General features: G+C 44.0%; 6 protein-coding genes, 1 long non-coding RNA gene and 1 other non-coding gene across 16 annotated transcripts; 4 read left to right on the top strand and 4 right to left on the bottom strand.

Moving 5' to 3' along the window:
• Nucleotides 1-14,646: 14,646 nt before the first annotated feature.
• Nucleotides 14,647-40,939, bottom strand: LOC121029268 (HLA class II histocompatibility antigen, DP beta 1 chain). Its single transcript, XM_040473158.1, has 7 exons — nucleotides 39,894-40,939; nucleotides 38,001-38,164; nucleotides 27,426-27,641; nucleotides 17,593-17,862; nucleotides 16,637-16,918; nucleotides 16,005-16,115; nucleotides 14,647-15,007 (listed from the first exon to the last, which is right to left on the bottom strand). Exons 3-6 carry the CDS (start codon nucleotides 27,523-27,525, stop codon nucleotides 16,006-16,008), a joined length of 762 nt encoding a protein of 253 aa, XP_040329092.1. The 5' UTR covers nucleotides 27,526-27,641; nucleotides 38,001-38,164; nucleotides 39,894-40,939; the 3' UTR covers nucleotides 14,647-15,007; nucleotide 16,005.
• Nucleotides 29,551-34,293, top strand: LOC121029269 (HLA class II histocompatibility antigen, DP alpha 1 chain). Its single transcript, XM_040473159.1, is given in 5 exon segments — nucleotides 29,551-29,793; nucleotides 32,838-33,083; nucleotides 33,463-33,620; nucleotides 33,622-33,745; nucleotides 33,967-34,293. Coding segments are annotated over 5 exon segments (804 nt in total). The 5' UTR covers nucleotides 29,551-29,693; the 3' UTR covers nucleotides 34,143-34,293.
• Nucleotides 40,940-41,249: 310 nt separating the features above from the next.
• On the bottom strand, nucleotides 41,250-52,617 carry LOC121029267 (uncharacterized). The gene is made up of 2 exons (XR_005789656.1): nucleotides 51,394-52,617; nucleotides 41,250-41,794 (listed from the first exon to the last, which is right to left on the bottom strand). It is a non-coding gene; the product is annotated as an uncharacterized LOC121029267 (long non-coding RNA).
• On the bottom strand, nucleotides 48,933-49,063 carry LOC121030137 (small Cajal body-specific RNA 20). Its single transcript, XR_005790080.1, has one exon.
• Nucleotides 52,618-63,232: 10,615 nt separating the features above from the next.
• LOC121029266 (HLA class II histocompatibility antigen, DO alpha chain) lies at nucleotides 63,233-67,897 on the top strand. The gene is made up of 5 exons (XM_040473157.1): nucleotides 63,233-63,368; nucleotides 64,540-64,788; nucleotides 65,197-65,478; nucleotides 65,579-65,714; nucleotides 65,953-67,897. Exons 1-5 carry the CDS (start codon nucleotides 63,287-63,289, stop codon nucleotides 65,954-65,956), a joined length of 753 nt encoding a protein of 250 aa, XP_040329091.1. The 5' UTR covers nucleotides 63,233-63,286; the 3' UTR covers nucleotides 65,957-67,897.
• A 20,311-nt stretch (nucleotides 67,898-88,208) lies between these two features.
• On the bottom strand, nucleotides 88,209-100,297 carry BRD2 (bromodomain containing 2). 7 transcript variants are annotated; one of them, XM_040473150.1, is made up of 13 exons: nucleotides 100,168-100,297; nucleotides 96,254-97,578; nucleotides 94,284-94,587; nucleotides 93,534-93,671; nucleotides 92,877-93,015; nucleotides 92,561-92,775; nucleotides 92,083-92,457; nucleotides 91,444-91,572; nucleotides 90,891-91,142; nucleotides 90,498-90,763; nucleotides 89,418-89,722; nucleotides 89,073-89,195; nucleotides 88,829-88,968 (listed from the first exon to the last, which is right to left on the bottom strand). In XM_040473150.1, exons 2-13 carry the CDS (start codon nucleotides 96,280-96,282, stop codon nucleotides 88,829-88,831), a joined length of 2,415 nt encoding a protein of 804 aa, XP_040329084.1. In that variant the 5' UTR covers nucleotides 96,283-97,578; nucleotides 100,168-100,297. The 7 variants fall into 7 exon arrangements, with proteins under 7 accessions (XP_040329087.1, XP_040329090.1, XP_040329084.1 ...); XM_040473149.1 differs by lacking the exon at nucleotides 100,168-100,297 and adding an exon at nucleotides 99,547-99,682; XM_040473151.1 differs by lacking the exon at nucleotides 100,168-100,297 and adding an exon at nucleotides 98,186-98,280.
• Nucleotides 100,298-113,612: 13,315 nt separating this feature from the next.
• On the top strand, nucleotides 113,613-117,656 carry LOC121029264 (HLA class II histocompatibility antigen, DM alpha chain). Its single transcript, XM_040473148.1, has 5 exons — nucleotides 113,613-113,767; nucleotides 115,511-115,795; nucleotides 116,402-116,680; nucleotides 116,913-117,041; nucleotides 117,386-117,656. Exons 1-5 carry the CDS (start codon nucleotides 113,680-113,682, stop codon nucleotides 117,388-117,390), a joined length of 786 nt encoding a protein of 261 aa, XP_040329082.1. The 5' UTR covers nucleotides 113,613-113,679; the 3' UTR covers nucleotides 117,391-117,656.
• Nucleotides 117,657-127,308: 9,652 nt separating this feature from the next.
• On the top strand, nucleotides 127,309-133,131 carry LOC121029263 (HLA class II histocompatibility antigen, DM beta chain). Of its 3 annotated transcripts, XM_040473144.1 has the most exons (6): nucleotides 127,331-128,137; nucleotides 128,806-129,087; nucleotides 130,352-130,636; nucleotides 132,089-132,205; nucleotides 132,365-132,400; nucleotides 132,771-133,131. In XM_040473144.1, the coding sequence occupies exons 1-6, from the start codon at nucleotides 128,083-128,085 to the stop codon at nucleotides 132,785-132,787; spliced, it is 792 nt and encodes a 263-aa protein (XP_040329078.1). In that variant the 5' UTR covers nucleotides 127,331-128,082; the 3' UTR covers nucleotides 132,788-133,131. The 3 variants fall into 3 exon arrangements, 2 of the variants coding, with proteins under 2 accessions (XP_040329081.1, XP_040329078.1); XR_005789655.1 differs by lacking the exons at nucleotides 132,365-132,400; nucleotides 132,771-133,131 and adding an exon at nucleotides 131,115-131,222 and having other exon boundaries at nucleotides 127,309-128,137; nucleotides 132,089-132,196; XM_040473147.1 differs by lacking the exon at nucleotides 132,365-132,400 and having other exon boundaries at nucleotides 127,320-128,137.
• Nucleotides 133,132-136,156: the final 3,025 nt, after the last annotated feature.

Below are 136,156 nucleotides of genomic sequence, written 5' to 3'. Positions count from 1 at the left end.
GGTGTCTAAACATGCGGGTGCTGGTAGTGGCTCCAGTGGTTTGTGGGCAGAGGAGGCTTCCAGATGGGCTGGGGAGTAGATAAAGAAGAGAGAGGCAGAGACTTTGGGGAGTTCCTTTGGGCTTGATTGGGTCAGAACACGAACTCTTGCAGGAAAGGCTGGGCTCTGAAACTCTTGACTGCCCCTCCAACAAGTTTAACTTGAACCCAATAAGGAGAAGGAAGTCACTGATGATGTTGGGAAAGATAAGGGATATGACAGATTTGTGCGTTAGCAAGGCCCCACCCAGGTTGGATGAGGCTGTGAAGGGCCTGGACACAGGCACACGGCCAGCCACGGGGGTTTAGTGAGATTTAGTGGGAAGGCTGTGGGGATGGATGCTGTAGCCTGTCACAGCCTTGGAGCTACTTCTTAGCCTTGGGCTGATATTTTTGGCGTCCTACCTCATGGTCAAAAAACAGCTTGTAAAATTTGGACCACTTAGATCACTGCACCTGAGAGCACTACATATCCCAGAAGACCTCCCCCTCCTTGGCTATGTTGCGTGCTGGGATTTGTAGTTTCTACATGGATCAGGGTAGGTGGGAGTAGAGACAGATAAGGAAGGGAGTGGGTCAAAACAAGGCTGCAGTCGCCTCAGAAAGGAGTTCCAGAGCAGTAGGGGGTGGTGACCCAGTTCTGTGATTATGTAGCCCCGATTCCTGCAAGTTCGGTGTGGTCGGCAGGGAGGGTTAGGACCACATCTTAGTTTTTTCCTAACCAGCTATGCAGGTCAGAGGCCAGGATCACATTTCCCAGCCCACATCTGCTCAAGTGAGCTGACATCCACTGGTCTTTGAATGAACACCAGGGACATCTGTAGGGACACCTCCTTTAGGGCTACCCTTAAGCAGCCAAGAGTGTAGAATAAGCCTGAGAGCCAACCCACCACACCGCCTTCCCTCCACCGCCTTCCCTCAGGCAATGGGCATTTGGTCTACAAATTGTTGTGACAATCCATTTGTTTACTTCGCTCTGGCTTCTCTTCCTCTCAATAACATCTGCGCGGAAGGCCTTGTGAATCCCATGAATTAGGTGTGTGGTTTGCTAAAGAGTAACAGATAGAAGCCATGTTGGATACTATGGCAGCTGGCGTAAAGGTCATGTTCCAGGTCTTGCCATTTCAGCTCTAAAGGGCTGGGATTCCACAGGGTCTGGGGCCAGAGTACGTGGGTCGTGGTGATATATTCCTGTGTTATGTTCATGGCTCCCCATGGTCTGGGCTCTGTTGGTGGGTCACGTGGTGGGTAAGTGCTCACTAACTCGGGTACACCTGTACCACAAGGGCTGGTAGAGGTTTCTTATGGCTCTGCAACTTTCCCGTCTTTTTATTAACACCTCACTATTTCCCCTACTTTTCAGAATTGAAAATCTATAGAAACACATAAGTAAAAATTACAAATTAAGAAACAGGTTTCAGACATATTAGGGGTGGGCAGAGGGTGGGAAGTAGCACCGTACTTTTAATTGGAGCCCTGGTGACAGACAGAGGGGGTCAGACAGAAGAGTCTGCAGCGGCAAATGGTCCAGGCTGGGTAGGGTTGAGCCGACTTAGGGCTGAGGGTGGTGCTGATGATAGCCGGCAGGAGATCTCTCGGCATTCCTTTGTTTTTCAATTTTTGAGTGAGAGAGCGTAGGCAGGGGAGGGGCAGAGAGAGGGGGGAACAGAGAATCCGAACCAGGCTCTGTGCTGATAGCAGCAACCCCGATGCTGGGCTCGAACTCAGGAACGGTGAGATCATGACCCAAGCTGAAGTCAGATGATTAACCCACTGAGCCACCCAGATGCCCCTCTCGGCATTCCTCACGAGGGCTTCTCCTGCATCTAGCTTGCCAGTGGTGTTTTGCTTCTAACTGGGGTGCTTATTTACTATGAGCATCAGTTTTCCCATCTGTGAAGTGGGATAGCACTTGTTTTACAGGGCAGTAATCCCCCTTGTAGTGACAAGGGAGGGGAACTGGCCACACCCCCCGGTTCAAACGCCTTGCCTTGGTTACTGGCGACACACTGGTGATTGGGGCACACTGCTCTCCTTTCAACTTCTGATTCTAGTGCTGTCAAGACCTCGTACTTCTGAAGTTTCTTTTTGTTCCAAACATAAAATCTGATTAAAACAGCTTAAGACCCAAAGGAAATTTCTTTTTTTTTAAATGATTTTTTAAAAAGTTTATTTATTTTGAGAGAGACAGAACAAGCGGGACAGGGACAGAGAGAGAGGGAGAGAGAGAATCCCAAGCAGGCTGTCAGGGCAGAGCCCGATGTGGGGCTCGAGTCCACAAACCATGAGGTCATGACCTGGGCCGAAGTGGGATGCTTAACCGACTGAACCACCCAGGCTCCCTCGAAAGGAAATTTCTTATAAAAATACCAGGGTACTCAGTATTTGAAGGAAGGGTTGACTTAGTACAGAAGAAAAAGGGCAGTTTTGAGACCTCAGAGTTTCATGGACTTTGTCCCTGAGTGTGGCCACAAACACCACTTGGTCAATCTGCTTTCAACCTCTGTGCCTCTGGGCTCCGTGGTTCAGGTTCCTGGAGTCCCGTCTGGTTGGTCTAGCTTGCAGACAGGTCAGCTGTCTCCCTGAGAACCAACTTTCTATGGCTGGCGGCCCAGTATAACAACAAACAGATAATTTATATGAAGCACTAGGGTGGGTGTACGAGAGGTATTGGGGACACTCTTCCCACATAAGGTAGGATTACTGAGAAGACACCCCAAGAGGTGTTTGCTGTCTTTCCCTCTATACAGACCACTTTCTTTTTTTTTAACGTTTATTTTTTTATTTTTGAGAGAGAGAGAGAGAGAGAGAGAGAGCAAGCAGGGGAGGGGCAGAGAGACAGGAGGACAGAGGATCCAAAGAGGGCTCTGTGCTGTCAGCAGAGAGCCCAATGTGAGACTCGAACTCATGAACCATGAGATCATGACCTGAGCCGAAGTTAGATGCTTAACCAACTGAGCCACCCAGGTGCCCCTATACAGACCACTTTCTATACCTTTGACCAGCATGATCCGGCCAGCCCGTTCATGACCACACTTGCACTCCTTGACTCATCCTTGCCCCAAAGGGCCAACCCAAAGTCACACTCCGCCATTGCGGCCACAACATCATGAGCTGTCTAATCTCAGAGTCCAGCATCTCTGTTGTTTGTATTTTGCTGACTTGCTCTTTAGCACATGACCATGATCATGATATCGAGGGCTGCCTTATGACTTCTGTGGGCTCTATGCACATTTGCCTTTCTGGGACCCTTCCCCATCCAAAAATAAAAAAAAAAAATCAAAACTCTATTTTATGACTGTGTTCATATACAGATAAATCTATCAATATTATATATTGATATATTAAGATATTTTCTTCAACCTAAAAGTTCCTTTTCTATCTTGTTTAACTTTATTTTTTTATTTTGAGAAAGCACAAGTGGGGGAGGGGCATAGAGAGAGGGAGAGAGAGAGAATCCCAAGCAGAGAGAATCTGCACTGTCAGCACAGAGCCCGACGTGGGGCTCAAACTCACAAAACATGAGATCATGACCTGAGGTGAAGTTGGATGCTTAACTGAGTGAGCCACCCAGGTGCCAGGTGCTCCTGGGTGGCTCAGTCGGTTGAGCGGCCGACTTCGGCTCAGGTCACGATCTCGCGGTCCGTGAGTTCGAGCCCTGCATCGGGCTCTGTGCTGACAGCTCGGAGCCTGGAGCCTGTTTCGGATTCTGTGTCTCCCTCTCTCTGACCCTCCCCTCTTCATGCTCTGTCTCTGTCTCAAAAATAAATAAACGTGAAAAAAAATTAAAAAAAATTTTTTTTAAAAAATATTACTTTTTTCAGTTTCCATTTTGAATACTGTAAATATATATAACATAACATATACACAAGGAAAGCCTTTTGGGGTTCTCAATAATTTTTAAGAGTGTAAGAGGATCCTCAGGGGGTAAAAATGGAAAATCACTAATCTAAAAGAACTCTTATAAAGATTACTCATGCCCTGTCCCCACCCTCAGAGATGTGGATTCAATTAATCTGGCATGGGGCCCGGGCAAAGGTACTTTTGTACAAGTTCCCCAGGGGGTTCCAAAATGCAGCCTTGGTTGCAAACCTCTGCTTAGAGACATGTATGTATGAAATAAGCAAAGGAACAGAGGGAGAAAGGCCACCAAATGCCCTAGGTCTGAAAGGGCCTCTTGGGACCTGCTGCATCCAGCAGAAATGCCTGCAAAGGCAGGCACAGAAAACCCAAATAACAGTGGCCAAAAGCACATAGAAATTAATTTTTCTCATAACACAAGAAATCTGAAGAAGACATCTGCTAGCGTTGGTTTGACCACTTGTCGGTCGATGCTATCAGACCCCAGACTGTATCTTTGTACTTCACTATCTCACAATGTTACCCTTCCTTCCATATACTTGTCACTTCATGTCTCCAAAGTGGTTGCTGCATCTCTAGCTATCACTTCCTCCATCACCCAAGATGGAAGAAGTAAGTTATAGGGATAGCCACATCTATCGCTTTAGCAAGTTTCTGCTTTTGGGTCACACAGCCATCCCTAGTTGCAAGGAAGTCTGGGAAAGGGAACAAGGGGTCAGGACGAGTGTGGTGTGGGGTCAGCCAAACCACAGTGTCTGCCACACATTAGTTGAATCAGTATGTGGGAAGTCAATATCCAACTTCCTTCCCCGGGCAGGACTTGCAAAGCTGAACGATGGTGTTAATTTTAGACCAGGTTAGCCATTAAGTCAGCAAAGTATGGCACCACTGGGCAAATTCTTACATATTTTCTTTGGCTAAACTATAAGCACATTTTTTTGGGGGGGTTATAACTGTTGTTCTGTTTTATGTCACTGTCAAACATGACACTCGTCAACTAAGAGAAGGTGTGTTAGAACTATCTGACACCATGGGAATGCAAGCTGGTGCAGCCACTCTGGAAAACAGTATGGAGGTTCCTCAAAAAACTGAAAATAGAACTACCCTACGACCCAGCAATTGCACTACCAGGTATTTATCCAAAGGATACAGGTGTGCTGTTTTGAAGGGGCACGTGCACCCCCATGTTTATAGCAGCACTGTCAACAATAGCCAAAGTGTGGAAAGAGCCCACATGTCCATCGATGGATGAATGGATAAAGAAGATGTGGTATATATATATATATATATATATAATGGATTATTACTCAGCAACCAAAAAGAATGAAATCTTGCCATTTGCAACTACATGGATGGAACTGGAGGGTATGATGCTAAGTGAAATTAGAGGAAGACAAAAATCATATGACTTCATCCATATGAGGACGTTAAGAGACAAAACAGATGAACATAAGGGAAGGGAAACAAAAATAATATAAACACAGGGAGGGGGACAAAACAGAAGAGACTCATAAATATGGAGAACAAACTGAGGGTTACGGGAGGGGTTGTGGGAGGGGGGATGGGCTAAATGGGTAAGGGGCACTAAGGAATCTACTCCTGAAATCATTGTTGCACTAGATGCCAATTTGGATGTAAATAAAATAAAATAAAATAAAGCTATAAACAAATTAGAAAAAAAAAAAAAAAAAAAAGTACCTGACACCATTTGGCCTTAGGGACGCCCAATACCGCATTGTTGCGTCTTTAAAGAGCAACTTCAGGGTATTGCAGGTATTTTGAAGATACTAAGTCTCGTATCCAGCGCGCTAAGATGCGGCCCCGGGAAAAGTATAACTGCCACTGAAGCGTGCTATTGATTTATGACCACAAATAACTCTCCCGCGGGTCCTGAGGGCTGGCCCACACTCAGCACCCGCCCACCGGCACGCGCGGCAGTGCGTGATACCCTTTCCCATCCCGTTTCTGAGGCTCCCGGAGCCTCTTCGCTCCTTACTAACAAGCACCGTGGTGGCGTGCGGCGTGGGACAAGGCACCGCGTAAGGTGTGATTACCGAGAAGATGAAGAGCTTCTGAGCAAGCTGTCAGGGAGAGGCCTGTGCCAGGACTGGAGGAAGGCACTCCGTCGTCTTCCTGTATCTGATGCTGGAGGGTGATGCACACAGTGAGAGCGCCATTTTGTATGTCTGGGCGTCTACTCTTGTTACGTTTTGGCTGTGAGCCGGACGTGAGGTGCGTACCGCTTCGGCTTGGGTTGAGCTGGGAGAAACCGAAAACCCCAGGAGCAGTAGTGGCTTAACCAAGACAGACGTTTATCTCGTTCTCACGCAGAACCCCAGGGCTGGCAGGGTCTTTAACACTGTCAGGGATTCAGATTCCGTCTGTCTTGCTCGGCCGGCCTCACCATTACTCTTCCTGCTCCGGTCCGATGTGACTGCTTGAGTTCCAGCTTTCGTTGTCTGTATTCCAATCAGCAGAAAGGGGGAACGGCAAAGAAGGACCCCTTTCTCCCTTTTTATAAGGCCACTTTCCAGAAGTTGCACACAGCAGTTCCGTTTACGGTTTGCTGGACAGAATTTGTACCTAACTGGAGAGGAGGGTGGAAAACTAGTGCTTACTCTGGAAGCCCATGTGCCCTCTTAAAATGGAAAGTTCTATCAAAGAATAAGGGATTATGGATATTGGGGAACAATTAGCATTCTCTGTCTTGCCATTGTCTCTAAACAATTTCTTTTTTTTTTTTTTTTGAAAAAAATTTTTAACGTTTTATTTATTTTTGAGACAGGAAGAGACAGAGCATGAACAGGGGAGGGTCAGAGAGAGAAGGAGGCACAGAATCTGAAGCAGGCTCCAGGCTCTGAGCTGTCAGCCCAGAGCCCGACGCGGGGCTCGAACTCAGGGACCGCGAGATCATGACCTGAGCCGAAGTCGGCCGCTTAACCAACTGAGCCACCCAGGCGCCCCTGTCTCTGAACAATTTCTTGAGTAAGGTCCAGAAACAGGGGGATTGTGCGGTGGCTTTTACCAGTAAAGCAGTGTCATAATTTCCGTACAAATCAATAGTTTAAAAACGTCTTTTTTGCCTTTATGTGTGTGGGGGGTGGGGAGCACATTCCAATGAAATCTACCTACCGGTTCTAGGCAAAGCATTAAGCGGGAGTTTAAAAACAAACAGGCTGCCTGTTTTGTTTTGCTGGCAAACTTCCCACTAGGGATTCCTTGAAGTCTTTGGAAGCTGGTTTGGAGGCACCTGGAGCTTGTATCTAAGACACAGCAACACACTTTCCTCCATGTTTCCGCCATGAGTTGCCTCTATTAATACGCCTGTCTTTGAGGGTCTGAGGTCATTGGCCTTACTAGGAACATCAGTAGAATAGCTCCAGTGTGTATCCTTTCAAGATGGTTGTAGTTTGTTAGCAATGCCAGCCAGTTGAATTCTCAGAGATATATGCCATATAGTTATGTATTCCTTGCTCACAACTCCAGTGATCTATACACCTGTTTGGCCTCTAAGGCAGTACTAGCCAATGGAACTTTCTGTGATGTCAGAGATATTCTACATCTGTGCCATTTAATACTGTGGCCACTAACGCCATGAGGTTATCGAGCACTTGGAATGTGGTTAGTGCCCCTAAGGAACTTTATTTTTAATTTCATTTAATTTTAATTAACCTAAATAGCCAACGTAGCTAGTGGCTGCTGTATTAGCACAGCTTGAAGGTATCTTGCGGTTTAAGGACTCATCTAAGTTTGGAGCCATTTTTACGAATTTGGTGAAGAGACCCAAGGTTAATATGGATGTGGGATATGCAGTTTTCAGAATTCAAACATACCAATTAATTCGTGTTCTTCTTTTTTGGGGGTAGGGAGTTTCAAGGACAAAGGTTTTGCCTGATCTTGGGAAGAATTTTTCTTCCCAAAAGTTTACTGAAAATTTAATCATAAAATCGATAGGGGAAGACAGAGTTTTGGGGTGCAGTGCTTTTTAAAAATCAGGATTACTGGGATATAATTTATGCACAGTAAAACTTATCCTTCTTAACTGGATTGTTCTGTGAGTTTTTAAAAAATGTTTATTTGTTTATTTATTTTTTGAGAGAGCACAAGTGGGGTAGGGGCAGAGAGAGAGAGGGGGACAGAGGGGCGAGCCCGATGTGGGGCTCGAACTCACAAACCACGGGCTCATGACCTGAGCCAAAGTCAGACGTTCAACCGACTGAGCCAGCCAGGCGCCCCTGTTCTATGAGTTTTGACAAACATTCATTGTGTAATTGCCACCATAATCAAGATGAAAGATAGCTCCTCTCCCCCTCAAAAAAAGTTCCTCATGGGCACAATTGTTTTCAAGTGAACCCTGGTTAACGTGTCACTAAGTATAATGAACAACTTTAATACTTGAGGTGGATTGAGGTCATCTGTTTAAATTCTGTTTTATGGGATTATGCCTCAGGGTAGAAGAATTTACTGTGGTAATATAGCCAGCGTGGCTTGTTGGGGCAGCCAAGTGAAAGCAAACGGCTGGTGGTGAACATAATTTATTGGCATTAAAAAGAATACATCAGCCAGATGGATGCATGCATGCTGATCAGGGACTGATTTGGCAAGATGTTTTACTGAGGAAATGATATCAAGTACAGGGCTAAACACATTTTATTTATTTATTTTTACAACTAGGTGAGTTAAATGTATGGACTCAGAACAGTTCCCGGTGCTTGGTAAGTACTGCTTAAGTAAGGATTAGCTAATCTTCCTAATATTGCTATAATTCACAGTTAACCCGAGATCCACCTACCTTTTGACTGGCTAGAATAAGCTGTCAACGAGTTCTATTGGTAGGATTGGCATCTCCAGTTTCTCCAACTATTTTATCATGATTTATATTTTACATATTCTCCTAGAGACTTGACACTTTCAGATTTACATATATATGTATTTTTTTTGGTAGAAAGTGGGATCCCAGAGGTTCAAAGCGGAAGCTTTTCCCATTTCCAGAATTGCGTTAGTAAATTCAAATAAAACACCCAGGGAAGGGTGAAGTCACCACTGAAACTTTTTTGGTTTCCTGTAATCTCCTTTAATGTTACTTCAACCCATCATCTTAGATACTTTCTCCTCCACACGTGCCCCAATATTCAAAATAGCCCCCTTACTAGGTTAGGTTTTCCTAATTGAAAGTTGCTTTTGATAGATATCCCAAGATTCCTAGAATTCTAGGATATTTTCCTTAGTTCAAAAGTGTTTTAATAGAGTCTAGGGTGTCTCCAGACAGATTTAACATTGCAACAGGTCTGGAGGGACAGACCTTGGGGCCATTTGTGCTGTCCTACGGGAGGATCTGGCTTGATCTTTAAGGCAGAGCTCTTTAAACTCACAGGGCGAATCAGCGGAGGTGTGCTAAAGTGCCCCTTTTCATGTGTACCAGGAGAAATGTGTTGGGAACGTTTATGAGTTCTTTGTCTTCGTGATTCCCTTTGGCTTGGTTCCCAGCACTTTTAAACCACGTGAGTTGAAGGTTTGCCAAGATTATTTCTATGTCTGTGGCGTCTGTATGTGGTAGAATTGGATTGTTGATACTTCCTTAACCTCTTTTGTGATTTTTTTTAACGTTTATTTATTTATTTTTGAGACACAGAGAGAGACAGCGTGAGCAGGGGAGGGGTAAAGAGAGAGGGAGACACAGAATCCGAAGTAGGCTCCAGGCCCCAAGCTGTCAGCACAGAGCCCGACGCGGGGCTCGAACTCACAAACCATGAAATCATGACGTGAGTCCAAGTCAGACGCTCAACCAACTGAGCCACCCAGGCCCCCTTCTTCTTTTGTGAGTTTTTAAACTTGCTAGTGGGTCTGGTTTTGGAATTCTGATATCCCCAAATCTAATGAGCTGTGACCTGACCAGGCATTTTATTTGCATCTTCCCTTGCTTCTCAAATCCCTTTTCATTTTTCAATTTTCTAGCAGTTTCGCCTGAAGGTGGTTCTGCCTCCACTGAAAGCTACTAAGAGAGAGTCTACATATTTTTAGAGAAAGATTGTAAACCATACTCGGCGAGTCCAGAATGGTAGCTACTAGTCACATATGGCTATGATAATTTAAATTTAAATAATTTAAAATTAAATGAAAAAATCCTACTCCTTAGTTGCACTAGCTATTAGCACTTTCAATGCTGAAGAGCACATGTGGCTAGTGGCTGCTTTATTGGACAGCTCAGACACAGGACATTTCCACCATAGCAGAAAGTTCTATTGGACAGTACTGCTCTCTCTAGGTGTTTTCCGATGATCCCACTAACTTTACAGATACTAGCGCTCTCTAGTTATGTAGTCCTTCTCCTTTCCAAAGTTGATGTTGAAGGGTTTCCTTCTGTTGGTATGTTTTCCTTATATTCAGTTATGTAGAAATGTGATCAGGGTTTGTTTAGTGACAGAGCAATGATTAGCATATTTTCACAGCTGCTGTTAAAGGCATAGCCAAAGCACAGAAGCGCTGGCGCTGCCAAAGCATCTACATTTGGCCACATTTATTTTGGTTTCTGTACGCCTAACTTTTTCTCTAACTTTTTTGTTAAAAATGTTGGACTATTCCCAAATTGACAAATGCCCTCACTTCTTATTCCAAGTGTAGGTTCCACTGTTGGCCACTAGGTGGCAATGGGCTCTTATTTAACATTCTTGAGCTTCAGAGACGATTTAAAAGTCATTCAGATCCTTGCAATGGGTAATCTGGCTTTTAACTCAGAAAACTTAGAACATTACTCATGAGGATTAAAAATACCTTCCCAAGTCTCTGTTGTACGTTCTGGCATGGAAAAACAGTGGAAATTCACAGTGACTGAATATGTATGCCAAACCCTAGAAGCCTCTTGCTTCTACCTGGTACCAGTGGGTTCTTCATTTTTTTTCCCTCCTAATTTAATTGTAGAAAGATAAACTGTCTGTGATTTTATTTTCTTCTTCTTTTAAGAATATTTTTATGTTTGTTTTTGAGAGAGAGGAGAGAAAGCAGGGGAAGGGTGGAGAGAGGGGGACCAAAGCAGGTTCTGTGCTGACTACAAGAGCCTGATGTGGGGCTTGAACCCACGAACCACGAGATCATGACCTAAGTCAAAGTCAGATGCTTAACTGACTGAGCCACCCAGGCACTCCATCTGTGATTTTCAAACTAAAGACGTACTTTTTTTACCTTTTTTTCTCTCTCTCTGCTTTGAGTCCTCACTCATTTGATACAAGAAAGAATGCTTAAACTCAGAACTGTTTCAAATACAGCATCAGTGTAGATTGAAAAAGAAAAAAAAGGGGCGCCTGGGTGGCTTGGTCGGTTAAACATCCGACTTCGGCTCAGGTCATGATCTCACGGTCCGTGAGTTCGAGCCCCGCATCGGGCTCTGTGCTGACCGCTCAGAGCCTGCAGCCTGTTTCAGATTCTGTGTCTCCCTCTGTCTCTGCCCCTCCCCTGTTCATGCTCTGTCTCTCTCTGTCTCAAAAATAAATAAACGTTGAAAAAAAAAATTAAAAAAAAAAGAAAAAGAAAAAAAGAGGAAAGGACAGAAGCACTAAATAATTTACCTGTTATAAAAAAAATTACCTATTATGTTTACATGTGACAATCCTCTACCTTCAAGAGGGCAAGCTTCAGAACCCTACTCAATGGTAAGAATTCAGAGTTAACTCACAGTGTTGTGACTGTCCTCTGATGATACCATGTTAGGAGGAATTGTTGGCCAAACCAAAAATCAGGGAGGCCTCCTTCTCCTTGTCAAACCCTAAAGTAATGTACTGGTGCTGCTTTATAAGCAGGGGGTAAACTAAGTCCCTTTTAATTATGACTCAAGATAACATACATATATATGTAAATATATATGTAAATATATGTAAATACATATATTTGCGGCTGAAATACTGATCATATTTATTAAAAAGGCAGAACATAATGCATCTGTAGGGATCCAGAAGATAATATTAAATTAACTATTAGGCATTATAAATGCTGGTTTATCAGTCTTCTGCTGACAAGGTTTGTTTGTTTCTTATCAAAATTCCAGGGGCTCCTGGGTGGCTCAGTAGGTTAAACCTCTGACTTCGGCTCAGGTCATGATCTTATGGTTCATAAGTACAATTTGTGGTTCATGAGTTCAAGCCCCACATCAGGCTCTCTGCTGTGAGTGCAGAGCCTGCTTCAGATCCTCTGTCTCCCTCCCTCTCTGCTCCTCCTTGGCTTGCATGCATGCACTCTCTCAAAAATAAACGTTAAAAACATCCCAAATAGTGAAGTCTCTCCTTTTTAGGCAGGGGCAGGCAATGAGAGTCTCATTTAGAGTCAAACTTCTTGGATGTGAAATTCTTTGGATTGCCTCCCTCTGTTTTCCAAGATGATTGACAGTGGATATACTGAATTACAGCTTCACTTTCTCATTTGGGACACCGAGAGTTGGGAGACTATACTCTCTGCTAGAAACATCACAGACTAGAAGACACGTGTAATTTCTCATGGCATTGAACAAAATAAAAACCAAAACCAAACCAAAACCCCAAACAAACAAACAAAAACACCCCAAAACCTTCAGAGAATAGAATATTTTCATCTGCATCCTTTGTTTTTGCTTTTCAAACACTGTTAAATCCAGGGGCCCTTGGCTAGCTCAGTTAGTGGAGCATGTGACTCTTGATCTTGGTCATGAGTTCAGGCCGCATCTTGGGCACAGGGATTACTATTTAAAAACTGCTTAAGTGCTGGGGCACCTGGGTGGCTCAGTGGGTTACGCATCTGACTTTGGCTCAGGTCATGATCTCACAGTCTGTGAGTTCGAGCCCCGCGTTGGGCTCTGTGCTGACTGCTCAGAGCCTGGAGCCTTCTTTGGATTCTGTGTTTCCTTCTCTCTCTGTCCCTCCCCTGCTCATGCTCTGTCTCTCTCCATCTCAAAAATAAGTAAAAACATTAAAAAAGTGTTTTAAAAACTGCTTAAATGCTAATAGAAATTCATAAAACATTTGTAATAATAATTTCACATCATAACAAGAATGAAAAATAATTATATGAATTTAGCTCCATGTCTTCTGCAATAACCCGTGTTTCCAGGAAACTAGGATTTAAGGGTGTTTTCTGTTATCAGTGTATGTCTTTCTTTGATGAAAATGGATACTCGTGTGATTTTGAAAATTGTCAGCAAAATGGATGGTTTGTTCCTGTGCAGAAAAGCAGTAACATTCTTTGAAAGGTCTGCTTACAAGGTTGGTCCCTGCCTGGCATCTGGGAACTTGGATTTTGAAAGGGTTCCCACCAGTCCCAGACCCATTAAGAATATGCCTAAATTGTGTCTAAACTGTATAAAAATTGGTTTATACTGAACACCTGCTTTCCTTCTGCGAGTCTGGAATTTTGGAACGTGCTAGGCAGAGGGTGCCTCCACCACCAGGCCCCAGTAAAAATCCTGAGCGCCGAGTGCTGAGCTTTCCTGGCAGACAGTATTTCACACCTGTGGTCACACTCATGGCTTCAGGAATTAAGCGTGTCCTGCGGCTCCAACAGGAGAGGACTTTTGGAAGCTTGCACCTGGTTTTTCTGGGCTTTGTCCCATGTGCCTTTTCCCTTGAATGACTTTGCTTCATAAACTTTGACTGTAATAAGTCACAGCCATGAGTACAATTATATGAATCCTCCTAGTGATTCACCTAATCTGGGTGGTCTTGGAGACCCCTGAAATGGCCTCCTACTTGATCACAAGATGTCTATCTTGTGATATTTAAAATCACCAAAAACTGACGTATGGTAATAGTTTATAATGATATTTGCTCAAACCGGGGGCACCTGGGTGACTCAGTAGGTTGAGCATCCGACTTAGGCTCAGGTCACGATCTTGCAGTTTGTGAGTTCGAGCCCGGTGCTGGGCTCTGTGCTGACAGCTCGGAGCCTGGAGCCTGCTTCGGATTCTGTCTCTCCCTCTCTCTGCCCCTCCTCCACGCACACTCTGTCAATCTCTCTCTCAAAAATAAATAAACATTAAAAAAAAAACCTGGTTTTACATAGTCCCATGCAAGAAGGTCAGTTAAGAAAGGAAAATTCTTTAAGTTTGGTTAAGGCCTTGTTGGTTTTGAAAAATGACACTAATCTATGAATATTACAGGAATTAGAGGTTTTCCTGGTTACTATTATATAAAATTTGGGCTTAGATGGCACATCATGCCATGAAATGACTGAAGCAAATATGATTTCTATCTTGGTCTCAAACATCAACTAAAAAGATTTACAAAAATCATAAGAAACTGTATTCTATAAAGCAGGCCTATGTCTGAAAAACCTGGTATCACCTTTCTTTGATGCTTTTGAAACTGGAGATGTACTTCCTACTGCATGGCTCAAAGGGAAGTTTAGGGTGATCTGATAAACATGGAGTCATGGGGTAAGTCTGTTTCTATACCCTGATGTGAATAATATAAAAAGAGAACTATAATGTTAACATACTACACCTGTGATCTACACCTGTGAGCAAATATCATTTGCTACCATTCTGATCTTATGTTGATTTTTGCACTTGGAAAGCATATTCTTCATGGTTGACATGCTTTATCAGTCCTATATGAGTGTCAATGGCGAAATCCAGGCTCAGGGTCTGTTCCATCTGGGATTTCTAGGAGTGATGGTTCCACCCCTCAACTAGTAAAAATGCAGAATGAATTTGGTCATCTACAATGAAGTAAAGCGAATTTTAGGAGGTCCTCTATCAATTGGCCTCTTATTCAACAAGGAGAATCGATCACCATCAAGAAGTGTATTATTTCTCCATGCCTGGGTAAAACAACAATGACCTGTCCAGTGATCACCAAATCCTTCAACCATAAACATGGCCACATGATCATCTCCTTCCTCTCAAAAAGAAATAACAACAGTATTCGATTTAGATGGTTTACGTTCCTCAGGAAAGGTCCCTCAATAGACTGGAAGAACTTGAGAAAGAGTAAGCACATTGAATTAAAATGCAGACACTCAGAAACTGGTGTCAGGGGCACAATTTAGCCATAATATCCTTTTTGGAAGTGGGGGATTGCTGGACAACAGGAGTATCAGAATCACTTGTTCCAAGGCTACGTGTGATAGTTGAGATCAATTCCGGAGTCCTGTGAAGAATACCAAAACATAAGGGGTGTCTGGGTGGCTAAGTTGGTTAAGCGTCCGACTCTTGATTTCTGCTCACAGCTTGTGAGTTCAAGCCCCGTGGCAGGCTCTGTGTTGATGGTGTGGAGCCTGCTTGGGATTCTCTCACTCCTTCTCTCTCTGCCCCACTCCCCACTTGTGCTCTCTTTCAAAATAAATAAACTTTAAAAAAAGAAGAAGAAGAATTTAAAACAATCTAAGCTCAAAGACTACATTCCCTTTCCCTCTGGAGTCCCAGGAGAGAAAAATATTATAGAGAGAGGCTGAATGCTGGCCTAAGAAAAATGGAAGAGTTTCTGGACTTTTCTTCAGCACTGGGGCAAAGTCATGCTCTGTGGCCACACCCACTTACAGATGAAAATGGGATCAAGAGTTGGGGGCAATTTGACTCAACTTGAAAAAAAAGGAGCAGCCTCTGAGAGTTTCTCCTCATTCTCAGGGCACTGCCTACGACATATCCTGAACACAGCATCCTTATTGAATGCTCCCAAACTTATGTTGCAATGAAATGAATTATATCCCAAGAAGGAAGAAGGAAACAGAAATACCACCTGTTGGCTGAGGTCCCTGTCGTCCTGAAATGAAAGTAAGAGGGGAAGATGAATTTGGTCACTGAGAGAGTAAAGAGTGACAACACGTGAGAAAATTAACCAAATGTTTGCACTGTGGCCCCCGTGTCACCGGGAATGAAAGCAGGGCCCACTCTGTGGGTGTGAGTCTACCCCAGGCTTCAAAGAACACCCTGCAGAATAGGGTGACCAGCAGCCTCAGGTGTCTTACTGGGTCAGATCTCGGTCTAGCTGTCTTCCTCCCTACAGGCTGTCTTTGCCTTAACAGAATCTGATTTCAGTGGCCTCTTTTGCTCTGTTGTTTTGTTTTTCTGTCACAACTTCATGACTGAAGAAGAGGGGAGTGAGACAGTGGAAAGACAGTAGCAACTACTTTCAAGAAGTTTCTTACCTCACCGGCTTCTAAAACGGAGAAGGAGGCTCACTCCGAGGGCCACGAGCCCTAGCACGAAGCCTCCGACTCCAGCCAGCATCTTGCTCCGGGCAGAATCAGACTGCGCCTCTGAGAAGAACGAACTCAGGGTCAGCCCCGTCTTCACCTGCCACAACCCCAAGGCCTTGTCTGATGCCTGGACCCTGATCTAATGCACCGTGGAGAGAAAAGGAAGAGGATAAGGCCAAGCTTGGAGCCACTATGGAGTAGGAGCAGATGTGGACAGCACGCTAATGTTTTGGGCCTCAGAGTGATGACCTCCACAGGAGGCAAATGCTGGTTTTATTCAGCCCATTAAGTCTGAGCCTACGGGACTGAATGGAGACAGAAGAGAGAGGCAGTTCCCATGTGTGAGGGCCAGTCATGAATGCAATTGCCTTTCTGAGTTTTTGCTTTGACAAGGAGAGATCCTTTAGACCTGCCCAGGGCAGGATACATGTGTGCTCGAATCGCCAGGTCTTTACTGCTCCAGCAAAGATGGCGGTTAGGTTGATGAGGAACAATACGGGGTGGTGTGACCCCAATGTATAGTGAGTGACACAAGACAGAATGAGAAGCCCTCAGAGCCTGGAGTTCAGGGAGCAACTCACTCCACTCCACGGTGACAGGACTGTCCAGGCTGGGGTGCTCCACCTGGCAGGTGTAGACATCTCCCTCCTGGGGGGTCATTTCCAGCATCACCAGCATCTGGAAGGTCCAGTCTCCATTATGGATCGGGTTAGTGGATAAAACCCCAGCTGTTTCCTCCTGTCCATTCAGAAACCAGCGGACTTGAATGTGGCCAGGATAGAAATCTGACACATGGCAAACAAGCAGGTTGTGGTGCTGCAGGTGCCCCTTCTTGGAGGGGGAGACGTTCACGTTAGGCTGGACTAGGAGGGGACAAGAATCTTGTTATGACAGCTGAGACCACCAAAAACAGTGCATTTAGCGATTTTTTTTTTTTTTTTGCCAAAATGCTTCTTAGATGTTAAACGTGAATCATATCTATTAAGGTATTTAGAGGCAGAAGATGGAGCACATAGTAGGAAAAACAGAATGAAACATTCAGTTGTTCTAAGAATGACCTTGTCATACCCAATAAAGAAAGAGCAAAGAAGAACAGGAGAGGGTCAAAGTTGGTGCTAACACTTTTGCTGGAAATGTAAGAGACAGTAACTAATATTTTTTGATCAGAAATGTTTGAACAGGCTATGCCCTGAATTTACATTTTCTCATCTTGTTCAAAAGGATGTATAATCCTGTCAAATATTATCTCGGAATCAGGATATAGTCAGTCAATAGATTTCCTTTGATCTTGCAGTTTGATATTTTCATTAAAAAAAAAAGTCTGTAGCCAGATCCACAAACCTAGTGTTCTTCGCTCTTTCGTGTTTGATTAGCAGGGAGTCTGGCCCTTTCCGCACTGATCTTGGCTCCTGTGCACCGTGATGGGCTCTGAGCCCGGGTGGGGTGGCCTCCCCGGGGCGGAGGGGGGGGTGTCCCCTCTCCTCTGCTGCCCAAGCCCACCCCTTCCAGAGTCGTCACCTTCCCACCCGCCCGTCACCTCTGCACTGCAGCGTGAAACCCTCGTCCAGCTCGAAGTTGTGCTTGCACACCGTGTCCACGGCGCTCCGTCTCAGCTCCGGGAACTCCTTCTGTATGTTCCAGTTCTTGGCAGTTTCGAGGCCCAGCTCAGACTCTGCCACAAACACCCCCGCGGCGCTGTCACTGTCAAACTGGACGAACAGCTCTCTGTTGTACACGTATTGTTCCAGGAAGCGGTGTGTCCCGTTCAACTCGTAGCAGACACTCCGCCTCTGGTAGAGGTAAAGCTCTATGAGGAGTAGACCATGAGGTTAATATAAGAATGGATAGCTGAGTGTGATAACGAATAGGGGGGTGAGGAAGCATTTCTTGAGCAAATTTGAATCACAAGGCAAAAATAGAATGAAAGGAATGACATTAAATTTCAATACTTCTGTTAAGCAAAGTGCACCACTAAGAAGTTACTAGGGAATAGGAATAGACTCGCCATGCCTACAATTGACATGGGACTCATATCTAAAATATATAAGCAACTCCTAAAACACAAGCAAAATAAAGGACTGTGATAGAGAATTAGGTAATGGGGATGGGGATTTGTAGGAGAGGAAACTTGCAAGGCAGACTGCGGCTCATCAGTGGAAAGAAAATCGAAAATTCAGAAGGAAATGAGACTGAAATCTATCAGACTCAGAACAATTAGAGTTGGATAGTTCCAAACTGGTGCCTGGGGGTATGGAGAAAACTCACATATTGCTTGATGGAGTGTAGCTGCCTCAGATGGTCAGAATAGCACTCAGGGGACACTCGGTCAAATTGAAGAGATGTATGTCACATGATGCAGCACTCCCACCACTTGTTAGACATCAAAAATGTTCACACAGGCCCATAAAGGGACAGCTAGGGGCTGCTGCTGGCTGTGGCAGTATTTGTGAAACTGAGGAGTTGGCAGAAATCAGTCGGTGTGATCATCCCTGGGACAGCAAATACCTAAACTGTTGTCATGTGCACCGTGGAATATTATGCAACCCTTAGAAGAAACCAAATGATTGTACTCTTCACTCCCTTGTCAGATCTTATGGTTATTATGCTGAGTGACAGAAAAAGAAAACAATATACTTTATAACATTGTGTAGGAATGTTAAAAATATAGACACATGGGGGGCGCCTGGGTGGCTCAGTCAGTTAAGCCTCCAACTTCGGCTCAGGTCATGATCTCACGGTCCGTGAGTTCGAGCCCTGCGTCGGGCTCTGTGCTGACAGCTCAGAGCCTGGAGCCCGTTTCAGATTCTGTGTCTCCCTCTCTCTCTGCCCCTCTCCTGTTCATGCTCTGTCTCTCTCTGTCTCAAAAATAAACATTAAAAAAATATATATATAGACACATGAGAAATACATATTTTGAAAGAATGCATAGGAACAAAAACTATGTAGGAAACCCATTAGAATGGGTGGGTGTGGGGTGCCTGAGTGGCTCAGTTGGTTAAGTATTTGACTCTGGATTTCAGCTCAGGTCATGATCTTGTGGTTCATGAGTTCGAGCCCCATGTGGGGATCTGTGCTGACAGCTCAGAGCCTGTTTGGGATTCTCTCTCTCCCTCGCTTTCTGCCCTTCTCCCACTCTTGCTTACTCTCTCTCTCAAAAGAAATAAATAAACTTAAAAAAAAAGAATGGGTGAGTGCATTCTCTGTGTGTTTTAGAATCTTATCACAATGATCACATTAGGGACACTCAGACAATGTGATTTTTTTTCCCATGTCTTATCCTGTTCTTTACACTTGAACATTTTAAAGCAAGTTACTCTTTTGTTTGTATCTGTATACAGCATCTAACCTTAGTCTTAGTAAATACTTATGAATCAGAGAATGGGAAGATAATTGATTTTGTTTTTTAAAATATGTTTCCAGCTTTATTGACATGTATTTGATGATAAAAAACCACATAGGGGTGCCTGGGTGGCTCAATCGGTTGAACGTCCGACTCTTGATTTCGGCTCAGGTCATGATCCCAAGGTTGTGGGATCAAGCCCCACGGGCCTCCAGGCTGAACATGGAGCTTGCTTGGGATTCTCTCTCTCTCTCTCTCTCTCTCTCTCTCTCTCTCTCTCTCTTTCTCAATCCACCTCCTCTCCCCCTCTCCCCCACTTGTGCATGCTTTCTCTCTCTCTAAAATTTAAAAAATCATGATAAAGCCTGATGGCCTGATACACGTGTACATTTTGAAATAGTCACAAGCCAAATGGCATATTCACCATCTTATGCAGTTACCAGTTACCTTTTTTCTTTTTTTTTTTTGTAGTGAAACACTCAAGATCTACCTTCTTAAATTTCCAGTACACAATATGATACTGTCAACTATGGACACATTGCTGTACATAGTTCTCTAGAACTTAACTCATCTTGCATAACTGAAACTTAGTACTCCTTGCAAAATACCTCCCCATTTTCACCTCCCCTAACCCCTGGTAACCACTTCTATGGATTTGACTATTTTAGATTTCACATACAAGTAAGATCATGCAGTATTTGTCTTTCTACATCCGGCCCGTTTCACTGAGCGTAATGTCCTACAGATTCAGCCATGTTGTTGCAAATGTCAGGATTTCCTTCTTGTTAGAGGCTGAAGAGTATTTCGCTGTGTGTATATGCCACATTTTCTTTATTCATTCATCTGTCCATGGACATTTAAGTTGTGTCCGTATGTTGGCTATGTGAATAATGCTGAAGTGAACATGGAAGTGCAGATATCTCTTCAAAATCCAGATTTCATTTCTTTTCTGGGTATACCCAGAAGTGGGATTGTTGGATCTTGGATCATATGGTAGTTCTAATTTTACTTATTTGCTTACTTAATTACTTAATTAATTTAGAGAGCAAGAGAGTGTGAGCAGGAGAGAGGGCAGAGGGGGAGAGAGAGAAAATCTTAAGCAGGCTCCATACTCACCGGACTCTGGGATCATGACCTGAGTTGAAATCAAGAGTCGGACACTCAACCAATGGAGCCACCCATGTACTCCTATTTTTAATTTTTTTGAGGAGCCTCCATACTGTTTTCCATAATGGCTGCACCAACTTATATCCCCACCAGCAGTGTGCAGGGTTCTCTTTTCTCCACATCCTAGAATCATTAATCTTCTTCCATCTTTTGATACTACCCATTCTACCAGGTGTGAGATGGTATCTTAATGGTGGTTTTGATTTGCATTTCCCTGATAATTAGTAAAGTTGAGTACTTTTTCATATACATGTTGGCTAACCGTATGTCTTCTTTGGAGAAATGTCTATTCAGGTCCTTTGCTGGTTTTTTAATCAGTTTTTTGTTTGTTTGTTTGTTTTCTATTGAGTTACATGAGTTCCTGTACTTTGAAAATAAATTTAGTAAATTTAGTAAGTTGCTTGTTAGTTTAATGCAATTTTGTTTGTCTGTTTTTGCTTGTTGCCGGTACTTTTGATGTCATGTCCAAAAAATCATTGCTCAAACCAATGTCAAGAAGGTTTTCCTGTATGTTTTCTTCCAGAAGTTTTATAATTTCAGATTTTACATTTAAGTCTTTAATCATTTTGAGTTGATTTTTATATATGGTGTGAGATAAGCATCCTATTTTATTATTATGCATGTGGATATCCAGTTTCCTCAGTATCATTTATTGAAGACTATCTTTTCCCCATTGTATGTTCTTGGCATTCTTGTCGAGTATAAGTTGACTGTAGATGTGTGGATTTATTTCTGGGCCATTATGGTCCACTGCTCTATACGTCTGTATTTATGTCAGTATCATACTGTTTTTTTTAAAAACTTTATTCATTTATTTTGAGAGAGAGAGAGAGAGAACAAGGGAGGGGCAGAGAGAGGGAGAGAGAGAATCCTAAGCGCTAACAGCACAAAGCGCGACATGGGGCTGAAACCCACAAACCCTAAGATCATGACCTGAGCTGAAATTAAGAGTTGGATGCTTAACCAACTGAGCCACCCAGGCACCTTAGATTATACTGTTTTAAAAAAAAATTTTTTTTTTTTTATAATTTTTTTTTCAACGTTTATTTATTTTTGGGACAGAGAGAGACAGAGCATGAACGGGGGAGGGGCAGAGAGAGAGGGAGACACAGAATCGGAAACAGGCTCCAGGCTCTGAGCCATCAGCCCAGAGCCCGACGCAGGGCTCGAACTCACAGACCGCGAGATCGTGACCTGGCTGAAGTCGGACGCTTAACCGACTGCGCCACCCAGGCGCCCCCCCCCCAAAAAATTTTTTTTAACGTTTATTTATTTTTGAGACAGAGAGAGACAGAGCATGAATGGGGGAGGGTCAGAGAGAGGGAGACACAGAATCTGAAACAGGCTCCAGGCTCTGAGCTGTCAGCACAGAGCCCGACGCAGGGCTCGAACTCACAGACCGCGAGATCATGACCTGAGCCAAAGTCGGACGCTTAACCGACTGAGCCACCCAGGCGCCCCATAGATTATACTGTTTTAATCACTGTAGCTTTGTAATATATTTTGAAATCAGGAAATGTGATGCTTTGTTCTTCTTGCTCAGGATTGCTTTGATCATTCAGGATCTTTTGTGATTCCATATGAATTTTAGAGTTATTTTGTTCTATTTCCATCAAGAATATTATTGGGGTTTTGAAAAGGATGGCATGGAATCTGTAGATCATTTCGGGTACTATGAATATTCTTCCAGTCCAGTCTTTTTTGATTTCTTTTGCCAATGTTTTGTAATTTCCAATGTACATGTCTTTCACCTCTTTGGTAAAGTTTATTCCTAAGTATTTTACACTTTTGGTTGCTATTGTGAGTGTGATTGTTTTCTAAACTTCTATTCAGACAGTTCATTGTCTGCGTATAGAAAGGTGATTGATGTTTGTATGTTAACTTAACATCTTGCAACTTTACTGAATTTTTTGAAAAGTTCTAATTGTTTTTTTGTTTTTTGAGTCTTTGGGGTTTTCTGTCTATATATGAGCTTGTCATCCACAAACAGAGATAATTCTACTTCTCTGTTTCTGGTTCGGATATCTTTTATGTCTTTTTCTTGTCTAATTGTTCTGGCCAGGACTTCCATAACTATGTTGCAAAGAAGCGGCAAGAGTGGATATCCTTGCCTTGAACCAGATCTTGGAAAACTCTCAGTTTTTCTCCATTGATAAGGTAGGCTGTGGGCTTTTCATATATGACCTTTACTGTGTTGAGTTTGAGTTCCCTCTATACTTATTTTGTTGAGAATCTAATTGTGAATGGGTGCCAAACTTTCTCAAATGTTTTTTCTGTGGCTGTTGAGATGATCATGTATTGTTTTTCCTTTTTGTTTTATTAATGTGGTGTATTGCACTGATTGATTTGTTTATGTTCAACTATCCTTGCATCCCAGGGATGTGTCCCACTTAGTCATGGTGTATAATTCCTTTAGTATGCTGTTGAATATGGTTTGCTTGTATTCTTTTGAGGATCTTTAAAACATGTTACATATTTATTTATTTATTTTAAGAAAGAGAGAGAGAGTATGAGCATGTAGGGAGAGGGGTAGAGAGAGAAGGAGAAAGAGAGAATCCCAATCAGGCTCTGTGCTGTCAGTGCAGAGCCAAACACGGAACTCAAGCCCACCAACCATGAGATCATGACCTGAGCCAAAACCAAGAGTTGGATGCTTAACCCATTGAGCCACCCAGGTGCTCCTCTTTTGAGGATCTTGAATATATATTCATTATGGATATTGGCCTGCAGTTTTCTTTTCTTGTGTTGTCTTTGTCTGGTTTTGTTATCAGCATAATGCTGGTCAGCAAAGAGTTGATTATACATTACTGGCTGCCTGGAATCTAACTGGGGGTCCACAATTGTCTATTGAAGGAGTCTTTAAATTGCAGCTTCTCTATGTGACTTAAAATGTATCATCAATGGAAACTCCAGAATGAATTTATGGCACAACTTCCCAGACCACAGAAATGAGGGCAGTGCGGCACAGTGGCAGAAGTAAAGGATGTTTGAAGAGCATGTCAACACGAGGCTCACCATGTCAGTTCAGGGTTGAGCTCGGGGAGCCCAGCTCCAGATGAAGCTTCTCCTTCTGCTCAAGACCCTCTCCGAGTGGCTGTCAAGGGGCCTTAACAGGCCCTCCTAAGAGTCAGAGAAGGGTGTGTGTGTGTGGGGGGGGGGCTGGCCACTGTCTCTGTCACTGCAGACATGATTAGAGTTGATTTGGGTGGTCTCTTCAGAGTCCTTGTCCTTCCTCAGGGCTCCATGTGTCCCAGTTTGAAGTTGCTCAACTGGTTTGCTCAGGCAGGGAGGAGGACGAGTAGCCTCAGGAGCCACCACACAAGCCTCAGGGAGCCCCATTTGACTTTTAGTGGCTGTGCCACAGGAGCACTTCATTTCTCTCAGTCTCCTGAGCCTGTCTTCTTGCTCTATGCTCTGCCCTCTCAGCCTCTGAGCCCCTGGCCCCATCCAGTTTGGAGTCTGTGATATCTATCTTCTACCTGCCCTGCCTGCTCTCCTCCCCCGCATCCAACTCCATTCCCTGTTCCACTAAGAGGTTTCCCCACCTGTTTTTCAATCAGAACACGGTTCTGCTAGTTCTCAGTAGTGGTTGCAATGCTTTCTTCTTTTAAAGCAATTGACTTAAAAAAATTTTTTGATGTAGTCCCAATGGTTTGTTTTTGCTTTATTTTCCTTGCCTCAGAAGACTTCTCTAGAAAAATGCTGCTATGACTGTTGGTGGGAATGCAAACTGGTGCAGCCACTGTGGAAAACAGTATGGAGAGTGCTCAAAAAATTAAAAACAGAAATAGTAAAAAGTTACAAATAGAAATAAGAATCTACTCATTGCATTGCTGGCTATGTACCCAAAGAATATGAAAACACTAATTCAAAAGGATATGTGCACCCCTGTGTTTAATGCAGCATTGTTTATAATAGCCAAATTATGGAAGCAGTCCAAGTGTCCATCGATAGATGAATGGATAGAGAAGATGTGGTGTATAGATACAATGGAATGTCATTCAGCCATAAAAAAGAATGAAATCTTGCCATTTGCAATGACATGGATGGAGCTACAGTATAATGCTAAGTGAAATAAGTCAGTCAGAGAAAGACAAATACCATGTGATTTCAGTCATATATGGAATTTAAGAAACAAAACAAATTAACAAAGGGAAAAAAGAGACAAACCAAGAAATGACTCTTAACTATAGAGAACAAACGATGGTTATCAAAGGGAAGGTGGATGGGGGAAACAGGTGAAGGGGATTAAAGAGTACACTTACCTTGATGAGCACTGAGTAATATATAGAATTGCTGAATCACTATATTGTACACCTGCAACTAATATAACACTGCATGTTAACTGTACTGGAGTTAAAAAAATTTTTTTTAAAGTAAAGCAATTGACTTTCTTTTTCCCATAATGAGATCTTATTTTCAAAGCAGACAAATGTCATACAAAGGGTCTCTCAAAACTGTCTTGTATGTGTATTTGAAAAGTATCACAGAGTTTGTAAAACTCTTGAAAACATCTGAATTTTCTAGAGTAGAGCTAGAAGAGTTCTGGCATAAAAGAAATCATCTTTTCAGAATAGGACATATTAAGACTATGTAATTACTATAGGATATAAGGAAGGCAATGTGGACAGGGCAGTAAAGATGTCCACAGACCAGCTGTGTGGCCTTGGGCAAGTAATTAACTTCTCAGAGTCTCAACTTTTTTACCTATAAAAAAGCATGTTGTTATCATTATTATTTTTTTTATCTTGAAGGACTACTTTGATTTAATTTAAAACTCAATAAAATGATATAAATAAAACCTAGAGCATAGAGTCTGGCCCTGGTCACTGGAGGCTAGAGCTCTTCCCCTTGTCAAGCTGTGATGGGGTAGATTATGGGGAGACAGAGAGAAATGAGGGAGAGAGCCTGGTTTGTTCAGAATGGCTCAAAAGGAGCTGCCCTTTGAAGCACATTAATGCTTGAAAAGGAGCTTTTGTTAACAATACCGATAGCTTTTCTTTCCACCTCTTCTTTCACTTGGGAAAGGGAGGCGGAAGAAGGGGAGGAAACAAAAGCTTAAATCCCCAGGTGTCTTCTGCTGCCCGGGTGTGTGGTAGGCCGGAGTCCCAGGGCCTAAATGCCAGGATGGAGAATGCCCTGAACAGAGGATGTTTCAAGTGGCTCTTAGAGCTGTTTCATCCATGAGTCGGATGCTTCCTTTCTCCACAATTTTCTTCATGATCCAATAGGCACTAGTATTTTCTCAACAATCTCAGTGTCACCCAGGTCCCGTTAAGCGAGGTTCTCCCCTTTTCTCTCTTTTTATTTCTGCTCTGTTGGAAGTTGAGGAAACCCCGAGGAATTGGAAGCATATGAAGGAAATGGAGGAATATGCCCAGGCCCATTGGGTCCAAGTTTCCCGGACTCCACATTTCACCCAGCAGTGAGTTCCTCAGCATCAAAACTGTGCCAAGAGCTCTGGGTCCACCTGCTCCCACCCCCCAGTGGTCTCTCTTGCAGGGCAGGGAAATTCCATTTGTTCCTCTTATGTCTGAACCCACTGGCTTCTCCACTTCACCCCACCCCTCCCACCACCCACCACTCTCTGTTCACTCCAAAGCAGACCCCAGACCTGATTTCAAATGTACTCATATCAACGTCCACCGCTATCACTACCCACCACACCAGAATGGTGATGCCTCTCCTCTCACGTCCTGTGGGACACTGTCCCATCTCACCAGCTACTTCCACAGCCCCTCCAGCAGTCTAGGATTCTCGCTTCTCCATTTCTTCTCTTATGTGCAAGCACACATGCATGGCTGAGATGCCCTGTCCAACTCTCTGTCCATCTGAGTCATAAATGTCTGAAATTTTCTCTTCCCTCTATCTGAGAAATGGGTATATCGGGATGGAGTCTGAGCAGATGGATTTGGGAGTTTCAGATGCTACTACCTCTGGAAATTGAGGAAAGAGCCCCATAGTACCTGATCCTCAGGAGGAAGTGGGGCTGGCCTTATGGATAGGGATGAAGAGGCTGAGAAATTTTTTTTTTTTAATTTTTTTTTTCAATGTTTTTAATTTTATTTTTGGGACAGAGAGAGACAGAGCATGAACGGGGGAGGGGCAGAGAGAGAGGGAGACACAGAATCGGAAACAAGCTCCAGGCTCCGAGCCATCAGCCCAGAGCCTGACGCGGGGCTCGAACTCACGGACCGCGAGATCGTGACCTGGCTGAAGTCGGACGCTTAACCGACTGCGCCACCCAGGCGCCCCGAGGCTGAGAAATTTTAACATAAACAGATTCACCTTTCTATCACACATGGTGGTGAATCAGAACTAGAAAAGGCCATTTCCTGTTTCTCACTTCTTCTCTGGCTCTGTCCTGATGTGCCCTGACCTGACTCCTGATGTGAGGGACAGCTGCAACTGGTATCCTGCTGGCCTTAACCATAGCTTGTGCCTGTCACCCTCTTCTGCTGCCCTGGCCAACAATGGTCATGGAATGAGGGTTCTCCACAGGGTCTGTGGACCCTTCCACAGAACCCACCAGCGCCTAGGTTCTGGAGCGCCTACCTGGAACACTGATTCGATAGAGATCTTCAGATTGTGGACAATGCAAACTAACCATAATTTCCCCTTTCTGATCTTTGATGTTGAAATGCCATTTTGATGATCCCTCTGTGAGAAACTTGTCCCTCCAAATCACTCCAGATCACCAGGTACCATTGTCCCTTGATTTCCTTTTCTCTCTGGTGAGGCTAGCAGCCCCTGCACTATGTCAGAGCCCCAAAGCCTTCCTCAGGGAGTGGGCCCATATGGAAGGCCCCCCTAAGATCATTTCCCTGAGGGAGGTTCTCCAAGAATAGCAGCTCTGCACTTACCTGGGGTGTCTCTGCTCTGAACCAAAGGGGAGCTCAGCGTCATCAAGGACGTCATGAGAGCTGCCATCCCCGGGGCCCCAGGGACCCTCAGGACCACCATCCTGGAGCCTGGGAGAAAGGATGGGGGCTGAGATATTTGCAGTCAGAGCAGTTCTCACTCAATGGGATATCAGAGAGCTTGGACAGCCTTCTATAGCCTCTGGGAGTGGCCAGATTCTGAAAAAGGAACCAATAATTAGGAATTGTCACTCACCAGACAGAAGTTTGGGGCAAAGCACATGATTCTTTAAGGTGTAAGATTCACTGAATACAGTATAAGGAGAGAGATTCTCATTTTGAGCAACTGGCTGAGCCGTAAAGCTTGATTATTTTATATATTTTCCTCCCTAGGAACATCGTTCCCCCTCCATGGTGAACACCATCCCCTATTTAAAATTAAAAAATCAAATCATCTTCCTCTTAATGATATTGTTTTGAAATATGTCATTGAAGTTATCTTGTATTTTTTATGGGTAGTGACTTTTGTGAATGGATAACTTTTCTTTAAAACTTCATGTTGATTCTTAGTATCATAGAAGAATTCATTTGTTATCAAATGATATTATGTGTACCATTTTATGCCATTTAGAGGAATTGTTTGATGTTTCCAGGCAGATAAGCAGAAAGCAAAAAATACTTAATTGCTTCATTTCTAATTGTTACTCTTTTATTTCCTCTTCATATAGAATGTGGTGATATAAGGCACCTTTATTTAAATGCTAAACATTTAAATGTTACTGTTAAGGACAATTTCCCTAATCATTTCACGTTAAGTCTAATGGTACATCTTTCTCTGATGTGTTGTTTTATTATAGAGGGGTTTGGAGCTACAATAAAGGAGGGTGGGTCTACAGAAAGTTCCTCTGGTGTTTATTGTTAAAATTACAGAATTTATATTAGTGGAGCAAATAATACATTGCATTTGATAAAGAATTTCATGTGTTCCGAACTAGTCCTGCATTGTAATAATTAACATTTCTTGATCCCTTACTATGTGCAAGGCTTTGTTTTAAGAGATTCACAAATTCTGAGTATCATCCCAATTAGATTTCACAATAAACCAATGACATAATAATTTCCATTCTACATGAGAGTCACAGTGGGTTTTAGAAAAAAGGCAGGAAGTAGCAGAAAGGGCCTGATGCTTTGCTATAGTGTATCAGGAACAATTTCCTAATAGAAACCTTAAATAATTTTATCTGCCTTTATTCAGTTCATCAGCACTTTATTTAAGGACTTAATACATTAGTTGGAAATTGTATTTGTTTTGTCATTGTCTTTTTAGGTTGTGTGTTCTGGGGGAGTATATTTCAGGAACTATCTGTATTGTTTGTTGGGATTATTTGGTGTTTAAAAGTTACCAAAAGTATATACATATGTTGGACTGAAAAAAAAAAAGAATGGTCTTTGATAACTTCATTGGTCTATTCAAAACTCTCAGATCTGTAACTTTCTGAAGCATTTTATATGGACGCTCCCATGTCACCCTCACAGAATTACTGATACATAAGTGCTACCATCTCCATTTCAAAAATGAAGAAACTGTGGCCCAGAAAGGCCAAGTAATTTGTATAAAGTGGTACAGTTACTTCCATGCCTTATCTGGTATAACCCAGAGACCCTTCGTCAATCCCCTTTTTACTTCTAAGATCTACAGAACTGCTGAGAGGAGAAAATACACACCACACACCTTGAGTGACTGCCTGTACAGCTCCCAGGATTAATTCTGAGTTCTGGGATCGACAGTCTAACCTTCTAAATGGTTAACACACTGCTTAGGACTTGTGCTGTCCCAGAACACGTCCATGCAAGGGGGATGGTGTTCACTGTGGAGGGACCTTAAGTAGGATCCATGCCCAATGTGGGGCTTGAACTCACGACCCTGAGATTAAGAGTAGCATGCTGTTATTGACTGAGCCAGCCAGGCGAAGAGGAAGATGGTTATGATGTCTCTTTCATAGTTTTCTTTCTCTTATTCCCAAATCCCACATAGGTTGGGACTTTCCGGGCCACCTTCATCCTGACAGCTCTCCCACTTCCTCTCCCAGTGGTTCTGTCATTTTCTTTCCTGGCCAGAGATGCCTCTTCTGACATTTTCTGGTTGAGCTGTTTCACCTCCACCCCTTCTCCCTCAATGGGATAGGGAAGTAAGTCCTGGATTCAGAACTCCGCCCTGCCGTGCACTACCTCATTCCCTCTTCACAGGCTGGTTCACAGCGGTCACTGCAGATGCACCTTGAAGACATAAGGCGCCAGACCCAAGTCATGATCCTGCAAGTCATCTCCCTGGCTGCCCTTCTGAGCCCCCATGGAACTGGGGCCATCAGGGGTGAGTGCTCTGGTGGGCCAGAGAGGGTGTGGACTATAAGGAGATTTGTAGCCCACAGGTGCTGTTTTCTCTCCTGTTTCTCCCCTTCCTTCTTCTTCCTCTTGTATGAGGTGTTCTGCTTTTTTCTGACAGCAGCAAGAACCAGTGTTTATTGAACCTGACCAAGTGCCAACTCTCATTTCATTTTCACAACAGCTTTTGCAGGAGTGCATTTATTATTCTCAACCTAGAAATTAAAAGGCAGAGAACATGCCTCATGAGCTCCATGTCACAGTGTGGATGAGTGAAGAGCCATGGCTCTGTGTCTTCTGGACAATCTGTGTGTCTCTCTTAAATTTCAGAGGTAAACTTCTTGAAATTGGAGTCTGCAATGCCTGTTTTGGACTTTCCCCTGCTTCACTCAGTCCTCAGCCCACTGCATTCTCCCTTTTGTCTCCTCACATCTGATGCTGCTCTCAGTGGGGCCACTAGTGGTCTCCCTACAATGAAAACCAGTGGTCACTTCTCTGTGTGTATCTTACCTGTGTCACTAGCAATATTTGCGACATGACCACTTCCTCCTTCCTGGAATTTTTCTCTTGTTCTTTGTCTTGAGGAGCACACTTCCTCCTTGTTTTCTTCCCACTCATTAGTCGTCTCCTTTACAGCCTCTTTTTAAAAACATTTATTCAAGTGATTTCTACACCCAATGTGGGGCTTGAACTCATGACCCCGAGATCAAGAGTCACATGTCTTTCAACTGAGCCAGACAGGTGCCCCCAGCCTCTTTTTTGAATGTCCATATTTGTTGCCAGGACGCAGGACCACACACTCCGACCCTACTATGATGACTTTGTACACTTCTTGGGTGACTCAATCCAAGCTTTTAACTTCACCTACCATGAGGACTCCTAGTCTATGTCACCGGCCCAGTCTAGCCTGAGATCCATCCATTATTTCAACTGCTCTCAAATCAACTCCACTTGGTCACCCAGAAATTCAAACTCATTACGTCCCTCAAAGAACACTTTTTCTTCTCTCAACCACTTCCTTGTCCTTCATTACTTTTTCAGTCACTGATGCCACAATTCTCCATGTTGCTTGGATATTTTGGACTCCTTCATATCCCTGTTTCCACCACAGTACTTACTGAGTCCTGTGGCTTCTCATCTCTTCAGTGTCATTCAAATCCATCCTCTTTTCTTCTTACCCCATGTTACTGCCCTATCTACACCCTCATCACTTGCCACCTGATTGCTGAAGAGTCCTACTGGTCTTGCTTACAAACGAGCCTCCTCTAATCTATCATCCTTATAGCTGCCACCTTCCTGTACAAATCTGATTGTGTTACTCTCTGAAGACCCTTCAATGATTTTCCAGGAGCTCTGGATCAAATTCAAACACCTGCAATTATCATACAAGGCAGGTCCTAAAGTAGGCTCTCCATATCCTCTGAGCTGCCGTAGCACCCTCCGACCCTCCAAGAAGTCCCATGCCTCTCTGCTCCTACGTCTCCTGCTAGAGACACCACTTCTCTCTGTCTCTGCTAACCTCACATAAAAACCATCTCTAGGAAGCCTTACTTCAATCTCATTTTAATGCTCTCCATTTGCTCCCAAGCAGCACCTGTATGTACCCTGTGATAATGCAGTAGTGATGACCACATATATACGAATCGTCTTTGTCTCTCATTCTTTCGATCTCAAACAGCTTGAGGACAAGGACCATGTCTTTTGAGTTATAGCCTTAATGCCTAGAGAGTCAAGATTCACATTAAAGGCTTTTTTTGACTGAATGAAAGTGAACATCTGTAAGAGTATAATTTGCTTCACAATGCACAGACCTTTAGTTTTAAGACTTTGCAAAAACAATAAAATGAGATATCTTAGGATGAACAAACTATGTCCGGGTAGCCATGTCTGTTCCCTGTATGTTTTCTTCTTTCTTTTTCTTTTATCTTCTTTTCTGTAGGTGAGGATTTTGTAGCCACTAAATTCAGTGGATGTCCCCAAGCATTTGCATGAGACAATGAATCCTGTCACTAGAAGCATCCAAGGAGAGGATTAGTTCTTGTGTTGGAGCTGCAGGGATAATCTTTGAATCTTTGATTCGGATGCTAGACCAGTGAGCCCTGGAGCGTCACTTCCTCCTAATTCCTTTTCTTAGCCCCAAACTGTCTCATTTTTATTGTTTTACTGTAATACCAATAGATTTTTTGTTATTGTATAACTTTTTGTTGTTTCTTACACATCAGGTAAAACTAAGATGCTATGCCATAGGTGTTTCAAACGCAACAACTATTATTTCCAGTGGAAACTACCCTTAAAAACATAAAGTCAACAAGAAAATTTGTGAATGCTGTGTGAATGATAATACTTGAAAATTTAAAATGCCTTAAATGAAGGTGTTGTGGACAAGGTTACATGATCTACCATCATGTAAAGCTAAAACAGTAACTAGAAGTCTGTAAGTAGCACCAAGACTCTGGACGTCTTTTCATTTCCTTCACAATTTAAAAAATTTTCCACTCCAGAAGATTTTTATTCCACTCTCCCCTTTCTCCCACCCCACTCTGTGACTTTATCATTAACTTTATATGTCTTTTCTGCAAGGCTTCTGAGATGTTGTGGGTGTGGATGGGGTGGATGATTCCATCTTCCTTTCAGCATGAATTGTGCTAACTTGGGCTAGTTATTTAACCTCTGTGGGCAAGTCCCTAATATGCAAAAGAATGCTTTACCTGGGGGTATGAAGTTGCAAAGAATAAATTGAATGCATAGTAAGTTCTCCATAAGTATTACCTTAGTATTGTGTTCATTGTGATTATTCTTGTACTGGAGTGATGGATGCTTAAATTTTCTGGAATAAAGGGAAACAACCTGAATTTTCAGTAAGTCATATCTCTCATTGTTTCTTCCCATTTCTTTTCTTTCAGTTTGCATTTCTCATTTTCTGTGTTCTTCATTCATGTTATTACTATTTCCTTATTTCCTTGCTTCTTGTGTTCTGTTTACTTTCTTACATAGTCACCTGTTCTTCAATCTCCCTTCTTCCTCTTCATGCAGTGGGCCACGTGTCAACGTATGTCCAGTTTGTCCAGACACACAGACCCTCTGGAGAGTACATGTTTGAGTTTGATGAGGATGAGCAGTTCTATGTGGATCTGGATAAGAAGGAGACCATCTGGCATCTGCCAGAGTTTATTCGTGCCTTCAACTTTGATGCTTGGAGGGGTATTGCTGACATTGTCACGGCAAAGAAGAACCTGAACACTCTGATCCAACGGTCCAACCACACCAGGGCCACAAATGGTACTGCTTGCTCTTGCTTATTTCTCTACTACCCAACTGCAGGGATGGGAGAGCCCATCTGCTGCATAGAGAATGGGAGACCTAGATGTCCACTCATGAATGAACCTCTCTCTCCCTGTGAGTGAACAGTATTCAGCTCACAAAGCTGGGTGGTTATGTCATCGAAGGAGACATTTTCTTCTTATTCAAGAAAAAGAAGGCTGAAGGAGGCCAGTCAGGAGTATGAGAAGCTATGACTTTGACCTGGAAGCCTGTGGGGGGGCAAAGGGTCAGCCTGAGGGAGGTGGCCCCTAACCTGGAGAATATAGGTGGTGGGGTGGTGGGGTCCTTTGAGATACAGCCAAAGGCAGCAGATTCACCAGGTTCTGTCCTTTCTCAGAGCCACCTGAGGTGGCCGTGTTTCCCAAGGAGCCTGTGGAGCTTGGACAGCCCAACACCCTCATCTGCCACGTGGACAAGTTCTTCCCACCTGTGCTCAATGTCACATGGCTGTGGAATGGGCAGACGGTCACCAAAGGTGTGGCTGAGAGCATCTTCTGTGCCTAGCACAGAATTCAGGTTCCACAAGTTCCACTACCTGACCTTCATTCCCACGGCTGAAGTTGTCTATGACTGCAAGGTGGAGCACTGGGGCCTGGACCAGCTGCTCCTTCAGCACTGGGGTATGGAGCCCCCTCCTTTTGTCAGCACTGTCCTGACACCCTCTCTATTTCCAGGATCCATCTTTCCACAGCACCTGCTTTTCTTAATCCCATGTGTTTTATTGCCACTTTATCCAAATTTCACTGGTGATCTCATTGTTTCTAACTCTTTATACCCCCAAACCTGAGGCCAGCTCCTGCTCTCTGCACTTTCTAACTCTTGTTTTTCCTTTGTGCCCCAGAGGCCCAGGAGCCTATGGAGGTGCCTGAGACAATAGAGACTGTGGTCTGTGCCCGGGGCCTGGTGGTGGGCGTGGCAGGCATCATCACTGGCACCATCATCCTGAAGACCAGGAGGCCCGACAACATCCCTGGGTGCAGGGGCCCCTGTGAGTTATCCCAGAGCTGGGGGTACTAGGGACACAGTGCAAAAGAGGAGGCAACATGGTATGGGTAGTGGGCGGGAAGGAGAAACACTTCAACAGGGGTTCTTTGAGAACTTCGCATTTCAGAATCACTGACCTAGATTAAAATAATACAGTGATAAAGAACATTAGTTGAGTTGCTTACTATTTCTTATGTATTCATTTATGTTTGGAGGTTGATACCATTATTTCCCCATCATACAGAGCGGGAAGCAGACACGAGGAGGGTGAAGGAATCTGTCCAAGGTCACACAGCTTGAAAGGTACAGAGTCTGGATTTGGACTTGGGCATTGGGGTTCCAGAGCTCCGTCTCATGCAATATGTAGATTACATCATCTATGGCCATTTTCTCTCTCCCTTACAATCTTCATAGCCTTGATTTTCTTTTGTTGTCGAAGTGATGTCTAGAACCTTCAATACTATGTTAAACATTTGTAATAATAAAGGATATCCTACCTTTTGCATAATCCTAAAATGAATGGATTTAATTTCTCCATAGATATATTTGCTATAGATTTTTGGTTTATAATCCTTGCCATGTGGTAAAATTGATCAAATTCTGTTTATGCAAGTATTGAGTTGAATTCATTTGAAGTTAATATGAATGTTATTCTTTGGTTTATTGACTTTTTGGGTCATATTATAGATTTTCTGACATTGAAACTTCACTGCATTCCTAGGTATTTTGTGTGATCGAAGCCTACTGATATAAAGTAATGATGGTGATCAGCTAGGAATGCCTAGGGGCACTCGCTTGGGTCCCTACTACTTGTAGTGACAGGAGCCAATGTTGTGGCCCGATTGGCCCTTGTGGTTCTTATGACTGCAAGACAATCCTCAGCCACAACCATTAGGGAACTTTGAAAAAAACAAGGTTTATTAATTTATTACTCACAAGTCCTGGAAGGCACTTGGCATGCCCAGAGCCACAAAGTGAGGTGTGGGGGGAGGGAGACACCTGGGGATCTGTCATTTTTGGGGTTGAGGAAGGGGTGCCTCTGATTTCACAGGGTCACTCTTTGTTGGTGAATTTAAAACATAAGAGCTGGAATTAAAGTGCAGGAAGGCAGGGGTGCTTGGGTAGTTCAGTTGGTTAAGCCTCCAGCTTCAGCTCAGGTCATGATCTCGCAGTTTGTGGGTTTGAGGCCCACATGGGGCTCTGTGCTGACAGCTGGGAGCCTGGAGCCTGCTTCGGATTCTGTGTCTTCCTCTCTCTCTCTGCCCCTCCCCCACTCACACTCTGTCTCTCTGTCTCTGACTCTCTCTCTCTCAAAAATAAACATTAAAATTAAAAAAAAAAAATAAAGTGCAGGAAGAGAAAAGCAGGGTCACTCAAGTGGTTATCCAGGTCACCCTGGGCTTTCTAAAAGGAGAACTTCATCAGGCAGGGGCCACCTGGCTCTTTATCTAGTTGTGTATCAGGCCACCCTTGTCTTTTCAATGGATGTGTTTGAGATGGATGCCTTGGCAATCAAAAGCTTAATGTCCGGCACTTACATTACAATAAAATAAGCTAATGGTCAGGGACTTAACACTATCCTAGGATAAACCTTATTTGAATCATGCTTGTAATACATCGAAATGAATCATGCTTGTAATACATTGTTGAATTCAGTGACATGGCTGATATTAATCCATAATTTTCTTCTCATGTACTATGAGAAAATAGCTGGCTCTGAGAATAAAGATGCACCAGCCCCAGAAAATGATTTAGAAAGCTTTTGCTCCTTTTCTGTGTTCCAGAACAGCATGTATAAGAGAGGAACGATTTGTTTTTGAAATGCCCTAGCTGGCACATTAGGACAGGGCAAAGTAGTCTTTGCTTCCCAAGCCTGTCTTTGATGCTCATTACTCTATTTTTCAGGTTCCTATTCCTTCCTGTAGTTTTGACCTTTGTGTTGTTCTAGAAATGTATCCATCTAATCTAAATTTTCAGATTTATTGGAATAGAATTGCTCATAACAAGCCTTTTTCATTTAAAAACGTCTGTGTTTCTCCTTTTCATTGTGAATCACCTACATTTTCCTTAAGAGTGTTGCCAGATGGATCTATCAACCTCTTTAAACCTTCCATTGAATCAAATTTTGATTTTGTTTATCTTCCCTATTTTTGGTTTTCTAGCTCACTGAATTCTGCCCATGTCTCTATCATTTACATTTTTTTTTTCTTTTGCTGTCTTTCTACTTTTCCATTCTCTTAATGGAAATGATTAGCACATTTGTTTTCAGGCTTCCTTTCCTGATAAGGTTTGTTTAAAACCTAGACATTTTCTCCTAGGCACTACTTTTTTTTAAAAAATTGTTTTAAATGTTTATTCTTGAGACAGAGACAGACAGACAGACAGAGCATGAGTGGGGAAGGGGCAGAGTGAGAGAGGGACACAGAATCTGAAGCAGGTTCCAGGCTCTGAGCTGTCAGCACAGAGCCTGACACAGGGCTCAACCCAAAGACTGTAAGATAATGACCTGAGCCAAAGTCAGATGCTTAACTGACTGAGCCAGCCACCCAGGCACCCCTGCTCTTGTTCTTTTATAGGTGCAACTGCTCTCTCTGCAAATGTTGAGAATTTTCTTTTTGTCTTTGAAGTTCTTACAATTTTCTTATAATGTTATTAGATATGTTTTTAAAAGAGATGTTTTTAAAAAATCTATTTGTCATCAATGCACCATGTCAAAGCTATTTCATCTTTCTATAAAGCCTGGAAATCTTTTCATCTCTTTTTACTATTTTCCCCACTTTCTAGGTGTCTAATTATCCAAATGCCAGAATGTTAGTTTCTATCCTTCATGTCTCATAGCTTTTCTTTTATATTTCCTATTGTTTAATTTTTAATATTGCCCTCGAGAGCATTCCTCTGTTGGGCCTCTTCTTTATTAATTATTCTCCAGTTGTGGACATGACAATAGTTGTTTCATGTAAATATTCTTTATTCCAACCATTCTTAAAACTCAGTTTTTCTGCTTGATTTATTGATTTCTTGTTTTTGCCTCAAATTACGAATATTCTCCTTTGCCTCTCTTTTTAAAACCTTTTCTTGTGAACCGGCAGACATATGTAAGAAATACACAAAACAGTAAGGCACAGCCAATGATTATCAAGCAAACACCCATGTAGCTACTACTTTTGTCAAGAAATAGAACATTGCCAATACCCCAGAGGCCCTTAGGTCAGTAGGTAATTTGTAAACCTTTTAGGAGCTGGAAGCTCCTTTTACTCACAAAGCCTAGCATAGTTCCTTGTACAAAGTAGGTCCTCAATACAGGTGTCTGGTATAAGTGAGTAATATATTATTTATTTAATGTGTACTTATTGAGTACTTTGTTACCGCCAAAGATTCCAACTCTTTTGAAATTAGATACAGCCATGTGATTTACTTTGGATAACAAAATGTGAGAAGTGACATGTTATTTCTGGGAGGGATCATTAAGAGCCAGTGTATGATTCATTAGGGCCCTTTACTCTGCTTGGGAACTTATGGGGGCAGGTGTCGAAGAAGGTCTCTCAACCCATCTCCCTGAGCAACTACAATTAGCAGAGCTACCCTCCTGGCACACTGGACATGTAGCACGAGTGAAAACTAGACACCCTGTGATTTGTACATCAGTACCGCCTATCTTATTTTCATTATATAAAATGTAAGAAAGAGAAGTGTTCAGAGAGACTTCAAAGAAGCAGAGTGGCAGGAAAGTTAGAAGAATATTTCATCGCCTAAGGCAAGGGAGCAGAAGTTCCAGGAAGGAGGAAGTAGCTAATGATGTTACGTGTTTATAATCTGGCAGGTATGGTAAGTATCCACTGGGCCGGTATTGAAGGGTTATTGGTGACCCTTTAAAGAGCAGCCCACTCCTACCTCCTTCAACTTTCATCATCTCGTTGCTGGGCCTCACTGTCTCAGGAGTTTCAGAGCACGTGGGCTGACGAGAGCAGGAGAGTGAAGTGACATCTCCTCACGGTGCCCTTTGACTTCTCACTGGTCTGCAACATCTGCTGGGAAGACCGCATTCTCCTGAAGTGCTGATGAAGAAAGAAAATGAAAGAGACAGGCATAAAGGGATGGAGAATTCGATGCCAAACTGGGAATCCTAACCCCACTATGTTTGCCCTACTACAGGGGACAATCTTTATGTGGCAGAAGACATAGGGGAGTCCCCAACATCAGATCTACTTTAAAGCTCCAGTGCCTCTGAATCTCTGTCCTCCTCAGCACCAATGACTGATGTCCCCAAACACCCCTCCAATTACTTCCTGTCTGTGATTCTACTCACACTTAGCACCTGAAAAGGGCCTGACATATAGGAAGTACTCAATAAATGTTGAAATTTGATGTAGGTGATAATTTGGTTCCCACACAGGATGGTCTATAGGCCCTGGTCTATAGACTCTTCCCTATAGAGCATCTTTTCAGAGTAATCCTAAGGACTAATAAATACCTGCATATGCTAGACATCTCTGGTGCCTTCTAAGACTCTAAGGCCTTTCCCCAGTCTCTATATCTTCAATTCCCTAGGAGCACATATCCTGGACCTGTAATGTGGATGTAGTTACTGCAGTTTCTGTGCCTGTCAGATCTAGAGAATGTACTTCCCTAGCCTATAGCATGGGGTAGAGGGCACAAGATTGTTGGTGTCACTGTGGGGCTGATTTGCCCTGAACTATTCCTCTCATTGTGTCCATCCTGATGCTAACCTCCTTTGATCACCTCCCTTTTATTTCACCCAGAATTCTGACCACTTCTGGACTCTGACCTTCAGCACTCCTGTCTTCCTCTAGGCATCAGAAAAGACCCATCTTTCAGTAGACACACTGTTTTGCAGGAGTTTCCTATAATAAGGTTGTTAAGCTCTTTGTGACTCAATGTTCTTTTATACCAAATCATGCTGTACTCATTAGTCCTCTGATACACCTGCCCCATCCTGTCAGGCTTTACTTTAGATCCCAGTTTGTTAGCCAGTTTACTGATGTTCAAGTCCCAATTGTCAATTAAGGTCACATCGTCTACTGGGTCCATGGGCCTGGAGCAAAATATGGGAATATGGATGAGTATGTGTTTCAGTTGGAGAATTTTAACATAAACTGTTTCACCATTCTACTCTTGGTGGTGAATTGGAACTAGAAATTCAGAGGTGCTATGAGGATTTGATACAGAAACCTAGAAGTTATAATATTAAATTATGCATAAGGGGCATCTTAAGAAGGATGCCACTTCCTGTTTCTCGCTTCCTCTCTGGCCCTGTCCTACTGTGCTGGATGTGGGAGTTCTGGACAAGGTGTAGGGGTGGAGGGGGGGAAGATGCAGAGATGACAGTTGCAGCATGTATCCTATGGGCTTAACCAAAGCTTGTCCTCATCATCCTCCTCTGCTGCTCTGGCCATCACTGGTCATGGAATGAGGGTTCCTGCCTGGTTCTGTGGAAGGGGCCTCTACCTGGTGTACTGATTCTATCGAGTGATCTTCAGATCTTGAACAATTCAGACTAACCATAATTTCCCCTTTCTGATCTTTGATAGATTTTGAAATACCATTTTGATGACCCCTCTGTGAGACACTTGTCCCTTCAAAATCACTCCAGACCACCAGGTATCATACACTCATGCCCTGATTTCCTCCTCTCTCTGGTGAGACTAGCAGCCATTGCATGGTATCAGAGCCCCAAAGCCTTTCTCAGGGAGTGGGCCCACATTGAAGGCCCCCCAAGGCCATTTCCCTGAGGCAGGTTCTCCAAGAATGCAGCTCTGCACTTACCTGGGGTGTTTCTGCTCTGAACCAAAGGGGAGCTCAGCATCACCAAGGACATCAAGTTGCCATCCCTGGGGCCCCATTGATCCTCAGGACCGCTATCCTGGAGCCTGGGAAAGGACAGGGGCTGAGAGGCTTGCAGTCAGAGCAGCTCTCACTCAATAAGCCTCACTCCTAAAATATATTAATATAGCATATGCTATATTAAAATATTAGAGATGATGAGCCTGGGCAGCCTTCTGTATTGCCTGGCTGTGGTCAGATTCTGAAAAAGGAACCAATAAGCAGGAATTGTCACTCACCAGACAGAAGTTTGCGGTAAAGCACATGATTCTTTACGGTGTAAGATTCACTGAAGACAACATAAGGAGAGAGATTCTCATTTTGAGCAACTGGCTGAGTCATAAGGCTTGATTGTTTTATATATTTTCTTCCTAGGAACAGATCCCAAGGAATGTCATTCCCCCTTCATGGTGAACACCATCCCCCTTGCCTGGATGTGTTTTGGGATGGAGCAAATCTTAAACAATGTGTTGAAGATCTAGAGGGATTGGACTCCCTACTGTTAAACCCCAGGGTTCATCTTTTCTTTGCATTTCAATATTTTTGGGGGTTGGTAGTGAAGTTTTAAACACCAAATGATCCCCTACAAACAAATTTATATGTGGTTCCTGATATGTGTTCCTCATTTTTTTTTTTTAAACCCATTGTGACTAGTTTCCTTTCATGTAGAATGGAGATTATTATGGAGCCTATGTCATTGGTTTATTGGGAAATCTAACTGGGATAATATTCAGTATTTGTGAATCTCTTGAAACAGAGCCTTGCACATAGTAAGGAATCAAAAAATGTTCATTATTATAGTGTAAGGCTAATTCAAAACAGAGAAATACTTGAGTAAATACAAAACAATTTTAACAATATAAGTTCTATCATTTTGTTATTAAGTACCAGAGGTGTTTACTATAGTTCTACACAAATTTATAAAAATATGACAATTTCTTTAAGGTTTATTTATTTTTTGAGAGAAAGAGAGAGAGAGAGAGAAAGAGAGAGAGGGAGAGCACGAGTAGGGGAGGCTCAGAGAGAAGGAGACAGAGGATCTGAAGTGGGTTCTGTGCTGTTAGCCCAGAGCCTGATGGACTCAAACTCACGAACTGTGAGAGCATGACCTGAGCTGAAACCAAGACCAAGAGTCAGATGCTTAATGGACTGAGCCACCAGGCGCCCCAAGAAAATGACAAATTTATAAAAGAAAAAGACTTTACAAAGCAGAGAGTTAATTTTACAGAGTGGTAAAGTATCAGAGAAATCTCATATAAAGAAGATAAAAATTTCAAGAAGAAATAAAAATAGTAATAATTAGGAGTAAAATAATTAATATTTTTGCATTCTGATTACATATCTGGAACCATCAAATTATTATCAGACTTCCAAAAATATCAAAGGAATGAAAGGGTAAAATATATCATTACTTAATAACAATCAGTGAATTCCTATATGATACAAAAAATCAACACGAAATTATGAAGAAAATTATCCATTCACAGAAGTCACTACAAATAAAAAATGCTCAAGGATCAATTTCAAAGATATTTCCATTGATCCCAGGAAAGTGATTATGATGTCTCCATTTTGGTTTTCTTCCTCTTATCCCTGAACCCCACACAGGTTGGGACTTTCTGGGGCATGTCAGTTCTAGCCTCTGTCCCAGACACCGGGATGTCCCTGCTGGTGTTTTCTGGTCGGCTGAGCCCCATTGAGCCATTTATTTCACTTCTGCCTCCTCTCCCTCCACCAGATAGGGAAATAAGACCTGGATTCAGAGCTCCGCTCTGCCCTGCCCTGCCCTGCGCTGCCTCATTTTCTCCTTGCTGTCTGGATCACAGTGGCCACTGCAGATACACCTGGAGTAGATAAGGAAAAGAAAAACCGTGTCCTTATCCCTGAGTTATGAGGATTAAACGAAGCAATGCACTCACATAACGGGTTATAGGAGTCGCGGTTGGTTCACCATGCCCGGGGCCGTCTTCCTGGGCTTCCTCACTGAATGATCCCATCCTTTCTACAGACCCCAGCAAGCACTCCGGGGTCAGTAACACGCAGGTCTGCACTTTCAGCCTCCACCTCTCTTAGAAATGGGAGAAGCTGGTCCCATGCAGGGCATAATGGGAAGGGAGCAGCGTGAGAGGAACAGGCAGTGGGAACTGAGAGGGGGCAGGGGCCTGGGGGCTAACAAGATGCCGGAGACCCTTGTAAGGAGCCAGGGAGAGAGGAGGTTCCACCTTGGTGTGTCCGAGATCTTCTGAGAGCTCAGTATGTGCCTCAGGAGGTAATACTCCATATTTGAGGCAAGAAGGAACACTTAGACCCTATCTTGACCTTCAGGATAATTTCATATGAAACAGAAAACCCATAATCATTTTGGATTGTAAAAGGAGGTCTATGTTTAAAAAAGAGAACTGCGTCTATTGGTTTCAGCATTTTAACACGCGTGAATTACTAGGACAGGAGGCCTAGGCGATCTGATGATTACAGACTTATTTAAAGGATAAATCTGTATCTTTGATAGGTTGTTGCATTAAAGAGGCTAAGCCTTGTTTGGTCAAGGACTATTTATCACGGTATGCAAAGAAAAGGGCTTAAGTTTATTACATTATATTTCTAATTTAAAATTCTGATTTTAATTTGATTTCTGAATGGTAATGGTAAAATATGCTTTTGGCAATCATGTTGAATCAGTGCTGCATGAGTATAGGTTGTATAACACAAAATTCACTGTGGGCTCACCCTTGAATAACTAAGGATGGTCTCAGATCTACAGGGATGAAGGTAGAAAACATAAATATGGGACAGTGCAAAGATAGAGTGTGAATTCAGAGGTGGTCCATGTCCAATTTGTCGCCTTTCCCAATAGTTAGGATATCCCCTTTCCATGTTTTCCTTCTTGCCTTATGTATACACAATAATGAACTTCTTCATTAACTCCTACTGCTTACCAATATCCTCAAAAAAAGCAATGGCAGAGATGATTTGGTGCGCATATTCTTAAGAGAAAACAGACAATAACACTGGCTTTTTATTACCTATGGAACTATAAAAAGGGAACTTGGATAGGGCCCCCCTGAGAGAAAGTGTGCATGGAATTAAAGAGAACAACTGTAGAAACTAGTTTCATCCTCTTGGGAAGCTGAGGTCTGTCCAAGAACCAGCCTCTGGGACTGAGGAAACTTAGAAAAATACTTGTTCCAGGGCATACAGGTCTTTGGGTCAGATCAGGAATCCTATGGAGGTAAGAAGAAAAGTTATCTCAGGTTGCTGATCTCTCTTCCTCTAAGTATCAGGAAAGAAAAATTTGGCGACAGATAGGGTCTTAGCCTGATGAAAAATAAGATTTTTCTGGGCTTCCTTCATCAATGGAACAAAGTCACACTCATTTTCCACACTCACTGAAGGGATGAAATTGAAGACCCTTTTCCCAGTAGGTACCTCAGAGTCACAATGCAATGAAAGGACTTTCTGCAACCCACTTCCTACAAAGCAGGAGTATTACCTGGTTTTCAAGATCCTCATTACATTAAAATAAAAGGAGAAAATCAAATGACCTTCCTGGTCATTAAGATGCTCACTGAAGTTGAGAGCAATGCATGAACAAAGTGAGAATTTCAGCAAAGAAAAAATGGTAAGTACCAAATACAAATCATAGAGCTAAAGAATACAATAACTGAAGTGAAAAATTCAATAGTGGTTTTCAATAGGAGACTAGATCAAGTAGAATAAAGGATCAATGAACTTGAAAATAGGTCAGTGGAAATCATCTAGTCAGAGGAGTCAAAAGAAAAAGTAATGAAAAGAGTGAAGATAGCTTAAGGGACTTTAGACGTCATCAAATGTACCAATACACACATTATGGAAATCCCAGAGGAATAAGATGGAGGAAGAGGAGGAGGGGAGAGGAGGAGGAGAGAGGAGGAGGAGGAGAAGGAAGAGGAGGAGGAGGAGGAGAAGACAAAGATGAAGATGAAGACAGAAGAAGAAGAAGAAGAAGAAGAAGAAGAAGAAGAAGAAGAGGAAAGGGAGAAAGGGAGAGAGAGAGAGAGGGAGAGAAAGAGAGAGGCAGAAAGTTTATTCAAAGAAATAATTGCTGAAAATTTCAATCTGGGGAAGGAAATAGGCATTCAGATCCAAGAAGCCTAAAGAATATTAAAGATGAACCCAAAGAAACCCACACTGAGGCCCATTATAATTAAATTATCCAAGTCAAATACAAAGAGAGAATTTGGAAAGCAGCAGGAAAAAAGTGACTTCAATGAAATTATCAGTAGGTTTTTCAGAAGAAACATTGCAGGCCAAAAAGAGTGGGATGAGATATTTAAAGTGCTGAAAGAAAACAAACCCTGCCAACCAAGAATGCCAAATCCAGAAAAACTGTCCTTCAAAAACTTAGGGAAGATAAAGACTTTCTCAGATAAACAAATGCTGAAGGAGTTCATCACTAGATCTGCCTTATAAAAAATGTTAGAAGGAGGTGAAATGAAAGGATGCTAACAGCAAAATGATAACTTAATAAAGTATGAAACACATTGGTAAAGGTGTAACATTGGTAAATATGTAACAGTGGTGAGCAAATCACTTTTAATTCTAGTATAAAAGTTAAGAGACAAAAGCATTGTACATAACTATAACTAAAATCATATAACTACAATCAAAAGCATTGTACATAACTATAACTAAAATGGATATAAAACATAAATAGATGTAAATTGTGACATCAATAACATCTAATGTGGAGGTAAGGGGAGAGGTAAAAGTGTAGAGTACTTGTATGCAAGTGAAGATGAGTTGTCACCTTAAAACAGCTTAAAACAGAGTGTTATAACTAGAAGATATTTTGTATAAGCCCATTGTAACTACAAAGAGAATACCTACAGAAGCCACACAAAAGAGAAAAGAATTAAAACCAATCAATAGTATATTAAAAAAATGAACACAAAAGACAAAGAAAAAGAGGAACAAAGAACTATAAGATGAAGAGAAAACAGTTAACAAAATGGCAATATTTAAATCCTTCCTGGGGTGCCTGGGTGGCTCAGTCAGTTAAGCATCGGACTCTTAGTTTTGGTTCACGTCATGATCTCACAGTTAGTGGGTTTGAGCCCTGCACTTGGTATTCTCTCTCTTACCCTCTCTCTCTGCTGCAGTTGGTATTCTCTCTCTTGCACTCCCCCACATGTGCTGTCTCTCTCTCAAAAAAAAAAAAAAAAAAAAATCCTTCCCAATCAAAAGTTACTGTAAATGCAAATCACTTAAGTCCCCAATGAAAAGACAGACATAAAAAATCCAAGATCCAACTATATACTGTCTATAAAAAACTTACTCTAGATTTAAAGACACACATAAGCTGAAATGAAGGAATGAAAAGAAGATATTCTGTGCAAATAATAACCAAAAGAAAATAAGGATGGCCATAAATATATCAGACAAAATAGACTTTAAGTTAAAAACTGTCTTTAGAGACAAAGAAGGTCATTACATTAAGATAAAAGGGCCAGGGGGCGCCTGGGTGGCTCAATCGGTTAAGCGTCCGACTTCAGCTCAGGTCACGATCTCGCGGTCCGTGAGTTCGAGCCCCACGTCGGGCTCTGGGCTGATGGCTCAGAGCCTGGAGCCTGCTTCCGATCCTGTGTCTCCCTCTCTCTCTGCCCCTGCCCCATTCATGCTCTGTCTCTCTCTGTCCCAAAAATAAATAAACATTAAAAAAAAATTAAAAAAAAAAAAAGATAAAAGGGCCAGTTCAATAGGAAGATATGTGAATATAAATGCACCCAACATCAGAGCACCTAAGTATATATAACAAATACTGACAGATCTGAAAGGAGAAATTGATGGCAATACAATAATAGTAGGAGACTTCAATACATTTTCAATGGGTGGAACTTCCAGACAGAAAATCAATAAATAAACAGTGGAGTTAAACAACACTATAGAATAAATGGACTTAAAACATACACACAGTATTTTCCACCCAACAGCATAAGAATATATATTCTTCTCAAGCATACACAAAACATTCTCCAGGATAAACCACATATTAGGTCAAAAAATAAGTTTTAACAGATTTAAGAAGATCAAAATCATATCAAGTATCTTTTGCAATCATGATGGAATGAAATTAGAACTCAGTAACAGTGAGAAAATGGGAACATTCACAAATATGTGGAAATTAAAGACCATATTCTTCAACAGTTGGCCAAAGGGAATTTAAAAAAAATATCTTGAGAAAAGGAAAATAAAAACACAACATACTAAAACTTATGGGATGCAGCAAAAGTAGTACTAAGAAGGAAATTTTTAGTGAAAAAAAGAAAAAGAAAAAAGAAAAAAAGGAGAAGATCTCAAGTAAACAACCTAAGTTTACACCTCAAGGAACTAGAAAAAAACAAACTAAACTCCAAGTTAGCAGAAAAAAAGAAAGAAAGATTAGAGCAGAAACAAACCAAATAGAGAACAGAAGAATAGATGGTATCAACAAAACTGAGAGTTGGTTTTCTGAAAAGATTAAAAAAACTGATAAGCTCTTAGTAGACTAAGAAAGAAGAGAAAAGACAAATAAATAAAATCAGAAGTGAAAGAGGAAACATTAAATGGATGCCATAGAAATAAACAAGATCACAGGGAACTTTATGAACAATTATATGCCCAAAAAATCGGGTAGGCTGGAAGAAATGGAAAAGCTCCTAGATAATAACAAGATAGAATCCAGAAGAAATAAAGCCTGAAAAGACCAATAACAAATTAGAAAACTGAAGGAATAATTAAAAACCTCCCAACAAAGAAAAGCCTGGGACCAGATGGCTTCACGGGTGAATTTTATCAAACACTCAAAGAAGAATTAGTACCAGTCCTTCTAACGCTCTTCCAAAAAATAGAGGAGGGAACATTTCCAAACCACTTATGAGCCCAGCATCACCCTGATACCAAATTCAGATGAAGACAATGCAAGAAAAGAAAACCACAGACCAGTATCCCTAATGAACACAGATGTTAAAATTCTCAATAGAATATTAGTAAACCAATTCAACAGCACATTAAAAGGATTATGCACCATAAGCAAGTGGGATTTATCTGTGGGATGAAAAGATGGTTCAATATTGGCAAATCAATCAATGTGACACACCATATTAACAGAATGAAAGAGGGGTGCCTGGGTGGCTCAGTTGGTTAAGCGTCCGACTTTGGCTCAGGTCATGATCTCACAGTCCGTGTTGGGCTCTGTGCTGACAGCTCAGAGCCTGGAGCCTGCTTCAGATTCTGTGTCTTCCTCTCTCTCTGCCCCTCCCTCATGCACACTCTTTCTGTCTCTCTCTCTCAAAGATAAACATTAAAAAAAGAATGAAAGATAAACACAATTATCGCATGATAGATGAATAGACACAGAAAATGCATTTGACAACATCCATTTGGGATAAACGCTATCAACAAAATAAAGGTAGAGGAACTTACCTCAACACAAAAAAGGCCATATATTAAAAGCCCACAACCTACCCCATAATCAATGAGGAACCCCTGAAATCTTTTAAGATCTGGTATAAGGAAACAATGCCCACTCTTGCCACTTCTCTTCAACATAGTACTGGAAATCCTAGCCAGAGCAATTAGACAAGAAAAAGAAATGAAAGGCATCCAAAACAGAAAGGAAGAACTGAATTTATCTTTGTTTGTAGATGACATGATTATATATGTAGAAAACTCCAAGGATTAAACAACAACAAAACTGTTAGAACTAATAAACAAATCTAGTAAAGTTCCAGGACACAAAATCAACATATGAAAATCAGTGGTGTTTGTATATACTAACAAGAACTATCTGAAAAGAAAATTAAGGAAACAATCACATGGCAACAAAAGAAAACTAAAATACCTAGGAATAAACTTAACCAAAAAGATGAAAAATTTGTACACCAAAAATTATAAAACATTGGTGAAGGAAATCCAAATAGACACAAATAAATGAAAAGACCTCAGTACTCATGGACTGGAAGGATATTGTTAAAATGTCCACACTGCTCAAGGTGATTTACAGATTCAATGCAATTCCTGTCAAAATCCCAATGGAATTCTTTATAGAAATAAAAAAAAAAATAATCTTAATCACAGGAAACACAGAAGACCCGAAAGAGCCAAAACAAATCTGAGCAAGAACAAATCTGGAGGCATCACATTTCCTAATTTTTTTTTCCACAGAAAGTGGCTTATTGCTTTTAGAACACAGTAAGATGTTTTCAGAACTTTCGTTAGTGAAGAAAAACTGTTAGAGCTTGAAAACTTTTCTAAAACATTATTTTGTCAGTTGATGAAGTAGGCACTTCAACACACAAAACTTCCCACTTGCAACTGTGTGGAGCCCGAGCTGTCCGATTAGATAGAGGTAACTGCTTACAAGTGGGGCTCGTGCTTATGGCTGGTGTACTGAGTGCCAGGTCTGACCTCCTTGCCCTGACGCTTGTGTTGCTCCTTATTCTCCAGCACTCACTCAGGGCTCTTCCTCACCACCCCGCTTCTCACAATCCTGTACAGGACCCTATGGCAGGAGACACAGCTCTGAGTGGGTGGATGGAGTGGCCTGGCTGGCACCCACGCTAATCCACATAGGGAAAAATGGTGATCCTCTCTGAGTTAGGTGGCCTCAGATGCTGCTTCTACAACAGAAGTCCTCACTTGTGGGCACCCTCTCCTCTCCCAGTAATATCCCCTGGGGCCAAAGCGGTTGTTTAGTAGGAGAGCAGGAGGTGAGAGGCCCCACTCCCTCACAGGGATCTTTGTTGTAGATCACTACCTGTTTAGGTGTTTGTTAGGTGTTGCCTATGGAGCAGACAAGGGGCCAAGCTACTTTTGGGGCAACACAGGCCAGGTTCAGCCCATGAGAACCTAGCACTATCTGAGGAGAGCTGTAGGCCCCATGACCAGTGTTGCCACTTCAGACCCTAGTCTGGCTATGGGGTTGGCATGCCTGGTATAGACCAAGTGAGGGCTCCCAGCAACCACAGATGTCTGAGGCAGGAAAACAAGGCTGCCAGCTTGTGGCAGTCCTGACAATGATCTTCAAGGGCTGATCTTGCCCTCCAGACCTGGCCGAGGAGAAAAGGGGCCCCCCGCAGCCCCGTGGGAGAGAGGCCCTAATGTCAAAATATATTACAAAGTAATCAAAAACAGTATGGTACTGGTATAAAAACCGACATATAGGCAAATGGAACAGAATAGAGGGCCCAGAAATAAATCAGTGCATCTATGGTCAATTGGTCTTCAAGAGGAGTTTCAAAAACATGCAATGGTGAAAGGAGAGTCTCTTCAATAGATATTGTAGGGAAAATTGGGTACGTATATGCAGAAAAATGAAACTGGGCCCTTGTCTCACACCATATATGCAAATCAGCTCAAAATGTATTAGAGACTTAAACATAGGCTTGAAACCATAAAATCCCAGAAGAAAACATCGGGGGAAAGCTCCTTCACAACGAGAAGAGATATCTCACACCTGTTAGAAGGGCCATTATCAAAAGGCAAAAGATACGTGTTGCCGAGGATGTGGACAAAAGGCAGTTCTTGTACACTGGTAGTGGAAGTGGAAATTGATACAGCCATTATGGAAAACAGTACGGAGTGTCCTCAAAAAATTAAAAATAGAACTACCATATGATCTAATAACCTCACTTCTGAGCATATATCTATTGAATGTACGTAGGAATACATATATTGTATATATATATTATTATGCATAATACACATGCTAAATTAGCTATATGGCTAACACTATGCTAAGTGAAATAAGGCAGACACCGAAAGACAAATACTACATGTGGGATCTAAGTGAAATTCATGGAGGCAGAGAGAAGAATGGTGGTAATTAGGGGCTAAGGGGAGGTGGAAACGGGGAGATATTGGTCAAAGGGTATACATTTTCAGTTATCCAAGATGAATAGGTTCTGGAGATCTTATGTACAGCATGGTGACTGCAGTTAACAATACCGTATTGCATACTTGAAATTTGTTGAGGGTAGATCTCAAGTTCTCAACACACACACACACACACACACACACACACGTGCGTGCGCATACACAGAAAGACAATGGCTACCACCTGAGGTGATGAATATGTTAATTAGCTTGATTGTAGCGATCATTTCACAATGCATACATACATCAAAACATCAAGTTGAACACCTTAAATATATATAATTCCTATTTGTCAATTATACCTCAATAAAACTGAAAAAAAAAAATCTTCAGGGTCTGCCATCACTTAATTGGCTACATGGGAGTCAGTAGAGAGCTAATTAAAAATACAGATTTCCAGACCTCACCACCCACTGAATCTGCGTCTCTGGGCAGAGAGTCTGGGGAATCTGTGCTTTAGGGAAGATTTCTAGGAGATTCTGGTGAGCAGGGCTCGGGGCCCTTTGAAGATAAACCCAAACTCCTTAGGCTGGCATCCAGCACTCTCTGCTATCTGGCAGCTGATCATTGCTAGAGAAAATGATGCCATTCAGCAGATCTGCAACCCTACAAAGTCTGTACGAGGCCCTCAATAATTTACCATTCCTATTACTTGTCTTTGGGCATTTCTCCCACCTAATTAACTCGGCAACTTGCCTTTTTAAAAATTTATTGATTTCCTTTTTGGGAGCGTGCAAGCTGGGGAGGGGCAGGGAGAGGGAGACAGAGGATCTGAAGTGGGCTCTGCGCTGACAGGCTACAGGCTGCCAGCAGTGAGCCTGATGTGGGGTTTGAACTCACGAACCGCAAGGTCATGACCCGAGCCGAAGTCGGAGGCTCAACCTACTGAGCCATCCAGGTGCTCCAGCAACTTGAGTTTTATTTATTTATTTATTTTATTATTATTATTATTATTATTTAAACATTTATTCATTTCTGAAAGGCAGAGAGAGACAGAGCGCGAATGGGGGAGGGGCAGAGACAGAGGGAGACACAGAAACAGAAGCAGGCTCCAGGCTCTGAGCTGTCAGCACAGAGCCTGACGCGGGGCTCAAAGTCATGAGCCGAGATCATGACCCGAGCCAAAGTCGGCCGCTTAACCAACTGAGCCACCCAGGCACCCCAACAACTTGAGTTTTAAAAGATGTCACTCTTTTGGGGCACCTGAGTGGCTCAGTTGGTTAAGTGTCCGACTTCAGCTCTGGTCATGATGTTACCGTCAATGAGTTCAAGCCCCGCATTGGGCTCTGTGCTGACAGCACAGAGCCTGGGGCCTGCTTCAGATTCCGTGTTTCCCTCTCTCTCGCTCTGCCCCTCGCCCAGGGGGCTCTGTCTCTCAAAAGTTAAAAAAAAAAAAAAACAAAACAAAAAACTAAAACTAAAAAAAAAGATGTCACTGTCTTAATTCCCACCCGATTTGTCCACCATCTCATTCTTAGCAGATGACCTTGTCTTCCACTTTCCCAAGAAGAAACAAAAGCTGGGGACACCCACAACCAGTCCCTTCTCTCACCCTTCATCCTTTGCTTTGTCTCTGTGACAAGAGTCCTGGTTTTTGTTCACAGCTCACTCCTCCACTCCTCAATGCTATTCTCTCTGGTCTCTTCCTCTGCACAAGCTGCCAGAAAGAAGCTCAGCTCTCTTCTCTGTATACTGATTCCTTAAAGAACAGCACCATTGAGCCCCAACGCTACTCTATGCCCAGCGATGGGAAATCAAAGACAACTAAAATGCCATCTCAGCCCCCATAGATCTTAGGCTCCACACTCACCCGCCTTACTTCTCAGCTCCTGCTCCCGGTGCTGTAGCCAGCCTGCTCTCCCCAAGTCTCCCTGATTTCCCAACCCACATTTCAACCTGTCTTCACTTCATCTTCCCAAGTCATTGTTCCCATTGGTTTAGTCACCCTCTCGACCTCAGCTTCTGGCACACTTCTCTGTCCGACTCTCCTAATACCTGCTCTTCATTTTCTGGTTTCCTTCCCAGGCTTTTGTCTGTTAGCCAACATCACAACTGTCTAGGTTTCTGAGGGTCAGTCCTTTGCTCTCCTCTCCCAGGATCCGCTCTCCTCGATGATCTCACGAAAGCCAGAGCCTTCTTATCGGCTCCGGACCCTATTTTATAGTAACTGTTTACCTGCGTCCCTCAAGCGTCTCACACCCAAAGGTCTTTCCCCACCAGCGTTTCTTCCTACTGCGCCTGGAGGCGGTGCTGCGCTTGGAGGCCGGGTCAGCACCTGCCAGTCCCACAGGCCACGCCTGCACCCCCTGCCTCCTCTGTTCCTCTCGCCCCCACGGCCAGCCAGGTGCAGGTCTGCGAGGCCCGAGGCCCTCGCTTTCTCTTGTCTCCTGCCCAGCCCCTCCTGGCCCTGCCCTCGCGTTCCAGACCTGGCTCCCTGTCCCTCAACCGCAGCCCCAAGCCCCCTTCCCGCCACCGGCAACAGCCCGAGGGAGCCCGTACGCTCCTGCACACACGGTCTGCACGCCCCGCCCCTCGGCCCGCGTCCGCGCGGGGACCCGCTTCGCCCCGTTCCGGGCCTCTCAGCAGCACCAGCTCTGTCACCGGCGTGTCCTTCCCCGGTTCCCCGCGGAAGCGCGCCCTCTCCTCCCGGCTACGACCTGCCCGTCCAGACGCCGCGCCCCAGGAGACGGCCGGCGCCCTCGGCGTCCCCGCGACAGGAAGTGCGCTGCGAGCAGCAGAGGCGCAGAGCTGCGGGCGCCCGGCCCCCACTCCCCGAAAACCCGATGACCCCCCGGGGCGGACCAGGGCGGTCAGGACCGCCGTTCTCCGTCCTCCCGCCTCCCCCCACCCCTGACTCCCAGCTCCCGCCCGACCTCAAACCTGCGCCACCTCCCGCCGGCGGAGAGCGCTGACCCGGCGCCCCCGGGGTCCTAGTGCCGACCAGATTGCGCTGCTTTGTATTCCTTGAGCTTCCGCAGCGTCTGTCTTGCATTTATTGAGAGATGGCCTGTGGAAATCAAAGCCGAACGGAGGCCAGCCTTGAAAATTATAAACTGACAAACCAGTTTGATCATACAAAGCTTAATTTAGCTTATTTTGCAAGGCTAACTTGACCTGGATCATTTCTGGCTTGTGCTTTCGGAAATAATAAGCAAAACTTGAACTGTGTCCCAAGGTTGATATGAGGGAACCCCTGAAAATTCTCATATTGTAGCCAATTTGTGAAGAATAAACAGTCACTGCTTTCTCACGGCAGAAGCTGCTTTATAACCATATACCCCCGAGACTCTTCACATGCTCTGGTCTGAGAGCTCCTGGTCTGCAAACTGTATTTTTGGTGTGTGCACAATACATTTTTACTAATTACTTTAGTGATTCATTGGTTTTTATCTTGGCTATTTCGAACTTTTGACAGCATGTTATATTAATGTGCACGGTTCTAGCTATCCTTCTCAAAGTCTCACCTCAGGGCTGGATTTTTAAAAACTATCTTTTAAAATAATGAGTTAGGTGACCTTAGCCACCTTTCTAGGCCTTGGTGTTCTCACGTATAAAAAGGAGAGGACTTAACTCAATGATGTCTGAAGTTCTTTCTACCTTTAAACAATAGGGCCTTCACAGGGAACAGAAGAAAGTCAAGTAAATAAACACGCATACATATACATAAATATATGAAATGTGGCTCAATGCTAAAGGAGATTCAGTGATCTTTAGAGAGCAATGGTCATACTAAGGAGAAAGCAATCGATTCTGCTGGCAGCTGGAGGAGGAAGGGGGAGGTGATATTTCCTGTCGGGTCCAGGGAGAAGCAGAATCCCACTAGTGGGAAAAGGCCTCAGAAGGAGGCATAGCAGGACAGAAAGAGTTGGAGAAATGGAGAATGATGCTGTTCTGACTGCCTTCCTGCTGTGCTGGTGCACAGTCTTGGCTCACATGTCACCTCCTCCGGGAAGCCTTGCCTATTTCTTACTCTTTTCCACAGTGAGCTTCTCTCTCTTCTGTGCCAGTATTATATCTTAAATATACCTCTGTTTTTTGTGTGTGTGTTGCATGCTGGAAATGCAGAAGTAAATTTCGCAAAGCTTTCTTAAAGCCTGGTGTAAGAAAGGCCTCTTAGCTTGCAAGTTAACATATCTTTTCACTTTTCTTTAAAAAATTTTTTTTTAATGTTTATTTATTTTTGAGGGGTGGGGGAGGAACAGAGAGAGGGAGACATAGAATCTGAAGCAGACTCCAGGCTCTGAGCTGTTAGCACAAAGCCTGATGCAGGGCTTGAACTCAACAAACTGTGAGATCATGACCTGAGCTAAAGTCAGCTGCTTAACTGACTGAGCCACCCAGGCGCCCCAACATATCTTTTCACTTTTCAAGTGCTGCTGTAGAGAGACTTGACTTCAAAAGTGTGGAATGTACCTTGATCCATGAAAATAATCACAACCTCCGGGTAGCATTTAACCTAAATACCAGCAGAATATTTTAAAAAATGTAACGCATTGATTTAAAATATCTTTTAGAGACAATAGAAGGCAAACTGGAAAAGTCACAAATTTGTGGAAGTTAACTAAAACACGCAAACAATTAGTGGATCAAAGAAGAAATCACAAGGGAAATTAGGAGATACTTAGATGAACAAAAACTAATACACAACATACAGTGCAACATATGTAAGAACAGCAGTAAGGGGGAAATTTATATCTGTAAACACTTACATTAAAAAGGGAGACTTCAGGGGCCCCTGGGTGGCTCAGTCGGTTGAGCGTCCGACTTTGGCTCAGGTCATGATCTCGTGGTCTGTGAGTTCAAGCCCCGCGTCGGGCTCTGTGCTGACAGCTCAGAGCCTGGAGCCTGTTTCGGATTCTGTGTCTCCCTCTCACTCTCTGCCCCTCCCCTGCTCATGCTCTGTCTCTGTCTCAAAAATAAATAAAACATTAAAAAAAATTAAAAAAAAAAAGGGAGACTTCAAACCAATCACCTACTTCACAACCTTAGGAACTAGCAAGAGAAGAACAAACAACCCAAAGCTGGCAGATGGAAGGAAACAATAAAGATTAAGTCAGAGATAAAGAAAATAGAGAATAGACAAATATACTGAAAATAAATAAAACCAAACATTGTGTCTTCAAAAAGATTAAGAAACCATTACTACTGATTCCACAGAAACAAAAAAGATTAAAAGAGAATGTCATGAACAATTGGATGACTAAAAATTAGATAACCTGGATGGAATGGACAAACACCTAGGAACACAAAACCTAGCTAAAGCGAATCAACAAGAAATAGAAAATCTGAGTAGAACTATAGTAAGGTTAAGTCAGTAGAAAGAACCTTTGGACAAAGGAAAGCTGCTCTTCACTGGTGAATTCCACTTAATTGTAAAGAACTAATATGAATCTTCCTCAAGGAATTGAAAAGGAGCAGGGTGCTTGGGTGGCTCAGTTGGCTGAGCGTCTGACTTCGGCTCAGGTCATGATCTTGCAGTTTGTGAGTTCCAGCCCAGCATCGGGCTCTGTGCTGACAGCTTGGAGCCTACTTCAGATTCTGTGTCTCCCTCTCTATCTGCCCTCCCCCACTCACACTCTGTCTCTGTCTCTGTCTCTCTCTCTCAAAAATAAATAAACATTAAAAAAAAAAAAAAGAACTCGGGGCGCCTGGGTGGCTCAGTCGGCTAAGCGTCCGACTTCGGCTCAGGTCATGATCTCACGGTTTGTGAGTTTGAGCCCCGCGTCGTCGGGCTCTGTGCTGACCGCTCAGAGCCTGGAGCCTGCTTCGGATCCTGTCTCCTTCTCTCTCTGCCCCTCCCCACTTGTGCTCTGTCTCTCAAAAATAAATAAATGTAAAAATAAGTTAAAAAAAAAAAGAACTGAAAAAGAATTGAAAAGGAGGGAACACATCCTTATTCAATGAAGCTATTATTGTCCTGATACCAAAGCCAGACAAAGGCACTACAAGAAAAGAAAACTAAAGACCAATATCCCTTATGAATATCAATGCAAAAATCCTCATCAAAATACTAGCAAACTGAACCAGCAGTATATGAAAAGAATTACACTCCAATTAGGAATTATTCTTGGTATGCAACCATGGTTCAACATATAAAAGTTAATCAATGTTATATACGACATTAACAGAATGGAGGAAAAAACCCAAATGATCATTTCAATTGATGCAAAAAAGCATTTGACAAAATTTTGACACTCTTTTATGGTGAAAACACTCAACAAACTCGAAGTACAAGGAAATGACCCCAACATAATAAAAGCCATGAGTCCCACACCTAACAGCATAATCAATGGTGAAAGAAATCTATATCTATATCTATATTTAATTTTTTTCACATATGAGTTTTAATTTTATATTTTGAACTATCTACAGATACAAAAGAAGAGTGATTTGGGCTTAAAATTTTCAATTTCTTCCCAGGGCATAAGAGGTTGGGGTTCTGGGATTTAGAGAAGTCAGAGAATGGGAGGGATAAGTTCTTGGCGAAGCAAGCAGCTTCCAGAAGCATGACAGAAGTTCAGAGCCTGAAAACATGGCCAGCAAGAGACCAGCTATGGTAGGGAGCAGCCTCAAAATGACTGGTACAGTGTGCCCGGAGCAGGAGGTTGGAGCAAGAGGCACCGAGGACCTGGCATGTTGGAAGCACACACTTGTGTCACTTCTCTGTCCAGGAAACTCTGGGGAGAGAACTAGAGCACTTGAAATCCTGAAATTGTCTGGGTCAGAACTACTTAATTAATTACTAAGAAAGGATCACTCCAGAAAGTTGAAGACCATATGAACATTCATGTTGCACGTTAATATAATGGCTTTGATTTTTCTCGCTTTCCACATCATAATTAGTTGACTTCTTGATAAATTGAAATAGCTGGGATGACAGGAACCGTAATTGTGGTCGCAGAGCGTAGCATGGTGCCTGAAGCAAAACAGACCAAAGGTAGTTAAATACATATATACATACATAAAATAGATCTAAGGTCCAAAATTGAAACAGTGAAAAGTAAGATCGCCCTCTGGTGGAATCTCTGGGTGGTCACAGGAAAGGACCCCCAGCCCCTGGCAAGGAAGCTGCTGAAATGGAAGAATCTAAGAAAATAATTGAATGGCTAACTGGTAGCCAACCATGAGTAACCAGAGCAGCACTGTCCGGTAAAAATATAATGAGTTATGTATTCAATATCATATTTTCTAGGAGCCACTTTAAAAAGGTAATAAGAAAGAATGAAATTAATAATATATTGTAGGGACACCGGGTGGCTCAGTCCGCTGACTGAGCAGCTCAGAGCGGCTGACTTCGGCTCAGGTCATGATCTCCCGGTTTGTGAGTTCAAGCCCCGCATTGGGCTCTCTGCTGTGAGCGCAGAGCCCTCTTCGGATCCTCTGTCCCCTTCTCTCTGCCCCTCCCCGACTTGCGCTCTCTCAAAAATAAACATGAAATATACACATATATATACAACATATTTAAAATATTGCCAATTAAACATTAATATAAAAACTAATAATGAGATTATATTACTTATATATAATTAAATTTTCTTTAATGTTTATTTATGAGAGAAAGAGAGAGAGAGAGAGCATGCGCGCGCGATTGGGGGAAGGGCAGAGAGAGAGAGACGGAGACACAGAATCTGAAGCAGGCTCCAGGCTCTGAGCTGCCAGCACAGAGCCCAGTGCAGGGCTCTAACTCATGGACTGTGAGACCATGACCTGAGCCAAAGTCGGATGCTTAACCTACTGTGTCACCCAGATTCTCCGTTATATATAATTTTAAATATATAATACATACATTTTTTTTACAAAGTCTTTGAAATTCAGTGGTTTTCTTTTTTTTTAATTTTATTAATTTTTGACAGAGAGAGAGACAGAGCATGAGTGGGGGAGGGGCAGAGAGAGGGAGACACAGAATCCGAAGTAGGCTCCAGGCTCTGAGCTGTCAGCACAGAGCCCGATGCAGGGCTCCAGACCACAGACCGCGAGATCATGACCTGAGCCGAAGTCGGACGCTCAATGGACTGAGCCACCCAGGCGCCCCTTGTGGTTTTCTATTTATAGTATATCTCAGGACTAGCCATATTGCAAGTGCTCAATGACCACACATGGTGGTGTTGACTATATAGGACAGCACTAATCCTAAGGGAAGGGGCCATGTCCTGCTTTCCTCTGTCCAGGACGCAGTAGGTGTTCCATAAATATGTGTTCAATGAATAATATCTCCTAACACCTACCTCAACCTATACTCCAGAGAACATGATGGACACAACTATGTTTACTTCAAAGTCAATGTGTTAGATGATTTAGAGTAACTGAATTTATGTCATATTCAAAGAGCAGACACTTTACTCAGATGTTAACCCTGTCTTTTATTTTCAGAATTTGTTTCCAGTACTAGAATGTGTCTCTCTCTCTCTCTCTAGGACCACTGGTATTCACCTCATTGATTTTTATTTGTTGTCATCTATTTGTTCATTTGACAAGCATTTATTTAATACCGTGTTAGCATCTGCAGGAAGAGAGGGGGTTATATAACAAAGAGTCAATGAACCACGACCCTTTGACATTTCTGTATGAGGGGATGTAATTCATACATAAATATTATAGGAAAATAATGGAGAGACCTGCTTCCTGCCAGGATAAATTTGCATGTGTTCTTGGCTTCCAACTCTTAAAAACCAACCCTGGAGACACTGTGGAGGGAAACCAGTGGGAATCCCTAATGGCACTGTCTATTGTTTTAGGGTGGGTTGCTTGTTGTGACAAGATTCATTAGAAGCGACCTGTTTTTGCTCTTCCCCAGCATTGGGCTTGAATAATTATTGTTTGCCCCACAATGCAAAAAAACAGTGGTGAGATCCTGATTGCTCATACTGCTGTAGAGGGTTGGGGAGAAAGTCTAGGTTGAAATCCCTGCTGGGGTGGGGAGGGGCCAGGACAATAGGTGCCCCTGATGCCATAGCCATTCAGTCTTTAGCACTCTATCTACCAGCCCCAGGGCTGGGTCACTAAGAGAGAGGACTGGCCTCTTCCAGCACTTTTTATCCTGAAGCCCTGACCTGAACTGTCACCAGCAAGGTGACATTAAAAGGGTGGTAATTGGTTTTGTGCTGTCCTAGGACTCCAGCCCTTCCCTCCCTTTACATTCATGATACTGACACAGACGGGCACTCTCAGTCCAAAATAATAACTCCCTCCCTTTGGGGACTTCCACACCCAAAAGAAAAACAACAAACAGGCCCATATGTGTCCTTAAAGAAGTATTAGAAAATATAGAACAGCCACATAAAATGAGCATGAAAAGCGCATTAAAACATAAGAAACGCTATTATAATGTGAAAAAACATAGGGAATAAGGGAAAGCTATAAAAAGTTCTAGGCATGAAAACAAATGTAAAAGTCAAAATAAAAACCCCACCAACCAGGGGCGCCTGGGTGGCTCAGTCGGGTAAGCGGCTGACTTCGGCTCAGGTCATGATCTTGCGGTCCGTGAGCTCGAGCCCCACGTCGGGCTCTGTGCTGACAGCTCAGAGCCTGGAGCCTGTTTCAGATTCTGTGTCTCCCTCTCTCTGACCCTCCCCCGTTCATGCTCTGTCTCTGTCTCAAAAATAAATAAACGTTAAAAAAAAATTAAAAAAAAAACACCCACCAACGGGAATAAATAGTGGAGACATACAATGGAAAAACAAATGAGTAAGTGGGAGGACTACACTGACAAACTCTCCTAGATTAAACAAAATTAAAAACAGAGATGTCAGTGGGACGCCTGGGTGGCTCAGTTGGGTAAGCTTCCGACTTCAACTCAGGTCATGATCTCACAGTTCGTGAGTTTGAGCCCCGCATTGGGCTCTGTGCTGACAGCTCAGAGCCTGGAGACTGCTTCTGTTTCCCTCTCTCTCTGCCCCCTTCCCTGTTCATACCCTATCTCTCTCTCTCAAAAATAAGTAAACATTAAAAAATTTAAAAAGAAGAAAAAGAAAATAGAGATGTCAAAAGATACTGGGGAGAGAAGTGCCTAAATAGAGACAATAGGAATTTCATAAAGAGAAAAAAATTAGGGACGCCTGGGTGGCTCAGTGGGTTGGGTGTCTGACTTTGGCTCAGGTTACAATCTCTGGTCTATGAGTTCAAGCCCTGAGCCCCGCATCTTGCTCTGTGCTGACAGCTCGGAGCCTGGAGTCTGCTTCCGATTCTGTGTCTCCCTCTTTCTCCTTGCTGGCGCTCTGTCTGTCTCTTTCTCTCTCTCAAAAATCAATAAAGATAAAAAAATTTAAAAAAAAGAAAAAATTAAAACAGAGAGGAGGAAAGTATTATAGAAATAAAGAGATGAATCTCAGAATGAAAATCTACAGAGGATCCATAACATCCCATGGCAAGAGAAGGAAAAACCCTTTTTAGATACAATATAACAAAAATTTAAAAGATCAAAGGTAATGAGAAAATTCTAAAAGCTTCCAGACAGAAAGATTGACTGAATTCGTAACTGAAACACTGGATGCAAAAAGACGTTGGGATGGTATTAAAGAGGAAAACACCCGCTGGAGCCCAGGACTGCCTGACCTAAGCCCTGTGAGCCTGCCAAGGGCAAGGTTCTTTTTAATTTTATCCCAGCCCTTTAAACTCCTAGGGATTTTAGAGAGAATGTGCCAGTAGGGGAGAAGGGCAGAGGGAGAGAGATCCTACTACCCCTGGAGCATGACCTGAGCCAAAATCAAGAGTCGAACGTTCAATTGCCTGAGACACCCATGTGCCCCTAAGCTCCTAGGAATTTTAATGTTGAAAACATTCCCTATGCATGGGATTCAATATTGCATGGTTCATTAGGATCTGTTGTGGCTTGCCTTGGACATATTTTGTTAAAAAGCAGAAGATCATGTTGGAGTAGGAGGATTTATCTTGGTGATGTGATGATGTTGGTTCCACTGTGGGTATAATTATGCAAAGCTAAGAATCTGTGAAAGAACTGCCAGAGGAGGAATTAAAACTAAGATTTTACATGAAAGCACCCACCTTGATCCTGAAAGAGAACCAACCAAGGGCAACAGTAGCAATTGAGCAAGGTCAAGCATAGGAAACCCAAATGCAACTCATTGGAGTCAGTGTGAACAAAACTGAGGTCAGCTCCATTAAACCTGTGTATCCCATAAGGCTTTCAATCAAAGGGGAAAAAAGTGTGTTTTAGTTGAAAAAAAAAAGAAGAAAGAAGGATAAAAGAAAAACATCTTCCGACTTATAATTTAATACATAGCTAAACATTATTAAAAAGTGATGATATAATAAAAATATTCTCAAGCATACAAAGTTTCAGGAGATTTGCCACGCAGCTACTCATGCTTCAAACATTTTTGGAAGAAGTGAAGTTTCTCTATTCCAATAAGAGAAAAAATGTCAGGAGGTACCACAAAAAGGACCAGAAGTAGTAACATTGATCAAACACCTTGGTGAGGAAGAGAGGAAGTCTATGAATAATTTGAAAGCATGCTAAAGTTCTTATCTGGTGAGAGGGAAGATAGGTAAGGTATGGATAACACTTTATTTATTTATTTATTTATTTATTTATTTATTTATCTATCTTTTTTTTTTTTTTTAACGTTTATTTGTTATTGAGAGACAGAGAGACAGAGCATGAGCATGGGAGGGGCAGAGAGAGGAGGAGACACAGAATCCGAAGCAGGCTCCAGGCTCTGAGCGGTCAGCACAGAGCCTGACGTGGGGCTCTCACAGACCGCGAGATCATGACCTGAGCCGAAGTCGGACACTTAACTGACTGAGCCACCCAGGCGCCCCTAGATAACACTTTTTTAAAGATGATGAAGACTAAAAAAAGAAACTTAAAAAACAGAAATATTGAAATAAGTAAAATATTAGAAACAAGTTCGAATGTGTCAATAATCATGGTTAATAGAGCTAGGATGGTCCAGAGTGCCACATGTTTGCCAAACCACTATTTTCCTGAACACACAGCTAAAATACCTTTTTCTAGCCCTGTTGTGCCCAGGCAGGGTCATTATTTAATTCTTGCCAATGGAATGTGAGTACAAATGGCATTTGGTTTCTGGTCCAAAGCCATCAGATCAGGTATGCCTTCCACAGGCTCTGTCTTGGGTGCAAGGCTGGAAGCATAGTTCTTTTTTTCAGTAGTGATGTCGCTCACCCAGGGAGCATGCTGTAAACCCAGGTCTCCCGGTCCTACCCTTGGAAAGGCTGCTCTAACTCAGGTCAGGAATTGGTATTTTTAACAAGCTCCCCAGGTGATTCTCCTGTGTAGCCAGGTTTGGAGTCATAGACTCAGATGATTTCTTAGTTCCCTTCCAAAGTGAAAATCATTTATTTCATGATCTTTCAGAAACTGCCTTTAGATATTTGGTTAGACTTTTCCTTATCTGGAAAATATCTATCTTTTTTTTTTAATGTTTATTTATTTTTGAGAGAGAGAGAGAGAGACAGCATGAGCGGGGGAGGGGCAGAGAGAGAGGGAGACACAGAATCGGAAACAGGCTCCAGGCTCTGAGCCATCAGCCCAGAGCCCGACGCGGGGCTCGAACTCACGGACCGCGAGATCGTGACCTGGCTGAAGTCGGACGCTCAACCGACTGCGCCACCCAGGCGCCCCAATATCTATCTTTATATATGTATTATTTTATGTTGGACTAAATTCTGCCAACGCTGAACCCAAGCAGAAGCCAGACGGAAGGGAGATGCTGTCCACATGGGTCAGCCCGCAGGCAGCATGGAGAAGGGTGCCCAAGGACAAATGGAGGTTATCCAGCACCCTCTGTCCTCCTCACAATAGTCCACTGAAGCTCCCTACTCTAGACATCTCTGACAATTACACATCTTTTTCCTCACACAATGAAATAAAGTAACATTTTCCAAAGTGATTTAAAGGTTTAAAGGATTTTGATTCTACTGTGTATCCAATATGTCCCTTTTAAAGTTTCTTAGTATGGTGTATATTACTTTTTAACTCCAAAGTTGTCTGTAGAAACTTACAGAGAGACTGTGTATATTACTTTTTAACTCCAAAGTTGTCTGTAGAAACTTACAGAGAGACTGGGATTCTCTACGCCAGAGATCAGTCTAGAGCCTTTGAGCTCAGCTCTGTGGTTCTCTGATGGCCTGTCCTCTCCTTCCAGAGGTTCTTTTCTTGGAGTTTGTAGTAACGGTTCATCTAGGCCCCTGCCACCTCCCAAACAGAAACCTCCTTTTGACTCTGTGGGCCAAGCCTCCTCGGTGCATGAGGGCCCAATGCATTCTTCCACCTTTCACCTAGGCTTCGTACTTCTTTACCCAGCAACAGCTGCATTAACTCAGAGAATGTCTCTGATTGGCTGAATACAGCAGGGAGTCTTCCCCCTCCTGGAATCTGTTTTCTTCCTCTTTACCTCTGCCTCCTTCCTTTAAGTTCTACCACAGCCCCACACCAAAACTTACTTGGTTAAAGCATCAGGGCAATGGTCTTCAGTGGGGGCCTAGTCCTAGGACTCCACACCTTGATGAGCCTCCTGAGCCCCCACGAAGCCGGGGCCATCAAGGGTGAGTGCTGAGGGGGATCGGGTGAGGAGAGAAGATCTAGGGTTACACAGAGACAGTATAGAGCCTGCATTGTTCTCCTTCTCTGGTTTATGAGCAACTTCCTTTACCAAGAGATCTCCGGTCTCTTTCACCTCTGTCATGTCCACTGTGGATCTAAAATACAGGTGCAGCGCAGTCCAGCTATGCCAGCTGCATGTTCAGACTTTGTCAGGTTCAAGTGCATGCCCAATTCCTTCCTTCTTTCTGAGATCCAAACCTCCATCCTACTGTCACCTAGCACCGTGATTTCTGTGCCACTTCCTGGCTTGGAGTGTGCCCATTCGAGTCCAGTTTTATTGCAGTATTTATCACCATGTGGATAGTTAACTGTTTTTCTGTCTTAATCCTGCTCTAGACATGAGCTCCTTGTGTGTGTGTGTGAGGGATCCACAGCTGGTTTAGCTGCATTTCCTTGGGGCCTGGCATCGTGCTGGGTACATAGTAGTGCCTCAATGACTGTTGAACATATAATTTCATAGAATTCAAAAGGTCCCTTATCCATTAAAATCTAACCTGAATTTTCAGAAAACTGAACTTCAGTTTTGGAAAGAGACGCGTTTGATCATAATCCATTGAGGTGGAAGAGTTAGGGCATGATCTTGACTTGAACTTTGGACTCCTTTTCCAGTGCTCTCTGCGATACCTCAGGCTGCCTTTTGCTATCTGTTTGGTCTCTGTCACAAATCTTAATTCTTACTTCTGCCAGCCATCACCTTCTGTCCTCACGCCCACCTATACTGCAGCTCTGTGCCCAAGGCTCCACTTAGACACATCCTAATCATTTTCCCTCCCCCCGCCCTCCCCCACCACTCATGTCACACACAGGACCCGATAGCACAACTAAGGCAAATGATCACAGCTACCATTTAACTCTGGGAATCCCAAGCATGATTTTAAGCGGCCTCTCTTCTTCCCAACCTGGTATGCCAGACGCACTTGTGTCTCTCTTCCTGCCAGTGTGTTGGGCATGTGCCTGTTTCCCTCTGTTAACCCCCAGCAACCCTCCCACTGTCCAAGGACCGTCTTAACAGCTCAACTCTGTCCCCACAGAGAACCCAGGATGGGGCACATGTTTTAGGTGAGACTGATAGATTTTCTTTTCTGTCTCTGACCCTGAACTTACCCAATACAGCTGATCACATGGGCTCCTATGGACCAGCCTTCTACCAATCCTATGGTGCCTCGGGTCAGTTTGCCTATGAATTTGATGGGGAACAGCTGTTCTCCGTGGAGCTGAAGAAGAGGGAGGCTGTGTGGCGTTTGCCTGAGTTTGGCAACTTCGCCTACTTTGACCCACAGAATGGGCTGGCCAGCATCGCGGTGATCAAAGCCCATCTGGATGTCTTGGTGGAACGCTCCAACCGTACCAGAGCCACCAACGGTACCGGCCTTTCCTCTCCTCACTCCCTCTGCCCCACCCCCTGGGCACAGGAGGCCCAGAGAAGCTTCTTCCCACCTCGTAGGCCTCCATCTACTTTGGCACACCTCTCAGCCCGTGTCTCTCCAGGAGGCTTGAGATCTAGATCCCTTCAGTGCCCTCTTCTTTCTTGAAGACTGACCCTCCCGCCTGGACTCCCCCTCAGGAGCCTGTCAGATACAGGAGCCCCTGGTGTCCCCACTGCCCTCCTCAGCCTCTTCTCCCTCTGCCTCCCTCCCACCCCTGCAGTTATGTCCCAGAGAATCCCCTGCCTGCAAATCCCAAATAGGAGGAAGTGTCCCTGAATCCCAGTCCTAGTCAGGCCCAGCTGCAGGGATGAGCCTTTGGGATTCAGGGCCTCATTCCTCCTAGTGCCTCCGAGGGTGACTGTATTCCCCAAGTTTCGAGTGGAGCTGGGCCAGCCCAACGTCCTCATCTGCATGGTGGACAACATCTTCCCCCCTGTGATCAATATCACCTGGCTGCGCAATGGTCAAATAATCACCGAGGGGGTGGCCCAGACCAGCTTCTATTCCCAGCCTGACCATCTGTTCCGCAAGTTCTACTACCTGACCTTCGTGCCTTCAGCAGATGACATGTATGACTGCAAGGTGGAGCACTGGGGCCTGGACGAGCCGCTCTTCAGGCACTGGGGTATGGAACCCCCTCCCCAGCTCACTCTTCACAGACCCATGTTTCCTTTACTCTAGAATCCTTTCACTGCACCCCCTGACCCTTCCTCTCTCTCCCCCAGAGCCCCAGATGCCTATCCCGCTGCCAGACACCACTGAGACTCTGGTCTGTGCCCTTGGCCTAGCCCTCGGCCTGGTGGGCTTTCTTGTGGGCACCATTCTCATCATCAGAGGCACATGCTTGTCCAGTGCCCCCAGGTACAGAGGCCCCGGGAGTCTGGGGGCAGGGGAATGGGTGACTCTGAACAGGATGGGGTGGAGGATCATTCTCTGGGGAGCAAGAAGTTCAGAGAAGGGTGGCATAGACAAGTAGTGGGCAGGGAATAGAAGAGTACAGGTGAGTGAGGGGGTGAGGTCTGGGGGAGGTGGGCAGTCAGACAGGACCCCGGCATTGTGAGCTCGAACAACCTTGGTCATATGGTTTTCACCACTTTAGGTAACGAACCTTCTGAGAAAAACAGATTGTAGGAGACAGACAACTGATGGATTCCTCGCAAGTTTCTGACAGCCTTTGTGTACTCAGTGCCTCCGTCTCCTAAGTATATCGCCACTGTGCTGACTTTGGATGGGGTCAGCCTCTGTCCTATAGGTCTCCTCTCTTGGATCTGGTACTCACTGCAGGACTTGTGGGGCAGCAACTAGTGCCCCTTCTCACCCCAACACACACACACACACACACACACACACACACACACACACACACACACACATTTTGCTCTACTCAAAGCTCTGGCTAGCAGCAGTAAATTTTTTAATTGTGTTTGGACTATATGCTTTCTACCAGGTCTTGGCCAATTCTCTCAGGGTGTGAAGGATACTAGGACCTAGAAGAGGGGATTCCAGGTGATGACCATTTAGCACGACCATTTCATACTTGGGATTGGCAGCCATCCTCAGGCCAGTCCAGCTATATCTTGTTCCATTTGACCCATCCGTTTGGGGCCTGTCGTGTGTTACTTGTGAATGGGCCATTTCATGAGGACTTCATGCAATTTACTTTCTGAATTCAGATTTGCCCTCAAAGGAGTTGCCAGGAGAGGAAAGGTTCATGAGAATTCTACTCTTGTCTGGATTTACTCCATAATGAAGAGGCCTTTGGTGTCCAGGCATAATCTACAGTGTCATCTCCTTTTTCCAAATCCCCTAGAATCCCAGGCGGCTTGGATAACATGGTTACTTCCTTAACCTGGGGTCAATCATATTAGTAGAAGACCTGGCCACATATTTAGAGAAAGTTCAAGTGGATCTCTCTCTTAGTGGCTTTCAAACTGGAATGTATGTAAGAATCAGTTGGGGGCCTTTTAATAAGCGCAGGCCTCACCCAGATCTACTGAATTAGCATCTTAGAGGTAGAGAGAGTGGTAACAGTCTGTAATTTTTAACAAGTTCCAGATGATGCTGATGCAGCCATCCTAGACTTAGACTGTGGTCTGGTACATGAGACCCACTGACATAGCCTGATGCTATTGGAAGAGGGGATCCTTGAGGTCTGAGGTTGTCCAAGAAGCCTTTCTGGAGAACCTAAGTCTTTTAGGGCATAAAAGTTGAGGCAGATACAAGTAAGTAGGGCAAGATGGGGATTGGCATTGTGAGCATTAGTCCTGGAGAAGAAAGAAACCAAGAGATCATGTAGACTTTCCAAGAGACAATAACTTGAAAGAAATCGATGGCCAGAAGAAGACCCTATTGGAAGCGGGGGAGGATTGTCCTAGTCAAGACTTTTGTTTTCCAGTAGTAGAATCCCTCTTTAAATGATCACAGACATAAGGAGAAGATGTTCACAATAAAGATACAGGAGTGGTGCCTGAACCAAGGGTGGGTTTTAGCCAAGCCTAAGGGAACAGAACTCAGACTGAAAAGCCAGTAGAATCTAGAACAATCTCTCTTGCTCTCTCTCTGGGCCAATATGGTCTGTGTTATCCCTCTAATGTTAACCATATTAGCCATATTCTTCTCTCTCTGTGGACTACCCTTTTCAGCTAATATGTTCACCTGCAGTTCCTGAGTTTGTACATCACCTCAGCTCTACCCATTCACCACTATCTCCCAGTAACAATTTTAAATTATTAAAAAAACAAACGGATGTCCACATTTGAGGCAGTTGCCCATCCCAGTCCGAAGTACTGTAACCAGAGGCACAAGATCCACAGTACAAACGTGGCTGCCGAGCACCCACCTCTGAGGAGAGGGGTTGGATCATTCTCAGAGAAAGAAGAATGGGTTGGTTCTCAGAAGACATCTCAACATAAGTTTGTCCCCAACATGCCCTGATCTCTGCTGATCTTTTGCTTTTCAAAAGTTAACTTGATCATCCTCAGAAAGATGCTTCTCTGATCTCTGCCCTAGTGTTTAATAAGGTCATTAAAAGTTTCATTTTGGGACACCCGTGTGGCTCAGTTGGTTAGGCGTCCCACTCTGGATTTTGGCTCAGGTCATGATCTGACAGTTCATGGGACGGAGCCCCACATCAGGCTCTGTGCTAACAGCCCAGAGCCTGCTTGGGATTCTCTCTTTCCCTCTCTCTCTGCCTCTCCCCTGCGGATGCTCTCTGTCTCTCTAAATAAATAAATAAATAAATAAATAAATAAAGTGTTTTCTTTTGCTTTTTTCACTATGCATATATTACACAGAAGTCGTTGGAACTTTTAGGAACAATTCCAAATCGTTCAGATTTATGTATCTGCCTTCATAATCATATTTTTTTCCTTCTAGTTTCAAAGTAAACAGTCTCTCACTAAAAACATTGTCCTCCTATATTCTTGAATGATCCCATTCTGTGTCTTTTAGAATAGATATTAGGCATATCCTCTTCTGTATTTTCATACTCTCCTTCTTTTCAGGGTTGCCTCTACAGACGATGAACACATCATGTTTCTCATCTGTTGAGGGCATCAAATCGCCTCTTTGTCCTATATCCCAGCCTCCCCACTCCTCCAAGTTACCCTCAGTCACTTTCTCTGGAAGAGTATTCTGTGTGGGCTGCCTCCAGATTCCCTCTACTCATTCTCCCTCTCTCTCTCTTTCTATCCTCCCCGCCCCCCCCCCCCCCCCCCAGCTTGTATCATATAGTGCACATACATTGTATTTTCTAATCCCCGGTAATCTGATCTGGTAAACACTAGTATCATTCCATTTTTAAATAAAAGGAAACTGAGGCTTGAACAAATTCACTAACTTGTTCAAAGTAGCACAACTGTAAGTGTCACAGCAGGGAACAGAATTCAAGTCTGTTTGAGCCCAAAGCCCATGCCCTTCATGTTTTATCAGGTTCACTGCAGATAAATGATGCACTGCATGGACCAGGAGGTGGCAGGGCAGATATGGACATACTCAGAATTTTCACAAGACTAAGAGCTTATTCATTTTGACTTCCTAATGTTAGGAATGTCTGTATAGTGTTGCAAAGGGAGCTTGAGAAGATACTCATAGCTCTAATTTATGTTTAATGAAACAGACCCATTGTAGTCAAGAAAACCGCTTGACTACATTACATATCAATCCGTCCAATCAGATACTGGGTGAGCACCTCTTGTGTTGCTCTAGCTGTGGGATTGGGGGGCAGGAGTGAAAAAGCCAGACATAGTCTCTACTGCCAAAAGCTTATACTTAGTGAAGGAAACGTACAAACCACCAGCAAAAAAGGATATTTAATGAGAAATATGAGGCCTGAAAGTTGTGTTGAGTTCTATGAAGAAAATTAAGCAGAATAAAGGATCTGATAAAGAGTGGCTGAAGAAGAGGGCTGGAATCCTACTTCAGGAGGTGACACCAGAACTGAGATGTTATTTACGAAGACCGACAGGCGGAGATCTGAGGAATGAGTGTTTCTGTAAGAAAGAAGCACTGTGGTCCTAAGGGCAGAACAAACTCTTGGGCTCACAAGATGAGAGTTAAGCAATGCTACTTTACCCAGAACTTTGCTTCTTCTCTTCCACATGACTGCAGTTTTGTTCCTTATAACTAAATGCATTATTCATTTGCTTACTATTCTATTCTTTTTTTTTTTTTTTACACCTTTTGACCCCCTTCACTCATTTCTCCCCCACTCACCCCTGCCTCTGGCAACCATTAATCTGTTCTCTGTATTTATGAATTTGTTGGTTTTTTTTTTTCAGATTCCACACAGAAGTGAAATCATACAGCGTTTGTCTTTGTCTGACTTATTTCACTTTACATAATGCCCCAGAGATCCATCCATGTTGTCACAAATGGCAAGATTTCAACCTTTTTAATGGTGAAATAGTATTCCATTGCATATATCTATATCTATATCTATATCTATATCTATATCTATCTCACAATTTATTTTTCCATTCATATATCACTATATATATATATATCACTATATATATCACTATATATATATCACTATATATATATCGCTATATATATATATATATATCACTATATATATATATGTATATATATTCACAATTCATTTTTCCATTCATCCATCAGTGGACACTTAGGTCATTTCTATATCTTGGCTATTGTAAGCAATGCTGCAATGAACCTGGGGTGCACATATCTTTTTGAATTAATGTTTTCTTTTTCTTCAGATAATACTGAATAATTTTAATTTTTAACAAAGTTATGTCACATATAGTCTGAACTGTCAAATAGTTCTATGTAAGATTTCCCCCAAATGTCCTGTCTCCAGCCCCCTCTCCTACAATGTCCTCACCCCCAGCAGTGGTAACTTTCAACTGTTTTGAACTGATTCTATTGGTATTAACTCTTGTCTCTAAATAACGTGTTTGTGTTGCTCTGTCTTGATTTTTCAGCTTTAGGCTTCATCTCTTTTACTTCCCACTGTGGAAGATGAGGATTTTCGTCTTCATACCACACACATGCCCTCTTCCCGTGTCCTCATCTTTAATACAGTTATATTGTGGGGCGCCTGGGTGGCGCAGTCGGTTAAGCGTCCGACTTCAGCCAGGTCACGATCTCGCGGTCTGCGAGTTTGAGCCCCGCGTCAGGCTCTGGGCTGATGGCTCAGAGCCTGGAGCCTGTTTCCGATTCTGCGTCTCCCTCTCTCTCTGCCCCTCCCCCGTTCATGCTGTGTCTCTCTCTGTCCCAAAAATAAATAAAAAACGTTGAAAAAAAATTAAAAAAAATACAGTTATATTGTTACTTTGGCTATGTCAGTGTTCAGTCTTTATGTTATTGTGACCATGTAAAAGTTACTCACAGCCAAACCATAGAGTAAATCACGCTCTTCCTTTCCTAGACAATTTTTTGGTTTCCTGGGAGCGAATAATCGTCCTGTTTTCTCTTTGCTTGGTTTTATTTGTACTTATTATTAGTGTGTCACAAATTTCCTGACAATACAACCAGTCTATTTTATTGTCAGATAAAACTCTCCCACGACCTTCTGTCTGCTCCATTGCTAACCAGCTGCCCTCAATGACACAGCTGTCATCCTGGGATCACCCTTCACCATCCTTGTCAGGATTTACCTGTCCTCTGTGTTGGGTCTTCTGTTTCTTAAATCCAGTAATTACCCTTTTGTGGTCTAATGCTTTATTTTAGAGAGGCACACCCTCTTTTAGCTTCCTGAGAAAGAGTACATACGAAGCAAATTTTTATGCTTTTCATGTCAGAAAATATATTTATTCTACTCAAACACTTGAATGATAGCAGTTGCGTGTAAAATTCAAGATTCAAAATCATTTCTTCAGAATTTTTAGGTCACTTCTCTGTAGTCTTTTAGCTTCTAACGTTATTGTTGAGAAGCCAAAAGATATTCATAATCCTGGAACTTGTATGTGATGATGTGTTGTTTTTTCTCTCTAGAAGCTTCTCAGATATTTTCTTTTCTCTTCCTTCAGCTTTAAATTCCATGGATGCTCTATTACCCACAGGGTGAAGAAGATCCTTCTTAAACTGTCCCTGATGTACATTTTTAACCTTATTCCTAATAGCTCCCCTGAAAAGAGTCAGTGTGAAGTCACACAGAATTCTCAAGATATGTTTACACCTCCCTGCCTTTGCACATACTAATCTCTGTGCTAGACCTGTCTTCCTCTGCCAATCAATCAACACTTTACCTGTCCTTCCCGAGGTCCCAATTAAATGCAGTTTCTGTGAAGCCTTTCCAATCCCAGGCCACAGTATTTTGCCCATTCTCTCACTAGGACCTACGACATTCTCCCACGTGTCAGAGCTAGCTGTGTTGTGTGTCTTCCTTTGCTGCTTCACTACAACAAGGTAAGTCGGTATCTCATATTTCCAACACCTGTCCCATTATCTGGAACACACAAGGCATTCAAACATTTGTGGATGCCTACTAAATTCCATTTTATTTGCTGCAGATTGAGCCTCATCCCACTGTTCTGCAGCTGGTGTTAATAACAGTGGCTACCCATTAAAGAAAATAATGTGCCAGACCTTTATATAAATGCTTTTTCATACATAGTGAGTTTGAATTGTGGTCCACAAAACCTAGGAAATCATGCAGAAAATGCAAGTAGTAAATTAAAAAAATTTTTAATGTTTATTTATTTTTGTGAGAGAGAGAGGGAGAGCATGAGTGGGGGTGGGGCAGAGTGAGAGGCAGACACAGAATCTGAAGCAGGCTCCAGGCTCCGAGCTGTCAGCACAGAGCCCAAGGAGGGGCTGGAACTCACAAACTGTGAGATGATGACCTGAGCCAGAGTCAGACGCTTAACCTACTGAGCCACCCAGATGCTCTGCAAGTAGTAATTTTTTTTTAAAAAGTCTTAAATTGTACTCAAAACCAAGCCTCTCCCTCATTAAATAGTTGGTAAATTCAGCCTCAGATATTATTGGGGCTTCCCTCTTTCATGGTTGTTCTAAGGCATTGACACCACACTGGAACATTAGATAAGCCCCTTCTGTCTTCTTGCATGTGTCCAGACTGGCTCTCTCTAGGATGCCTGGGTCTTAGCCTACACGGTCTTTCACAGTGGCAGCTTTGCTGTTTTGCATCAGGCGGGGGACAGAGAAATTTTTGGTGAGGAGTGAGCCCCAGTGCACTGGAGCAGGACTGTCCCACGTGGGACACCTTTCCTTTTCCCCAGAGGCCTCCCCACCTGCTTTGGGTGCTGCAAGGGAACGGGGCTCTCTTAGGATCCACAGTTTATTGTGCTTCCACAGTTTGGGAGAGTCTCCTCTCTCTGGTTTGCCTTACTGCCTCTCAAAGGCATTATTCTCTCCCTAGAATAATGTCTGGGATACCTGGGGTAATATCAAGCATGCTTCAGGCTTTAAGGATTCAAAGCTGGAAGTTAGGAAGAGTCTTGATGATGACACCTGCCATGGCTCTATGTCACAAAATTGAGTACAGAGAAAAGAAAAGAAAAGAAAAGAAAAGAAAAGAAAAGAAAAGCAATATTTTGCCACCATGCATTATTTCATTTCTCTCTTACAGTCAACTTGAAAGCTTAGAATAATTATACCCATTTTACTGAGGGGGAAACAGGGGTTGAAATTATACAACTTGGCCCAAGGTCAGACATTTAGAAGGTTGCTGGGGAGGTCTATATGATGCTGGAGCCCAAATTCTTTCTATCGCACCATCACTACTCAGGAGCTAATGGAAGCTAGCCTGTAATTAAACTTTTTCTGCTGTTAATAACATTATTAGTTTTATTATGATTATTGTCTTTCTTTTATTGGACACTGCCAATGTGCCATGCACTAGTCTGAACATCTTACATTTGTCAAATCCATTAGTCTGCACACTCATCATGAAGTACACCTAGCATTTCTTAAATTGTTCCATGAAACAAGTATTGCAAAGAATGCTAATAACTGAACCAAAAATGAATAAATACAAGTAATATTTTTTTCTAAAATATACTTAAAATTTTTTTTATTTTTTTATTTTTAAATTTTATTATTTATTTATGTATTTATGTATTTATTTTTAAAATTTACATCCAAATTAGTTAGCATATAGTGAAACAATGATTTCAGAAGTAGATTCCTTAATGCCCCTTACCCATTTAGTCCATCCCTCCTCCCACAACCTCTCCAGCAATGCTCAGTGTGTCTCCATATTTACGAGTCTCTTCTGTTTTGTCCCCCTCCCTGTTTTTATATTATTTTTGTTTCCCTTCCCTTATGTTCATCTGTTTTGTCTCTTAAAGTCCTCATATGAGTGAAGTCATATGATTTTTGTCTTTTTCTGACTGACTAATTTCACTTAGCATAACCCCCTCCAGTTCCATCCACGTAGTTGCAAATGGCAAGATTTCATTCTTTTTGATTGTCAAGTAATACTCCACTGTATATATACACCACATCTTCTTTATCCATTCATCCATCGCTGGACATTTGGGCTCTTTCCATACTTTGGCTATTGTTGATAGTGCTGCTACCAAAATGGGGGTGCATGTGCCCCTTCGAAACAGCATACCTGTATCCCTTGGATAAATGCCTAGTAGTGCAATTGCTGGGTTGTAGGGTAGTTCTATTTTTAGTTTTTTGAGGAACCTCCATACTGTTTTCCAGAGTGGCTGTACCAGCTTGCATTGCCACCAACAGTGCAAAAGAGATCCTCTTTCTCCACATCCTTGCCAACATCTGTTGTTGCCTGAGTTGCTAACGTTAGCCATTCTGACAGGTGTAAGGTGGTATCTCATTGTGGTTTTGATTTCTATTTCCCTGATGATGAGTGATGTTGAACATTTTTTCATGTCTCGGTTGGCCATCTGGATGTCTTCTTTGGAGAGTGTCTATTCATGTCTTTTGCCCATTACTTCACTGCAATATTTGATTTTGGGTGTTGAGTTTGATAAGTTCTTTATAGATTTTGGATACCAACCCTTTATCTGTTATGTCATTTGCAAATATCTTCTCCCATTCTGTCGGTTGCCTTTTAGTTTTATTGATTGTCTTCTTTGCTGTGCAGAAGATTTTTTTTTTTCAGAAGCTTTTTATTTTGATGAGGTCTCAGTAGTTCATTTTTGCTTTTGTTTCCCTTGCCTCTGGAGACATGTTGAGTAAGAAGTTGCTGCAGGCAAGATCAAAGAGGTTTTTGCCTGCTTTCTCCTCAAGGATTTTGATGGCTTCCTGTCTTACATTGAGGTCTTTCATCCATTTTGAGTTAATTTTTGTGTATGGTGTAAGAAAGTGGTCCAGATTCATTCTTCTGCATGTCGCTGTCCAGTTTTCCCAGCACGACTTGCTGAAGAGACTGTCTTTATTCCATTGGATATTCTTTCCTGCTTTGTCAAAGATTAGTTGCCATACGTTTGTGGCTCCATTTCTGGATTCTCTATTCTGTTCCATTGATCTGAGTGTCTGTTCTCGTGCCAGTACCATACTGTCTTGATGATTACAGTTATGTAGCTTGAAGTCTGGGATTGTGATGCCTCCTGCTTTGTTTTTTTTTTTTCAAGATCGCTTTGGCTATTCAGGGTCTTTTCTGGTTCCATACAAATTTTAGGATGATTTATTTGTTCTAGCTCTGTGAAGAATGATGGTGTTACTTTGATAGGGATTGCGTTGAATATGTAGATTGCTTTGGGTAGTATCGACATTTTCACAATATTTGTTCTTCCTATCCAGGAGCATGGAATCTTTTTCCATTTTTTGTGTCTTCTTCAATTTCTTTCATAAGCTTTCTCTAGTTTTCAGTGTATAGATTTTTCAACTCTTTGGTTAGATTTATTCCTAGGTATTTTATGGGGCTTTTTGTGCAACTGTAAATGGGATCGATTCCTTGATTTCTCTTTCTGTCGGTTCATTGTTGGTGTATAGGAATGCAACCTATTTCTGTGCATTGATTTTATAACCTGCAACTTTGCTGAATTCATAAATCAATTCTAGCAGTTTTTTTGGTGGAATTTTTTGGGTTTTCCATATAGACTATCATGTCATCTGTGAAGAGTGAAAGTTTTACCTCCTCCTGGCCGATTTGGATGCCTTTTATTTCTTTGTGTTGTCTGATTGCAGAGGCTAAGACTTCCAATACTATGTTGAATAACAGTGGTGAGAGTGGACCTGACCTTAGGGGGAAAGCTGTCAGTTTTTCCCCATTGAGGATGATATTAGCGTTGGGTTGTTCCTATATGGCCTGTATGATCTCAAGGTATGCTCCTTCGATCCCTGCTTTCTTGAGGGTTTTTATCAAGAAAGGATGTTGTATTTTGTCAAATGTTTTCTCTGAATCTATTGAGAGGATCATATGGTTCTTGTCCTTCCTTTTATTGATGTGATGAATCACGTTAATTGTTTTGCAGATATTGAACCAGCCCTGCATCCCAGGTATAAATCCCGCTTGGTCGTGGTGAATAATTTTTTAAATGTATTGTTGGATCCAGTTGGCTAATATCTTGTTGAGGATTTTTGCATCCATGTTCATCAGGGAAATTGGTCTATAGTTCTCCTTTTTAGTGTGGTCTCTGTCTGGTTTTGGAATCAAGGTAATAGAAACTCTTCATAGAAAGAGTTTGGAAGTTTTCCTTCCATTTCTATCTTTTGGAACAGATTCAAGAGAATAGGTGTTAACTCTTCCTTAAATGTTTGGTAGAATTCTCCTGGCAAGGCATCTGGCGCTGGACTCTTGTTTTTGGCAGATTTTTGATTACTAATTCGATTTCCTTACAGGTTATGGGGCTGTTCAAATTTTCTATTTCTTCCTGTTTCAGTTTTGGTAGTGTACATAAAATATACTTAAAAATTTTTTTAATGTTTATTTGTTTTTGAGAGAGAGAGACAGAATGTGGGTGGGGGAGGGGCAGAGAGAGAGGGAGACGCAGAATCGGAAGCAGACTCCAGGCTCTGTCAGCACAGAGCTGGATGTGGGGCTCGAACTCCTGAACTCTAAGATCGTGATGTGAGCCGAAGTCGGATGTTTAACCAATAAGCCACCAGGAGCCCTGAAAACATGCTTTAATATGTATAAGGAAATGTCAAACATTCAGTCTTTATTATATAGTCATCTGCCTTTTAAGACTGTCATGTCATTTTTTGTAATAGCAAAAGATTGGCAACATGTCTAGTAAGGGTTGAAAAGCAATGGTACTTCCACACCATGGGGTAACATAAAGCTGTTAGAAGAATGAGGAAGATCTCTTTGAGCTGATATGGAGGGATCTCTAGGATTTTGTGGAGAATGCAAGATATGAAGGCATTATATATAGTATGTGCTGCCTTTGGGGTAAGAAAGAAGAGAGGTATGTATTTGAAAAAAGCTATACTGGAAGGATAAGCTAAAAATTGATGAAAATGGGATTGGGAGAGGAGAATAGAATTGAGGGAATGAGTCTGAGAAAATAAGGATAAAAATGAATATTGACTTTTGAAATATATAAACACTTCACACTTTTTATAAAAATTGAACAAAAAACCCCCTAAAATTTAAAACAAACAGAAACATACTACACAAAGAAAAGAGTTTAATTAATATTAGAAGACAGTACTATATATTCTTAGTGGAACATATCCTAAGGACAAAAAGAATTACCAAAACCTTGAATGTCATTCAGTAGTTTTATTGTTACTAGTAAGATTATATTATTATTTTGAAACTATGTTATGTATATTATAGGATGAAACAAATCAGTAATTACTGTTGTCATGTAATTAGGAACCAAGATTTGTTTTTTTTAGGAACCAAGACTTTTAATGTATCTGAGTTAAATTTAATTATGAATGAATTAACTTAATGTAAAAAAGCATCTGAATTAAATCACTAATGTTGCATTTTAGTTAGAAATGCCAATTTTAATTAATGATTTGTAAGTATATGTATCTCTTAGTTCCAGTGAATGAAAGAGACTGAATGCAACGATACCTCAGTAGTAATGAGCATCCCAAGTGCACAGATTGTGTTTTCTAAATACCCAACGAAAGGAAATGGAGCTTCTTAGAGAAGTGATTGATTTCAGGTCTGGGTTAGGGAAAATACAAAGCAAACTTGTTTCAGAAAACAAGTAAGTGTTCAAAGACTAATAGGGGCTTGTCAAAAGGAAAGAGCAGCCAGCTTGAAGGGGCTCCCATTGGCCAAATCTGGGACAATTTAAGTATCAAAAAATGATGATAATCAAACATGTCAAATATTTAAAAACCCACAAGGCCCTTATAATAATCAGATAAAGCTAAAATAAACAAACAACAAAACGTTTCTGTTATCACTGGATGTGATATTCTAATTCCTAACTTGGAAAATTGGTACTTGAAAACAAGAATATTCCCTGATTTTCAGAAGAAACTATGGTTCCCTTGATGAGAAAAGTTGTCCCTTTTGTGTGACTACACAATAAGTGTAGAAGAAATAGAATTCAAAAATTAATGTTTTACAACTCTAATATGATCATTGATTCAGGGAAGGCATCACTGATGTTAAAATCATTAGGGGGACAGATGATGGAGAACTAATGAGTCACATCATGATGAATGAAGTATCATGCCCATAGGTTGTTTGCTATTGACAAAAGGGAGAAAATACCTTTACAGAGGAGAGAGATCTGGTTATCACCATTTCAACTCAGTGATCAAACTTGGCTCCGTCAACAATGGGATAACAAGACAGTAATCATATATACCTCCTGAGGAGGTATGTGGCATCACCTATGAAGAAGTATTGCCAAAAATCTTTAATCTGAATATAACCAAGCCTTTAGTTCAAAGTTCTAGTTTATAGAAGATACATTGGATTAGAGGAATAAGTCAAATGAAACCATGAAGAAACAATCATACAAACTCAGGCTGTGGAATATTCTACAAGACAACTAGTCTGGTCTCTTTAAAAAGACAATGTGGAAAAAAGATGGGGGTTTGGGGAGTATCAGGAGAGAACCAAGAGACATTACAGTCAGATTTATGGGTGATTTTTGACAACATCTTTAGGGAAAAACAGATATAAAGACATTCTAGAGACAAATGGGGAAATTTGAATATAGACATGGTAATCAATGATATTAGAAAATTATTTTGGGGCGCCTGGGTGGCACAGTCGGTTAAGCGTCCGACTTCAGCCAGGTCACGATCTCGCGGTCCGTGAGTTTGAGCCCCGCGTCAGGCTCTGGGCTGATGGCTCAGAGCCTGGAGCCTGTTTCCCACTCTGTGTCTCCCTCTCTCTCTGCCCCTCCCCCGTTCATGCTCTGTCTCTCTCTGTCCCAAAAATAAATAAACGTTGAAAAAAAAAAATTAAAAAAAAAAAAGAAAAAAAAAGAAAATTATTTTCAGTTTTGTTCACTATGATTGTAGTACTGTGGTTACATAGCAAAACCTCTTTATGCTAAAGCATTTAGAGACAAAATGCCATGAGGTCTTTATATTGAAATGGATTCAGATCCCCACCCCACACCGCACACATAATTAAAACAGATATGGTAAAATCTTGATGAGTGTTGAATCTAGGTTCAAGTATTCTTTGTGTTTTTCCCAGCTTTTCTGTACGTTTAGAATTTTCATAATAAGACGTGTATGTGTGTGTGCGTGTGCGTGTTTGTGATGCTAGGCTGTATTTGAAAGCAGTGAAAAATTAAATGAGACGTACCGGATTCCTGAACTCATGAGTTAATGTATGTCACTTACTGAATAATTACTGCTCTGGAATAGATATTTTATAAATTTAAGTATGAACAATTTTAATATTTTGTTCTATGATTTTAACTAAAATGAAATAAACATGGTGTAATGCCTTTAATTTTCTGTTCATTACATGGTTATTTAAATACCTACATAAAAAAAAATACCTACATAAAATTTGATCATTTCTTCTAGCCACTTTTTCATTGGTGGGTTCAAAGCACAGTGTCATTTTATCTCTGGAGTCCTACAATGGCTTCATCAATGTCTTGTCCTTTAAAAAACATGTTCTGTAGTCAGAGGTTACTACAGTGGTGTCTATAGTCAAATCAGGAACACCAAGAATAAATTGAACTATAAAATATTAGAATGATTTGTAATTTTGTACTTTTATCCATGGTTGAGATATTACTGACAATTCCAATCAGGAAATAGACAAGATTAATAAAAAATAGTAAAAATGGAGACCGTGCAAAGTTTCTAAAACCCCAAACAAGTTCTCATAATTCTTATTCCTGGTCTTTAATTTTTTGTTATCCTTTTTCTGTCCTTCTTACCTGGTCAGTACAACCCCAGATATTCCCCACCCCACACTTTCCTTTTGTGGACCTGTCCATCTTGTCACAGCATCCATGTCCTCCATCACCTACCTTCTGGTTCCCAAAGACCTCGTCCTTCATCAAGGTTCCAGTACTTAAGCCAAGCCTGAGGGGGTGGCTTCAGGACACCAGATACTACTCAGCGCAGAGTGAATGATTTCTACTCAGCCTGGTTCCTCTTCACACAGAAAAAGCTAACACTGGGAATTCCCTCATCTATACTTGTGGAACAAGGTGGTTTCATTTCGTCTGGGTGTCTTCACACTTCCTAGTAATTCTTGAGTTAAACTCAATTACTTGGGTTTGGTGAAAAAATTAATTTTCTACCTCATGGAGGAACACTGGGGAAAAGCTACATTGAAAAAGATACAGATATGATAGATGATAGCAGATATAGATATAGTTATAGATATAGATATATAGATGATAGATAGATAGATAGATAGATAGAAATTTGTGTGGTGTGTGTGTGTGTGTATGTGTGTATCTCTAGCCTTATTCTTCAGTTTAGGTTAGTGGAGTTACTATCTGGATGTTTTTTCTGGATGTTTTCTAAATTTCACCTGTGAACTCCTTTCTTGCTTATATCCAGACTATAACCCCAATCCTTTGGTATAGAAGAAAGAACATAAACTTTGAAATTAGCCTTATCCTGTCTCACTAGCTAATGTGATCTTCTTCACATTAAGTCAGAGTTTCCTCATCTCTAAAATAAGAACAATAATGCATGTGTGATAGAGATGTTGTGGGGACTGACAAGGGAAGTACCTGTCAAAATACCTGGCAGTTAGCAAGAGCCAGCAAGTGTCAATTTCCCTTCCCTGGCTTTCTCGCAGGCTCTGTAGAAGCAAGTTTTTTTCTGTTTTGTTTTTCTCCCATATTTGGAAGCAGACCCCCCTACCCACAGAACTGCTCTTAGCACCAGCCTCTCCACCCCCAAGTTGCCCCCTTGCTGCTCAGTGTTCTCTCTGCACTCAACTTTTAATTCTGGCCAAACCTTTGGTGAAATCACTGTGGGGTTCTGCAGGGTCTATTTGCAAGACCAGACAATGATGGAAAAGCAGGAGGATACTGGGGAATCAGGCTGAGTGGGGGGAGATGCATTCAAGAACAGATCAGTGGCTTTGGTCGCTGTGGTTAGAATGAAGTCCAGAAAAGGATGCAGAATTTTAAGGGGAAGAAATCTAAGCAGAGGGTCATGGCCAGTCTCAGCACCAGGTCGCTGACTAGATCCCAGGGAACTGGGGGCCAAGTAAGGAGAACTCTTTATGGAAGGCAGTAGGTGAGCCAGAAACCTGACACAGAAACCAAAGGGTGTAGGGGGATTGAGTAGTGTTTGTTCTTTCTCAAATCAAGAATATAGAACACAGTGTCATGGTAACCACGGATCTGGGAGAACACCCATCATTCTGTGTCCCGTTAAAGGGCATGAAGGTCCCCTCTGGCAGGGATGCAGGGCTTGCTGGCCCTCTCCTAGTAACTTTTCAGCTCTCATCTCCCTGGAGTTGGAGTTAAAAGCATACATGCATCCGACTTCAGCTCAGGTCATGATCTCACGGCTCACGAGTTCGAGTCCCACGCCAGGCTCTGTGCCGACAGCTCAGAGCCTGGAGCCTGCTTCAGATTCTGTGTCTCCTCTTTCTTAGCCCCTCCCCCACTCACACTCTGTCTCTGTCTCTCTCTCAAAAATAAAGATTTAAAAAAAATTTTTTTAAAAAAGCATACATGCAAACTTAGGAAACCTTAAAAACTGGGTTTGTCTTTGTTTTTGTCTTTTTGAGAGAGAAGAAAAGGGATGAGCAAAACTGTCTCCTTTTTGTAGCAACTCTGGGTGAGAAGCAAAGACTAGGCAGGAGGAGAGGTAATAATCATTTTTGGAGGAACTCTCTGTCTCTACAACCTGCCTGAATGGGGAAGCCAGTTCCAACATACACACTGCCGGGGGCAGAAGAGGGCAAAGTATTCATTGATTGAATCCTGTTACATTGTCATGGTCTCAGAAATCGTAACAGAAGCTGACTCTCTGAGGTCTGACAGTTGAACTGACAGAAGAGTACTTTAGCAACACTCCTTGTTCAAACCAACACCTGGCAAAAATTCTTATCCTTGGAGAATAAATTCCTTTTCTACTCCAACCTCAAATCCTACATTAGCCTACCTGCTGAGAGTAGCTATGTCCTCGTTTGGTAAACACAAGCGAGGAATGTTATGTATGAATGTTTCCTAGCTCTTCTCACTTGCACAAGGAACTACGCTTATCTTGACCACCTTAGGTTGACGTAAGGCCTCACTGCAAGTGACAGGCCTGGTACCTCAGGGAGAGGGGTCTGCTGGCACGGTGGGCAGAGGGCAGGGCATGAGGGGAGAGGGTGGTTGATGGAATCCCGAGACAACACGGTATAGCAGAGAAACGTGGACTTTGGAACCCATGATTCAGGCCAAGTTCAGGCTCTGTGAGCCTCTGCTTTCTCTTCTATTAAGTGGGCATAATAGAATCTAATGAGAAAGCATATGTTGTAGGAATCATGAGACGATGTATGTAATGTAATAAGCACAGGGCTTGGAAAATAGAAAATGCCTAGAGTATGTTAGCTCTTACTATCTCCCTGTATGGCCAGAGTGATTTTGTCTCCCATTTATGAGGTGACCACTTGTCCCAATTTGCCTGAGATTTCCCCCTATTTATAGCTAAAACTTCTCAGTCCTGGATAAGCCAGGGGTGGCTGGTTACCCTACTTTTACCACACCTTGGTGATACGCCCGTCTCAACCTCAGCTCCCAGGCCTGCCAGCCCCACGGCAGAGCCGATGATCCTCTTGTTGGGATCGGTGCTGAGGTACCTGGGATGGATGCAAATGCCAAGAGGTAGTTTAACCATCATTTATGCTTATATTTAAATTATTTCCCCAGGCACTGGGCAGGTTAAGGTTATAAAGAACAAGACACAGGGGCGCCTGGGTGACTCAGGTGGTTAAGTGTCTGATTCCTGATCTCAGCTCAGGTCTTGATCTCAGGGTCGTGAGTTCGAGCCTCCCATTGGGCTCTGCAGTAGGTGTGAAGCTCACTTAAAACAAACAAACAAACAGCAAGACACAGTTCCCACCTCACAAAGGAGATGTAAGAGACATAGGGGGTAAAACTGAGGAGGAAGGAAGCGCTTAAGTGTGAACTGAAAAACTGAAGTTGTCTAATTGTTCATAGGGAGGGTCCTCCCTCCAAGGCTGATGAGCAGATCAGCTACAATAGAGAGGCCACTTTAACTCAACGCCAGACACTCCCACTGGAGTCTGGAGACAGGGCTGTGGTTGGATTGGAGGTGGATAGTGCACAGTTAGAAGCTCAATGAGGTCCTTTGGAAATTGTGTGTATGTATCATGGGAGGTGGAGGGACAGTCAGAAAGGTCTTTATAGCGGAGGGAACAAGTTGCTCTTCGAAATTATGTGTGATTTGCTGATGGGGGAAAGAGGATATTCCGGGCAGAGAAGACAGCATGTGCCAAGGCCCGGTGGCGCTAAGCAGCATGGGAGAATCTGGGAAGGCCTATCTTTTGCTCTGAGTTGAGTACAGAGTTCGAGGAAGGGAAAATGAGAAATATAACCTTGTCGAGGTCACAAGGGTTAGATAGAGGCCTTGCAAAGGAGTTTAAACCTGAAGGGTAATAATAAGCAACATGATCAGATTTCTTTTCTGAAAGATCTCTCTGGCAGCTACAGTGTGGGGGATGGATACGATGAAAATGAGATCGCGGACAGAAAACCAGTGAGCGGAGATTTGTGACAGATCAGCCTCACAGGGGCACTGATAGGAGAGAAGTGATGGAGGAAGGGTCAACAGGCCTTGACCGGAAGAACAGAGGAGGAGAGTGAGGGGGAGAAATCTAGATCTAGATCACTGGGGCTCTGGCTCCAGTGACTGGGAGGATGATGGTACATTAATAATCCTGGCTCTGTTACTTATTTACTGTGCAACTGTTCCTGAGTAGCTCTGAGCCTCAGTGTCCTCATCTACGAAAGGGTGATGGGTACCTAACTCATGGTGTTCTTGTGAGGACTTGACCGTAAAGGCACTCGTAAGTGCCTGGCACGTTAGTGAGTTCTCTAGGAGTGCTTGATACATAAATAGATAACTCACAGAGGTGCGTGTGTGGGAAAAGATGGGATCTCTTTGGAACATGTACCAAGTGCCAGGAGCCCCCCCAGGACATTGTCATTTGGCAGCCGAGAACAGACTTGGAACTTTGGAGCAAGATCTGGACAGTAACAGATTTTATGGGTGGGAATTGCCTCCAGAAGAATGGGTAAAACTGCCTAGAAATGTTGTGCAAATAAAGGAGAAGAGGACCAAGCGAGGTAATGTGAGGGACAATAACTTCTCAGTTGTTGGCTGAGGTAGGCTTTTGAGAAGAAAAGAGGAGCTGTCTGAAAAGTAGGAGAGCCAGGGGAAGCCACATGGGATGCTTCAGAGGTCAAAGGAGACAAGGACCTCTGTGTCATAAGGTGTAGTTCATGTTTCAAGACCTGAAGTATAGGAAAGTAAGAAGGAAAGAACAGAAAGAGGGGAGGGTGGCCACAAGAATACCTGAAATATCCAGGAGTAAGTCATGGGTATCATGCTCACCAGGGGGCGCCAAAGACCCTCCGTGACTGGCAACAAGTGCCTCTGAACTCCAGCTGCTGGGGCAGCCTTGTTGGTTTCCTTCACTCCTGCCAGCCAGCCAGGTGGCATGCCTTTAGTCAACGAACTATCAAACTTCCATGACTCTGCTCTTCCTGTGGTGTGTGGAGAACGATCCCATCCATTTTTATCTCCTACATAGTTTTCACATTTTTCCACTCTCTTCACCTACATTGCCGTCTCTCCACTCCAAACCTCTATCTTCTTATAGGAACTGCTTTCTGAATAATCACTCTTCATTCCTTCTCGATGCCCCACCCACCCAACATGGTTCTTCCTGCTGCAATTTATTCAAAAGATGTGTCTCCTGGCACCTCACCAGCCCACAGTATTGGAATTCGAGGGTAGTAGTTCCTGGAGCCAGAGATTGCTGGGTTCGATTCCCACCTCAGCACTCACTAGCTCATGCTGCAACGTCGGGCAAGTTCCTTAAGCCGTCTGTGCCTCATTTCTTCATCTGTTAAATGGAGATTAGACTTACTTCATCGGACATAATGAAGACAAAATGAGTTGTTTTCAGTATACCGTTTGGCATAGTGAGTGTTCAATAAATGTGAGCTATAATTAAAGCCTTTAGGATAAAATTTCACATCTTTATTGTGGCCTAAATGCTCTGCCTGTTGGTCTAGCTCTGCCTTCTGGTCTTATCTGGAAGCACTCACCCTTTCATTCATGCTGCTTCAGCATTCTGCAGTTTATCTCCACTATTTTTTCTGCGGGCAATGTTCTTTCTGCCTGTTTCCCCTCCTCCTGGAAACAGCACAACACTTCTCATCCTTCTGAGATGTCAGAATGGATCTGAGCTTAGAGATCTCTCAGATAAACACCCTCTAGGCTTTTTACAAATCTTTGCATATTGTGGGGCTAGAAGTACTTACGGTTTTTCTTAAAAACTGTGATTGGGGGCACCTGGGTGGCTCAGTTTGTTGAGCATCCGACTTCAGCTCAGGTCACGATCTTGCGGTTTGAGTTCAAACCCCACATCAGACTCCCTGCTGTCAGCCTGTCAGCGCGGAACCTGCTTCAGATCCTCTCCCTCTCTCCACCCCTCCCCTGCTTGCACTCTCAAAAACAAACATTAAAAAAAAAAACACCAAAAAACCAACCTCATTTGTTGCCTAATGTTGTCCCCACCCCCATAAACTAGGGGGTCAGCAAGCTATCCCATTCAGTGCTGGAGATCAGCTAGCAGGATTTTGCAGAGCTTGAACTAAGCTTATGATCCAGGAAAGGGGAAAGAAGCAAAGATGTGAGATCATCGAGACATCAGATCAGTTCCCTACCAGTGGCGTACAGTAAGGATTAAGTGTCTGGGACGACTGTCATGCCCTTATCTTGGAGCCCATCAGCACCATGTACCATGAGAGTTAGTAATTCAACTCTATTGACAGAGCAAGCTTCGTGAAGGCAGGCAGGGCTTGTTCTCTATTTTCACCCCACATCACCCGACTTTGGCAGTGTCTAGGTCTATTGACCTAATAGTTTATTGAAAAATAAGAGGCAAGCCGGGGAGTCCAGAAAATGTTGACTGAATAAAAGCTCCCACAGGAGCCATTAGAGGCAGTAGAACCCATGGCTTCAAGAACTGGGAAGAGCACGGGAGGAACACCCACAGGAAGGCTCCACGTTTGTGTCCCTTTAGTCAGGCTGGAGATTGGTTATGCTGGAAGACAGGAATTTCAACCAAGGTAGCACTCAATCTGACTCCTGAAATTTAATAACATGCTGAAAGGGTACTATGGGATAGAGGACACCTGGGGCTTAGATCAGTAAATTAATCTAAGGTTAAAAGTAAATCAAAGGACAGAATGGCCCAAACTGAAGCAAAGGTCAGGGACCACAGCAAGGATTATCAAAAACCTGAGTCTTGGGAAATCCATACACATTTGCACTTGGCCCAATGTGGCAGGGTGGGAGGTGTTAACGCAGGTCTATCCCTGGCTGTTCTGCAACCCAGGCAATGAGCTCCCTCACCTTTGCTTAACTGCCTTTAGTGGTGTTCTCAATTTAGGTTGAGGTATACTAAGGTACCACCAAAGACACTACGTTGGAAACTCACCTTTCGATGGTTAAAATTCATTTTCCCAGACTATAATAAAAGTCTTAGGAGTACATGCACAGAAGGGGATGCAGCCATACTGCCTTAAGATTCTGCAACTAGCCTCCCCCAAACTAATCCAACTCAAACCTTGTATTTTTGAAACAAGATGTAATCTTGCACATATAGACATGCATCATCTCAATGTTTATTTATTCCTTCTTAGACTTAATTCCTATCCTACCTCCACAACAAACTTTATTAAGAACATTCAGAGCTTCCTGGGTGGCTCTATCAGTTGTGTCCTACTCTGGATTTTGGCTCAGGTGATGATCTCGTGGTTCAAGCACCATGTTGGGCTCTGCACTGACAGCACAGCATGGAACCTGCTTGGGATTCTGTCTCCCCCTCTGCCCCTCCCCCACTTCCTCTCAAAAATAAGCCAATAAAAAAGTATGTCCAGGGGCGCCTGGGTGGCTCACTTGGTTAAGTTCCAACTCTTGATTTTGGCTCTCAGGTCATGATCTCAGTTCATGAGATCAAGCCCCATGTCAGGCTCCACACCAGGAGCACGAGAGCCTGCTGGGGATTCTGTCCTTCCCCTGCTCATGTTCTCACAATAAACATTAAAAAACAAGTGTCCAAATTTCCCAAATCTTTTCTATCACTCTTCATGACGACCAGAGCTCAAAGAAATCCAGAGTTACTGAGTTCCACAATTAAGTTGGCTAAAGGCCAAATCAGGGGTCTCCTCTCCTTTAAACTAGGGGCTTTCCAAAAATCTTAAAAAGTGGTTCTCAACCCTAACTTGTGCATCACTGTCTCCTGAACTTCCAAACATTGCCCAAACCCCAATTTAATGAGAATTCATAAAGACAGTATCCCGAAATTATTACAGTATTTTAAGAAAGCTTTACTGGAGACTTAGTAGGTGGTAAGGGTGGAAAACCCCTTGCTATAGTTCAATTTGCTTCCAAAATCTTCTCTACCTTCTCCAAACCAGATTATACCCTACACCTTGTTTCTGGCAACACTTATGGCAGAATAGACCATTTTCTCTACATTAACATCCAGACCTTACATCAAGTTTGCTATGATGGTCTGATAAACTAAGCTATAAAGGTCTTTTACTTTTGTGGTTAGTCCCCAGTTCCAGAACCCATGTATCACAGTACCCTGAACTATATACACAGTCTCTCGTTAAGAGAGGGCATTACATTTACGGAGGTTTAGTTTTTTTATTGTTTTTTTTTTGGGGGGGGGGGCCGTAGAGTAGTGCATGCCACGTGGGGAAGGGTCGGAAAGGGAGACAGAATCTGAAGTGGACTACATGGGGCTTGAACCCATGAACCAGGAGACCATGATGTGAGTTGAAGTTGGATGGTCAACTGACTGAACCACCCAGGTGCCCTGAAGATGAGTTTTTATCATCTGAATTTGGCAAAAATTGCTGGATTGCATTTTATTAATAAACTGCAGGGCTCTGTAAATCTGGAATTTGAGGGTAAGGAGAAAATTTCAAAAGCAAGCACAACTGCCTTCTCAAGTCAGATGCAGGATACAAAAAAATACCTGCCATTGGCTACCATCCATTCCGTTTACATTTGGTTTGTGTGTTCAGGAAATAATCCACATAGAGCACTAAAGAGGAAAACCTCAGAACCTATCTTGAGTTCTAAACCTATGAAGATTATTTCCAAGGATTACTTTACAAAAAGCAGATGAATTTACCACAGGAACAGCCAACCTGGTTTAAAAACTAAGAGACAATCCAACTACAGGAGGGCTCTTCTGTTTTGTCACCTCAGGAATATTTTCCTCAGATTTCTCAATTAGATCATGCTCCTTTTGTAACACTACAAAAGCAAACGCTATTAAGGGAACTCAAAATTTGAATAATATTTTCTTTATTTACAAGTTAGAATCAACAGACAAAGAAAGACAATCCAGGGGACCAAATGGGGAGATGACTGAAACCCCCAGGGGCCCCAAATGGAGCAGAAGGGAAAACAGAGTAGAAAAAAAAAAAGTCAACGTAAAAAAAGAGCTCCCCCTTTTTCCCTCCCCATGGAGGCTGAGGGGACCATGGCCCCACACCCCTCAGCCTTACCTAGCTTAAAATAAATTAGAACAAACAACCTCAAAACAGGGCCTTTACAAGTGAACAGGGCAGCTATGGCCTCAGGTAACCCCGTATCAGGGCCTTTGCCCACTCCCACCCTGTACCCCTGCCCCACCCCAGTCATTTTGAATGGGGCTCTAAGCCCAAGAGGTCACTCTCAATGTGGCTGGGAACTCAAATCTTATTTTGTCCATTTATGTCCCTCCTTCAGTAAATGTCCCTGCACCCCTCCCCCGTGCAGAGCCAGCTCTCCTACAGTGGGGGGGAGGGGGATGAGATGAGGAAGTGTCACAGCAAGGGGGGGAAAGGGTGGGGCAGGGTGGTCTAGGGGTCCGGTCCTGCGGAGCCTCCTGCCCCATCTGGCCTGGCCCCTTAGCCTGAGTCTGAATCACTGGTGTCTGAAGAAGAGGACGATGAAGAGGAGGAACTGGAATCTGAGCTGGAGCTGGAAGCGCTGAGGCGTGACACTGCTACTTGCTGTGCCGACGATGAGGACTCCGTTTTCTCACTTGCTGCAGAATAAGGTTGAAGGTTAAAGAGTTGAAGTCTGATCTCCATTTATCAAGAAGACTAGAGGGGAATATAGCAAATTTGTGCTAGCTTTCAGGATACTCACCTTTCTTGGGGGGCTTTTTGGTGGAATTGAGCTGCCCACTAACATCCTGTAACCTCTTTTCTAATTCCCGCTTCTTTTCCAAAGCCAGCTCCTCCTTTGTCTTTCCCACAGGTTTCTTAATGGCTAGAAAAAGAAACATATCAGGCCTAAGATTGCAAGTATCTAGTTGTAGTGCACCTAGTGTTGTTCTCAAGTTCCTTTCTTGAAGAGCAGGAAGTGACAAACATATCCCGCCTCCCTGGAAGTGGACAATCATGAGTGCATCAAGCATACCCAGCTCACTACCCCTTCTCCAACTACATGAGGATTACTAGATTAATGTGGTACAATTTATTTCATACTCACTATAGGGTTTCCGAGGTTTCTTTCTTAGGCAGGAAAGGACATAGCGCTCAAGCTCTCGAAGCGTGGATGGCTTGAGGGTTTCAAAATCAATCTCAATCTCTTCTGGGTTTGAGTCACGTAAAGAAGGCTCCCTGGCCTGGATTATGTGCACAACTCGACCCAGTTTCTCCCCAGGTAATTTGTTGATGTCCAAACTCAACTGCCGTTTTTCATCGTAACTCATGGGTCTGCTTTCTTCTTCTTCCTCTGAATCATAGCCTGTAGGCAGGGCAGGTGGAGCGGTCTTTGTGGCCTTTTTGGGCAGTCTACAAGCAAAAAAAAAAAAATTGTCAATTAGGGAAGCATCACTAACTCCCAACACATTCCCACTGTCCAATTCAGTAATCCAAACTCTCTTTCGGAATTATTTAAAAAAAAAAAAAAAATTTTTTTTTTCAACGTTTTTTATTTTATTTTTGGGACAGAGAGAGACAGAGCATGAATGGGGGAGGGGCAGAAAGAGAGGGAGACACAGAATCGGAAGTAGGCTCCAGGCTCTGAGCCATCAGCCCAGAGCCCGATGCGGGGCTCGAACTCCCAGACCGCGAGATTGTGACCTGGCTGAAGTCGGACGCTTAACCGACTGCGCCACCCAGGCGCCCCTCTCTTTCGGAATTATACAGGCCAAGCATTTTACGTTTAATTTGGGCTTTGAGAACTAGACATTGGTATACTGGCCCGAATCCATCTTTTTGCGCCCTAAAACGCTACTAACACACACCACTGCGGAAAACAAGAATTGTATAGACTGGTATGGAGAAAAGGAACAGACAAACTAGGGAACAAATCAGGCCTGCCAACTGTTTTGTGCAAGTAAACTTTTATTGGCGCAGTCATACCCGTGCTTCCATGTGGTCTTTGGCTGCTGCTTCTGCGTGACACCAGACAAAAATCTTGTTTGTTACACCTGACCACTTACAGAAAAGCTGTGCTGCCCTCTGGGTTAGATAAAACTCGGCAAGGAGTGGGAGAAAGCATCCTCCCCTGGAGATTACAGAAATAGCCAAGCCCATCTCTGCTTCTCACCCTCTCAGAACTTACTTGGTGCCACTTCCTCCAGAAGGTCCAAAGCCAGGGGGACCTAGTGTAGCAGCACTGCCACCCCCACTGCCACTTGCTTTCTTGGACTTCTTGGGCTGAGATGGGCGAGGTGCCCGAGTTCCCTTGTCCTCTTCATCAACCCCAGCTCGGCCGCGATGCTTCTCTGCCTTCCGTTTCTTCTTTTTCTCTTTTTTTTCTCTCTTCCGCTTTGGCTTGGATATTGGGCCTTGGGACAGGGCAGCCAGTTGTTCATGTACTGCCCGGAGCTGGAGAAAAAAGAATCAGGTGCACCATGGGAAAAATAAAGTAGAATCAAAAGGAGTTAGAGGAAAAAACGGGCAAAAACAGGGCACCAATGTCTTACAAAAGAAACTGATTATAGTGACAAAATACCTGTTCCTGTAGTTCAGCCAATCTATGAGCCCTTTCTTCCTCAGAGTCTGAGCTTTCACTCTCTTCTTCTTCCTCTTCATCCTCCTCATCTTCTTCCTCTTCTTCCTCAGAAGAGCTCTCACTGCTACTTTCTTCGCTGGAGGACTCTGAAGAGGATTTGGCCAACCCAGGTGGCAAGGCAGTAGAGACTGGTAAAGGCCCTGGTTCCAGTGGTTCATCTGGCATCTTGGCATAACGGAACTCAAATACATCCTAGGAGTAAAAAAGCACATTCAAAACCATGCTAGTGAATTGTGCCCTGGTATTTTTTTGAGTATATTTGAGAGAGAAGGCACACGTGAGAGAGGGGCAGAGAGGAAAGAGAATTCCAAGCAGACTCCACTCAGTCAGCAAATTGTGCCCTGATTATACCCAGCCAATTAGTGATGTAGTTGGTATAGTTCCAGTTTGTTAACAATGCATACTGAAAGATCCTCATAATGAGGTTGTGTAGCAAATGACAAAACCTCTGCCCAGACCCATTTGTTCTTCAAATTTCAACTGTGCCACTCACCTGCAGCTTTCGTGCCATGGCCACAACATCGTGGTCTGGGGGATTGTACTTATAGCAGTTGGAGAACATAAGCCGCACATCAGCAGCGAACTCCTGTGCATCCCGGTAATCACGATTCTCCATCTTCCGCTGCAGAAGGAGGCAGCATCAGAAGCTGCACAGGCAGGGAGACTCACCTTTCCCTGCCAACCCCAGACACCACAAGAGTAGCCCTCTCTTGAGAGCACAATAGGGATGACCTTAAAGATCTATGCCCTGGGGTTCAAGTTTGAAGTCAAAGAAATTTGGGTGGGTTGAAGAAATGTCTACATCTAGAAAAAAAACCATTTCTAAGTGATAGGGGTGAGTGGCCTCTGACTATCCTTCCAACCCCATACTCCCCTAACCCAATGCTCCAAAGTAGGACTTAAACGGACATGGATAGGATTGATCTAAAGACAGAACTCACCATACAGTTTGAAACTCCAAGAAATACAAACTCAATTATCAAGTACTTAGCCTTCTGCTCCATTACCATTTTGTAAAAAATAAAATACCAAGAATCAAGACTGCTGTATGCCCATAAATGACTGATTGTTTTATTGAGCCCAAAGTTCCAATCACTGCCTGAGCATCCCATCTGCCCCATGCAGTGGGTACCTTGACAGTGCTGAGGTCCATGGGGTGCTTAATGATGTCATGGTAGTCATGCAGGCCAAGAGCAGAAGCGTCCACTGGTTTATAGAAAGGCCAGGCATAGGCAGCATGCTTCTTAGAGAGCAACTCTTTCAAAATGCCATTGCAATGTTTTAACTGTTCTGACAGCTTTCCTTTTTTGGAACTCTGGTGTTGTTGCTGAGAGTCAGGTAAGTCTTTGCGTGGGGGCTTGATAGGGCGGCCACTCTCTCTACGCATAGGGGGAAGACGTGCTGCCTTAGGCTCCAGACTCCCAGGGGGGCTAGCTGGGGAACCAGGAGCCAGGATGGCTGTAGGAGTAGGTGTGGTAGTATCTGCTTTCCGCTTTACGCCTTTTTTCTGCAGAAAAAAAAACACAAGATGGGAGCCTTTTACCCCAGGGTCCACCTCATTCGAGTCCTTTCCCTTCCCAACGCCCAAAAGAACTCCACAGATCTGTTACCTTGGCAAGGGGCTGGGCTGGGGGAGCTGCAGAGACTGCAAGGAGCGGGGGTCCAGCTGAGTGTAAAGACTTGAGAAGGGGAGAAGAGATGACCGACGGATGGGGAATGTTGAGAACAGTGGTAGGTATCTCAGGTGGTGGAGTATATAGGGCTGTGTGAGACACAGAAGAAACAGCAGGCACCTGATGGGCACTTGTAATACTGCCCTGGAGTGCTAAAAGAAAAAAAAAAAAAAAGTAATAAAAAAAAGATTAGTTCTATTACCTTCTCTGTCTTTTGGTCTCCATTAGCAAAACTGCCTGCCACTCTTCCTACCTGCCAATTTGGCCCCCTTCTTGTGGCTGTTCTTAGGGATGGTCACCACAAGCTCTTGTTCCTCTTGTGGCATCGATGCTACTTTCTGTAGAAAGATCTTTTCTAATGTTTGTGCCATCAGGACAATATCATCAGTGGGCTACAGGGAACACAAACAGAAAGGTTCAAATGCCAGCTAAAGACAAACCATTTTCCTGAGAGGAATTCCTAGCCCCAAGTATCAAAACTACCCACCTGCTCAGACAGACATCTCTGTCATCAAGTACTGAAAATTACCTACACTGGGCCACTTATTTCCATGTTCTTCCCCAATTCTGTCCCTCAAAACACGGTAAAGAAAAAAATTCAAAAAATAAGGGAATGAGAACGTCAAGGAGAATAGATTCTGCTCTACTCAGCTCTCTGGAGGTTTCTCTTTGAGAAACAGGGCCACCATCCCCAAGTATGAAAATGTTCTACTTAAATAACCTTTACCACTAGATCTCTGAAGCCACGCCACTTGTGTTCAGTGGTATCCTTTAGAGTTCAGATTTTCTAGATCCTCCCTACTCTGAAAATACCTTCCACGGTAAAAAACAAACATTATGCCAGCAAAATATCTAGCAATATCAGAATCATTCTCTCTCCATCCACTAATAAACACACAGAAAAACTCACCTTGTTGTAGATGTAACAATTGGTGAACATGGTGTTAAAATCCTGCATACACTCTGAGGCAGCCCAGTAATAGTTGTTTTCAAGTCTCCTCTTAATAGTACCCATATCCATAGGTTGCTTTATTATTTTGTGATAATCCTAAAGAAAGAAATGCTAGGTCAGAACCACCAAAAAATAAATGCTGGTTTTCCTAGGCAAACCACTGACCCCAGCAAACACGCACATACACACCCCCTATGCATCAAAGTATGTAGTCCCCTAAACTGCGGCCCCAATTAAACTAAGGACAGAAAAATAATGGAATGGGATTCTTAGCACCCGTTGGGAGGCCCCTAGTGCCCTTCTCTAACCACCCACCTCCCTCCCAACTCTGGAAGGTTTCCCATCCTGTGACATTACCTCTGGGGCTGGCTATCCATGGGCTGCATGAGGGAGAGGAAGAAGCTAAGAATTTTGGCCACCGTGGTCCTCTCCCAACCTGGGGTGGGAATCTGTAAAATGGAGCCAGGGCACAAAAGTTAAGGAAGGACACATGGAGGGCACAATGAGAGATGCCAAGATAGCAAGCTGTTGGATCAATAATCACAAAGGACCAAGAATCCAGAAATTTGGTGGCTATCTGCCCTACAGGAGAGAGATGGGAACTCCCTAGGGGCCGCAGCACCTACACTAAGCAGCCCACCTCCATTCACACACATTCTTTTTCATTCCCAATACCTCCCCCCACTCCAATATCCCATCCCTACTCACCGGCAGACCCAGTTTGACTGCATCCACAGGCTGCCTGAAAGGCCATGCAAACTGATGTTTCCACAGAGCCTTCATCACCACCTTGTGCAGGTACTGCAGCTGGTTGGTAACCCGTCCTGGCTTTTTGGGATTGGACACCTCCGGGGGTGGTGGGTTGGCAGGGGTCAGTTGTAAAGCCGGCACTGAAGCCATTGTGGGGCTCTCAAATCCCTCATACAACAGGGAGGGCTTTCGAATCCTTTTCCCTGGTGCTGCTGCCTCTGGGCCCAGCCCCAGTAACCCTGCATTCCCCTCCCCAGGGAGCCTGTGAAATGGGAAACATAATTAGATGTGGTAATTTCATGGAAAAAAAACCAAACCAAACAAAACCCAGTACAGCCAGTTACACGATACACCCAATAAATCCAGGCTTGAAACTTAGTGAGAGGTAATCAAACTTATGGAAATTATTCTTAACCACAACCAATATCCAAACAGTCTGTGGAGCTTTTGTTCTTGCCCCACCTCCCCCCACTTCCAGTTCCTCCATTTTTAGTACACCTATTCCCAGCCCACCTTCTGGACTCTTGAAAAACTCTTTTATCATCTGCACTTCCACTTAAGCGAGGAAAAAAAGAAAAAAAAAACCCAACCTTCCCAATGGTTTCTGATAAAGCACAGCATAGCATTTGAACACCACAAGCTTTAGGGGATGGGACTTAAGCAAAATGGGTGGGGCTGAGAAGCTCAAAACCCAAGCTTCCTCCTCACTAGGGGCTAGGTGGTTGCCATGGTGGTAGGAACCTGAGGGAAACGGGTGAAAAGAGAAAAGAGGAAGGGAACAAAACAGGGAGAAAATTTCATAAAATGCTGATGAAACACCTAAGAATCCATCTATCTGGGCACAAGAGATCACCATCCTCCCCAGAAAAGCTCTGCTTAGTTTAAAGCAGAAAATGAACCAAAAATCTAACGGAAAACCTTACCAACTTAAAATTTCCGACAAGGAAGGGAGCATTTGTCAGACTTCACAGCTGGAAAAACACAGCCACCAGACCCCAGAAATTATTCAAATTCATCTCTTTCCCCCAAAGAACTCAAATACAGAGCCTGCCCAATCCCCAGTCAAGGTCAGCAAGTTCCAGCCCAAGAGTGATAGAACACGCCTGACCCCGCCAAAAAAATAAAATTAACGGCTCCCACTCTAGCACCAGACTCTGGAAATCAGGGGCCAAGAGCGATTCAAATTTACACTCTCTGGTACTCCTCAGGACCCGGTGTTTCCCTAGGACCTAAGACTGGAGACATTACACCGAGATCTCATTGTTTACATCCGCAGAGCTGGACTAAAAAATCCTTAGCTCCACCCTCTTGCCCAAACGAAACTCTCAAAGCTATCAAAAACATCCCCTCCAAACAAAACGCACGCAAACCCCCGACCCAAAACTAACCCGGTCACTTAAAAGACAAATTCAATGACCTAGTCTGGACAGAACAACCCATAGCCAAAAGTAATGCCTCTACCCTACTGTGGGAATCTCCGTAGCCAGGCTGAGGCTCTATCACCATGGCAACCCTATAGATCAGATGTGGCCACGAAACACCCCAAAAGACCTATGACAAACCGTTGTTAGACGACAGACCCACCACCCGCAGGACCGGCAACCCACTCAACGTCGTCTTTTCCCATTACATTACGCTGCCAACCTAGCTCTGCCGGGCTACATCACGATTGGACCACGGCGGGAAAACTAACGTATAAATGGACAACCTATACTCCCGCCATACGCCAGTGTCTGGCCGTCTACCACCGTTCCCAAACCCCCACCCAACCCCCCCCCCCCCCCCCCGCGAGCCCCCGAGAGCTAACAGTCGCGCCGCGAAACAGCATCGCGCCAGAGTCGGTTCCGTCCTCCCTCCGAACCCGACGTCCCACATTCCCGTGCCGCAACCCAACGTCCCCTTCCCACACGCGGATCGCGGGGACGTACTTGCTGTGGGGAGTCACGTTTTGCAGCATCTTGACGACGGGGAACCGGCACTGCCCTCAGCCGCGAAAAGTCCGGATGGCCTCGGTTCCCCTTACCGCCCGGTCCAGCATAACCCGGGAAGTGCGGGGGGGGGGGGTGGAGGGCCGCTGCCCTTGGCCCTCCAGGCGATAACCCCCCCACCGGGCCGGCGCGAAAACAGTCTTCTTCGCTGCTTCTCGGAGAGCTCCCAGCAGCTTGGCGCGCTCCGCGGGAGGCGGACGGTGAGAAAATGGCGGCGGCCTCAGCAGAGGCGGGCGAGCGAGGGGGGACAGACTCCTCAAACACTAGGACGCCCCCAATCCCGGACACCGTCGTCAATATTGCCCGTTGTTGATCTGCAAGGATCCCCTCTTCCTGCTGGGACTGCCCGCAGCGGACGAGGTCCCGTTTCGATCTCGGATGGAGGCGGATGAACACGAAAAGTGGTTTAGGGAGCCGCCGCCTCCATCTTTGAAATCCTCTTGAGGGCGGAGTAGAGGGGGTGGACAGACTCCGAGGATTGGGCGGGGCCCGAAAAAGGGGAGCGTCGGGGGCTTCTATGGGGTCTGCACTGTCCGCCGGGGCCGGTCATAGGCCGAGACGAAGGCCATTTCCAAACGGATGGACGTGGATTGCAATGGCGGCCCCCGACGACTCGAAGGCTCTCTATCAGTAGGCAGAATCCTCCAGCTCGTTCTAGAGGCTGCTCCACTCCAGCGCGAAATGGCGCCGCCGAGCCCCGCGCCAGCCCTTTATATATAGGCAGGGAGGAGGAGCTTCGTCGCTCATGCGCGCCACCGTGCTCGAGATTTCCCCCACCCCCTCCGCGCGCGCACGCTCGCTCACGCGCGTGAAGAAGCAGAGTCGAAAGGGGAGGAACACCTCTCCGCGGGAGCGCTTTCTATTGGTTGACTGGAGCGATGACGTCATAAGCTTCATTTCCAAGGTGTCAGTCACTAGGCAGAAGAGTGCCGCATAGACCCATAGGGAACAGGCAACCCGCCACATCTTTGAGCCAATTGGCTGCGCTGGGGTTCGGCGACTCCAGGGAAACAGAGAGGTTGGCATGGGTGCAGCACCCTCTCCCCGCCTCCCCTTCCAACAAAGTCTTCCCAGGCGTCCAAGCCCGGTACCACCGGCGACTGCCAAGCTCGGGCAGGTCGTGCCATTCGTAGCTCCTCCATTGGCCACACCGACCGGACCGGAGGGGGCCGCGTGGGCGTAACCAGCCTGGGCCCGCCAGGGTGTGGCCGCAGGACGCCCGGCGGGTTGTTGTTCTCGGCAGAGGCGCCGCTGCAGTGAAGAATCTGAAACGAGGAAGAAGACGCCATCTTAGAACGCGCGGCCTGCTTCTCTGGCAAATAACTAAGGGTTCCCAGAAGTAGCAAAGAAGGGATCTACCGTTCCCATACTCCACAATAAAAAATACAGGCCTGCCGCATTATTAAAAGCCTCCCCGTCTTTCCCCAGTTCAAAAAAACCGAAAAACAAAGGCAAAACACTAACAATCTGGGCTCCCAAAGGCTTATCAACACAACCAAATCTAGAACACGTTCCCAAAACTTGCACCCAAGCACCTCTCCAATCCCTCCCTGCTCATACCTTCAGTTAACTATTAAGTATCTGCCTGCTCGACAAAATCCCGGCAGCCCTTAGTGGGAGAAAGATCTCCAAACATACCGATATACTCTAGAAATCGAAACCCACCTCCTCCCTAAACTTCATTCCGGTGCCTGGCTCAGAGCGGAAAAAGCAAGTCCTGTGAGGGGCGAATCAGGGTGAACACCCTCCCCCTCCTGGCGAGCTCAGACCTTTCCCCAAGCTCCCGGACCTCCCCAACCCCGAGGGCAGGCCCACACCCCCCTATTAGGGTCCCACCGCCATGGGGGCGGCAGGGCTCCCCCACCCCCCCACCAGGGTCCGGAGTCCTCCCCACGGAGCGGCTGGTCCATCGGTCAGCGCCAGGGAGGAGGGCGAGCGGAGGAGGCGGCGGCAGCGGCTCAGACTAGCCCTCCCCCTCCTTCTCTCCCCTCCTCCCCTCCCCCCTGGGCCGTCCGCCTCCGAGGAGGGGCAGGAGCCATTTTGGGAGCTCAGTCTCGCCCCCTCCCCCAACCCACCCACCAAGTCTTCCCCACACTCTAGTTACCTGAATAAGGTTAGACTACTTAGGAATAAAGAGCCAGAATTACAATGAGGCCAAGATCTCTCAAGCCATCTCTGGGCCCACGCACCCTCGTCCCCTTATGGGAGTGAATTATCCCCAACCTGGGCTGGAGCGGGAGGTCTCCCTCTCCCTCCATCTCCCCTTCTCTGGATACCAAGATAGAAAACAGACTGCATATCTGAGAAAAGAAATTAATGTAAATCAACGAACATAAGAGGCCACCACCCCGGAAAAGCTCGTGAGGGCCTAGGTCCTTGCGCTCCAACCACATCACCCTCCCTCCTTTCGCAGTAGCTCTGGAGCCCTAACCTCGGTTACTGCGTCTAAAATGGCCGCCAATCTCACGTCTTCTCGACCACCCGAGTCGGGCAAACCCTGCGGGGGGAAGTGCACACCGGGAAGGAAGCCTCTTCCCCTGTTACTACCGCCCTCCCCCACGCAGGGATCAGGCTTCGGCCCCACAAGTACATGCGGGCTGGCGCGGGTGGCTGCAGCAGGGAGGGCAATGACACAGCAACTTTGCAGAGGCCTTCTCCCCTCCCCCCCATTCCCCTCCCCCTAGTGGCCCAGCCTCCTAAATCTGCAGCTCTCCGGCCGAGGCCTCGCAAGTGTGCAGAGGCCCATTAGGGGGCCAGCCGAGAAGAAAAATTTAGGAGGTCGCGAAGATTCTGGGTCTTCGAAAGCGAAAGGGCAGCCAGACCTTACTCCGGCTTACTTTCCTGCCTTCCGGAAAATCACTGCTCCCCACTCCCTCCCAATCCTCCCTTCCCCCACATGAGTCACCGGGGAGGCTAACAGCTAGTCAGGAATTTGGAAAAGTAACTCTTCCCTCCTTTCCGTTCCCTCCCCCGCAGTACACAAGGAGAGAACTGTTCGGGAATGGGGGAAGGGACGAAGGAGGCAAAAGACGCCACCCTGGAGAAACCCGAAACCTTGTGAGCTGTGAAATCATTCCAGGTCCTAAGCCTCACTCCCTCCTGTCTCAGACCACGCTTTCTACCGCCCTCCCAGCACCCACCTAGGGTTTGGGTTTCTGCTTTCAAGCGAACCCCAAACTTTCGGCCTGTAAGCCCTCCCCAGCCTGGGGTAACAGGCTGAGCTAAGACCCCACCGAGGCAACCAAGGTTTGTGCAGAAGGCTCCACAGGCCGTGTCCACGTGAATGCACACAAATTCGATAAGCGACTCGAAGCGTAACCTCCAGCATGCCATGTGATGACTGCGAGCTTCCTACCGCTGACACAAAAGCACAGAAATGCTCCTTCCAGAGTCTCTGGAGAGAAAGGGAGTGGGCGCCCGGAAACAATCTCAGTTCACAACCCGGGTTGCCCACTCACATCCCAAGAGTAGGAAATACATTCACCACTCCCACACCTCAGCCCACTAGGTCACCCCTCCCTCCGGCCGTCAAAAGGAAGCCTCACCTGGCTCTGGACTCCTCTACCCCCAGGGGCAGAATGGTTTGGGGGGGGACACACCGCCCCCACGCCCCTTTGCCCTCCAATTGGTATGGAGGCATGAGGTTGGCCATTCCCCTCCCCCATATGAGGGGCCCTCTCCCGCTCTTGCCCCCCCCCCCAAGCTCCCATTGGCTGTAAACTGTTTGAAGGACAAACCCTCCCACCCTCAGGTTCTTCTCTGAACCCCAAGAATTACCCCCCCCCGACTCCCCACCATTGGTTGAACATTTAAATAACCAGCAACATCCCCGCCCCCCAAGGGCCCCTTCTCACCTGGAACCTGGAATCTTCCAGGGGGGAGCCCACGTTCCCCTCGGCTTGATGCGGGGGGAGGGGGAAGGAGGATGTAATCCGGGGTGTCACCCCCCCGGGAAACTGAAGCGGTGTTGGGGGAGGGGGCGTAACCCCCAGCCCCTCCCTTCCCGACGGAGCTGGGGGGTGGGGAGATGATCGGGACCGCGCCGCCACGTCAGCAACACCCAGATTGGCTGACCCAGGTCACGTGCCAGCCATCCCCCTTTGCCCCCCTCCACGAGGACCAGTTTTCCGAAGGTTTCTGGGGGTCGCGCCAGGGACCAAGGAGGCCCCATGGCCTTGGCCTAGCTCCAGAGACCCATGGTGTTCTAATGCCGCTGCTTCTCCATATCCCCGTCTTCCTATCCCGCTGTCGTCGACCTTGTCCCCCCCACTAGCCTCTCCGTACGGGTTCAGCATGGCTGCCGCAGCCGGGATCGTCCACTGCGCAGGCGCAAGGGTGCGATCGGACTGGGGGAGGGGAAAGGAGCGCGGGAGACCGCGGGAGGGAGCAGCAGAGCGCATGCGTCCGCAGGCACCGCTGCTCCCTCGTCTGTGCTGGGAGCGCGCGCTGTGGGTGGAGCGGAAACGGGTGCGGCGTGCAAATCTCTGGCCTCGGCGGCTCCTCCCTCGTTGCCGGCCTCCTCACAGGGCGCCCCGGGGCCGCCTGACTTGGTTCCTTTTAGGCAGGTGTAAAGTGCCGCTTAGCTCGTCCTGGACAGAGTCCAGCGGAAACGCGCGCCGCCAGGCTGTTGTCCGTGAAGGACGGTGGGAACTTGGACCTGGAGATGTGAGGGCTTGCAGGGTGGGGCCCTTCCCCGGGTGTAGAGTAGTTCGACCAGGGGAAAGGGAGTTTATCACCTTGGTGCCTCCGGTGGGAGATGAAGTGCGGACTGTGGATGTGGGCATTTTGTTCGGCAGCTTTACAGCCTCTGATTTCCCCTGAACCTACCGAGACTTCATCGTTTCACTGAGACCTGCCAATCTCCTCTCCTTGCCTCCTACAAAACTTACCAGCTCTCTGATCACATTCACTTCTTTCTTGATTTACCATTCATGCACTTCTTGCATGATCTACCACGCTCTACCATTTAAGTTAAAAACTCTTCTACTCTTTCCTAAGGCTTTGTCCTCTATTCTCTCAATGTTGAATCAAGGATGTTACGGTGATTCTGTTGCCACCTAAAGCAGCCCTTTTATTTGTTTATAGCCAGTAATTTCCCCCTTGACCCTCAATGTGTGGGTTCAAATCTTCGTAACCCCTATTCTCTACCGATAGAACAGAACAGAAGAGCCAACCTGCAGGAGAATTTTCTCGTGCAGGAGAATGCCTTTTCTTTAGACCTGGTCCACCTTATCTGTTATTCTAAAGGTATCTTTCATTCCCATTGGCATTTTTAACGTCTCCCTTCTACTGGTTTGTCAGCCTCAAAAAAAAAAAAAAAAAAAAAAAAAGGGAAAGAAAACCTTATCAATATCTGTCTTGTGGACTATTTGCCTCTGAGCTACTCTGCACAGTCAAGACCTGAAAATATCATCTAAACTTTCCCCTTTCAGCCCCATTCCCACTCCAGCCCATTTCTTCCATTATTGACACTGTTCTGGCAGATGTCACCAAGAACGTCCTAAGTGGCAAAGTCGGGATGCACTTTTCAGTTCTCACCTTACTTGGCCTATGAGACATTTGACATTTGATCATACTTCCTGAAATTCTCTACGCCCTTGATTTCTGTTACCAGTCTCACCTGTTTCTTTTCCTACTTGCTCAACTGCTCCTCTCTGGTCTCCTTCGTGGACTCTTCTTTAGCCTCTTCCTATGGGTTGATGTTTGTGAGGATTTTGCCTCAGTTTGCTTCTAGTTCTGTTCATCTTCTCTGAGTAATCTCACTTAATGGCTCTAAGCCTCTCAAATGTGTACCTTTACAGAGTTCAGAAGACTCCTGAACTAAACTTGCTACTAAATATTACCACTTGGATCACCCTCAGAGATGTCAGCAAGTTCCAGATTGATGCAATCTGTGCATGCTAGATCTTCTGTATTATCCTGGCCAATTGGAGCTGTTCAGTCACAAAGCCTGGACTCTGGGAGCCCATTCTTGATTTTTTTCCCCACAACTTTATATCCACTAGACTTATCATTTTGCCTCTAAAGTATTTACTGAATCACATTCTGTCATAGACCCATCACCTGAGCTACATCAACAGGTTCCTCACTGATTTCTCTATCTCTAAAGCTGTACTGTCCAATACATGGCCACTAGGCACATGTTACTATTTAAATTAATATTAAATTCCTCAGTTCCTTGGTTGCACTAGCTGCATTCCAAATTCTCGTTAACCACATGTGGCTAGTGGCTGTCATATTGGACAACAGAAATGATAGAACATTTCCATCATTGCAGAAAGTTCTGTTGAACAGTACTCTTTAGATTTTCTTCTCTGCCTCTGCCACAATACTGCCAGGAGTGAGCTTTCCAAAATACAGCTCTGGCCGTATGCTACTGTTTAAACCCTATATTGATTCCTCATTGCCCATGTGATAAAGTCCAAATGCCTATGCTTACCAGAAAGTTCACCAGCTTTCTGTCTAGCCACTTCCCCTTGGGCCTTATACTCCAGCCATAAATGAACTGTTCCGCAGACAACCATTTTGTTTTATGTCTCTGTATTTGACACATACTGCTCTCGTACACGGAATAAGCTCTTCTCCAATCCATCTAAGCCCCAAATCCATCATCTGAAAAGCCACTCTTGCCTCCCAAATTGAGCTGACTGCTCATTCTTTGGGGTCCCTTGCTCTTACGATTGCACCTTTCATGTTGAATGGTATTTATGTGATTACATGATTCCCTTACTAGGCTTTGATCTTGAGAACGGGGACATCTTGTATTCTTTTTTTCAAAATACCCACAGCTCCTGGCACAGCAACTGGCCAATGTGAGGTCTCACAAAGTGAGCAAATGTTCCTTAAATGTGTAACTTAGATAAGATTGTAATGTGCGTGTTTACAGGGCATCATTCGTAGTATTGGGGAAATAATTGTAGTAAGACATAATCATTGCTGTCAAGTTCATAATTTAGACATTGGAATGGTGTGAGGGAAGGACAGAAGCAGGACAGCCAGGTCATCTTCACAGAGAGAAGTGTGGTCCAATCTGGCCAGAGTAAAGTATATGTGAATATATAAGAAGTAGAGTCAGAGGAGAGAAGACTGGAAGATAAATTTATTTGAGACAGTATTGTAAAGGATCTCCAGTGCCATTAATTTGGACCAGCTAGGGAGTCACTGAAAGTTTTGGAGCAATGACTTGATCAATGTTATGTCATGAGGTAAGAATTCTATCTTTACATTCCCAATGGCTAGCACTGCACCTTTTAATAAACACCGAATACAAGTGTCAGGGGTTGAAAGGAGATGAGACCAGTGATAGCTCACATTTATTGAGTACTTGAAATGTCATAAGTGTTATACATATGTTAACCCTTAATTCATATAACCTAATAAAGTAGATACTATTATTATCACCCCCATTTATCAAATGAAGCAACTGGAGCAACAGATGTTAGATAATTTACTTGTGGTCACACTTTTAGTACGTGATCAGAGCTGGGATTTGAACCCCAGGCAGTCTGCCTGTGAATAGGAACAGGTCTGTTTTTCTGGTTGCTCGACACAGCAGGTAGTTTAAAATCTAGGATTGAAGCTGGAGGAAAAAAAATTAGGAAAGGTTGATTTGGGAGTCATCTTTGAATTGGTGTTTGAATCAGTCACGTAGGTAGGTGAGATTTATAAGGGAGGAAGTGTGAAACAGAATTTAGTTGTGAGCCAAAGATTGAGCTTTGGGTTAGATCCTCATGCAGGGAACAGAATGGGAAGTGGAACCAATGAAAGAGCATCAGACAAGAAGGAAAAAAAAACAACGACAGAATGTGAAGAGGGGCCAGAACAAGAGAGGGCTCCAGTAAGGACTTCATGTTTGTTAAATGAATGACTAATCAGGGGTTGTCATGCTTATTTGTGCTAGGAACATTTTTGGCAGTGTGGTGAAGCCTTTGGACCTTGTCTGACAATACTCTTTGTAAATAGATAAATGAAATATACAGTTATCAGAATGTTTAAAGACATGTGTGATGATCCAGTAATATATGCTTCCATATTAATATAATACCTGTGGTTCTTAACACATAAAATGATTTATTGGCAGGTCTAACAGCTCATATTTTGAGATAGTTTGAGATGTCTGTATATGTGATATGAAAATATTAATTGATGATTTCTATTGATGACAACATTAAAGGTACTGCCAGTACTACAAAGATTTATTTTCTACATTCACAAAATTAAATTTCAATTAGATGTTATTGAAAAGAAAAAAAATTGCATCCAAGCTCATGGACCCTTGAATTTTGTGGCATGTGGACCTTAGGTTAAGAACCTCGTTCTGATTGAATGAACAAGTGAGATTCTGCCAATAGGTGTAAGGGAACAAAGGGGAAAAACGCACTGGGAGTCATTACTGATAATGGAGAGCAGTTTCTGTAGTCTGGGGATAGAATGCAGAGTATGGGAGACCTGAAAACCCAGGCCAAGTAATGCAGACTAAAATATAGTAGAAAGAAAGGAGCTATTTACGTTTCTGAGAGGGGAAGTGAGAGCTACCTTTACTGGAAGATTTATTTGGCAACAGTGTGTACATGGATTGGCTTCTGAGATACTGGAGGTAGATCAGCTAGAAATCTTAGTATGCATTCACATGTGAGATAAGGAATAAAGCAGTCACAGTCTCAGGGCTAACTGTGCTTAGAAGAGGGCCCAAGCCTTCCCTGTGGTCCACAAGATCCCATGTGGTCTTGCTTTTCTGCCTGCCTCTGGCCTCAACTAGTGTCTCTTCCTACTCACTGATTATGCTCCAACCACACTGATCTTCCTTCATGTCCTTGAATGAGCCAGTCTCTTGCCTGTCTTAGGGCCTTACACACGCTGTTCCCTCCATGGGAGCATTCTTCCCACTCTGCCTGACTAACTCCTACTCAGTATCAGTGGCTCCCCACTCCAGTTAGTCTTACGGATCTCAGTTCTTTTCCTTCATAGTGCCTTTTAGAATTTGTTTTTATAAGTTTGTTTACTTGATCAGTGTCTCTGTTTTTACTAGATTATAAGTTTGTTGACGGTAGATGTCTGGTGTCCAGCATACTGCCAGGCATATAGAGGGTGGTCAGTACATATTTGCTAAATAAATAAATAAATAAATAAATAAATAAATAAATAAACAAACCTCTTTGAGCCCTGGTTTTCTTGTTTATATATGGAATAATAAATTCCAACCTTGTAGAGTAGTTGACAGAATTGCTACATCCTAATAAGGTGGCTAAAGCAAAGAATGAATATGGGTGTGAAGAGATACATTGAGCTGGGAATGAGGGTAAATGAGAGCTGGATGGCTAGGTTCAGGCTCTGAAATAGGAGGTAGAAGGGAGTAGGAAGAAAGTGACAGTTGACAAGGCGCTTGGGAAGGACCTCGAATGAAATGGGAAAAGTGGGGAGAAAAGTGGGATGCACAGGGAAGGCAGTTGGGAGGAGGGAATATTTGCAGAGTAGCCCATAGGCATGCCTGGGAAGACCTACTGTGAAGTATCTGTACTGGAAGGGATTATCTATCATTCATCTAACGCTTGAAGGCTCTTCAGGGTCAGCTTCAACATCCTTAGTGATAGCTCATTCGTCTAGTGAGTAGTTACTTGTTGGTAGACCTTCTTGGTGGATGCTAAGAATGTAAACAGAAAGAATAGGACATGATTCCTTAAGGATCCTGCAGTGAGGGTGAGGTGACCATGAAGCAAATATACAAATAGAATAATACAATAAAAATGATGGTAATGGCAGGCACAGGGTGCTGTGGAAGCATGCTGAAGAGGCTACTAATCTCCACTCTATGTTCCAAAGCTTCCTGAAGGAGGTGAGATTTCATCTCAAAGGACATATAGAAGTAGGTTAAATAGGATCCAGGTCATTAAGCATCATACTAAGGCAAACAGATAACGGAGAATCATCAAAGGTTTTTTATATAAAAGTATGATGTGATCAAATATGTATAATAAAAAGATTCCTTTGGCAGCACTGGAAAATAAGACAAGAGACAGATCAAGAATAAGTAATCCAGGAAAAAGCAAGCAAATCAATGAAGGCCTGATCCACTGGGAATGGGAAGAAAAGGACAGATTCAAAATATATTGACAAGGTCAAATTGATAGGAGTTGGTAAACAATTAGATGAGAAGGTCTGAGGAAGATGAAGTTGTCAAAGTTGACTCACAAATTTGTAGCTCGGATGACTGATTGGATAGTCAAATTATTTATTGAGATCTTGAATATAAGAGTGGAAACTTGTTGGGAAGGGAAGGTGATGAGTTTAGTTTTGTAAATTTTGAGATGGAGGTGCATTCAAAATAGTAACTGCTAAACTTAATTCACCTGATAGAATTCATTATTGAACCATTAACGGGTTTATAAGACATAATGTAGAATAGAGAACTCACCAATACTTTTGAAATGAATGCAGTTTGGAAACCATAAGACACTGCTTTTCATTTAAAATTTTCTCTTAGGGGTGCCTGGGTCACTCAGTCAGTTGAGCATCCAGCTCTTGATTTTGGCTCAGGTCATGATCTCATGGTATGTGAGATCGAGCCCTGCACCGGGCTCCACTCTGAGCATGGAGCCTGCTTGAGATTCTCTCTCTCTCCCTCTCTCTCTTTCTGCCCCTCCCCACCTCTCTCTCTCTCAAAATAAATAAATAAACTTAAAAAAAAAGAAAAGAAAATTTCTTGATCTTAGACATTTGTGAGATAATTGGGGAAAAATGAACACAGATTGGTTTCAATGAAGTTAAGCATTTGTTTTTAATTTTGTTGGTTGTGGTGATAGTAGTGTATTATATTAAAAGAAAAGTTATTTTCTTAGAAATATTTCTTAGAAATATTTCCTGGTGACATGTAATGACAGAATTTGTTTAAGATACCCCGGGAGGTGAAAACAAAAAAGGATGTGGGACAGGAGAATAGATGAAACAAGGATGGAAGAGTTTTAGAAGGTTGAAAAGTATTGAAACTCATGAGAGTACATAGGGATTTATTAGATTCTTCTCTTTCATGTATGTTTGATATTTTTCACAGTAAAATTTATTTATTTATTTAAAAAGATTTTATTTATTTATTTATTTTTATTTTTAAAGTTTATTTTTAAGTTTATTAACTTATATTCCAGGCCTGCTCCATGCTATCAGCACAGAGCCCGATGTGGGGCTCAGTCCCATGAACTATGAGATCACGACCTGAGCTGAGATCAAGAGTCAGTCGCTTAATGGACTGAACCACCCAGGAGCCCCTCACAGTAAACAAACAAACAAACAAACAAACAAATAAACACAAATTTCCTTTAGTCATAGATCCAAAGGAAATCAGTTAGTGCAATATAAATATTTTTATTATTGATAAATCAACATTGAATCATATTAGCATATTTTGAATTTGTGGCAAGACTTGTGACAGGCCAGAGATCATCAAGTAGATGACATATATATCTGGCAGTTAGGAAAAACTGTGCATTAATACACAGATTTACCCAGGCAGTTAGGAAATGGTATCTATGCATTAATACATAGATTTAACCTCATGTTTATGCCTCAGATGATCTCAGGCAAGTGTCAGGGATGCCGTATATGGAAGATAGCTGTATTGAGGTGGTTTTTGGTTCATGATGACTCTCCCTTCTCTGGAAATAACTCTGATACATAGAGGTGATAGTGTGCTTGGCCACAGCTAATTGGATCTAGAGGTACACACTTAATACCAGCTGAGCCAGTCAGATTGTCTCTCCCAGCAATGTGAAACTTGAGAGATGGAGGCTGGAGGTCTTTAAAAGTGAGGCATATTAATGGCAGCTCCACCCTTGCTGCTAAAGCCCATGAAGCTCCCCTTCGTGAGGCTAGATTATCCACTCTTCTTTCGATTTCATGAGCTAGTTCAGTATCCTTCCAATAAATTGCCATTCTAAAAGTTAAGTTAGGGAAAGAGTGCCTGGGTGGCTCAGTGGGTTGAGCATCCTACCCTTGGTTTCGGCTCAGGTCACCATCTCACGGTTCATGAGTTCAAGCCCTGTGTCCGTCTCTGCACTGATGGTGCAGAGCCTGCTTGGGATCCTCTCTCTCCCTCTCTCTCTGCCCTTCCCCTGCTCATGCTCTCTCTCTCAAAACAAACAAACAAACAAACAAACAAACAAACAAACAAACAAACTTAAAAGTTAAGTTAGGGGTGCCTGGGTGGCTCAGTTGGTTGAATGTCCAGCTCTTGATTTCAGCTCAGGTCATGATCTCAGGGTTTGTGAGATGAAGTCCTGCATGGGACTTTTGTGGAGAATACAGTTTGAGAACTGCTGTGGAGTTCAAGTGGAAATGTCCAAAAAGCTAAAAGTTAACTATATGGGTAGTATGGAACTCAGGCCAAGATCTGAGTTCAAGGGGTAAATTTGGGAGATATCAGAAAATAGGTGGCTACTAAAGCATGCCATCCAGGACAAATGTAATGTAAGAAGAGAAAAGGTTGAGGATAAAACTCCAGGGAACAGCAAGTCTTAAGAAAGGAGTCTACAAAGAAGATGGAGAAGAGGACGCCAGAGAAGTGGGAGGAAAAATTAGGGGAGAGTGCCATTCAGGATGCCAAAAAATAGACCATTTGAGGAAGGAGGGCATGGCCAGCAGTGCCAAATGTTACCAAGAATCCATTTGATTTAGCTACACAAAAATACTGGTGAACAATCCTTTGTTGAGGGTTACGGATTAAATGGCAAGTGTGAAAGTGGAAAGATGGTAACCCACACCTTTTTCAGGAAATTCTGCCTCGCCAGGAAAAATAAATGGAGCAGTACTTGAAAGGGATGGGAGAGCTGTTAGAAAGCCATGGCCTGCGGGATTTACAGGTGCCATTGTCTTCAGGGACATTCCTATCTGATGACCAAAAGAGACAGTGAGTTACTGGAATACAGAATTGGCTACCTTGCTCCTCTTACCCTTAATTACCACTTCCCAGACTAATTACATTAAGACCTGGGATGAGATCAAGAGTCAGACGCTTAACGGACTGAGCCACACAGGCACCCCTTCCCAGACTAATTAGAGACTCTCTTTGAAATATCTGTTATGGAACTTGTTGGAGAGTCCTGACAGGAAGAAGGATTGCATAGAGGGAAGGGTAGTTATAACTATTTGAACTTGGTACTATTTATACTGGGAGAGAAAGGAGTTAACCGCATCTCGCCAGAGTCTTGATGATGGGTGGTTATATTTCTGCTCATCCTGATCTTGTCCACACTGTAGTCTGCGGAGAACTTGGACCCTGTTGCTTCTTTCCTCCCACCCAGAGTAGTTGCAATGTCTGCTGTACCTGTTCCTAGCCCTCCCACCCAGTCTTCTTCCTCCTGTTTCCCCTCAAATCTCCTCCCAACCAATCTGTTGTATCTGGGCCACAATGTATTCATTAACCAATTGCCATCCCCAAGGGGGAATGGAGCTCTTTTTTGGTTTATTTTGAGGCTCCCCACCACAATTCTGACCACACACATAGAGCAGTGCTCAGAATACTGTGGTATGGAAGCAGAAGCCAGCCTGCCATATTTTACATGGCCCAAGATCTAAGAACAATTATTACATTTTTAAATGGTTGGGGGAGAAAAAGCAAAAGAAGAATCATGTCATGAAAATTATATGAAATTAAAATTTCCGTGTCTGTAGGCAAAAAGAAAGTTAAGAACAAAACTCCAGGGAACACCAGTGTTCAAAAAGTGACTGGAACAAAGTGGTCCACGAAGGAGACTGAGAAGGAGATGCCCAGGAAGTGAGAGGAAAAGCTGGGAGGAAACAGGGAGCATAGCCATGCTGTTTCATTTACATGTTGCCGGTGGCTGTTTTCGTGCTGCAGCTGAGCACACGAGACGGAGCTGAGTTGCCCACAAAGCCTAAAATATTTACTTTCTGGTCCTTTTTGGAAAAAGTTTGCAGACCCCTGGCTTAGACTCTACGTGGCTGTGTGCTAACATGTCTCCCCCTATAGTCCTGGTGATGTTACAAACTTCCTTTCTGCTTCCCCAAGGGCCCGACTCTCCCACCACAGGAACTGCTGATGTGTTAGCCCGTAAAGAGTGGGACACTGGGAAAATGCCCTGGTTTTTGGAGTGTAACACAATGATTTCCAAACCCTATCCCAAGTCTGGCACTCCACCCTCCCCCACCACACACATTCACAAGTGTGCTCACGTACAATATATGTATTAGTGTTTCAGGATATCCAGGAGGTCATAATAGGGTTGTTCTTGATTTTGGCTATTATTGCTCCAGTTATTTATTTTTCAAAAGGGAGTATGGATTTTGAAAGTCTGAAAAATACTGATAGACCATACCCGCATAGATTAATTTCTAAGATTACTTAATTGCCACATTAAATCTTTCTCGCTGCCTCTTCCCCCACCCCTTCTGTCTTTCTCTCCTTTTCTTCTCTATTAGACTTCCAGCATATACAGTGACAGTTTCTTCCTCACCTCCCACTTGCTTCTTAGCCCACCACAATCTGGAGTCAACTCCCACTGCAACACTGAAACTGCTCTCAATGCATTTGTCAACTGTTTCATAATTACCAAATCTAAGGACACTTCAGTCCTTCCTTGACTTCTGGGTAGCATTTTATCATGCTGACCTTGTCCTTCTTCATGGAACACCTCTGCTTTTCTGGATCTGTTTCTTCCTTGCTCTCCTTTTTGCTTTCGTAGCTATCTGGACGCTGCTGGTGTCACTAGATTCCTACAAAGGAATCCATTTCAGCGTACTGGTTATTTTCTGGTGTCAGTGCCATGCCCTCCTATACTGTGTTCTGGACTTTTCAGCCTAGGCATCTGTAAGGTACATAATTCCCAAGGCATGTCCTAGCCAGTTGGCTTCCTGTTAGAGTCTCTCAAATAGGAGGTACTGGTGGGAGATAAGAAGGCAAGAGAAACCGAGAAGCTTCCTGCTTTAGTTACTAACAGAGTGGCAGTTGCTGGTAGATATGGCAGCAGCAAAAATGGGTGATTCTGGACTCCAGCCTTAGAGGTAGAGAAAGTACCTTTTCAATGATCTGGCCTTGACAAAAATGGAACCTTTTCAGCAGATCTAGAACCAACTGTAATGGTGTCTGTGCCGGGGCAACAGCAGATGTAGACATGGATTCCATGTGAGGGGCAATAGTATCTTCTGATTTCTAGGTATTCCTCTTTTCTATTTGGGGCTCCAGACACACGCTTTTTTCTTTTGCACTTCTTGCCCTTTTAACATCTTTGGGACCAATTCTCTGTATTAAACTCCATCAGTATGAAATACCTAGAGTGGTGCCATGTTCCTGACTAGATCCTGGATGATAACTTGTAAGAGGGTGGGGTTGGAACCTATGCAGACTTATGTCCTTGTGTCACTTCCCGCTCCGTCTGCACAGCCTACTTGCATGATCTTATCCACTGCTTCTGCTTCAACATTTGTGCTGATGACTCCAAAATCGAGGTTTTTTAGCCCATACCTGAGATCCATACTGATATACCTCACGCCTCCTGTGTGGCTCTACCACTGGCACCTCAGATTCAACATGTACAACACTGAACTCAATCTTTTCTTTTTTAAAAATATTTTTAAATGTTTATTTATTTTGAGAGAGAGAGTGTGTGTGTGTGCGTGTGTGTATGCCAGCCTGCAGGGGAGGGTCAGAGAGAGAGGGAGAGAGAGAATCCTAAGCAGGCTTCCATGCTGTCACTGTGGAGCTGTCACTCGATCCCACCAACCATGAGATAGTGACCTAAGCTGAAGTCAAGAGTCAGACACTTAACCAACTGAGCCATCCAGCATTTCTGAAGTCATTCTCTTCTTTATCAAATCTGCTTCTAAGGCATTCTTTTCTGTTTCACTGTAGGCCATCACTACACCCACCCAGACACCCAATCTAGAAACTGTTAGTGTTATCCTTGATCCTTCCATTTGGCTAATCAGTAGCCAAGCCCTTTAGATTCTACCTCCTAATTGTCCAATATTCTATTCCCTCTGTCTCCTTTGTTCATGATTTAATTCAGGCTCTTATCATTTCTCACTTAAATTATTGTTATATTGCTAAAAAAAAAAGGTGGTGTGTGGGTGTGTGGGTGTGCAACTTTTTATTTTGATTTACTATACTACATAGACTCTGACCAGCAGTTTTGCCTCAATTTTTTCCCAAGCTCCAGTCCATCTTTTGAAATGTCGGACCAATTTTTCTAAAAGTTAAAATAATTGTGTCACTTCTCAGTTTTAATATCTCTGAAAGCCAGACCCTCTTTGTGGTCTCACATGGCTTGTGTGATCTGACCCTTGCTTGAATTTCTAGCTCATCTTGACACTCCCCCACACCCCACTACCAAACAGGGACACAATGACTAGCCTCTACAACACTCACATCCAACCAAAGGAAGGAGCTCTGAATGCCTTTGACCTCCACAGACTTGCCTACCCCTTGCCCTGGAATGCTTTTCTCTTCCCTCATGTTCTGCTGGTCAAATTGTCTTTCCTTTAAGATTCTTAGAAGGTCTTGATTATGTTCCATGTATTCCTCCATCCTCAAAAAGTTACTACTTTCAAAACACTTGGCCCATTCTTGATCCCACCACTAGACTTTAAGCTCTTTGAAGGCAGAAATACCCTTTATTTATCTTTGTATTTTTAGCACTGGGCCTAATAGCAGCATTTATTAAATTTTTCATGTATTTCTCTTTTTAAAAAATGTTTATTTATTTGTGTGTGTGTGTGTGGGGGGGGGGGGTGGAGAGACACTGGTGAGGGAGGGGCAGAGAGACAGGGAGAATGAGAATCCCAAGCAGGCTCCATGCTCAGTGCTGAGCGCTACAGGGGACTAGATCTCACCACCATGAGCTTGTGACCCGAGCTGAAATCAAGAGCCAAATGCTCAACTGACAGAATGAATTAGAGCTAATGCCCGAAGAATACCTCTCTGAGAAAAAGGAGGGAAGGCTGGAGGGAGGAGGAGGTGGGGTCTGAAGAGCCCTGGGGGTTTGCTTGAGAGAAGAGGAGCTTCTCTACCACAGCATTCTGCCAGGAGGTGGTGCTGCTCTGAAGAGCCCATTGCTTAGGTTTCTTGGCTGATAGCTTGATGCTAAAGAGGGATCCCCAGCAGGAGGCAGACATTCCTCCATTGTCCTCAGTCCAGTTACACACTCCACTCTCCCCTGGTGAAAACACCAAGTCTTCAGGAGGTTGCTGGAACCACGTCTCTCCCCAGCAACTGATGATGTTAAACCCTACGCTTCTGTGATTGGTTTGGCCAAATGACAAGGGCAACTGTGGAAGTAGCTGGCGGAACATGATCTGGGGAAGGAGTCTGGGACCTGGGTCATCTGGTTGGTAGCTCGTAGCACACTGTGTGGTGTGAAGATATGGATCATGAGCAGAGGCAGGGAGCTGCACTGCTTAGGTTTTTACACCTCCTGTGGCTGCTGCCCCACTCCTGGACCGCCCCTGAAGGTATGACAGTACCTCTCATTTACTTCAGTCCTGACGGGTTAGAGCCTAGGGAGCCACCCAGAGCATTTGAAGTCTTCTTTGCATTTGAAGCCCTGTGCTTTGTAAGTGGTGGGAAGTATTATGGAGTAATGGAAATGATCACAGAGTTGGGAAAGAGATCAACTGTGGATGGATGGATGGCAAACAATGTCAGGTGCTTTATATATTTCCACTTAAGACAATGTCTTGAAGCAGAGATTACAATATCCATTTTACAGGTGAAAAAAAATGAGACTCAGAGAGTTTAAGTAACTTGTTCAAATTCACACACTTGGAAAGTGGCAGAGCTGGGATTTGATTACTCACTGTTCTATTTAGGCATCTACTCTGCATTCTGTCATCAACTCACACTGTGATTATTGAAATTTTCTTAACTTTATTCATCCTTAGTTTCCTTCTCTGTAAAGGATGGGACAGAATGGAAGAATAATCTGGAAGATCCCTCTTACTCTAAATGTCTTTTATTCTAGGTATTAGGTACTGGGTAGAAAGTTTCCTGCTAGTGTGTGTGTGTGTGTGTGTGTGTGTGTGTGTGTGTGTCTAGGAATTCTAGCCGGGGGCCTCCAAGAACAGGGATTATTTTTTGCATCTCTCCAGTCCTCCAGTTCTGTCACACTGCAGGGGCTGGATGGTTGAGGGAGGGGTGAGGACGTTTTCGGAGAGGTTTTGTGCTGATGAAGTGGCTGAAGAGAAGTCTGGAGATTGGTTTTTCGGTTTACCATGTTGTCTGGGGGTAGGATGGGGCAGTGTCATCTGTGGCTTGGGGAGGCCATGACCATTCCTTTACCCTCCCCTCGAAGACTAGAGAACCCATCCAGGCCCTTTACAAGTAAATATTGGTGGCTTTCTGTGAATTAGACGAAGGCATCTTTTTTGAGAGGATGCATGCCTGTGCCAGGATGCATGGCTTGGTGACCAGAGTGCAGGCTAGATTTCAGCTTCCAGTTACTTCCTTGGCCAGATGCCTCTGTGCAGTACACAAACACACAACTAACACTGTGACTCTGAATCTGTCATTTAATTAAAAAAATTTTTAAAAATGCTTATTTATTTTTAATAGTGTGAGTGGGGGAGGGCAGAGAGAGAGGGAGACACAGCATTGGAAGCAGGCTCTGAGCGGTCAGCACAGAGCCCGACGTGGGGCTCAAACCCACAAACCATAAGATCACGACCTGAGCTGAAGTTGGAGGCTTAACCAACTGAGCCCCCAGGTGCCCCAAATGAATCTGTCACTTTAAAATTATTTTTTTTCAATGTTTATTTATTTTTGGGACAGAGAGAGACAGAGCATGAAGGGGGGAGGGGCAGAGAGAGAGGGAGACACAGAATCGGAAACAGGCTCCAGGCTCTGAGCCATCAGCCCAGAGCCTGACGCGGGGCTCGAACTCACGGACTGCGAGATCGTGACCTGGCTGAAGTCGGACGCTTAACCGACTGCGCCACCCAGGCGCCCCACTTTAGAAAATACACCTATTTTATTTTTTACAACTTTAGACAGTTGTCGTTTTTATGGGCAAGGGAAGTTTTGGAGAGGTCCTGTAATTTCTTCTTTACCCCCATTGGGAGGGAGAGCCTTAATAAGAGACACAAGACGGGGTTATACCCCAACCCTACCTCCTCCACCTAAGGCTTGCCTTGCTGTTTTCTAAGCTAAAGAGGAGGAGGAGACTCTCACCTCCCTGACTTTCTCTGTCTCCTTTGCAGCTCCTACCCCAGTGTGGCAGGATGAACTGCAAAACCACACGTTCCTGCATACGATGTACTGCCAGGACTGGAGTCCCAACATTGGACTCTCTGAAACCTATGATGGAGACCAGCTTTTCTCCTTCGACTTTTCCCAGAATACCCGAGTGCCTCGCCTGCCTGAATTTGCTGACTGGGCTCAGAAGCTTGGAGATACTTCTGCCATTTTCTTTGACAAAGCATTCTGCCAGGCTATGATCCAGGAAATAGGGCCAAAATTTGAAGGGAAAATCCCTGTGTCTAGAGGTCAGGGGTGTCTCTGGGGGTGGGGGTAGGGGCTGCATTCTTAACCTCCTCAACATGTACAGTGAATTATTCCCTTTCACACCAGTTTGCCTATCCAATGCCTTCTGGATCTCCCCTTACCAACTATAGTCTGTACTCTGTTTTTGTTTTGGGGCAAAGGCATGTGCCTAGGACATAGTAGGGGGTCAAAACTATTGAACTTGATGAATGCAAGAGGGACCAATTGATGCTGAATATTAGAGCTTGTATTGCTATGCTCAGTAGGATGGAAGGGAAGAAAGAAAGTATCTGATGATGTGCCTGTGTTTCAACAAGAAGACAGCATGTGATTAGAGGCCTGTGTGAGGTCTAGACAGGAAGTGCCGCAGGAAATCAGGGTGGAGGGTCCCAGGGTGGCCTGGGTCTGGCTCTGCCTCTAAGTTCAGGTCTGGGTCTTACCTGGAAGAAGACCTCCTTCAGAGCCCCATCTCCTCCCTCACCTTTTCCCCCAAAGCCCGTCCCCTACTCTGTCTCTGCCCTCCCCTCTGTATGCCACTTCCCTTCCAAACTCAGGGGTACCATCTAAACTAGTTACTTCCTTCCCTCACACCTCAATCCTCCCACCAGGGTTACCTGTTGTTGAGGTGTTCACGCTGAAGCCCCTGGAGTTCGGAAAGCCCAACACGCTGGTCTGTTTTGTCAGTAATCTCTTCCCACCCACGTTGACGGTGAACTGGCAGCATCATTTGGACCCTGTGGAAGGAGTCAGGCCCACTTTTGTGTCAGCTGTGGAGGGACTCAGCTTCCAGGCCTTTTCTTACTTAAACTTCACACCAGTACCCTCTGACCTTTACTCCTGCATGGTAACTCATGAGATTGACAGCTACAACACAATTGCCTTTTGGGGTGAGAAACTTCTTCCTGGCAGCCTGGTTCCTTTTGGGGGCAAAAAATGATGGACCCGTGGGAGGGCCTTCTTTCTCCACTTGGATCTTGTTTAAATCCATTCTCACTCTGAGCAACCTCATCTTTTCATGCCTCGGTTCCTCCTTTTTCACCCCAGACGCCCAAGTAATTCCCCTGGGTGGGGGCCTCACCAATCAAGTCTCCAGGCTGACACACTCCCCTTTTCCCCTAGTGCCCCATAATGTGCTGCCCTCTGATCTTCTGGAGAATGTGCTGTGTGGTGTGGCCTTTGGCCTGGGTGTGCTGGGCATCATTGTTGGCTTAGTCCTCATCATCTACTTCCGAAAGCCTTGCTCAGGTGGTACGTCAGGGCATCTGGAGTGGGTGGGAGAGCCATGGGAGCCGCATACAGTGCTCTTGTGGGGACATGCCAGAGTCATCTTGTGGTTGGGTGGAGAGGCCTGTATCCGGCACCACGGTCATGGGTCCCAGTTACACGCACACACACACACACACACAGTTACAAGTCACAGGCATGACTGGGTGGGAGAGGGGTGATATGGGGAGTTGTAGGAGGGGTGCTTGGAGATGACTTGGGGCCAAAGGGAGATCAACTTCTGTGGGATATGTGGCAGGCAGGGAGGGGCTTTTGGGAAAGGGGGGGGGGTCCCCTGATGGCTTTCCTCCATCCTTCTCTCTCCTCAGATTGATTCTTCCTGACCAGAGTCTGGTGGTGCCAACAGTGTCAACCATGCATGCGGGGGAAGCTCAGGCTTCCCACATCCTGCCCAGGATCTCTCCTCCTCAGAGCAGAAGTCCCTGGGATGCCCCTGAGGGACATGTGGGCATGTACAGGTTTCTCAGCTGGAAGCTCTGCTGTCCTGGGACTTGCACCCAGGGGAACCCAGAGTGGCTTTCCTGTCACGGCCACATTCCTTCCCACTTCAGGGCAATAAATCTTATTTCTTAATACTGAGTGGGTTGTCATTTCAAATTCAACATGCCTTAATGTAAACACAGCTTGCCCTCGTTAGGGAGGGGCATGGGAAAACCCCTAACTCCTCAGCCAACTCCTGTTCCCCGGTCTCAGCACCGTACGATGGCTTTTACTTCTATCAGTTTGTGCGAAATGTGTGACAAATGAAGGCAGAGCTACTTTCTGATAATCTGCTCACAAAATAGTGGAGAAAGCTGACTGCGGATTTTTTTTCTTTTTCATTTTACTGTTTATGAAAATGCTTATGGCTAGTATTGGCTGTCTTGAGAAATATGTAACTCCCTTCAACCTCCACCATAGCTGGGAAAACAGGAGCTCAGGAGTGGGAAAAATCAGCTTTTAAATGCTATTCTAACTTAGTCGTGTCAGTTCTGTGAAAACAGTATATTCAGGCTCCTGAAGTGAAGTATGAACAGCTAGCTTGGAAGGGCCCGCAACTCATGTGTCCCTCCAACGATTGTTCTTTGGCCTGAGTGGATCATCCGAGGAGAACTGTGGTAGTGCTGCCCTGAGCAGGTAGTGGGGGCGAGGGACACGTGACTACTGGTGGTAAATTCCTTTGCATATGCTTTCTTACTGTCGTAAGACTTTGCATCTTGCTTTCCTTAGAGTCTGGGAGTTGCTTTGGAGGAGGGGTGGCATGAAAGTCAAGAGTGAAATTACTTTGGTATGGGTGAGAGAGTCTCTTCTTCACATTGTACCAGCATCTAATCTAGGGGAAAATATCCAATTCCCAGGAGTTGGCACCTCCTCTAAATCAACTCGTTTCTTTCTTTTCTTTTTTCCTTTTTAAAAAACGTTTATTTATTTATTTTGAGAGAGTGTGTGTATGAGCAGGGGAGGGGCAGGGAGAGAGGGAGAGAGAGAGAATCTCAAGCAGGCTCAGTGCTGTCAGCGCAGAGCTTGACAAGGGGCTCGAAATCACAAACCGTGAGATCATGACCTGAGCTGAAATCAAGAGTTGGACGCTTAACTGACTGAGCCACCCAGGCGTCCCTAAGCCATCTCATTTCTTTAAAAATTTTAAAAAAATGTTTATTTTATTTTTGAGAGAGAGAGAGAGAGAAACAGAGTGAGCAGAGGAGAGGCAGAGAGAGAGAGAGGGAGACACAGAATCTTAAGCAGGCTGCAAGCTCCCAGCACAGAGACCTACGTGGGGCTCAAACCCATGAACCATGAGATTGTGACCTGAGCCGGAGTCAGATGCTCAACCAACTGAGCCACCCAGGTGCCCCTAAACCATCTCATTTCTTTTTTTGTTTTTTGTTTTTTTAACGTTTATTTATTTTTGAGACAGAGAGAGACAGAGCATGAATGGGGGAGGGTCAGAGAGAGACAGAGCATGAACGGGGGAGGGTCAGAGAGAGGGAGACACAGAATCTGAAACAGGCTCCAGGCTCTGAGCTGTCAGCACAGAGCCCAACGCGGGGCTCAAACTCATGGACCGCGAGATCATGACCTGAGCCGAAGTCGGCCGCTTAACTGACTGAGCCACCAAGGCGCCCCTAAACCATCTCATTTCTAACAGCAGCATGCTTTCTGCTCAAGAGTATGCTCTCAGGAATCAGACTGCTGGGGATTCATTTGCGATTGTCAAAATTTTAGCTGTGGGCCCTTGGGTAGATTCCTTAACCTTTCTGTGCCCTGATATTATTTTCTGTAAAAGGGTAATGAAAACAATGGTGTCCACCTTAACTGTGTTGTGAAGTTAATATCTGTAGAATGCAGTGTTTAGCACGTGGAAAAGTTACTCAATAATTGAGCAAGGATTTCCACAGGGGAACTCTGCAGCATCATTGACTTCTTTCTTTTTTCTGGAACTGACAGCCAAGTATTGTATTTTCTCCCTTTGAGATATTTCCCTTTTTCTTTTTCTTTTCTCTGCACCATTCTACATCTGTCTCTTATTACTTTGCAGTTCTTCCTGGTTTCTACTTTCCAACTATCCAGAAGTTTCTTGCCAGTCAAGTCTTCAAACTGCTTTCATTATGCTGTGTGACCTTAGACAAGTCACCTCCCCTCTCTGGACCTCAAATTCCTCATCTGTGAAGTGATGGGCTCGTGTTAGATGCTGTCTGATCAAACATTTTATGATACTGTCACTTGCAATCCTCGAGAAGCATTGAAGAGCCTCTCAGGTGTCCCCTTCCCAGCAGTAATCCTGTCCAGTTTCATGGCTCTTTCTTGACAGTATCATGTCACCTTAGGGCACTTGTCCAGGCTTTTCCTCTCACCGGAATACCTTCTTCATTCTGCTTCCTTGTTCCCATTTTAACCAATGCTATGGATCCAATCCATGTTCACTCCTTCTGTGAACCTATCCCTAATCCTGCAGGCTTTTTGTTTTGTTTTGTTTCAAAGTTTATTTACTAATCTCCACACCCAGCGTGAGTCTTGAACTCAAGACCCCGGGATCAAGCTTCCGTCTCAGTCACATGCTCTTCCCACTGTGCCAGCCTGGCAACCCTCCTCCACCCTTAACTGATCTTCACTGAGCTTCTCTAAAACTTAACACACTTCACCACAGACTTTGCTCTCAAGGATACGCTGCCTCGTTTCATACGTTAATTTTTTTCACTCAACTAGTTTGTAATTTATATAATTCAGGGATTATAAACAGTTTATCCTTCCATCAATGTAGCAAGGTGGTTCTCATTTTCCTTTATCATCACTAACACTTGAAATTACGAGACTTTCAAATGTTGGCGATAGGGTGGATGTAAAGTGGTATTCCTTTTAATTTGCCTTTCTCGTGTTACTACTGAAGTTGGTCATCTTTTCATAGGTTTCTCTCTGTGAATTGCTGATTCATATCTTTTGTCTATTTAAAAAAAATTTTTTTTCAATGTTTATTTATTTTTGGGACAGAGAGAGACAGAGCATGAACGGGGGAGGGGCAGAGAGAGAGGGAGACACAGAATCGGAAACAGGCTCCAGGCTCCGAGCCATCAGCCCAGAGCCTGACGCGGGGCTCGAACTCACGGACCGCGAGATCGTGACCTGGCTGAAGTCGGACGCTTAACCGACTGCGCCACCCAGGCGCCCCTCTTTTGTCTATTTTTAAAATTGCATTGTCTTCTTGTGAATTTGTGGGGATTTCTTATATAGTCTATGTAATAATTTTACGTCAGTATAAATATTGCAATGCCTTCTTCTAGTTTGCTGCTCTTCAGTTAAATTCGTATATATTCTTTCCTTCAATAGAATTATTTAATTTTGAGTCAGAACCCTCATGGTTTGTGTTTTGTGATCTTAAGAAATTCTTTCCAACCCCAAGGCAGTAAAGTTACAATTTTCACTGGAATATAAAGTGATAAAATGATACTCAGTTTTCTTGATTGGAATATTTTAGAAGTTTTTTGACCAATTTCAATATATAAAGTTTGAGGGATATAAAAGTTATAGGGACATAGTCAAATGTCTGCTAGCTACCTTTATTTAGTTACTAACTCACAAAATTAAAATAACATGTTTTATAGCATGATATATTAATGTAGGGATATTACTGTTTCCATTCACATTTATTTATTTATTTATTTATTTATGTATTTATTTATTTATTTAAATTTACGTCCAAGTTGGTTAGCACATAGTGCAACGATGACTTCAGGAGTAGATTCCTTAATGCCCCTTACCCATTTAGCCCATCCCCCCTCCCACAACCCCTCCAGTAACCCTCTGTTTGTTTTCCACATTTAAGAGTCTCTTCTGTTTTGTCCCCCTCCCTGTTTTTATATTATTTTTGCTTCCCTTCCCTTATGTTCATCTGTTTTGTCTCTTAAAGTCCTCATATGAATGAAGTCCTATGATATTTGTCTTTCTCTGACTAATTTCTTTTTTTTTTTAATTATTTTTTTAACATTTCTTTATTTTTTTATTTTTGAGACAGAGAGAGACAGAGCATGCATGGGAGAAGGTCAGAGAGAGAGGGAGACACAGAATCCGGAACAGACTCCAGGCTCTGAGCGGTCAGCACAGTCGGGCTCGAAATCATGGACCGCGAGATCATGACCTGAGCCGAAGTCGGATGCCCAGGCGCCTCTCTGACTGACTAGTTTCACTTAGCATAATACTCTCTAGGTCCATCCACGTAGTTGCAAATGGCAAGATTTCATTCTTTTTGATTGCCGAGTAATACTCCGTTGTATATACATACCACATCATCTTTATCCATTCATCCATCGATGGACATTTGGGCTCTTTCCATACTTTGGCTATTGTTGATAGTGCTGCTGTAAACTTTGGGGTGCATGTGCCCCTTCGAAACAGCATACCTGTATCCTTTGGATAAATACCTAGTAGTGCAATTGCTGGGTCATAGGGTAGTTCTATTTTTAATTTTTTAGGGACCTCTGTACTGTTTTCCAGAGTGGCTGCACCAGTTTGCATTCCCACCAGCAGTGCAAAAGTGATCCTCTCTTTCTGCATCCTCGCCAACATCTGTTGTTGCCTGAGTTGTTAATGTTTCTGACAGGTGTGAGGTGGTATCTCAATGTGGTTTTGATTTGTATTTCCTTGATGATGAGTGATGTTGAGCATTTTTTCATGTGTCGGTTGGCCACCTGGATGTCTTCTTTGGAGAAGTGTTTATTCATGTTTTTTGCACATTTCTTCACTGGATTATTTGTTTTTTGGGTGTTGAGTTTGATAAGTTCTTTATACATTTTGGATACTAACCCTTTATCTAATGTGTCATTTGCAAATATCTTCTCCCATTCTGTCGGTTGCCTTTTAGTTTTGCTGATTGTTTCCTTCACTGTGCAGAAGCTTTTTATTTTGATGAGGTCCCAATAGTTCATTTTTGCTTTTGTTTCCCTTACCTCCAGAGATGTGTTGAGTAGAAAGTTGCTGCAGCCATCATTAACATTTTATGAAACAATTTTAAATTTATTTTTAATGTATTTTTTGATTATGTGAATGACTTCCAAATTCTTTTGTTTATTTTAAAAAATGATCTATTTAAACTAAAATAGACATCAAAAACATTTCATTAATTTCTTCCTCCAATCTCTCAACCACCAATCTGTTCTCTGTATCTATGAATACTTTTTTTTATTTTTATGTTTTACTTTTTTAGATTCCACATATAAGAGAGATTATATGTTATCTTTCTTTCTCTGTCTGACTTATTTCACTTTGCATAATGCCCTTGGGATCTATTCATGTTGCCACAAATGGAAAGGTTTCCTTTTTTTTTTTAATAGCTGAATAATATTAACATTTCATTGTACACACACACACACACACACACACACACACACACACACCCCAACCACAATTTCTTTACCCATCCAGCCATTAATGGACACTTGGGTTGTTTCCATGCCTTGGCTATTGTAAACAATGCTGAATCAACATGGGGTGCATATATCTTTTTGAGTTAGTGTTTTCATTTTCTTTGGATAAATACTCAAAAGTGGAGTTGGTGGATCAGATGGTAGTTCTATTTTTAACTTTTTGAGCAACCTCCACACTGGTGGTGCACTGCTGGCAGGACAGTAAATTGGTGTAGCCACTATTGAAAACAGTATGGAGGCCCTTGTATTTATTGACATCATTTTGGGATAATGTATCTTCTCCAAACAGCTTTGAAAGAGTGGCCATAATTTGAAAACAAAAGAACCTAAGGACTTGTGTATAAAGTAATTCCCTTTTACCTGATGAGTAATTTTGGGTAGAAAAACTTGCCTTATATTTATCTGGCCATGTATGAATTTCACTATGCTTTCTTCTATTAGTGTTATTGTTTTCCTTTAACATTTATATCTTTACTGATCTGGAATTTTTCTATATGATGTGAATAAAGATACAACTTTCTTTTCCTCCAAAGAGTAAATTGATCTTCTTAATATCATTTACTAAACATTCTATTTATTCCCGGGGATTTTATTCCAAGTTTCCCTATGTTCATGGATTTGTCTCTGAATTATTTGGTCCACTGGTTTTTCAGTTCCTATGTCAGTATTATATTGTTTTAATTATTATGGCTTTTCATATGTCTTAATATTTTGCAGGGCTGTTTTCCATTTCTTTATAACTTCACCTCTCTAAAAACCCCATTTTGCTCTTCTTTACTAAAATTGTCTAAGATGCTCATGGGTTTGATTTCCGTGTACTTTTAGAATCACTTTAGGGGCGCCTGGGTGGCGCAGTCGGTTAAGCGTCCGACTTCAGCTCAGGTCACGATCTCACGGTCCGTGAGTTCGAGCCCCGCGTCAGGCTCTGGGCTGATGGCTCGGAGCCTGGAGCCTGTTTCCGATTCTGTGTCTCCCTCTCTCTCTGCCCCTCCCCCGTTCATGCTCTGTCTCTCTCTGTCCCATAAATAAATAAAAACATTGAAAAAAAATTAAAAAAAAAAAAAAGAATCACTTTATCAAATTCTCCCCAAATCCTGCTATGAGTTGGTTAGGACAGCATTTAGGTTAGTGATATGGGGAGAAATTGGCTTCTTCATTAAATTAGGATGCCCCATCTGTGAATATGTCTTTTCATTTTCTGAGGTGTTCATATGGATTTTAATAAAGTTTTCCCTTTTATCCATAAAGTTCTTATACTTTTTAATGGTAACTGTTACACATTACAGTTTTTATCGCTATTATAAACGGTTAGCAATGTTCAATTATTTTCTAACTGATTAGGAGGAGTATAGGATTTAGAATCATAAATCCTCCGTTCAAGTCATGGTTTTGGGTAAATCTGGACAGTCACCAGCCTCCCTCTGCCTCCATATTCTCATTGTTAAGATGGAGATAGTAACATTTTTCAGGAGCTGTGGTGACAAATGATGTAGAATATCTCCTAGCTGTTCAAGTAATTTGGCTGCAGGATGAAAAGATGATGGGCTAGGTACAGCAACAGTAACCCCAAGGTTCGGGTCTGGAGCAGTGAATTTAAGGTAGAAGACGGAGCAGGAGGGCAGAGGTGAGGTGGGGCTGGGTAGAGGCGAGGTTGGACAGACTGGGAAGTAATATTAGCAATCCTGGCAGGGTGCAGGTGTGTGTAGTTTTGAGAAGACGTTGAAAGACGTCACAAATGTGGTCTCATGCTATTGGTTTTCTATTGCAAATGATTGGTGGGTTGTGCAATTTTTGAGTTTATAAAATTGAGGCTTGAGTTAAAACATCTGTCCAGAAGAGGAACCTGAGAGCTTACAGGGAGCAACATAAGGAAGTACCAAGATGTGATTTATTATTATGGTCATACTCTTAGGAACAGCGTGAGACCACATTTGTGACTTCCTTCAGTGTGTGATGCCAGTGATGTTATTGTGGTCTGTTTTTGTTTTAGCCAGGTCGGGCTCCAGATAGACCCCCGACAGCACCTCATAACATTACCAAGCTTGTGGAGTTATATGCCAGGACTGTGGTGCCAACTGCCTTGCTCTTCTGAACATGACTCCAGCCCAGTATTCAGTGCTCACCTCCAGGGGTTCTCAGATGGGGAGGACTCCCTGTCCACCATGCCCTCAATGATTTCTCTTTTCTCTTTGAAGTACAATGGCCTTATTGCTTACTTGATTTAACATAAATTCTTCTCTTTACAGATGTTTGTTCTCACTCCCCAACTGACCTAAAATCAAATGACATGGGGGCTGAATCCTTATCTTCTAGCTGGGCATTGCCTGTAATAGTCTGCACGGAAACGCTGTGGTCAGTCTACTTGTGGTGTATGGTGGCCAGCCTAGAGGGAGAGGCAGTGTGGAAGGAGAGGACTTGTGCTCCGGTCTTGGGCAGCGGCAGTAAAAAAAAGGACAGCATGTGGGTATGTGGCTGTGGCTCCCTCACTCCTTCAGTCCTGGTGCTACAGAAATAGTTATACAATCACAGTGGACAGGGCACTTGAAATGTTCTTTTGGGTTGATGGGAGGTGGGGGACACAGCTCTGTCTATGTAAAATTAGGAGGGGAGGGGAACGAAGAAGCCTCTTCGCTGAGCACAGGTCTCTGGGTTTTCTGTCCTGCTTTAGTCTAAAAAGCACCTTCAGTCTTCTCATTAATAGAGAAGTGAAATCTTCTGCATTTCCTGCTGCTGCCTCACGGGGGGTTTCACATCTCCTTTGGCTGCCAGAGTACAGACCCAGACACGAGAGGGAACTCCGTGGGGCGGGGGGGCTCAGCACGCTGGCGGCCACCACCCCTGCACAGGCACGTGACCACACCGCCACCGTTCCTGTGCCCAGGCAGGTTTTGGGTAGACACTGAAGAGGATCCCAAGCCCTGGTGCCTACAAGGTTAGGCTCACTTCCTGTGTGTGTGTGTGTGTGTGTGTGTGTGTGTGGCGGAGAGTTTACAGTTTTGAAACTGTCAAAAGAGAAAGCAAAGAGGGGCACCTGTGTGGCTTAGTCCTTTAAGTGTCCGACTTTGGCTCAGGTCCTGATTTCATGGTCCGTGAGTTCAAGCCCCTTGTTGGGCTCTGTGCTGACAGCTCAGAGCCTGGAGGCTCATTCAGATTCTGTCTCTCCTTCGTTCTTTGCCCCTCCCCCACTCATGCTCTGTCTCTGTCTCAAAAATAAATAAACATTAAAAAAATTAAAAAAAAAGAAAGCAAGGAGACACAGGTTCTAAGAACAGAAGGAATTCTGAGAACAGGGAAGCTAAGACTTGGATGGATGGATTTGTTCTTCCCTTTATCTTTTTTTCAACAGAGGCTGCCACTAGCTACCTTTCTGTGGGTCATCTCAGCCCCAGGATGTAGTGAGGGTGCAGACATGTGTGTGTATATGATATATGCGCGCGCGCGCGCGTGTGTGTGTGTGTGTGTGTGTACCTCTAGACCTTGGGTGTGAATATTTGGATCTGTTTTCAAAACTGTAAAATGAGGACACTTAACAGGTCTTTTAAGATTATATGAGATACCATGGAAAGGGCCTACCTAGTATAGTATCTGTTTCAAAGCAGAAGATCAACAAATTTTGGACTCACTGCCCGATTTTCTGCCCATTCCAGCTCACCTGATGGCCCATTAGAGGAGGTAGAGTATAGAAGCATCTTATAATCAGGGTGGGGTTGAGAGTAAGGGTGGCTGGGAAACATGGGCAGAACTTCAATTAATCTCAACTCATTACATGAAACAAGTCTTTTGTTTCTAATATTCATCTTTGTCTTCACTTTCGGCACATGCTTCTTTTTTCTTTGCAAATATCGATAGATAAGTGTGGTGTCAAGGGGCTGTCTCTTAATCCTCTCTCATTTAGCTCATTACTAAATCAAGTCCAAGAGCTTGCAGAAACTCAGAGGTGAAGAGACACAGCCCTGAAGCCTGATGGGGAGCAGAGAGAAGCTAATTTAGGGTTTTAAATTGTGATGGAAAAAGCCACCAATTGCATAGTTCACAGTGGGATAGGAGCACGAATTGAAATGTAAAATCTGTCTTTTCCTGGGGAAGAAGAGGAGAGAAGCTTTATTATATTTTTCTAGTGGCTTCATAATGCAGGGACCTGCTTGGGGACAGGTAGGACCAGAGGGAGAAAAATACATGAGAAGTTGCATTTGGGGGAGGCAGGTGAGCTTTGGGAACTGGTCCACCACCAGCTGTTTATCAAGGGTTAAGGGGAGTTGTCCTGCAGTCTGCCCAGAGATGACTCAGAGTGGTGGAGGAGAGGATTTCCTGGCTCCAAAAAGCAGAAAAGATGAGAGGAAGCTTTGCTGGCTAGAACAAAAGAAGCAATGGAATCCCAGGGAGGGATTTTCCAGGCTCTGTCTCTGACCTCTAAGGTGGAACTGTCTTGGTTTGATGCCAGATAACGCTGCACTCTTCCTGTGCCTCCTTCATCACAGCAGCCGCTTGCTCTAGAAGGGCCTTCCATCATCCCGTCTCCATCTCCAAATGACGGGACAGACTGAGGGTTTGTAACATCTTTCTAAGTAACCTCCCTCTAAGGGACATGAGAAGTTATCTAGTGCCAGTCTTTTGGAAGGATTTTGAAAGGAAACTGTTAAACCAATGGGCACTCCAGGCTACATATGTTTTGGGAATATTGGGATTATTCTCTCCACTGATTTGGGGAAATCTACCTACAGACTGGTCTTTCCCACCGGCAAGGAGTTAAAAGATGGAGTGGTTTAAAGCCTAGGGCAGGATAAGATTTACCTGGTAACTGATGATGCTAGGCTGAAGCACTGAGCCATTTGTCTCTACGTTTGTCCCCACCTACTTCACCGATCTGACCACTCTTAGTTTGAAACTGTGACTTAGAAGAGCTGGTAGGAACGGGTTTAGTATCTAGGGGCTGGGTGGCTCCAAATCACGAATTTAGTGGGGATCGAGGAACTGGGGCAATACTGTATTCCACGCAGGATCTGGAGATCATCTATCCAGGCTGGGGCTTCTGGAGCAGGCGAGGACCCAGGGCCCCTGGAAGAACTGGTCCAGGGGACTGAATTCCCAGTGTGTTCCTAGAGCAGAGCATGAACACACTCCTGCCATTGCTGCTAGGCCTCAGCCTGGGCTCCACCAGAGGAGGTAAGGAGATTCTTTCTTGGGACCTTCCTTTCCTCTGCTCCTTTCCTCTGCAAGGGGGTTCATTTGGATTTGGACACCCCAGGCTACAGTTTGTCTCCCTGGTATATACTCTGATAGCACTTGGTCCTTTTGTATCTTTACGACAATTTTAAAATAATTTAGCTGTATAATTGTTTGTGTAACATAGATCTCGTACTGGAATGTAGGCAAGGGCAACATCTGTCTTGTTTCCTGCTGCATTCTCAGCTGCTAGCACAGTGTCTGGCACATAATATGTGTGTATGCTTCATAAATATATATGGAGTGGGTATTTAATAAAATATCCAGCATACAACAAAGCTGACTCTTTCCCTTGACCCCTTTTCTCACTCAATAATTTGCCTTACTGAAGGTCTTGTCCTGGGTAAACTGTTGCATTTAACCTTGCAAATAATTTCGGGCAATTCCTCTTTCCGTACTTAGTCTCATATAAAGAGGAAATGGCATCTAAAAACTTCTCTGCTACTACCCTCTATTCCCTTACTTGGTGCTCTCAGACACTCCAGTCAGGAGCTTGGTCTGTAGCTGCTGCCTGAGGCGGGAAAGCTACGCCTCACTCACAGGATGAAACTGGAGTTGGGGCTCCCTGAAGAGGTCTCTAAGCTGCTCCCCTTCTCTGGCTTCTGTAGGTGCCTTTTTAGCCCATGTGGAAAGCACCTGTCTGTTGGATGATGATGGGACTCCAAAGGATTTCACATATTGTGTCTCCTTCAACAAGGATTTGCTGACCTGCTGGGATCCCCAAACATCCCAAATGGCCCCTTGTGAATTTGGGGTACTGAGTATCTTGGCGAATTACCTCTCAGATTACCTCAACCAACAGGAAAGCCTACTCCAGCGCTTGTCTAATGGGCTCCAGGACTGTGCCACACATACCCAGTCCTTCTGGGGATCACTGACCCACAGGACACGTAAGAAGAGAGGGGGTGTAAAGGGGCTATTTTAAGAAGCACAATTAGGAGAGGGGAGTCCAGGGAGTATCCCGCTGTGGGCAAGGGGTTTGAGATTTGGGCAGGAAAGAAGCAGAAAATGTGTGGACCTGAAATGTAGAAAGAGTGAGTGTTGACCTTCAAAGGGTTGTTGATGGGAGTGGAGCAGAGATAAAGAAGGGGAGGTGATGTTTGAGCTGATGGGGAGCTATTGAGGAGAAAGTCAACATGCTTTCCTCCAGTGCAGAGCATCTCAAAGATGCAGAGCCAAGTTCAGCCAGGAGGGTGTCAGAACAACCAGAATGCTTTTTCCCAAAATGCGCATGCCTCTCTATGCTAGGTTCTGATGTTCTAGGTCTGGGATGGGCCTGGTCATGGGGATATTTAGAAAGCCTCCCAGGGGATTTCAATATGCTTTCTTGCCCCAAAGCCCTTGCCCTGGGAGTGACTTGAGATTGGTAAAAGAAAATATGAAGATCTTCATAGGAGAGAGTAATACGTCTTAACATGTGATCTCTGGACCACTTTTCTCAGAATTGCCTGGGGAAGGTGCTTGTTAAAAATACAAACCCTTGAGTGCCACTATACATCCTCTCAGTGAAAATATCTGGGGATGCAACCTAGGGAATCTGAGTTTTAACAGTTTCTTGGGTATTTATTTAAGATTTTGTTTGAAAAGCACCAAGGTAGAGGCAAGCAGGGGAGTCGCCTAGGACAACAAACTAGTAGAGAATGGCAATATTGGTAATCTCATTAACTTGGACTAGACTAATCCAAATTTAAGAGAATTAGATTCGAGTTAGGCTTGTTTCCTTAAACTCTCCAAGGAAAAATGTTGCTTGATTTAGCCACTTAATTTGTTAAATGAGATTTGAGGGCAGACATCTTTTCCTACCTTTACAAACCCCAACTTACAACTCTCGACAACAGTTAGCTTATATGCTTGAAATAAATACGACAACTTCTGAGACAGCTTGCAGTCCAGATCTGGCTTCTACTCAATGTGATCAAATGTAATTTTGGAGGAGGAAGGAAAGGAAGGGGCAGTGAAGGAATGGGAGAAGAGAAAGAGCAAAGCAGGAGTAAATTCTAACTCCTCATTTTCAAAGGGATATGTGGTGACATGGAGTGGGGGCGGGGAGGGCAGATTGGCAAAACCACGAAGAATTGAAGTAGGAAAGAAACCAGGTTGGAGAAGAAGCCAGTCTGTGGCCTTCTTTCACGACCACATTTTCCTCCTATGCAGGGCCACCAACTGTGCAGGTAGCCAAAACCACTCCTTTTAACACGAAGGAGCGTGTGATGCTGGCCTGCTATGTGTGGGGCTTCTATCCAGCTGATGTGAATATCTCATGGAGGAAGAATGGGCAGCCTGTCCTCCCTCACAGAAGTGCCCCTAAGATGGCTCAGCCCAATGGAGACTGGACGTATCAGACCGTCTCTCATTTAGCCACAACTCCCTCTTTCGGGGACACCTACACCTGCGTGGTGGATCACATCGGGGCTCTTGAGCCCATCTGCGAGGACTGGAGTAAGTGCATGGCGGGTGAGAGGAATTAGGGTTGAAGCAGAGAGCTATTGTGAGTGGATGATTGAAAAAGGAACAGCAGCATTTTGGCACAGGGAGTGACATGTGGATGGGTCCATGGTATATGGCAGGGAAGGGAGATGCTATGAATGAGAAGCGAGTCTGGAGGAACCAGAGATGGAGCAATGGGAGACAGGAATGGAAAGAGTGACTGTAGTTGTCGCCATGGTGGTATGGTTGATGTTGTGGTGCATGTGTCTGAGGGTGGGAGGGAACAGCGTGACTGTCCTGCAAAAGAGGATGTGGATTTGGTAACTATGTTTTCAGGACCTCAAATCGTGATGCAATATTTTAGGATCCTCAAATTTCAACTGTTCTGTTGTCGGGCCAGGAATGGGAATTGAGGAAATAAAAAAGGTTTCAGGAGAAAGAGAAATTTCTGTTGGTGTGGGGCAGTACTGAATTTGGGCTGCTCTGACAGGGAAGAAAAAGCCATGGCTGGCAGGCACTTTGGTTTACGTGCTTGGGGCCTAATGAACAGGAACCAATCGCCACTGGATTGCAAGCCCAGGATTGTAAGTAGTTAAAGGTACCAAGAGATTTGGTATACAGATTTGGGGAAAGAGAAGAGGAAGAAATGAGGAAGAGGAAGAGGAAGAGGAAGAGGAAGGGTATCTACAAAGGGCCAGGGAACAGAGTCCCAGACTGGCTGCTGAGACTGGGTTCCCCCTTTGGGGAGTGCTGTCTTGCTGGGCAGCTGAGAAGGGCATGAGGAGCAGAGAGAAGAACCCACAGGCACACCTCAGTTCTCCTGGGAAAGTCTCCTTCCTAACATGCACCTGAGTTTCCTTTGGTGATGGAATGTTCATTCTAGCATGGGGAAGGAAACTGGGTGTGATGAGATTCAGAGTATGATGGGTTCCAGGAGGCAGGAGCTACGGAGTGGGATGGAGACATGTTCTGGAAATCTGGATGTGGACAGGAGGAGACACATCGGTATCGGATAACTCATGGAATGGGATCATTGAGAGTTAACAAAGGTGGAAAGACATTTTAATAGACAAATATTCGGGTAGAACACATAAGGGAGTAAACGTTGTCACCATGGGGTAAATGGAGAAGGGATTGAGGAATACTTTATTCTTTGGTGAGAGGGCCTGTGGGGGTGAAGGAAGGAAAAAAGATGCCTTGAGAGGTCCCACTGTATTAGAGAGGACCGAGTAGCTAGAGTGATAACTCTGGTGACAGGGGTCCCCCAGGGCTACTCTAGGAGTGGAGAGCTACAGGATGGGGGTTTTGAGGAAGGTCTGTTTCCTTGGGAGTAGGTTGGTGTGAGCTAGATCCTTGGCTTTGGGATAAAGCACCTTTGAACCTGCTAGGTACAGGTCACACTAAATTAAGTTTGCTCTGGGAATGAGCGACAGATTGGTTCTAGTAAGTTTCTATTTTTTGCAGCACCTGGGCTGTCCCCGATGCAGACACTGAAGGTTTCGGTGGCTGCAGTGACTCTGGGCCTGGGCCTCATCATTTTCTCTCTTGGTTTGCTCAGCTGGCGGAAAGCTAGCTCCTCTGGTGAGTGCTGCACCTAATCTCCTGTTGCCAGTTTTGCTCCCAATTTCTGCTCACTCTCCGTTTGTGACTGGTCCTCCCATTGCTACCCCATTTGCCGTGAGTATTGCCAGAGACTTTTATCCACAGACTGACCTCTAATCAAATATTTTCTTCTCCTAGGCTACATTTTCCTCCCTGGGTCCAGTTATCCAGAAGGTAACATCTCTATTGGTCTGTTTGCCTACTGGTCCTTTGGAGGGGTGAGAGTTCACTGGGATCAGCTTTTGGGCTCAGCTAATGGTGCTTATCACAGGGTTGAAGTTCCACCAGCATGTTGCCAAGAGCATAATTTAAACTGCCATTGTTAGGATTGGGAACAGGAAAGAGGAATGCCTACACCCCTGTCTTCTATCCAGTGGAGCATCTATGGGGACACGACTGAAAGTGGCTTTGTAGCATTAGTCCTTGGTGATCTAGAATTTTCAGTATCACTGTATTATGGGCTCTGGCATGGATGGTTATAGAGACCGATGATGGGGTCAAGTTGGTTTAAAGTCTTATTATGGCCTTTTTATTTCTTCTGCAGGTCAACACATCTCCTAGAGGCAGGGTCCTACAACTTCTGCTCCAAGGGAGGAGGAGATTCAAACTCTTAGTGATGCTGCTGTGTCCCCTCAACATCCTCAGACCCTCCAAATTTTCTTGGATCCTATGGTTTCTCCACCCAGATCTTTGAACTTCCCAGCCCACCCCATGTAAACCTTAGTGAGTTGGGGGAACTTGTTCCTGGGAATATTCTGTAACCAAGTTAATATCCAAGGCTATGTTTCTGGGGCAAATGCAGTCTGGGGAGGAAGGTTAAAGGCCCTTGTGGGGCCCACACTGTGCCATGGGGGCCAGTGAGTCACTGGTGATCATGTCTGAGGAATAAACTCTGGTGGAAATAAGGTTTTTCTGTGCCTTTTCCTGAGGCCCTGGGGAGGCACCACAAGCAGAGTTATGGATTGGGTGAATTCTTTCCTATTTGAGTGGAGGAGTCAGTGCCTCCTTCTAATTATTCCCTTTAGACATAACAGAATGGGGGCAGTTTTCTGATACATAATTCATAAGAAGAAATTAAACCGTGGTTGGATGGAGTCACAGAATAAGGGAGAGGCAGGCAATTGACAGTTGACTGACCTCATAAGGGATCTTAGGAGGATTGAATGATTTCATACTTGCGGACGGCTAAGAACATTGCTGGCACATGCTGAGCCCATGGTAGTGATGTTAGTTATTACCTGTTACTCACCTTTCTGGCCCAAGCATTGCATCAAGTGCTTTACATGCATTATTTCATTTTGTCCTCATCACAACCCTGATGCAGATCCTCAGATAGGACTTGGGGCAGAGTTCAACTCCAGATGGGAGTTCTGGGCAGTTATTTCTTCCATACCCTAAGCAGGGAAGGGCCCATAGCTCAAGTACTTATTTAGGTCCTGGGCTAAGTGCTTTGTGTTTTTATCTCATTAATTTCTCACAATAACCCTAGAAGGAAAAGATTGTCTCCTTCTGTGTCACAGATGAGGAAAGCAAGATTCAGGGGTTAAATAGGGTGTCTAAGATCAAAGAGCAAATTCTCTATGTTTGTCTACCTTAGCTGGAAGTAAGTAGATTGCTTTATTCTGAGGATCTTCATGCTGGTGAGCACACCACTCTTCAGAGCCACGCTTTCATTTCCTTCTACCCCAAACCCGAGGGACATCCACTACTGAGGTACAAATTTCACATCTGTGGAAGAGAGGTGCCGTTTGTTTCCAGTGAAGGGTGACACCTGCTGGACACAGAAAGCTGGGCAGTGGAATTGTTTTTGGAATTGGAGTTGGATACTGCGGGCAAGGAAACAAAACCAGAAATGAAGATGAGTACTGAAGCAGCTTAGCCTAACAGAATATTGGGGCAGGAGAACAAGGGGTTATGGATGCATATTTGCATGTGGGTATCTATGTAGGAATCTATAAGATCAGAATCTGATGAGCTGGGGGAAGAGGCAGAAGACAAACTGCATTACTCTGTGTGCTGCTATCCATGAATGTGGGTGTGTGTGTGTGTGAGGGGGGGTCATGGGGGCTAGAACCCTTCATCTTTGGACTGTTTCTACGCTGATGGGAGCCTGCAGAAGAATGGGGGAAGCACTGTTCTTACAGAATTGATGTCCAAAGTAGGTGCCTCAGAACCAATGAATAGATCCCCTCCACATCCACGCTTTCCCCAGAAGGATCCTTGCGATCCGGGCATTTGTCCTGGAAGAAGTTTACTGAAGAAGTCAATGGGAGGGGAAAGTGCTCATGAATTCAGAATGGTTATTCTCAGAGCAAGGCCATCCATATAAGGTCAGAACAGGGAAAGTGCTGTGCGCTGTGCTAATTGGTAAATGTAGGTTCAGAAATTAATCTCTAGAAATTTTATCAGTTTTATATTTCTTTTTTTTTTGCATTTACATATAACATTTAATGAATCAGCTTATATATAATGTAAATAATCTTTCACCTCTACTGGACTTTATTTTTTAAAATTTAAAAATTTTTTATGTTTATTTATTTATTTAAAAAATTTTTTAATGTTTATTTATTTTTGAGACAGAGAATGAACAGGGGAGGGGCAGAGAGAGAGGGAGACACAGAATCTGAAACGGGCTCCAGTCTCTGAGCTGTCAGCACAGAGCCCGACGCGGGGCTTGTGAGATCACGACCTGAGCCGAAGTCGGACGCTTAACCGACTGAGCCACCCAGGTGCCCCTGTTTATTTATTTTTAAGAGAGAGAAAGAGCATGAGTGAGGGAGGGCCAGAGAGAGGGAGACACAGAATAGGAAGCAGGTTCCAGGCTCTGAGCTGTCAGTGCAGAGTCCGATGTGGGGCTCGAACTCACAAACCCTGAAATCATGGCCTGAGGTGAAGTTGGAGGCTTAACTGACTGAGCCACCCAGGTGCCCCCAACTTGACTTTCTCTAAAAACTCACTGTTTTAAGTCTTGTATTGCTTCATTTTCATTTTTCCTTTCAGTGTTTTTATTTTTGTTTGTTCGACAAAGCAAATTCCTTTTGAGATGCTAGTTTGGTCTGGGGATGGGGCTCTGGGTCATGTCAATGACAGGCTGATTTGGAAGAAGCTGCATATCCAAAGGGTCTGGGTCTGGTCACAGCAGTGGAGGTCAAAGTGACAGGGCCCCCAGGGGAAGGAAGGAGGGAATCAGCTAATTGAAAGCTTCTAGTACCCTTCTGGAGATTCCTGGCAGGCTTGTATCAGACCCAACTTTGTGGGGTTTTGTTTTATGGGGAGGGCTGTCCCCTTTCCGATGAGGAGTAGGAAAAAGTGCCCTCTAGGTCTCCTTGGATCCAGGAAGCTAGATTAAGGAGAAAAGGGAGGAGCTACCTGTCCTTGCATAGGGGAAGGAGTGGTGTCTGGATGGAAAGTAAAACTGGACTAATGGTGGGCCAGCTCCCAGACTGTGTAAGGAGAGTAGAATGTTAAACATAATCAAATGCAAAAAGGTAGGTGTGTGTGTGTGTGTGTGTGTGTGTGTGTGTGTCTGTGTGAGTGAGAGAGAGAGAGAGAAAGAGGAGAGAGGGAGTTGCACTGTTGGGTTGTATCTAATCCAAGTGGTACAATACACGGTTCTCTCACTTCAATGTCTTGTTCATTTTAAAAGCTGAACTGGGAGCTGGAATTGACTTTAAAGTTCATCTAGTCCAACGCCCGACTCATAATGGAGCTGGGTCTATGTTCATGAGGGCATGCGCCATGCAAGGAGTTCCTTCAACCCTTGGGGCAGATATCAATACTTTAGAGAACCGTGTTGACCTCAAGTTTGAGGTTCTTCTTTTGATATGATTTCAATCATAATATGGAATCTAAAAAAAACCCAACAAATGAAAAAACAAAAAGCGGAATCAGGCCTGTAAACACAAGAGAACAAACTGGGTCTGCCTGGGT

Source organism: Herpailurus yagouaroundi, unplaced genomic scaffold (assembly GCF_014898765.1).
Source record: "Herpailurus yagouaroundi ecotype Mexico unplaced genomic scaffold, PumYag 139, whole genome shotgun sequence".
Taxonomy (NCBI): domain Eukaryota; kingdom Metazoa; phylum Chordata; class Mammalia; order Carnivora; family Felidae; genus Herpailurus; species Herpailurus yagouaroundi.
This window is presented reverse-complemented; position numbering and strand designations above follow the sequence as displayed.

Coding starts and splice junctions, on each gene's coding strand:
- LOC121029263 (XM_040473144.1), top strand. CDS start 128,083: ATGAACACACTCCTGCCATTGCTGCTAGGCCTCAGCCTGGGCTCCACC. Junction 128,138..128,805: donor CCTGGGCTCCACCAGAGGAG/GTAAGGAGATTC, acceptor TGGCTTCTGTAG/GTGCCTTTTTAGCCCATGTG. Junction 130,637..132,088: donor GCCCATCTGCGAGGACTGGA/GTAAGTGCATGG, acceptor TATTTTTTGCAG/CACCTGGGCTGTCCCCGATG.
- LOC121029268 (XM_040473158.1), bottom strand. CDS start 27,525: ATGGTGGTCCTGAGGGTCCCTGGGGCCCCGGGGATGGCAGCTCTCATG. Junction 17,863..27,425: donor TCAGAGCAGAGACACCCCAG/GTAAGTGCAGAG, acceptor TACTCCTCATAG/AGCTTTACCTCTACCAGAGG. Junction 16,116..16,636: donor TCCTGTCACCGTGGAGTGGA/GTGAGTTGCTCC, acceptor CGTTCTTCTCAG/AGGCGCAGTCTGATTCTGCC.
- BRD2 (XM_040473150.1), bottom strand. CDS start 96,282: ATGCTGCAAAACGTGACTCCCCACAGCAA. Junction 92,458..92,560: donor CAGCCCAGCCCCTTGCCAAG/GTAACAGATCTG, acceptor TTTTTTCTGCAG/AAAAAAGGCGTAAAGCGGAA. Junction 88,969..89,072: donor CAAAAAGCCCCCCAAGAAAG/GTGAGTATCCTG, acceptor CTTATTCTGCAG/CAAGTGAGAAAACGGAGTCC.
- LOC121029266 (XM_040473157.1), top strand. CDS start 63,287: ATGGTCTTCAGTGGGGGCCTAGTCCTAGGACTCCACACCTTGATGAGC. Junction 63,369..64,539: donor CGAAGCCGGGGCCATCAAGG/GTGAGTGCTGAG, acceptor TACCCAATACAG/CTGATCACATGGGCTCCTAT. Junction 65,479..65,578: donor GCCGCTCTTCAGGCACTGGG/GTATGGAACCCC, acceptor TCTCTCCCCCAG/AGCCCCAGATGCCTATCCCG.
- LOC121029264 (XM_040473148.1), top strand. CDS start 113,680: ATGGATCATGAGCAGAGGCAGGGAGCTGCACTGCTTAGGTTTTTACAC. Junction 113,768..115,510: donor CTCCTGGACCGCCCCTGAAG/GTATGACAGTAC, acceptor TCTCCTTTGCAG/CTCCTACCCCAGTGTGGCAG. Junction 115,796..116,401: donor GAAAATCCCTGTGTCTAGAG/GTCAGGGGTGTC, acceptor TCCTCCCACCAG/GGTTACCTGTTGTTGAGGTG.